This window comes from Chlorocebus sabaeus, chromosome 25 (assembly GCF_047675955.1).
Source record: "Chlorocebus sabaeus isolate Y175 chromosome 25, mChlSab1.0.hap1, whole genome shotgun sequence".
In the NCBI taxonomy this organism is placed as follows: Eukaryota; Metazoa; Chordata; class Mammalia; order Primates; family Cercopithecidae; genus Chlorocebus; species Chlorocebus sabaeus.
The window spans coordinates 74628332-74764810 of record NC_132928.1 but is presented as its reverse complement, the minus strand read 5'-3'; the positions used below and the strand labels follow the sequence as shown (position 1 = coordinate 74764810).

At 42.5% G+C, this 136479-nt stretch overlaps 1 protein-coding gene across 4 annotated transcripts; it reads right to left on the bottom strand.

Annotated features, from left to right (window-relative positions):
* Positions 1 to 30929: 30929 nt before the first annotated feature.
* On the bottom strand, positions 30930 to 110080 carry ACTN2 (actinin alpha 2). Of its 4 annotated transcripts, none has more exons than XM_007989887.3 (21): positions 109777 to 110080; positions 80359 to 80473; positions 79320 to 79439; positions 78152 to 78238; positions 72359 to 72446; positions 70609 to 70687; positions 66752 to 66833; positions 63494 to 63579; positions 60795 to 60887; positions 58436 to 58666; positions 55747 to 55894; positions 53997 to 54147; positions 50290 to 50398; positions 48786 to 48926; positions 46410 to 46592; positions 44003 to 44137; positions 42902 to 43081; positions 37743 to 37889; positions 34338 to 34403; positions 32951 to 33109; positions 30930 to 31666 (listed from the first exon to the last, which is right to left on the bottom strand). In XM_007989887.3, the coding sequence occupies exons 1-21, from the start codon at positions 109900 to 109902 to the stop codon at positions 31508 to 31510; spliced, it is 2685 nt and encodes an 894-aa protein (XP_007988078.1). In that variant the 5' UTR covers positions 109903 to 110080; the 3' UTR covers positions 30930 to 31507. The 4 variants fall into 4 exon arrangements, with proteins under 4 accessions (XP_007988078.1, XP_007988076.1, XP_072867960.1 ...); XM_007989885.3 differs by lacking the exon at positions 63494 to 63579 and adding an exon at positions 62298 to 62383; XM_073011859.1 differs by lacking the exons at positions 63494 to 63579; positions 70609 to 70687; positions 72359 to 72446; ... (2 more) ...; positions 80359 to 80473; positions 109777 to 110080 and having other exon boundaries at positions 66752 to 66827.
* Between the last annotated feature and the right edge of the window lie 26399 nt (positions 110081 to 136479).

Below are 136479 nucleotides of genomic sequence, written 5' to 3'. Positions count from 1 at the left end.
CTGCAGTATTCAAAGGGGCTAAGGAAAGGTTTCAAAGAAGAATCTGGGTCCTGAGGGAAGAGTGGTGCCAGGTAAGGTGGTTCCAGTCAGGAGAAGCTCCCTGTGTACAGCACAGCACTTTAGAGAATTCTAAAATAAAGGGCAGCTGTGTACGGCTGAGCATGGTAGATGTGAGGAAAAGCAAATGCATCCAGAAAAATAAAAATTATAACCAAATTATGACGTTTACTAAGCTTTAAAAAAGGCACAAATTTGCATGCCATTCTCATTTTACTGTATGTAATTATACCTCAATTTTGAAGGTTTGAAAAATTATGTTAACGCGTATCACATTCTTACCAAAGGTGGTCCTACTTGGAAGGTGGGGGGAATGGAGTAGGAAAGAGAGAATGCAACAAAGAAGGGAGGGAGGAATGAGATGTCCCTAAATAGCCAAAAATCTTAAGATTATAAGGGCTAGGGTGAGAGTGGGTGAGGGATAAACGACTACACATTAGGTGCAGTTTCCACTGCCTGGGTGATGGTGCACCAAAATCTCAAATCACACTAAAGAACTTATTCATGTAACCAAACACCACCTGCTCCCCGAAAACCTACTGAAATAAATAAGTGAAAGAAAGAAAGAAAGAAAGAAAGAAAGAAAGAAAGAAAGAAAGAAAGAAAGAAAGAAAGAAAGAAAGAAAGAAAGAAAGAAAGAGAAAGAAAGAAAGAAAGAAGGAAAGGAGAGGAAAGAAAAAAAAGCAAGGTCTTCTATGCTGAACTTATTAAATTATTTATCCAGGCTTGATAAATCATAATGGTTTTCTCATATTGATTGTTATATTTATTCATTTCCCAACTCCTGAGTTTTTATCTGCAGAAAAAAAAAGTAGTAAAATTTACCTGTGTAAAGATGCACCTGTTTAAAAAAAAAAAAAAAAAAAGATTATAAGGGCTAGTTGTTTGTTTGAGATGGAGTCTCATTCTGTTGCCCAGTCTGGAATGCAGTGGTGCAATCTCGGCTCAGCTCACTGCAACCTCCACCTCCTGGGTTCAAGCTAGTTTTTTAATTATGTATCCCTCAGAATTTGTTGACGTGTGATCTTTCAGCCACCTAGTCGGCAACTGTCCCCCTACTCACATTCTCTTACCGGAAATTCCAGGAGTTGTGTGCCAGTCCCTGTTTGATGCAAGTCATCAAAGTTTACTTTCTCAACTAAAACTGACCAAATTCTGTATTTCTTAAAGTCATAAGAGTAACAAGACTAGAGGAATGCATAGTGCCTAAAGGGGCAGTGAATTTCTAGTACAAAAACTCATGGAATTTAAAGTTCCAAGAATACTGTATGGGTTGCAATATGTCCCCCTCAAAGATACGTTGAAGCCCTAACTTTCAGTGCTTCAGAATATGACCCTATTTGGGCTGGGTGCAGTGGCTCACACCTGCAATCCCAGCACTTTGGGAGGCTAAGACTGGTGGATCGTTTGAGGTCAAGAGTTCGAGACTAGCCTGGGCAACATGGTGAAACCCCGTCTCTGCTAAATGTACAAAAATTAGCCGGGCATGGTGGCGCACACCTGTAATCCCAGCACTTTGGGAGGCTGAGGCGGGCGGATCACCTGAGGTCAGGTGTTCGAGACCAGCCTGATCAACATGGAGAAACCTGTCTCTACTAAAAATATAAAATTAGCTGGGTGTGGTGGCTCATGCCTGTAATGCCAGCTACTCGAGAGGCCGAGGCAGGAGAATCACTTGAACCCGGGAGGTGGATGTTGCAGTGAGCCCAGACTGTGACATTGCACTCTAGCCCGGGCAACAAGTGTGAAACTCCATCTCAAAAAAAAAAAAGAAAGAAAGAAAAACACAAAAATTAGCCGAGTGTGGGGCACGTGCCTGTAATCCCAGCTGCTGGAGGCAGAGGTGGGAGAATCACTTGAACGTGGCGAGGTGGAGGTTGCAGTGAGTGGAGACTGAGCCACTACACTCCAGCTTGGGTGACAGAGAGAGACTCAGACTCAAAAAAAAAAAAAAGAAAAAAAATGACCTTAATGACCCTATTTGGAAATAGGTTTGTTGGCAGTTAGTTTAGTTATGAGATTATCATCCAGCATAGCTCATGTCCTTATGAGAACAGGAGACACAGGAGGAGAAAAGAGCCACTTGCCAACAAAGGTGGAGACTGGAGGGAAGCACCTGCAAACTGGGGAAGTCCAAGGATTGCCAGCAGACACCCAAAGCTAGAAGAGACAAGAAAGGATTCTCCCTTGTAGGTTTCAGAGAAAGCACTACTCTGCCTGCACCTTGATTTGGGACTTCTCGCTTCCAGAACTGTCATGTAATAAATTTCTGTTGTTTTAAGCCACTCAGTTGTTGTACTTCCTCAGAAACTCTAAAGCAATCCTTGGAAACTAATACAATGATATCTGTGGATGGGGTGGGACTAACGAGGGTCCCTATCTCTATAGGAGAGAACCTGCTATTTTAAGTTGGTGATAACCTGCTAGCCTGCTTTTTTCCCCTCTTTAAGCTCATCCTCATTAAACTCATCCAACACAAACCCATTGTTTAGAGGTTAGGGTCCAAACAACGTCTTAGTGATGTGGGACTTCTTTCCCTGTGGAGTTGTCTTCATAGATAGAAGTGGTGATCAGTGAACCTAAATATCCAACTCCTACTGTATACCAGTAGCAAATTGACTTTCCAGTTTTATACATTATTCTCTGGTCTTGGTGGTTGTGTCAAACCCATTAGGTGGCTCTTTGTGTGCTGCTAGTCAAGAGTCTGGCAAATATAAACTGTGGACCAGATCTGGAACAAGGATGTACTACCTCTGGAGTCTTTTGGGGTGACCACGGGTTTTCCCCCAGAAGATCCCTGTTACAATGGTGAGCCCCGCGATTTCCTTCCCTCAAATATCTTCATAGTATTGTTGACAAAAAGAGTCAAACTCTGTAAAATATTTGAAGAGATTTATTCAGAGCTAAATATGAGTTACCATGGCCCATGACACAGCCCTCGGGAGTTCCTGAGAACATGTGCCCAAGGTGGTTGGGGAGCAACTTGATTTTATACATTTTAGGGAGACATGAGACTTCAATCAAATTCACTTAAGAAATACATTGGTTCAGTTCAGAAATGTGGAACAAGTGGAAGCCAGGCCTGGGGTGGGGGTGGGGAGCCTTCCAGGCTATAGGCAGATTTAAAAAGTTTCTGGTTGACAATTGATTGAGGTTATCTAAAGACCTGGGATCAATAGAAAGCAAATGTCTGGGTTAAAGGATTGTGAAGACCAAAGTTCTTACTGTGCAGAGGAAGCCTTCAGGTAGCAGGCTACAGAGAGAATAGACTGTAAATGCCTCTTTTCAGATTTAAGGTCTATGTTAATGTTAATGCCTAGAAGGTATAATGAGGCATGGCCCAGGCCCCGCTTTTCTTCCTGGCCTGAACCAGTCTTTCAGGTTACTTTTTTTTTTTTTTTTTTTTTTTTTGAGATGGAGTCTGGCTCTGTCCCCAGGCTGGAGTGCAGTGGTGCGATCTCGGCTCACTGCAACCTCCGACTCCCTGGTTCAAGCCATTTTCCTGCCTCAGCCTCCCTAGTAGCTGGGATTACAGGCATGTGCCACCATGCCCAGCTAATTTTTGTATTTTTAGTAGAGACGGGGTTTCATCACGTTGGCCAGTATGGTCTCAATCTCCTGACCTCTCGATTCACCCGCCTAGGCCTCCCAAAGTGCTGGGATTACAGGCGTGAGCCACCGCGCCCGGCCTCAGGTTACATTTTAAGTGTCCCCTGGCTGAGTGGGAAGTCCATTCAGATGGTTGAGGGGCCTTATCACATAGGTCAACAACCGTTATGATTACCCATACGGATTGCACTAACCGAGCTGAATTTTGAATCTGTGGGATATGGCCCTGGCACCAGGTACAAGGTAAAAAGGAATATCATTTTATTGTAACCAATAGCCCTGGAAGGGCTTGCTCTCCCTTTCTTCCCACACTGAGTTAGAGACTTGCTGTCTCTCTCTGTAAGACTTGACACTAGAGGGTATCAATTGACTGAATTTGTGCCACCTGTTCCAGGGACTCCAGAAGCATTTTTTTTTTTTAAACTTCACTTGGATAGAAGCATTCTTAATTATCCAAAGACAGTTCATCTTTTACCTAGCTAACTATGCTAGCACTTAAATGTAGACAGGACTAAAATTAAATGCAAAAATGGATTTTAGCTTACATATACTGTCAGGTGAATTTGTAAATTCTTAGGTACATACAATGTCATATTTAATCTTCACCCTATAACATAGGGTTCATATTGTGAAAGGCAAATAAATCTTGGAGTCAAGTGCAGAGTCATACCTGTAATCCCAGCACTTTGGGAGGCCAAGATGGGTGGATCGCTTGAGGTCAGAAGTTCGAGACCAGCCTGGCGAACATAGTGAAACCCCGTCTCTACTAAAATTACAAAAATTAGCCAGGCATGGTGGCATGCACCTGTAGCCCCAGCTATGAAGGAGGCTGAGGCAGATGAATCCCTTAAACCTGGGAACAGAGGTTGCAGTGAGCTGAGATCGTGCCACTGCCCTCCAGCCTGGGCAACAGAGTGAGACTGTCTCAAAAAAAAAAAAAAAATCTTGGGACCCCAAAATTACTGAGCCAAAGGGAGGATTAAAGCTGGGAACTGCAGTGAGCAAGGCTGCCTTCCATTCTATTCCTAAATAAGATAGCAACAAAGATTTTTTTAAAGCCATATACCTCCCTCCCTCACAATTTGCCCACAAGAAAATCTCTTGTGGACAAAGGACAGACAGAACTCAAAGTCATCCCTCTGCTCGTGTGAGACAAATGCACATCTGATTGCTTGCTCTGCCCTATAGTTTCACTAAGCCAGACTAGGCATAAGTGACTATTCCTGTAAATTGTGTATTCAGTGAAAGGCTAGTCAGAAACTCAAAAGTATGCAACAGTTGTCTCTTACCTACCTAGGACCTGAAAGTCCCTCCCCACTTGGAGTTGTCCCACCTTTCTGGACTGAACCAATGTACATCTTACAAATATTGATTGATGTCTCATGTCTCCCTAAAATGTTGAAAACAAAGTTGTGCCCCGACCACCTTGGGCACATGTCTACAGGACCACCTGAGGCTGTGCCATGGGTGCATCCTTAACATAGGCAAAATAAAGGTCCTAAATTGACTGAGACTCTTCTCAGATATTTTGGGTTCACAATATAATTGTCCCTATTTTAGAGGAGCAGAAATTGAGGCTTAAAGAAGTTACAAGAAGAAAACTGGGCACGGTGGCTCACGCCTGTAATCACAGCACTTTGGGAGGCTAAGGCGGGTGGATCATGAGGTCAGGAGTTGAAGACCAGCCTGGCCAAAATGGTGAAACTGTGTCTCTACTAAAAATAAAAAATTAGCTGGGTGTGGTGGTGGGCACCTGTAATCCCAGCTAGTTGGGAGGCTGAGGAAGGAGAATTGCTTGAACCTGGGAGGCAGAAGTTGCAGTGAGCCGAGATCGTGCCACTGCACTCCAGTCTGGGCAACACAGCAACACTCCGTCTCCAAAAAAAAAAAGAAGAAGAAGAAGAAAAGGAAAAAGAAACAAGAAGAAACAACCAAGGCCTCATGTAACTAGGGAGCCTTGGAGTAGGGATTCGGGAGCCCTGTGCCAGAGCCCAACACCATAAGTTAGGGGTTTAGTAAGCAAAATTTGATTTCCAAATACTGAAAATATCAGTATCCAAAAAATAAAGGTGAGGGGAGCACTTATAGGATTAACTGCAAGGACTTTTAAAAGATTTTTTTTTCAGAAAATCCAAATAAGGTGTGACTGAGTGACTGGTTTTGCTTTTTGTTTGTTTTGGTTTGGTTTGTGGATGTTGTTTGGTTTGTGAATTTTGTGGGGGAGCTTTTTGGTTTGGTTTGGTTTTGCCTAAGAATACAGCCAAATGTTTTTGTTTAACAGGCAAGAATATGGTATTTCATCAGCTTAAAATGGTAAACTAAGAGCTAAACTTGATAACTGCTAAAATGTTTTACTTTGAAAAACAAGCTATAGGAGGGAACAGTACTCTTACAACCACTTTTAAAAGTCTTACCTTTGAATCCTGGAAATGTACATAATGAACATGGAGGAAAATCAGAACTAATGTTTTTATTATTATTTTTTAGAGACAGGGTCTCACTCTGTCATCCAGGCTGGAGTGTAGTGGCTCAACCATGACTCACTGCAGCCTCAAACTCCCGGGCACAAGTGATTCTCCCACCTCAGCCTCCCAAGTAACTGGGACTATAGGCACATACCACGACACCTGGCTAATTTTTTTTTTTTTTTGATAGAGACAGGGTCTTACTGTGTTGCCCAGGCTGGTCTCAAACTCCTGGTTTCAAGTGATCCTCCCACTTCAGCCTCCCAAAGTGCTGGGATTACAGGCCTGAGTCACCACATCTGACCAGAAATAATTTTTAAATTGTAGAGAGTTCATTGAGAACAAATTCTCTTCTCATAACTACAAAAAGAGATTGGTTAATGTTTAATGATTAAAATGTTCAGTAATCTAATCAACATTGGTAGCTTGCTTTTGTTTGCCTCTAGATGGCAAATTTAAAAGTAAAGGTGATTTGAAAAAATTAAGGGAACTAGCCAGTATTGTACTGTTTTCTGACCTTGCCTGAAAAGTGAGGTTCAATTAAGACAAACAAGTTGAAACTGAGAATATCTATCATATTTGGAACATAATTCAAATGTCAAACTATACTACAAGTCTACAGTACCAAAACAGCATGGCACTGGTACCAAAACAGAGATATAGACCAATGGAACAGAACAGAGCCCTCAGAAATAATACCACACATCTACAACCATCTGATCTTTGACAAACCTGACAAAAACAAGAAATGGGGAAAGGATTCCCTGCTTAATAAATGGTGTTGGGAAAACTGGCTAGCCACATGTAGAAAACTGAAACTGGATCCCTTCCTTACACCTTATACAAAAATTAATTCAAGATGGATTAAAGACTTAAATGTTAGACCTAAAACCATAAAAACCCTAGAAGAAAACCTAGGCAATACCCTTCAGGACATAGACACGGGCAAGGACTTCATGTCTAAACCACCAAAAGCAATGACAACAAAAGCCAAAATTGACAAATGGAATCTAATTAAACTAAAGAGCTGCACAGCAAAAGAAACTACCATCAGAGTGAACAGGCAACCTACAGAATGGGAGAAAATTTTTGCAATCTACTCATCTGACAAAGGGCTAATATCCAGAATCTACAAAGAACTCAAACAAACTTACAAGAAAAAAAACAAACAACCCTATCAAAAAGTGGATGAAGGATATGAACAGACATTTCTCAAAAGAAGACATTTATGCAGCCAACAGACACATGAAAAAATGCTCATCATCACTGGACATCAGAGAAATGCAAATCAAAACCACAATGAGATACCATCTCACACCAGTTAGAATGGCGATCATTAAAAAGTCAGGAAACAAAAGGTACTGGAGAGGATGTGGAGAAATAGGAACACTTTTACACCGTTGGTGGGGCTGTAAACTAGTTCAACCATTGTGGAAGACAATGTGGTGATTCCTTAAGGATCTAGAACTAGAAATACCAGCCATCCCATTATATTTTGGATATACCCAAAAGATTATAAATCATGCTGCTATAAAGACACATGCACACGTATGTTTATTGTGGCACTATTCACAACAGCAAAGACTTGGAATCAACCCAAATGTCCATCAATGACAGACTGGATTAAGAAAATGTGGCACATATACACCATGGAATACTATACAGCCATAAAAAAGGATGAGTTCATGTCCTTTGTAGGGACATGGATGCAGCTGGAAACCATCATTCTCAGCAAACTATCACAAGGACAAAAAAACCAAACACTGCATGTTCTCACTCATGGGTGGGAATTGAACAATGAGAACACTTGGACACAGGACAGGGACACTTGGACACAGGAAGGGGAACATCACACACTGGGGCCTGTCATGGTGTGGGGGGACGGGGGAGGGATAGCATTAGGAGATATACCTAATGTAAATGACAAGTTAATGGGTGCAACACACCAACACGACACATGTATACATATGTAACAAACCTGCACATTGTGCACATATACCCTAGAACTTAAATAACAATAATAAAGAAAGAAAGGTGTTCTTGGTATTCTTGTATTTATAGATCCAATAGTAGAAATTCTATAAATTTGGGGGGCTATAACTTATGTATGTATGTATTTAACAAAATATTTATTGACACTGTGATGTCAGACACTGGGGCTAAAATGATGAGATTAGACAGACTCATCCTGCAACCTAGTGGGTAAGACAAACAGTAACCAAATATATCATTATGAACTAAGATGGGAGCCAGGTGTGGTGGCTCACACCTGTAATGTCAACACTTTGGGAGGTAGAGGCTGGTGGATCATCTGAGGTCAGGAGTTTGAGACCAGCCTGGCCAACATGGTGAAACCCTGTCTCTACTAAAAATACAAAAATTAGCCGAGCATGGTGGTGGGTACCTGTAATCCCAGCTACTTGGGAGGCTGAGGCACCAGAATCGCTTGAACCCAGGAGGCAGAGGTTGCAGTGACCAGAAATCATGCCATTGTACTCCAGTCTGGGCAACAGAGTGAGACTCCACCTCAAAAGAAAATTTAAAAATAAATTTAAAAAAAACCAAGATGGGTGTGATAGAGAAAGATCTCTATAAGCTAGGTGCTGTTATTATCCTTCTTTTACCAATGAGAAAACCAAGATAAAGAGAAGCTGAATGACTTGTCCAAGGTCACACTTCTAATAGATGGTGCAGCTGGACCTCAAACCCAGGAAAACTGTTCCCTGCGTTCATGCTCTTAATCACTAACACTACTCTTTGGGAAGCTGATGAAAGTATTCTCTCCCCCACAAAAATGGATGCACCAAATTGCTTATAATTTTAATTGTTATTCAGATTTACTGGTCTCAATTTACATTATGAAATCAGTTTATAAAATGTTGCTGCATCCTTATATTTAAACCAAATTCATCTTAACATCAAATCCTGGAATTTTAAGTAGGCTACATTTTCAATGGGAGATAGTCCTACTTGGCTTGTTTAAAAGAAGATCACCAAACATCATCCCCAGAATATTAGTACAAAACTTTCCTGAGCTCTGGTAGTGTTATGGGATCCTTGCAGTTGTTGCTTTTCTGGCCGGAAACCTCTGTGGTCAGTGGCACCTTTGCCCGAGTTTTGCTCAGGTCCGCTGGGCCTACTTGTCCTGGAAGGCTGTACTCAGCTCACGCTACCGGCCTGGATCCCATGCTTCCAAGGGAGAGTGAGTCAGTCATGGAATGGCGAGGAGTATGTGAGCGAGCATGGGGTCCAGCCACTCTGGACAGTCAGACACGCCAGCTGCTGCCACACAGTGGGAAGCTCCAGGTGCCAGCATGGGTGCCAGCTCTCTGTGAGGCTGTGAATGAACCAGCTGCACCTCAAGCAGCTTCCTCAGCTGGCACCAGGGAATGTGGTGGCACCCAGAAGCTTGAAGACGCCAGAACTGCAGGGCCCCAAAGAGGGAGTTACAACCCTGGCTTGGGGAGTTCCCAGGTCTGGGCTCCCTGAGGGGCCACAGCTCTTCTCTCCTCTCTTTGCCTGCAATGTGGCAAGCTAGGAACATGTTTCAGCCCTGTTTGTATTACAGCTCTTTCAGCCTCGCTATTTGGCGAGTCCTGAGTTTGTGTCCTGCATCCAGGAAGAATGAGGTATGTAGACAAGTGGAGGATGAGCAGGATAAAGAGGAGCTTTATTGAGCAATAGAACAGCTCAGAGGAGACCTTCAGTGAGCAGCTCCTCTCTGTAGCCAGGGTGCCCTAATGAGTGGTCAACTGTCTAGTACCTTTCTGCAGCTGGGCCGCCTCTCACCTCCTCAGCTCTCAGCAGAGAGGAGAACCTGGGGTGGGCAGCTCCCCTCTGCAGCTGGTCGTCCTGTCATCTCCCTGTCATCTGTCCTCTGCTAGAGTCTGGCTGAGTCTGGGGTTTTTATGGGCCTCACAGGGGAGGAAGTGTGTGCTAATTGGTTCATGTGTGGGCCCAGGGTAAAGCACCACAAGTTCCCCCTCCAGTCTGTGGGACTGGGAGCCTGCCCCCCTAGGCTTCAGGCCCTCCCCAGTTTGAAGGTGGGGCTTCCCTGGGCATCAGCCCCCTTCCACCCAGGAGTCTGTCTTCTGCTGTGGTTCATGGTGCCCAGGTTGTTCATGCCAAGGGGCACCGGCAGGCCAGCACCCAGATGTCCTCAGTGCCCCCTCAGCCTCCCTCCCATGCTTGTCGGTGCCCAAACTCTGGAGGGGAACAAGGCAGCAGGGGGCTGGTGTGTCTGCACTGCCCGAGGTGTATGCTCACCTGGCCAGGCTGCAACAGCACCCAGGTGTGGCCCTGACTCTGCTCTGAGATTGGAGTGGGCATCAACAGTGGAGAGAAGCGAGGCAGAGGGAGCAGACACTTCCAACCCTTCACAGGGGCAGGGGACCTTCACAGGCCCTAGACAGTGCAGAGATGCGGGGTCTGCAGCCATGGCGGGATGGTTGCAGCTGCACGCGGGGAGCTCCTGCCTCACCAACTCAGAAGGGGCAGGGCTCCCACTTGTTCCTGGCTCCCACAGACTCTGTGGAGCATACAGCCCTGGACAGACAAGAGTGGGCAGCACAGTCAGCTGCCTGCGGGATATCGGGCATGGGGGACACAGGGCACAGGAACCCATGGTCACAACTGCTGCTCCCACAGCTGCTCTTGCTGTCACCACTCACGCCTACCTGCCGCAGCTGGAACCATGGCAGCAGCAGCTCTGGACAGCCCACCACTGCCATCAGTAGGTAAGGTACCTTTGCCTGGTTCAATGTGTGGCCTTTTGCCTTGCGTGCTTTTATGTCTGTTATTCTATTTAAAAAGTCTTATTTGGCCAGACGTGGTGACTTACACCTACAATCCCAGCACTTTGGGAGGCCAAAGTGGGTGGATCACTTGAGGCCAGGAGATCAAGACCAGCCTGGCCAACGTGACGGAACCCTGTCTACACCAAAAATACAAAAATTAGCCAGGTGTGATGGCGCATGCCTGAAGTCCCAGCTACTTGGGAGGTTTAGGTAGGAGGATTGCTTGAACCTGAGATACTGAGGTTGCAGTGAGCCAAGGTTGTGCCACTGCACTCCAACCTGGGTGACAGAATGAGACTCTGTCTCAAAGAAATGAAAAAAAATTAATAAAAAGTCTTACTTAAGTAATGCTATGGTTGAATATGTCGCCCAAAGTTCATCTGTTGGAAACTTAATCTGCCATATTCATGTGTTGATGGTATTTGTAAGTGGAGCCTTTGGGAGGTAATTTGGGTTAGATGAGGTCAGCAGGGTGGGGCCCCCATTATGGGATTGGTGGCCTCATAAGAACAGAGAGAGGCCAGGTACCTCAGAAAATGAGCAGAGTGGAAATGAGTACTGGTTAGGACAGAGGCACAGAGAAAGAAACTCAGCAATGTCCACCTTGCTGATAGGATCTTTAACCTTGTTCCTCAGATGAAGTGCAGCTGGTATCTATAATGGAGATTGGCTCCCTCAGGTTTCTGTGGCTTAACAATATTACCCTTCAAAGTCACCCAACAATTCCTAGGTGGTGAGCTAGTCCTTCTCTGGTGACAGTTGACCATATTGGGATTGCTCTTTCCATTTAAAATGGAACGAGAGTATACTTTGGTGTCAGATTAAGAATACATACATGTATCATATACTTCTTTTCGTTTCCTTACTTTTCCTTTTTTTTTTTTTTGAGATGGAGTTTCGTTCTTCTCTCCCAGGCTGGAGTGCAATGGCACAATCTCGGCTCACTGCAACCTCTGCCTCCCAAGTTCAAGCGATTCTCCTGCCTCACCCTCGCAAGTAGCTGGGATTACAGGCGCCCACTACGCCCAGTTCATTTTTTGCATTTTTAGTAGAGACAGGGTTTTGCCATGTTGGCTAGGCTGGTCTCGAACTCCTGACCTCAGGTGATCTGCCCGCCTCGGCCTCCCAAAGTATTGAGATTACAGGCATGAGCCACTGCTCCTGGCCAACTTCTAAACGTATGTAAGGTAACTTTTACACCTGGATGGCCAGCTGGTATTAAGGACCCTAATAGAAAGTTCTTATGAAAATTAAAACCATTCATTTGGATGTTGCACAAAAATGAAAGAGTGACTGAAACCATTAAAATTAAATAATGTACATATTGCTTCAAATAAATATTTAATCGCCCATTATTCATTTATTCTGTTTGTCAACCATCATTCATTTACATTGCAAAGTTAGTTCTGTAGCGTGTTAAATCTTGGATTTTTTTTAAATTAAGAACTCAACTGGGAGCAGTGGCTCACACCTTTAATGTCAGCACTTTGGGAGGCCAAGGTGGGAGGATTGTTTGAGCCCAGGAGTTCAAGATGAGGCTGGACAACATAGGGAGACCTCATTTGTAGAAACAATAAAAATAATTAGCCAGGTGTGGTGGCACGCACCTGTGGTCCTAGCTACTCAGGAGACTGAGGCGAGAGGATCACTTCAGTCTGGGAGGTCGAGGGTGCAGTGAGTCTTGATTGCACCACTGCACTCCAGCCTGGGTGACAGAGGAGACCCTGCCTCAAAGAAGAACTAACAAACAAACAGAAAAAAACTTAATTTCAAAGAAATTGAAATATGTGGCATTTTTCAGATTATCAAAATGTATAATAATGACAGCAGAGCTTCAGAAAATTCAATAAAACAAGGGTTTATTGAGTGCCTAATGTGAATAAGCACTATGTCAGGTGCTTTGGGGATAACAAGGATGTTCGAAATAGGATTCCTTCCCCAAAGAGGCTGCAATATATAGACCAAGAGTGGATATAAATGAGTAACACAGAACAGATGATAACAAATGAAATAATGGAAATACAAATGAGAAGCTACTGACTAGAGAAAAGGAAGAAATTCATTCAAAATATGAAGTATTGAGAAGGATTCATGGAAGGAGATGGGTTTGAACTCTAATGCAAAAGGGAAGGAAGGAGAAGAGTATCCCTTAGTTGCAAGTAATTTTTGAAGAAGGGCACATGCGCGACAGATGCTTTAAGCTCTACTACATATAAAAGGTCTTTCTACTGCTCATATACATGAACAACTAGTTGGCTGTCTATGAAATTCTTTTATTTTTATTTTTTGTAGAGATAGAGTCTGGCCGTGTCGAACTCCCAGCTTTAATCAATCCTACCTGCCTTAGCCTCTCAAAGTGCTGAGATTACAGGCGTGAGCCACGATGCCTGGCCCTTTTACATTCTTGAATGACAATCTTTTGCCTCTCAAAACTGATTGCTGTGTTATAATCACAACTTGTTCCCCTCAAAGCTTTTTTTAAAAACAGCTTTATGGAGATGTAATTAACATACTATGTAAAGTGTACAGTGCATTGGGTTTTGTTACATTACATTATTATTTTTATTGTGGTAAATTATATGTAACATAAAATTTACCTTTTAACTATTGTCTAAATTTATTGTTATTTTTTCGAGACAGAGACTCCCAATGATTCCCAGGCTGGACTCAAACTCCTGGGCTCAAGTGATCCTCTTGCCTCAGCATCTTGAACAGCTGGGGCTACTATTTTTAAGTACGCAATTTAGTGACGTTAATTATATTCATTGTGCAACCATCGCTATTTAGTCCCCAAACTTTTTCACCCCCCCAGACAGAAACTCTGTAAGAATAAAGCAATAACTCGTTACCCCCAACCCCTGGTAAATTGCTATTCTACTTTCTGTCTTTATGAATTTGCCTGTTCTAGGTACCTCATGTAAGTGGAATCCCACAATATTTGTCCTTTGGTGTCTGGCTTATTTCACTTAGCATAGCATCATGTTTTCAAGGTTCACGCATGTTGTAGGATATATCAGAACTTTATTTCTTTTTATGGACTTACCTTCTGTGAGTCTGTTTCTGTACTTACCTTCTGTCTTCTAGTTCTATCAAATTAGTGAAAGTGGAGTATTGAAGTATCCAGCTATTATTGTAGAACTGTCTATTTTCCCCTCAATTCTGTTTATTTTTGCTTTATATATTTTAGGGCTCCTTTGTTAAGTATCTTTATGTTTATAATTGTCATATCTTGTTGCTGTATTGACACTTCTATCAATATATAATGTCCTTCTTTGTCTCTTACAAGCTTTTTAAACATAAAGTACATTTTGTCTGACAATAACAGAGTCATCCCAGCTCTTTTTTGGCTACCATATGCATGAAACATCTTTTCCCATCCTCTTACTTTGAACCTCTTTGTGTCCTTATATCTAAAGTGAGTCTCTTATAGATAGTATATACACAAATATACTATCTGTTTTTTTACCCTATCCTTACTTACTTTCTTATTCTTTTCTTACTCTATCCTGTTTTCTTACTCAATCTACCAATCTGTCTTTTAATAGGAGAGAGCTTAATCCATTTATATTTAATACAATTACTGATAAGGAAGGAACAAATATTCCTGCCATTTAGCTATTTGTTTTTTGTGTGTCTTGTGTGTTTTTTGTTCTTCAATTCCTCCATTACTGTTTCTTTTTGTATTTGGTTGCTTTTTGTGGTGTGCCATTTTTATTCCCTCCTTTTCTTTTCTGTATATTTTTAGTTGCTTTTGTAGTGGTTACCTTGGTGGTTACAATTAACATCTTAAACTTATAACCATTTAGTTTGAATGGTATCAACTTAGTTTCAATAGTATACACCCTGCTCCTGTACATCTTTGTCCCTTCTTTTTTATGTTGTTATTTCCAGAGATTACATCTTTATAGGTTGCATGCCTACTAACATTTATAATTATTATTTGTATGTCATTTGCCTTTTCAATCACCTAGGAAAAAGAGAAGCTACAAGCCAAACCAAAAGTACAAAAATACAGGCATTTATATTTTATATATAATCTTTGAAGTTACCTGTCCTGGTGTTCTTTGATTTTTTTCTCATATCTTCAAGTTACTGTCTACTGTCCTTTCATTTCAGCCTGAAGGACTCCATTTAGTATTTCTTGTAGGGCATATATACTGATATTTGTTTATCTGGAACAATTTTATTTCCAGATAAATTTTCATTCTTTTTAATTTTTATTTATTTATTTATTTATTTATTTATTTATTTATTTATTTATTTGAGACAGAGTCTCACTCTGTTCCCCAGGCTGGAGTGCAGTGGTGCAATCTCAGCTCACTGCAATCTCTTCCTCTTGTGTTCAAGTGATTCTCCTGCCTCAGCCTCCCAAGTAGCTGGGATTACAGGCATGCACCAGCACATCTGGCTAATTTTTGTATTTTCAGTAGAGACGGGATTTCACCATGTTGGCAAGACTGATCTTGAACCAGGTGATCCACCTACCTTGGCCTCCCAAAGTGCTGGGATTATAGGTGTGAGCCACCTTGCCCAGCCTAAACTTGTATTCTTGAAGTATCATTTTGTCACATGTGGAATTCTTGGTTGACAGTTTTTTTCTTTCATGACTTTAACTTTGTCATCCAACTGCCTCTGGCTCATATGGTTCCTGATGAGACATCATCCGTTAATCTTACTGAAGATTCTTTGTACTTGACTCTTAGTTTCTCTCTTGCTATTTGTGTTCAGGTTTCAACAATTTGACCATAATGTGTCTCACTCTGAATCCCTCTGAGTTTATCTTGCTCAGAATTTGTTGAGCTCCTTGGATGTGTATATTCATGTCTTTCATCAGATTGAGACCGATTTTGGCCATTATTTCATAAAATATTTTTTTCTATCCTCTTTTCCCTTCTCCTTTAAAATTCCTATAATGTATATGTTGGCACACTTGATGCTGTCTGATGTGATTAGGCTTTGTGTCCCCACCCAAACCTCGTCTTGAATTGTAATCCCCAGGTGTCAAGGGAGGAACCTAGTGGGAGGTGATTGGATTATGGGGGCAGTTTCCCCCATGCTGTTCTCATGATAGTGAGTGAGTTCTCATGAGATCTGATGGTTTTATAAGTGGCAAGTTCCTCCTTCGCTCCTCTCTTCTCTCTCCTGCCATCTTATGAAGAAGGTGACTGCTTCCTCTTCCACCATGATTGTAAGCTTCCCGAGGCCTCCCGAGCCATGCAGAATTACGAGTCAATTAAACCTCTTTTCTTTATAAATTACCCAGTCTTGGGCAATTCTTTATAGCAGTGTGAGAACAAACTAATATGGTGTCCAACGGTCTCTCAGATGTGGTTCTTTTTTTGTTTTTTTGTAACTTTGTGCTCCTCCAACAGGGTAATGTCAAATTTCTTAAGTTCCAGTTTGCTGACCCTTTCTTCTGCCTGCTCAAATCTGTTGAGTCCTCGTAGTAATCTTTTAATATCAGTTATTATAACTTTCAGCTCCAGAATTTCTGGTTGGTTCCTTTTTGTAATTTCTATCTCTTTATTGATATTCTCATTTTATTGATATTTTCATTGTCCATACATCACTTTTCTGATGTATGGACATTTGCCCATGGTTTCCATTAGCTCATTGAACATATTTAAGACAATTGATTTAACATCTTGGACTAATAATTCCAATGTCTAGATTTCTTTGGGGAAATCTTGACATTGGAATTATTCTTCAGAGGCACTGACCTCCCATGCAGTTGAAAATCTACATGTAACTTTTGACTCCCCCAAAACTTAACTACTGATAGTCTACTGTTGACCAGAAGCCTTACTGATAACATAAGCATCCAATTAACACATATAATACATATGTATTCTTACAATAAACTAAGCTAGAGAAAAGAAAATGTTATTAAGGAAATCATAAGGAAGATAAAATATATTTCCTATTCATTAAATGAAAGTGGATCATCATAATGGTCTTCATACTTGTCATGTTCACGTTGAATAGGTTGAGGAGGAGAGAAAGAGGAGGGGCTGGTCTTACTGTCTCAGGAGTGGCAAAAGTGGAAGAAAATCCCTGTATAAGTGGATCTACAGTTCAAATTTGTGCTGTTAAAGGGTCAACTGTAGTTGCTTCGGACAGCCTCTGCCAGTTGACTTCTTGCTTTGGTGGAGGGATAGATGCCTGGACTTTCCCATTCTACCATCTCCCCTGACATGTGTGTTGCCTTTTGGCATTTAATATGAAAGAAGAGAAGTATGAACCTAGAATGATTTGTATTCTTTCATGGATTATCTATTTTTCTCTTTCTCACTTTTTCTGCCTGGTTAATTGTAGATTTTTTCCTTCTTTACTTTTACAATTTTTTAAAAGGCAGCATGTATCTAGGTGTTTATTTTAATTCATTTTTTCTAGTTCATTGTGTGTCCTTTTGCCTTGCATACTTAAATCTTTTATTCAGTTCAAGCAAGTCTTATTTAATAATATCTTCAATTACTGCTTCTGTTCCAACTATGCTCTTACTTCCTCTAAAATAATTATTTTGGGTTTTTAAAATTTTAGGTTAGCTCTCTGTTTCTTATTTCTATTTTTGCAAAACAATTTTTGTCTTTTAGAAAACCATTTCCAAATGCATATTTCAGTTTTGCTATTGCAACATTAGTTTCCTTTCATATCTATCCTTTTTTTATGTCAGTGCTTTGAAAAAAACCTTTCATCTTAATTATTTTCAACTCTTTATGATTCTTCCAAATGGCTTTCTTCTCCTCTTCCATGTATTTTTGTAGCCTAGGATTACTTTTTCTGTGGTTCCTATATTATTTTATTTCATTGAATTTAAGGCCCTTTGGTTTGTACTTAAAAAAAAAAAAAATACTAACAGGGCACAATTCCAGCACTTTGGGAGGCCAAGGTGGGCAAATCACGAGGTCAGGAGTTCAAGACCAGCCTGGCCAGCATGGTGAAACCCCGTTTCTACTAAAAATACAAAAAAATTTAGCAGTGCATGGTGGCACGCGCTTATATTCCCAGCTACTCGGGAGGCTGAGGCAGGAGAATCACTTGAACCAGGGAGTCAAAGGTTGCAGTGAGCTAAGATTGTGCAACTGCACTCCAGCCTGGCAACAGAGCGAGACTCCGTCTCAAACAAAACAAAACAAAACTTACTGAAAGCTATCAACAGAAGATTTTTCACATAACTATGTTATGACTGACACCTGGCTAACAGCAATTTAAGAGCATCAATTACAAGATGCATTCAGATTACAGAGATAGTAAAAATGGAAAAACCAAACAAATTAAAATTGGATCATAGAATAGAAACAGTGTGTCTAATTTATTAGTGAGGGACACCATAGCATCAAAAGACCTCCCCTTTTGGAAATGGGCTTATGTGGGTTCAAATAAGAGCTCCACTTCTTACTGTGTGACTAGACTAGTTTGGGTATAGGCTAGGCTGTTATGCAAAGAAACCCCAAAATCTTGGGGTTTAGGTAAATCAGGAATTTTCTTTCTCATATAAGAGTCCAAAGGTGAGCAGTCCACTACTCATGGAGCAAATCTGCCATCCTCAATGTCATAAGAATGTTTATATTGAGGTCCTTAATCTTGCTGGCCATCTAAGTATAAAAGCTACCTCAAATACTTTTTAAAGTATTTATAGTAAAAATATAAATACTTAACAACAAAATTAAGTGTATGTTTTAATAAAAGATACATCGTTATCTATTGGGTAGCACAATCTATTGAGAGTTAGTTGAGATCAGCAGACAGAAAAATATATAACAGCATTACATGATGAGTGTCACCATGTGATTTATTTTGGGGTAAATCTACGTACTCAAGAAATGAGTAATGTAATAATGATACTTTTCTGTAATATAAAGAATCTTCAGCACACTCTGGCTGTCCCTCTAGGTCCCAAAGTACCCTTCAAGACAGGATGACTTTGAGTTCTCATTTACCAGCCATGCTGGCAACTACGCGCAGGATGCTTGAGAGGGAGACTGAGGTTGAGAATCCAGTAGGTGGCGCTCTCAACAGTTGGTACAGAGTGACCTCAACAGGATTCCATTTGGGAGTGATATGGCTCAGCCTTCACTGTTCACGTCTCCTAATTCTTGACCCTCAGCAAGTGATAGTAGGCCCTAGTGAAAATGAGAAAGGTGCACTCAGAAATTTTTCAATTCAAGCTTAATATCAAAGTTAGGGTGTCTTCTTTTTGTTTAATTCTGTTTCTCTATATGACTAAGGTATTCAGGAAAAGGCATGCTGAATGAAAAATACTGTTATTTCACAAATAGAGGTTTCAGCCAGGTTTATCAGAGTTCAGATAGGTATGAGGCACAAAAATTCTAATTGTGAAATGAAAAGGCTAACAAGTAGCCTTTTTGTGTGTCAAGTGTGGGTGGTAAGAAGAGAATTTAAGCCGGGCGCAGTGGTTCACACCTGTAATCCTAGCATTTTAGGAGGCCGAAGCGGGCAGATTGCCTGAGCTCAGGAGTTTGAGACCAGCCTGGGCAACAAGGTGAAACTCTGTCCCTACTAAAATACAAAAAATTAGCCGGGTGAGGCGGCGTGTGCCTGTAGTCCCAGCTACTCTGGAGGCTGAGGTAGGAGCATTTCCTGAACCTGGGAAGCAGAGGTTGCCGTGAGCCGAGATTGCACCACTGCACTCCAGCCTGGGTGACAGAGCGAGACTCCATCTCCATTAAATTAAAAAAAAAAAAGAGAGAGAGAGAGAATTAAAGCAGATAAGAGAGAGATCCAGTATTAGTTAATATCAACTTTCAAAAGGAGTCTATGTCAATCCAGTTCACTTTAGTCAAAGATGATGAGACTAGTCAGGGACACTACATTTCCAATTAGGACTGGAAGAATAAGCCAAGGTCTCTTCTCTGTTCACTGTAGGCCAGGCACTTATCTCAAATTTGGAATATTTCAGCAGCCTCCTCACTGACTTGTCAGAAGATCTTTGGATAATTGTTCTCACCATGCATGAAAGAATTCTGTGTTAAAACAGCCTTAGCACTCTGTGGGGGCGGAAGGTGGGTGCTATTGGTGTTTCTCTGCCTCTCTCCTGGTCATTTCATCTGCCCACTGCTCACTGTCTAACCAGCCTTCCTATAACCCTTCTCATCAGGTACCTCCTTTATTTGCCAGTCAGCCCTCCTCCTTTCTGGCCACAATCTACCTTAAGGAAGTTGGCAGCGAGCTCAGAAGCATATATCGTGTCTGCTCCACCAGTGAGCTGACGTAGAGACAACTCATGCCCAGGAGCCATGGTCTTTGGGAAGTTACTGGAGGCCTAAGCCCTGGAACAAAAAAGGGCAAACAAGCTTTGGCTAGTGGTAGGCATTGGCATGAGGCAGGTGGAAGCACTAACTGAGGCCATGTGTCCTTTGCCAAAGAAAACATAAGTAGAGTAAGTTTAGATGTTATCATTCATTCAACAATAATTTATTGAGTACCTGCTGCTGTAAGCGTTGTGATAAGCAGTGAGGATTCATGGATATATAATGCATGATCCCTGTCCTTAAAGAACTTGCCATCTATCAGGGGTAGGGGACAAAGGAAACCTTCGCTTTTGCACACTGAATGTTAGCTGAAACCTGAAAAAAGATTAATAGGAGAAAAAACCTTTTAAATTTTACTTTAATGTGCATTGCACAGGGGAATCACAGAATTATTACCCAGTAACCCAGTGGGTACTCCAGATGCTTCTTCATAGGGGAGGGAAGGGGAGATAAGGGAAATGTGGCGATTTGGGGGTAGTGATTTTTAGGGGGAAATGAATGGGCCAGGAAAACATAGAATGGCCTGGAACAAAGTCTGTTGGACCCTCAGAGCAGACAATGGCTGGTAAATTATTCTTTTGGAAATGGGACCAAAATACAAGGCTATGATATGTGGCAAAAGTTTGTCCAGGTGGGTTGACAGAGTTCAGTCTTTCTTCCTGCGATATAAGTTGATGAAAACTCAGGGAAGGAGCTAGACGTCATTGTTTTCTTCTTTGGCAGGTCCAGACATCAGGCAGATAAGGGAACTGCAGAGAACAGCTTCTTTCAGCCATCTGCTGGTCTCTAAGGGCCTTTCATTTAAAATAATCAGCATACCTACCAGGGTTCCATATTTTGGGTATCAGTTTCTGAGGCCAAACACAGGGATAAAGTAACTTCCAGGCCAGGTCTGGTGGCTCACGCCTTTAATCTCAGCACTTTGGGAGGCAGAGGTGGGTGGATCACTTGAGGTCAGAAGTTCAAGACCAGCCTGGCCAACATGGCAAAACCCTGTCTCTACTAAAAATACAAAAACTAGCCCAGTGTGGTCGTGCGTGCCTTAATCCCAGCTACTTGGGAGGCTGAGGTGGGAGAATCTCTTGAACCGGGGAGGTGGAGGTTGTGGGGAGGTAGAGGTTGCAGTGAGCCGAGATTGTGCCACTGTCCTCCAGCCTGGGTGACAGAGTGAGACACTGTCTCAAAAAACAAAGAACTTCCCATTTAGTAATCTTGTTGGACACTAGACTTTTAAGGAAAAACTAGTGGGTTGGTGGGTTGCATTATCTGCAAGACTTGGTTTGTCTCTGATGCCCAGGCCGTTAAGCAATCTGTTTCATTGTTAACTCTTATAATAACTCTCATAATAGTATTGAATGTGTATATGTGTCAGGACATAAATAGAATGTAAATTTCATGTTTAAATCCAGAGAACCCGAAGGGCTTTCATACATCGGAAATAAACAAATAGTCTGCTTTTTATGTGTTTATTGCTTAAATGAATATTCCAACAGTCTAGAAATTCATTTGGTTTTGAGAATTTTATTTACATAGTATTTCCATTTAATTTTTTTTATGAAGTGGTAATTTTTTCTATTTTTTTTTTCTATGCTATTAAATATGGAACATTCCATGCATAAAACAGAATTGGGTGATTCAGACACCAGGCCCTGTGGAAAAAAATGTGGATTTTGGATATGTTGGAGGATGGCTCCCACAGTCTACACTTGGGAGGGGAGTGGATGTGGCCTATGTTTAGTTTCAGAATAAGATTCAGAATCACTTACATTTAAAATTCATCTTGGGATAATGGATAAGAATAGTCTTAGCTGGGCATGGTGGCTCACACATGTAATCTTAGCACTTTGAGACTCTGAGGTGGGAGGGTCTCTTGAGCCCAGGAGGTCGAGGCTGCAGTGAGCCGTGTTCACACCACTGCACTCCAAGCCTGGGTGACAGAGCGAGAACTTGTCTCAAAAAAATAATTAAAAAAAAAAAAGAAGAATAGTCTTAGATGTCAGAGATGCACTTTCTTGTCCTGACTTTGTTGCCAACTAGCTGGGTGACCAGCCCTTACCCATGATTGTTTCAGTTTTCTAATGAATAAGGATAATAATATCGAACAAGGGGACTGCTGTGAGGAGCAACTGTGATAATGTGTGTCTCTTGTCCTTTCTGAGCCTCAGTTTATCAAATTATGGAATTTGGATGAGAATATCTCTGGGCCATAATTTCCTGAAATCTTGATAATACCTTTAAATAGGTATTTCCCCAAATGCGGTTCACAGAAGGATTTTAGACACGTAGAAGATAATTTAATTATTAGTTATGGCAGACGTGTGCTCAGGGTGTGTGTGCAAGGCCTGGAGTTGGATTTGCTTGGCCTCGCACAAACCCCGGCTGCCTGTGTACCGTATCCCACAGCTTTGCAGAACTACCCAAAAGAAGCAGGGCAATGAACAATTTTATGGTAACTATTTGGGGGCTGTCAGATTTAGGAAAAGGCAATAAATGTTGAATTGCATGGCAACTACTTAGAGCCCACACAGCTCCCCACTGGAATTCAGACATGAGACTCACTCAGCATACGAGCTTCCATGAGAATGCTGAAGTAGACCTCTTAACAGAAGAGAGCTGTGTTCTGGTACCGCTGTGTACACCTCCTGCTCCCACTGTGACACCCACTGCAGTGCAAGGAAGGAAGAGACAGTAGCCTTAACCCTTGTGGTCAGTTTCTCAGGCTCAGGGGCTGTTCCTTGGCAGGTTAAAGCTATGCAGTCTGAGACCAAGAATATTATGCAGCAGCGAAGGCACTGCAGCAAACAACGGGGAAAGGATACCACACAGGTAGGAGACACCTATGTATTTATTTTTATTATAGTTACCTTCTATTTATGGAAAAGTAACTTTGCTTTCCAACTTACAACAATGATACATTTTCTTTTCTTCTTTTTTTGAGACAAAGTCTCACTCTGTTGCCTAGGCTGGAATGCAGCGGCACCATCTTGGCCAGGCTGTTCTCAAACTCTTGGCCTCAAGTGATCCACCTGCCTCGGCCTCCCAATGTGCTGGGATTACAGGTGTGAGTCATTGCACCCAGCCAGATTTTCTGTTTTGATATAAGAAGTTAATTTAAAATAAAAATATTAAGAATACTGGGTAAAAAATTGTGGTAGTTTACCAGAATGATTGGAGTTTGGGAAACACTGATACATTGTCTGATTGGATTGAATATTACTTGGCAAATCTATTGAAGAGGAAAGGATCTTCAGGCAAATTCTGGAGATGGGAGAACAGGCAAAAACAACAAACAGGGCAAGTAGTCTAGTTTGTGGAACACAAAGCCGAGGAGGAGGAATGCAGGAGAAAACGAATCTGTGACCACAGAAAGAAGCAGAAAGTGAGAGGTCAAAGAGAAAATCAAAGGCAGCTTTTTCACACTGTGAAGAACCAAGTAACTCAGGAACCTGGGGCAGCAAGCCTTGAGGCTGCCCAGATACTGACATCCAGCAAGAGGAGGGCTGATTGAGCTAGGGGACCTGGGGGGAAGAGAGTCTGGGTGTTATCTGAGAATGACGGAACAGGCAAGAAAACAATGAAACTGAAATGTGAAGCCATTTTTGTGTGTGTGTAATTGAAAACAAAAAAAAATTACTATTGTTAAGCCGAGGAAAATTTATGAAACATGAGAAAATCCCCATTAGAACAGCCCTTAAGCCCCTAACACACTCCATACTCTAAAATGGCATTCTCTCTAATGCTCCCTTTAGTAGAAAGGAATTGACACATGTTCTTGTATCTCCACCAAGCTATGAGAACAGGTCTCAGTCTTTGTAAGCTGCCAGTTTTCCTTTTCCAGCCTAAGGTCCAAAGTGCAGGGTGCCTCCAAGGGCATTTTCCATGGAGGATAAGGATAGTTTGATTCACCAGGGCTCTGCAATCGCAATTCCTTAGGCTAACATGCAGGCGAGAGTTACCAGGCATTTGTCACAACATGCCAGTATAACCAGCATCTCAGACACACTGGGTTCCTGGGAATCAAAAACTAAAATGACAAGATGTGAGGCAGTGTTGGCCAGGACCCTCCCCGTTGATGTTATCTGTAAATCTCATAAGAAAGCATTGCAGGACGGGCATGGTGGCTCATGCCTGTAATCCCAGCACTTTCGGAGGCCAAGGCAGGTGGATTGCCTGAGGTCAGGAGTTCGAGACCAGCCTGGCCAACATGGTGAAACCCCATCTCTACTAAAAATACAAAAAGTAGTCAAGTGTGGCAGTGCACGCCTGTAATCCAGCTACTCAGGAGGCTGAGGCAGGAGAATCGCCTGAACCTGGGAAACGGAGGTTGCAGTGAGCTGAGATCACACTAGCCTGGGTGACAGAGTGAGACTCCATCTCAAAAAAAAAAAAAAAAAGGAAAAAGGAAAAAGAAAGAAAGCATTGCAATGGAAGGTACAAGTGGGGGATAAGACATTTGGCATACTTGGTCTTTAAGACCCATACCATGTGTTGTCTCTTTCATTAAACAAAAAAAGTTCATAAACTATGTTAAAGAGAACAAAAGGGTGTAGGTGGGGAAAGGGAAAGAATCTTGACCCCAGAGACACAGACACTCTTCAACAGCAAAACTGCTCACTTTGCTTTGATGGAAGAGTCAGATGGGTACTGAAGGAAAACTGTCTAGAAGAGAGAGGAATAAAGCATGTGAAGAGAAAACAAAGAGTGTCTTAAAATTGTGTTTAAAATCTGCAGTGCATGTAAAATGAATGAATGAGTTGAATTTAGTACAAAATGTCATTATCTTCCATGATGAAAATGCACATAAATATCCATTGAGAGGGGAAAAAAATGTGAAAATGTTAATAAAATCTAAAATATCATTAATGTAGCTAGACAGGCTATGCTAAGTACACAACCAGGTCAGGAAGCTGTTGAGGTTAATTCTGTATTATTTAGGGTATAGCTGAGCTACTGTGACAGAGATCTGAGTAAGAGTGGCTTAAAGAATGTAAAAGTTGGTTTCTCTTTCCACATAGCAGTGTTGGGGTGAGCTGGCAGGGGCCAGCTACTCCTCGCAGTCCAATAGGAACTTTTGTTTCTTCTGAGCTGTAGTGGTGCCATCTCCTCAGACCTACCAAGTGACCACTAATTACACCTGCTGTTTTTCTCTTAAGGACTCCTTGTTTAATCCAATATAATCAGGAAGAGTTGTGGGAAATTGTTCATTTCAATACATCTTTGCTGATACTTAAAAAAATAAAATAAAATGCTTTTATATTATCATGTGGTTTAATTATATTTTCATCAAAACATTGGAGCTGCAGATGTAGATAACTGAAAAAATGGAAAACGTCCCCCATGTAGCCTAATTACCAGTCTGTCTAAACGATTAGCTAGATTAGCTTTACTTTCTGTCAAAAAAAAAAAACTGACTTCATTTTATGGTTGAAATAAGCAGCTAACACATTTTGAGGAATAGTATTAAAACCACTGAAAAATAAATAATGCAACAACTTTTATAATAGCAGTCAAGTCCAGATTAAAATGATGTTGTGCTAATATTATTAAACTTTTCATTATGTAAGTCTTTCTCATTTATTCATGAAATATATGTAGCTAATCCCAGCACTTTGGGAGGCCAAGGCAGGCAGATCATTTGAGGTCAGGAATTCAAGACCAGCCTCACGATGAAACTCCATCTCTACTGAAAATACAAAAATTAGCCACGTCGGGTGGTGCGTGCCTGTAATCCCACCTCCTTGGGAGGCTGAGGCATGAGAATCACTTGAACCCAGGAGACAAAGGTTGCATTGAGACGAGATTGCACCACTGCACTCCAGCCTGGCCAACAGAGAGAGATTCCACTTTAACAACAACAACAACAACAAAAGGAAATATATGTAGCTACAATTTTAAGTTATTCATGAAGGAAGGAGGACGCTAAAAAGAATGGTATTCTTTTGCAACACATGCACGCGTATGTATACTGAATGCTGGTGTTTAGGAATAATTAAAAATCTTGTATCAAATTCACAAATAATTCCATTAGTTTTGTTGGAGATACTGATAGAAACTTTTTCCAGTGTATTTGAGCGTAGACTGCTAAAAATTAATTGGCCTGGTATGTAGTAAAAGCTTTATTTTTGGCTAATATGAATTAGAAGATAGTACTTTAAAAGATGAAATAAATTCAAGATTGTAATTGGAATATTTTATGTGCTTTGATAAATATGTTTTGAGAAATTTCTTGTATAAGACACACCAAATCTAAAATAAATCATGTAAAAAATTACCACAGGTTTTCCTTTTTTGTTTTTTGAGACAGGCTTTCACTCCGTCACCCAGGTAGGTTGGAGTGCAGTGGCGTGGTCACGGCTCACTGCCACCTTGATCTCCCTGGGCTCAAGCAATCCTCCCACCCCAGCCTCCCGAGTAGCTGGGACTACAGGCATATGCTACCATGCCCAGCTAATCTTTTTGCATTTTTTGTACAGATGAAGTTTCACCATGTTGCCCAGGCGGGTCTCGAACTCCTGAACCCAAGCAATCCACCCAACTTGGCCTCCCAAAGTGCTGGGATTACAGGTGTGAGCCACTGTACCTGGCCACTGCAGGTTTTATCTATAAAAACCTGAACACTATGGTGGTCTCAGAGGCACACTAGCCTGTGCTGTTTGGTTGTCCAATGGTGATCTTCTAATCGAATAGCTGAAAAGAACTGCCTATGTTTAAATACATTTTTTAAAAGCCATTTTGATGGTTAATATTTCTTGCTGATGCTCTGGGATTTTCTGTTACTAATCTCCCCCATGAGCAATTCATGCGTGTGACAGTAACTGAGGGATAGAAGAGATGAAGCAAGCAAACCCTGATATCACTGCCACTCCTAATCCTGTATAATACATATATCTGATTTCAGAACCATAATACCATTTCGTTGTTCATACTAAGTATGCATAGAGTCTCCTTCTCCTTCCCTCTACAACTATTTACAGAATCTTTCTCCTCTGGTAGCTTGTCTGGCAAAGACTATTAAATAAAGGTTAGCCTAAATCTGCCTCCTGACATATTTTAAGTTCAACCTAAAGGTTTCTCCATACACAGTGAACTGTAACCTCACTGGATATGTAAACAGATTGTAACCTACTTTTGTACTGATCACAAATGAAAGGCAGCCAACTGTTCAAACTCTGTTTACATAAGGCAGACACCAAGCTGTAACCAATCCAGCCATTTCTGCGCCTCACTTTCCTCCCTCAGTCCCCAAGTCCTCTCATGCAGCGGCGCCAGAGCTGCTCTGTACCTGTTCTGATTCAGGGGCTGCCCAAGCCACAAACTGTTCTTTGTTCAACTCAACTCTGTTAAATGTGTCTGAAGTTTTTCTTTTAACAAGACCATGGCGACTGGTTTTCCTATATCTGATATATATCCAAGATATAAATATCTGATAAGATATAAAAGATGTATCTTAAAAGACATACGTAAGATATATAAGATATATTTTATAAGCTATATATCTTATATAAGATATCTCATATTGGTATTTTTATATCTGCCACTGTGGGTTCTTGTAAGTTCCCAGCCACGCAAAAGGATTTGCGAGTATGCCTTGGTGCACTCCCAGGCACTCCATCCATTTTACAACAAGGAAGTCTGCACTGCTGGGAGCTAACTCCTAAAAGACTTAAATCCCACGGGGGCATTCATGGCCAGGGGTCACTGACAAATCGCAACTCCTAGCACCTTAAAAAGAAAGAATAACGGTCTGTCAGTTGCTTAAGGATTGAGTTATTAATGAATGAATCTAAAAAGGAAAAACAATGCTATCTTCTCTGCTGACTCCATCTGAAAGACGAAAATGCCTCAGAACAGTATAATTATTGTGTAGGCTCCAGGGAACCTGAAAGAGCTCAAGGACACAGCGGGAACACTCTGTCTTCTTGTCAAATAATCCAGGGAAGCTGTGGGTGAATCTCTGCAACTTCTGAAAATACATGTTTCTGACTCCATATCACTTAGCTTTCTTTCCTTTCATATGAAGGCTGGAAAGAGCTCATTTCCAGCTTATCTCCACGAACATAGAAGAATCTGGTGTACAGCAGGAAAGAATACCAAGTCAAATGCTCTAATTTAAAACTCAGTTGTCAAGCGTTTCTGTATTACCAACCAGATGGCACAAGGGTTTGCCTGGCCATTTGTATTGCTCAACTATTAACCTTGCCAGTAAGGTGTTCTCTAACCGTTTTAGACTTTTTTTCTTTTTCTTTTTTTTTTTTTTTTTGAGATGGAGTCTCGCTCTGTCGCCCAGGCTGGAGTGCAGTGGCGTGATCTCGGCTCACCACAAACCTCCGCCTCCTGGGTTCAAGCGATTCTCCTGCCTCAGCCTCCTGAGTAGCTGGGACTACAGGTGCCTGCCACCATGTAGGGCTAATTTTTGTATTTTCAGTAGAGATGGGGTTTCACCATGTTGGCCAGGATGTTCTCGATCTCTTGCCCTCGTGATCCGCCCGCCTTATCCTCCCAATGTGCTGGGATTACAGGTGTGAGCCACCACGCCCAGCTGTTTCAGACTTCTTGATTCCTAATGACCTTTCCTTTGCCTCTAATCCACGGGTTCTCAGTGGGGGGTTATTAGAACTTCCATGGAGTTTTAAAAAACTATAGATGTCCAAGTCTTAACCTAGACCTTCACAGTTTGACATTCTAGGATTAGGGCTGAGCATGCATACATTTTAGTAAATATTTACTGAGGATTCTGAAGTGATCTCTTGGTTAAAAATTCCTTCCTAATCTATTCACCACTGAATTTTTTTTTTTTTTTTTTTTTTTTGAGATAGAGTTTCATGCTTGTCGCCCAGGCTGGTAGTGCAATGGCTCCATCTCAGCTCACTGCAATCTCCACCTCTTGGGTTCAAGTGATTCTCCTGCCTCAGCTGCCAAGTAGCTGGGATTACAGGCACGTGACCAAACCCAGTTAATTTTTGTATTTTTAGTAGAGATGGGTTTTCACCACGTTGGCCAGGCTGGTCTTGAACTCCTGACCTCAAGTGATCCACTCGCCTTGGCCTCCCAAAGTACTGGGATTACAGACGTGTGTCACCATGCCCGGGCCATCCATCATTCACTTCTAAATGGTTCATTGTTAATTCTCCATCTTATGTTCACCCTCTACCCAATAAGCCAGACTCTCATTCTCTAAGGGAGGCAAATGCTAATCCAATGACTGTTTAATTCTCATGGAACCTTTAAGTGAGGAATTTTGTTTGTAGTTAACCAAAGTAATCGTTAGTTTTTGAAATAACAAAAGTAGGGATTCTTTTTTCTTTTATAAATTAAGTTTAATTTAGAAACTTATAAACTTTTTAATTTTTGAGCATCCAGATTCAGAAATAAAAATAATGCCTAAAATGAGAGTATAAACATGTTTATTGTTTCTCAGAGTTTACTTCCTTTCTTCATTTATTAGCAGATAGAAAGTACTGATCTGCTCTCTTGCTGAAGGTTGTAAAGAAATTAAAAGTTTAGGTAGATGAGTTACCCACACCCATCCTAAAACACCACAGATCCCCCTAATAGCCTCAAAGTAAGCACAACTTTCTGGCTTTTCTATAGAGTTTATGGCTGGGATATAGCACCTGCTTGAAATAAAATAGAGTCAGAGTTCATCTAAACCACCCCAAAAGTGTTTGGCATTAAACTCAAGGATTCAAATATTTCAGGAATCTAGAAACTACCAACTACTTAATAATGAAGCAAATTAAGTGAAATTCATAAAGGTTGAAGGTTCTAAATGGCCCAGTGTAGGAAAAAGAGTCAAGCTGTCAGACAGCTTGGAATGGAAATATCACATTTCCAGCTGCGGGTGGAAATCTATAAAAATCTGAGCGAACAGACTGTAGGTAACAGGCATGTTACTGCTTCTCTAGTAATGCTTTAATTGCTGTTTGCAACTGGTTTTGTTTGTTTGGAATCCATTTCCTGATCATTAAGGACTCAGATATAAAAATAATTCCTGCTTTATTCTCTACAAGCTGTCAACAAGATGGAAAAACAGAGGGGGGAATTATAGCCTACAGCAGTATGAGCAAAAAGGAAGAATGAACATTCAGTGGATCAAGATGTGCGAGCGGAAGTGCATGTAGCATCCTGTGGCATGAAGCAGGCCTTCAGACACAGAACCAGACATGGGACTTGTTAGGATATACTCTCGAATCCCAGGGGTGAACACACACTGCACAGTAGCTAAAACATCTAGTTACTCCTACTACCCAAAACATATGTAAAGCTTCCGCAGAGAAAGAACTCACCTCCACTGCTGCTGAGAATCAGTCCTTTCCTACGATAACTCTGGCTTCTCCTTAAAAGGTCATAAAACGAGAGGCATAATGAAGTCCTGATTGGAGGGCTAGAAGGATGCTGGTTTCTGACTTGCCTTGTGATGAATCACTACTACAGAAACCTGCTTATTTAAAAACAGAGCACGTTCATATGGTCATCTCTTGAGAACCTGTACTAATAAGCTCCAACAAAAAGCATGGGAACCTGGAATCAATAAATAATCCTAAAAACCTCATTTAACCTAGTGACTGCATCCTTCCCTCTGGCAATTAAACTGACTTCCATGTTTCCTTAGGTCTCTACTCTGGAGGATAACAGAAGCAGCAAAAATCACTAACTGAGTTGACCATCCAGCCCTAAACAATGAAGAGATGACCATAAACTCTATTTTAAAAATGGTAAGTGCCAAAAGATCTTTTTGATAGTCTTTTTAATCCCTGGCAGTTCCATCTCACAATTAATTAAATTCATTTGAAGACACAATAGTAATCTTTGGATAAGCATGAAAATAAAACATTAGAATCCCAAATATACTCCCCTAGGGGCAATCACATAGGCATATTAGAGAGAAATGAAATTTTTTACAAATAGCAAACCTTTATTTACCAATTTGTGGATTTCCCCCCCCCCCAGTCTTAAATCTTGGATATTTTGTATTTTCACATTTTTCACTTTCCTTCTGTCCCTAGATCCTCCTAATTTCCTAATACTCAAGTAATTTGTTCCGTTTAATCAAAGAAATCAACCTGATATTTCATTACATTTAGCTAAAAACTCAGAAATAAACCTATTTATGAAGCGCACTATGTCATATACTGTAGAAACTTCATTTTAGCCGTGTTATATTGCTGGCAATTACTGAACTACAAAAGGCTTTTTTTCCCCCCTCTCTCTCCCAACTTAATAGAACCTGTCAAAGTTTCCAGGAAACCAACTGTGACTTCTGCTTTTATTGCGTTCTGATGGGATCAGTGATTACAGAACCTCAGCGTCACAGATCGCTCTCTCCATAGAGTGCGGAGGAGAACGCGGTGTAATCCAGGGCGCCAGGCACACTGCCTGGGCCCGAGTAGGCGGGCATCCTCTTGATGCAGTACTGGGCCTGATCCGGGGGCAGCTCCCGACGCAGCTCCTCCGCCAGGATGTATGGCTGGAAAAAATATACGCACGTGTTTGCAGTCAGTTGTAGAAAACACCACAACATAAATAGTCTTAATACTTACATATTTCTTGCATCTGTTTAATTTTTCAAAAGGACTAAAGAATAGGGAGTCTATTGGCATAGTAGTACCAGACAACCACCAGAAAGCCATGTTGTACTTGGAGTGTATCTAGAAGCTGGCCTGGCCAGCAGGAAGGGTAACATGCTTCATAAAGGCAAATGGAGCATTACTAGTAGTTCTCAAACTGAGCCACAATGCAAGGATACACACTATGATCTGCATTTCATACCAGAAAAGATGAAGCTTTTCAAAAAAATGTTCAGCGGGAAATAGGACAATTCCAGCCAAATAGACTGGTTGGTAAAAGTCAAAGTAAATCACAAATATCACATTGTAATTTATATAATTATAGTTTGTATACTATATAATTTATAGTAGAAGTTTCTTAGTGGGGTTAGAGGAGCCATGGTTTATTACCTTCTAAATCAGCTGGGCTCTTTCCCATCCACCCTCACCCCATAGGTAAATGATTCATTTTAAAGAAAACATTATTTTAAAAATAGTTGGTCTTATCTGATTTTTAAGGTAATAAATATGGTTCTGTCAATGTGTTTAACATGCTAACCTCCTTGTGGTAATGTTCATTATCCTCTCAGCCAGAAAACAGGGTAAAATAATCCTGTCCCAAATTGAATTTATACATAGAGATGTTTTTATTGTTTGGGGGGTAAAATACGAAAATTCTGAACTGGCAATTAAACTCCTCCTGAAGGTCTAGGCTACATGTGATGAAAAGCTTGCCAATTTTTTACTGACTGAACAGCTATATTTAACTTTGCTCCATGATTCTGCTGGGCACAAAGTCAGGGTTATTGATCCTTGGGAGAAGGTACCCAGTTTTGTAACATCTAAATTGCACGGTTTCTTCTTTCTGAGTCACAGTCACCAAACTAGAATGTAAAATGGGGGTTGAACCAGTAACACACACACACACACACACGCGTGCACACAAACATAAAAGTACAAACACACTACTGTCCCTTCTATAAAAGTTCAATGCAAGGCCAAGCACAAATGCCAGCAATGGCCTGTTTCCTCTGTGCTGAGCGCCCCATTGTTGTGTATCTACCTGCTGCTTTCTGAAATCAGTGCCAATGTTGTACAAAATACACTGGTACAAAAATGGTTTTTATTTACAACAGTGTTGCCTTTTCTGTTAGAATGACATAGTAGACTCCTGCTAAAGCAGAAGCAAATCTGTGAATGCAGACCTTATCAGAAGCCAGGATCCGGAAGGAGGCGATGACCTGCTCGGCGGTATCCGTGTCGGCCGTCTCTCTAGTCATGAAGTCGATGAAGGATTGGAAGGTGACAGTACCTTGCCCATTGGGATCTACCAGGGTCATGATGCGGGCAAATTCGGCTTCACCCTGGGGCAAAGTGCAAAGAAACATGTACTCGAACGGTACGCAGCTCTCAACAGAGCCGTTCTCATTCTTTCCCTAGTGACACGCCAATTCCTTTATGTCTGAAAACTGAAGTTTGACCTGTGTTTCCCTTCAGTCTTTGGACGAGACTCCCCTTAAGGGTGACTTAGGTTTACTGCTATCAAATAATTTTAAAAGTTGCTGGAGCTTCAAACCAGAAGCTCGTAAATGTCAGAGAATTCTTTCCTCCCTGGGACCCACTGCTGGCCTTCATGGGCCACGGAATGTAATTATGGAAGAGTAGGTCAAAGCGAGAGCTGAACCCTTTTCTCAGATTAGAACTAGGAAAGCAATGCTGCCAAACTGAAGGCAGCTCAGAACATGGCTGTCACGACTGTAGTTTACAGTCCCGAAGAGAATCGAGGCAGGCCAGGTGAAAAATACTCATTAATGGGTAACAGAGAAGTACTGGATATTCTAGGACTATCCCAGCCCACAGGGAAATGTAAGTTTATCTTGGCTGATTTATGACTAAACCTGTTTTACCTTTCAACATATTAGAGCAAAAGGCACTTGAAAAATCATCAGGATGCTACTAAAAGCCACAAGTGTACACTTTAAATGGGTAAACCACAGTACGTGAGTTATATCTCAGTAAAGCTGTTTAAAAAAATCAAAAAGCCTGTGTTCTCATCTCCTTCACTAGAAAAAATCATCTGACCAATTACTGAATAAAAATAAATGCTTTGGTTCCGTCACTTTTTTTTTTTTTTTGACAGAGTTTCACTCTGGTCGCCCAGGCCGGAGTGCAGTGGTACAATCTCAGCTCACTGCAACCTCTGCCTCCCAGGTTCAAGCCATTCTCCTGCCTCAACCTCTTGAGTGGCTGGGACTACAGGTACCCAACACCACGGCTGGCTAATTTTTGTATTTTTAGTAAAGATGAGGTTTCACCATGTTGGTCAGGCTGGTCTCAAATCCCTGACCTCAGGTGATCCACCCGCCTCGGCCTCCCAAAGTGCTGGGATTACAAGCGTGAGCCACTGTGCCAGGCCCCGTGACTTTATTTTTATATAGCAACAGTGAGACCTTCAAAAAATCTTATCCTATATAATGAAAATGAACCAATCCCAAATGCACTACCTTGGTTTGAGCTTGTCATCTTCTATAATAGAAATCCAAACTCAATAAAATATCAAATCTTAGTACACAATTTCAACTTCTGTCTTACCAGGTCATAACCCATGGAAATCAGGCAGGCTCTGAAATCCTCATGATCCATCAGGCCATTCTTCCTCTGTTGGCAAAAACAAAGGACAGAGCAGGTGAGCACAGAGCAAGATGGGCAACTCGACTTGACCAACTGAACAAAGATCTGGTAAGAGAAGCGCTTTGAGCTCTGCCAAGGTCGTAAATGTCACCACTGACTTGCGAGAAGGATGGAGCCAGCACAAGGATGTTACAAACTAGTTTCTTAAAAATCAAAAAGAGGGGAGAGGAGGCTATAGACCAGACAAAAATGAAAGGAGACCACACAAGAAAATAGCAAAAGGAACCAGTTGGGAGCTCACTACTGCCACCTACTGATGACAGAACGTATCGTAAATGTTCTAAGAAATGACGATGCTCTCAATGATCCCAGGTTGTCATCGTTTGTAAAATTCCTGCAGAGATGAGCACATTCCTAGAGCTCCGACACCTAGAAAGCAACTACTCTTAGGCCCTTGGGCCAGGACGCAGTGGCCCCTATGTGTGGCAAGCTCAGCTGCTCCCAAAAATCCAATGAGAGTCTACACAGAGCAGTGTGCAAGAAGGGGTCCACAGGGACAAGTTTTCCCAGCTGAGAAAGGCCAGGTCAGGACAAACTGCGACCCAACTCTACAGAAACAGGGGTGTCAATGCAAAGCCCTGCATGTGACGTGAAGCGCACAGCTGTGCTGAAGATTCCCTGGAGGGTTTTGAAGGGATGGCTAATGTTTCAGCATCAGTACACACTTAAAGAGAAGAACACACTGGTTATTGGCCATATGAATTATTAAATAGAAGGCTATTTTCTGTTGTTTGCGCTTGCCCATGAAACAGCCAGTCCCAAACGCTAATGTCAGAAGTTCTTTTTTTCTATGAATAAGAGACTTTATGTGTCTGTCCTCACACCCATGTACTCTGCCCTCAGTCACCGCTGGATTCCTCAGCAGCATCCTCTTTAGTGATGCTTCCCACCTTGACCCGGTTCTCCTCCACTTTCTCTAATGCTCCTCCTCTGGCTCTTCTGCCTCCCACAAATGTAGTAGTTCCCTAAGATCTGGGCCTTCTCTCTTCTTACTCTCCAGACTCTTGCTGGACAGGGCCATTATACGGCGACTCCTGCAGGCTTCAGCCCGAAACTCTAGACCTGGACTCCTCCTGCTTTTGCAATAGCTGAGTCCCACTTCTCCCATGTCTTCATGGTTTGAACTTTCCATCTCACCCTCTCCCTTAGCCTCCAAATCCTGTTGTTCACCTCTGTCAGATTTGTCTCAATCTCAGATCTACCTCTTTTCTTTTCTTCATTCCCACCGCTCCTATCCCTCAGCCCTGAAGTTCATGTTCCTTCTCTCTCACTTTTCCAAACAGACTCGGGTCTGACCCTCTACTAACTTTCTCATCTTTTCTCCTTCCCCTGTGTCTATCCTTCATCTTAAATGTGCTGTCTGGCACTTTTTTTTTTTTTTTTTTTTTCAGCACAGCTCTGGTCATGTTACACCTATGCTGTAAAACCTTCTCTAATTCTCTGATGCCCACGAAGAATCCCTCCATTCACAGCCTCTGTGCCCCCGCCATGCCTATCTTTACCATTTAATGAAAAGACGAAGTCAAGTGGATCCGTATCCCTGACATGACACCCCTTCCCACTACACAGTAAGCGAACTATTTTCTCCAGAAGACAAAGAATCATGTTTAATTTGAGCAAACTTCTAAACATGGCAAGTTCTGCACTGTACTCCTTGGACTTTTGTTGCAAAAGACTGTGATCACCTTGGATTCAAATCAATGTGCTTTCTTCCTCTAACGCAGCCCCAGTGAATAAGAGTGTCTTTCAATAAGAGATGGTTGTGTGCCAGGATGAAGAGCCATCATTTCCCTCCTTGGAAGAAAAATGACTTGGGCTTTACTGAATGCAGTTAGGTCAAATCAAAGCACATTTCTGCACAATGAAGGTGTGCTGAAACTATAAGAACGTCAATATCCATCTCTGTGTATAATTTTTCACTAATGCCTAGCTCTGAACCCTCTAACAGGCCCAAATCTGACTGGTCTATCTAGCCCAGAGGCATTTTAGGAACCACTGAAGGACATTTGCAAATCATAACAGGGCTCCATACAAAGTAATGGTATATCCCTTTTAGTGATCTTTAAGAATTGGAACATAGCTAGGCGTGGTGGCTCACGCCTGTAATCCCAGCACTTTGGGAGGCTGAGGCAGGTGGATCACCTGAGGTCAGGAGTTCGAGACCAACCTTGCCAACATGGTAAAACCCTGTTTCTACTAAAAATACAAAAAATTAGCTTGGCATGGTGGTGCATGCCTACTTGGGAGACTGAGGCAGGAGAATCGCTTGAACCCGGGAGGTGGAGGCTGCAGTGAACTGAGATCGCACCATTGCACTGTAGCCTGGGTACCCAAAGCACAACTCCATCTCAAAAAAAAAAAAAAAAAAAGGCCAGGTGCGGTGGCTCACGCCTGTAATCCTAGCACTTTGGGAGGCCGAGGTGGGTGGATCACTTGAGGTCAGGAGTTTGAGACCAGCCTGACCAACATGGTGAAACCCTGTCCCTACTAAAAAAAATACAAAAATTAGCTGGCGTGGTGGCGGGTGCCTGTAGTCCCAGCTACTCGGGAGGCTGAGGCAGGAGAATCGCTTGAACACAGGGGGAGGAGGTTGCAGTGAGCCGAGATCGTGCCACTGCACTCCAGCCTGGTGACAGAGCGAGACTCCATCTCATTTAAAAAAAAAAAAAAAAAAAGAATTAGAGTGTAGCCTTAATAGTCACTCACTTTCAGCCACAGGATTAGTAAATAGTGTTTTCTCATAAAGAATTGGTTTTACTCAATATTATTCAAATCAAAATACAAGATAATATTTTAAAAGCAGCACTTATCTTTTTATATGCCTTTACTAAGAAAATTATCACCATTTTGTTGGTGCATGTCCTTAAAACAGATCATGTGTCAATTTTGTTCATTAAAAAAGAAAACTGAGTTGTATATGTTGAAAGAACAGGTTAAATTATGACCAGAGACTTTTCCTAAACAGTTGCTTAGGAAAAGCATAATTTAAGTCTTTACAAAATGACCTAAAGCCAACAGTCAGATTTTGTGAAAAATACTTTGACTTAGAACAAATGAGCTTTGATGTCAACTAGAAATGCATTCTTATTAAGCGATCTGCATGAAACAGCACACAAACCTGGACTTTGTGTCACCTTGAGCAACATCAGAGCTTAGTTTTGGTGGCGATTTTCTTTTGTCATTAACGATCCTGTTTCCCTGTAAATGTTGGGGAGCCTTAAGACTTAACCCGAGAGCACGCATATTATTTCAGATACATTGTTTAATGTCCCCAGTATCGCCCTTTGAGTAAGTAGAGAGTGGTACCCTGTCAAAGTGGTTGAAGGAGGCTCTGAACTCATTCATCTGCTCCTGGGTGATGCCCTTCGCATCTCTTGTCAGGATCTGAGTCTCCACCTCATTGATGGTTCTGGCGATGGTTGTCAGCAGCAGCTCCCATCCAACACGAATGTGCTATTGAGGGAAAAGGGGAAAGATCAGTTCCAGGTCTTTCCAGCATGTCAACGCTGCCTCTTACTTTCATAACTGCACAGCTGACTCAGAGGGCTTACTAAGCAAGGCTCAGGCTAGCCTTCCCTGCACTAGAAAAAAAATTCTACTTTGTCATCTGTTGCAAGATTCTGCAGTGAGAAGTACTCACAAGTACTCACCAGCTTTCTAATAGTGGCAGCGGACACTCTGTAGGATAAACTCTACAACCAGGGTTCTACGGTGACAGTGGACACTCTGTAGTATATGCTCTATCACCAGGGTTCTACGGTGACAGTGGACACTCTGTAGTATATACTCTATCACCAGGGTTCTACGGTGACAGCGGACACTCTGTAGGATATGCTCTATCACCAGGGTTCTACGGTGACAGTGGGCACTCTGTAGGATATACTCTATCACCAGGGTTCTACGGTGACAGTGGACACTCTGTAGGATATACTCTACAACCAGGGTTCTACGGTGACAGTGGACACTCTGTAGGATATACTCTATCACCAGGGTTCTACGGTGACAGTGGACACTCTGTAGGATATACTCTACAACCAGGGTTCTACGGTGACAGTGGACAGTCTGTAGGATATACTCTACAACCAGGGTTCTACGGTGACAGTGGACAGTCTGTAGGATATACTCTACAACCAGGGTTCTACGGTGACAGTGGACACTCTGTAGTATATGCTCTATCACCAGGGTTCTACGGTGACAGCGGGCACTCTGTAGTATATACTCTATCACCAGGGTTCTACGGTGACAGTGGACACTCTGTAGTATATACTCTATCACCAGGGTTCTAACGGTGGCAGTGGACACTCTGTAGGATATACTCTATCACCAGGGTTCTACGGTGACAGTGGACACTCTGTAGTATATACTCTATCACCAGGGTTCTACGGTGACAGCGGGCACTCTGTAGTATATACTCTATCACCAGGGTTCTACGGTGACAGCGGGCACTCTGTAGGATATGCTCTATCACCAGGGTTCTACGGTGACAGCGGACACTCTGTAGGATATACTCTATCACCAGGGTTCTACGGTGACAGCGGACACTCTGTAGGATATGCTCTATCACCAGGGTTCTACGGTGACAGCGGACACTCTGTAGGATATGCTCTATCACCAGGGTTCTACGGTGACAGCGGACACTCTGTAGGATATACTCTATCACCAGGGTTCTACGGTGACAGCGGACACTCTGTAGTATATACTCTATCACCAGGGTTCTACGGTGACAGCGGACACTCTGTAGGATATACTCTATCACCAGGGTTCTAACGGTGACAGTGGACACTCTGTAGTATATGCTCTATCACCAGGGTTCTACGGTGACAGCGGACACTCTGTAGTATATACTCTATCACCAGGGTTCTACGGTGACAGTGAACACTCTGTAGTATATACTCTATCACCAGGGTTCTAACGGTGACAGTGGACACTCTGTAGGATATACTCTATCACCAGGGTTCTACGGTGACAGTGGACACTCTGTAGGATATACTCTATCACCAGGGTTCTAACGGTGACAGTGGACACTCTGTAGGATATACTCTATCACCAGGGTTCTACGGTGACAGTGGACACTCTGTAGTATATACTCTATCACCAGGGTTCTACGGTGACAGTGGACACTCTGTAGTATATACTCTATCACCAGGGTTCTACGGTGACAGCGGACACTCTGTAGTATATACTCTATCACCAGGGTTCTACGGTGACAGTGGACACTCTGTAGTATATACTCTATCACCAGGGTTCTAACGGTGACAGTGGACACTCTGTAGGATATGCTCTATCACCAGGGTTCTACGGTGACAGCGGGCACTCTGTAGGATATACTCTATCACCAGGGTTCTACGGTGACAGCGGACACTCTGTAGTATATGCTCTATCACCAGGGTTCTACGGTGACAGTGGACACTCTGTAGTATATACTCTATCACCAGGGTTCTACGGTGACAGTGGACACTCTGTAGTATATACTCTATCACCAGGGTTCTACGGTGACAGTGGACACTCTGTAGGATATGCTCTATCACCAGGGTTCTACGGTGACAGCGGGCACTCTGTAGTATATACTCTATCACCAGGGTTCTACGGTGACAGCGGGCACTCTGTAGGATATGCTCTATCACCAGGGTTCTACGGTGACAGCGGACACTCTGTAGGATATACTCTATCACCAGGGTTCTACGGTGACAGCGGGCACTCTGTAGGATATGCTCTATCACCAGGGTTCTACGGTGACAGCGGACACTCTGTAGTATATGCTCTATCACCAGGGTTCTACGGTGACAGCGGACACTCTGTAGTATATGCTCTATCACCAGGGTTCTACGGTGACAGCGGACACTCTGTAGTATATGCTCTATCACCAGGGTTCTACGGTGACAGCGGACACTCTGTAGGATATGCTCTATCACCAGGGTTCTACGGTGACAGTGGGCACTCTGTAGGATATGCTCTATCACCAGGGTTCTACGGTGACAGTGGACACTCTGTAGGATATACTCTATCACCAGGGTTCTACGGTGACAGTGGGCACTCTGTAGGATATGCTCTATCACCAGGGTTCTAACGGTGACAGTGGACACTCTGTAGGATATGCTCTATCACCAGGGTTCTAACGGTGACAGTGGACACTCTGTAGTATATACTCTATCACCAGGGTTCTACGGTGACAGTGGACACTCTGTAGTATATACTCTATCACCAGGGTTCTAACGGTGACAGTGGACACTCTGTAGGATATACTCTATCACCAGGGTTCTAACGGTGGCAGTGGACACTCTGTAGGATATGCTCTATCACCAGGGTTCTACGGTGACAGTGGACACTCTGTAGGATATGCTCTATCACCAGGGTTCTACGGTGACAGTGAACACTCTGTAGTATATACTCTATCACCAGGGTTCTACGGTGACAGCGGGCACTCTGTAGTATATACTCTATCACCAGGGTTCTAACGGTGACAGTGGACACTCTGTAGGATATACTCTATCACCAGGGTTCTACGGTGACAGTGGACACTCTGTAGGATATACTCTACAACCAGGGTTCTACGGTGACAGTGGACACTCTGTAGTATATACTCTATCACCAGGGTTCTACGGTGACAGTGGACACTCTGTAGTATATACTCTATCACCAGGGTTCTACGGTGGCAGTGGGCACTCTGTAGTATATACTCTATCACCAGGGTTCTAACGGTGGCAGTGGGCACTCTGTAGGATATGCTCTATCACCAGGGTTCTACGGTGACAGTGGACACTCTGTAGGATATGCTCTATCACCAGGGTTCTACGGTGACAGCGGACACTCTGTAGTATATACTCTATCACCAGGGTTCTAACGGTGGCAGTGGACACTCTGTAGGATATGCTCTATCACCAGGGTTCTACGGTGACAGCGGACACTCTGTAGGATATGCTCTATCACCAGGGTTCTACGGTGACAGTGGGCACTCTGTAGTATATGCTCTATCACCAGGGTTCTACGGTGACAGCGGGCACTCTGTAGTATATACTCTATCACCAGGGTTCTACGGTGACAGTGGACACTCTGTAGTATATACTCTATCACCAGGGTTCTAACGGTGGCAGTGGACACTCTGTAGGATATGCTCTATCACCAGGGTTCTACGGTGACAGCGGACACTCTGTAGGATATGCTCTATCACCAGGGTTCTACGGTGACAGTGGGCACTCTGTAGTATATGCTCTATCACCAGGGTTCTACGGTGACAGTGGGCACTCTGTAGTATATACTCTATCACCAGGGTTCTAACGGTGACAGTGGACACTCTGTAGGATATACTCTATCACCAGGGTTCTACGGTGACAGTGGACACTCTGTAGGATATACTCTATCACCAGGGTTCTAACGGTGACAGTGGACACTCTGTAGGATATGCTCTATCACCAGGGTTCTACGGTGACAGTGGACACTCTGTGGTATATACTCTATCACCAGGGTTCTACGGTGACAGTGAACACTCTGTAGTATATACTCTATCACCAGGGTTCTACGGTGACAGTGGACACTCTGTAGTATATACTCTATCACCAGGGTTCTAACGGTGACAGTGGACACTCTGTAGGATATACTCTATCACCAGGGTTCTACGGTGACAGTGGACACTCTGTAGTATATACTCTATCACCAGGGTTCTACGGTGACAGTGGACACTCTGTAGTATATACTCTATCACCAGGGTTCTAACGGTGACAGCGGGCACTCTGTAGTATATACTCTATCACCAGGGTTCTAAATGTGACAGTGGACACTCTGTAGTATATACTCTATCACCAGGGTTCTATGGTGACAGTGGACACTCTGTAGGATATGCTCTATCACCAGGGTTCTATGGTGACAGTGGACACTCTGTAGGATATGCTCTATCACCAGGGTTCTATGGTGACAGTGGACACTCTGTAGGATATGCTCTATCACCAGGGTTCTACGGTGGCAGCGGGCACTCTGTAGTATATACTCTATCACCAGGGTTCTAACGGTGGCAGCGGGCACTCTGTAGGATATGCTCTATTACCATGGTTCTAACAGTGACAGAAGGCACTCTGTAGGATATACTCTTGTCACTAAAAACATTTTCCCATTTACCAAGTAGCAGGATGAGCCCTGAGTTATACCTCCGGGCTTCCCAGAGAGATCAGTTTGGGCCTAACTGGTGGAAATGCAACAGTCCAGCTTCTGGCACTCACCTTGAAGAAGTGCAGCGAATTTATGGTGGTGATAATAATAATGATAATGTCACTGTCAGGAATATCATATAGTTCTCGATAGAGCTCATGAAGCATTTCCACAAATAGTGACTGGAAAGGCTTAAAGATCCCTAACTTTCATACTTGTAGGTCTTAGCAGGAACAAAGAAGGACAAGTGCATGAAGAAAGCACCCTGAGGAGGTGGCGTGGTCCCCGTGACAAGCGAGCGACGCACGCGTGCCTGGCTGCCGTACCTCCATCGTGTAGTTCGTGTGCTTGTTGTCAAAGACAAGGGCCTCCTGGATGAGCTGATGGTCTCCCTCCAGCTTGTCGATGTTGTTCTTGTAGTTGATGATGTTGTGCTCGTACTGCTTCAGCTGATTCATCTGGTCCTCCAGGGCTCCTGTGATCTGGATGGAGCTCCGGGCAATCTCCTGAGGGAGGCGAGTGAGCAAGCAGACAGAAAGAAAGTGAAGTGCCCTCTAAGGTAGCTCGGTGCGAGGCGTCGTTCCAGACCCTGCATTGGATGCTGGACCAGCGTCAGGCAGCGGCCGGTGTCACACGGCTCACTTTTCTCAGTGAGCATCACAGAACAAAACAAGGTCTAGTTCTAGTCTGTCTAGAGAATGGGAAAAAAGTCAACCAAGATCCAAAACAGAGAGGCAAGAGGGGTTAGAGCTGAGTCCTGTTGGCTTCTTGCCACGGGAGGGAAATGCCGTCGGGCAGAGCCGCCCTGCACTGGAGGAGGCTGGGGGTGGGCTGCAAGGGTGGAGCTGCCAGACAGATTTAAGACCCACAAGAGGCTTCCTCCATCAGAATTTCTTATATTTTTAGATGGTCTCCCCTTAAAGAAAAAAGTCAGTATTTTAACACCAAAAGGGTGGTGGGGCAAGAAATACGTGGGTCAATAAATGTCTCCTGGCTGTTCTTGATGATCAAAGGACAACAGTGTTATTTAAAGACCACTGTCCCTCAAATGTTCTGAAAATGCAAAGCATTTGTGGGCCTTCACGTGTCGTCCTTGTAGGGATAGATGGTTTGAAGTCTAGGCCCTGCAGAGGCCAAAAACTGAGAAAAAGCCCTGTCACCATTTTTAGTGAGAAAATAAACGGAACCCAGCAAAACCCCACTCTCCTTCCTCGAGTGCCCGCTTCCTGCATTCTGTGTTGTGCCCCAGTCTGCACACTGTCCCCAACAGCCAGGGGCTGAAAGATAAAGCTGGGGTGAGAACAGAACGGTGCTCCCACCTGACTGAGTGGGTGGCTGGAAACCACAGCATGTGCGGTGTCACTGCTGCGTGGCTAAGGGACTTATCGCAGGGCTTGTGAACGGTGCCTGGGAGGGCGCTGGCTTACCTCCATCTTGTTCTGGATCCAGGGCCCGATGGCATTGGCTTGCGCAGCAAACTGGCGCCTCAGACGCTCGTTAGCATGCTGGCGAGCCAGCTCCTCCTGCAGGGACTGATCGCGGATGGGCACGAGCTGCTTCACCTGTCAGGGCCCAAGGACAACAAGGGTTAGAGGCCAGCTGTGGTCTCACTGGAACGACCACAGAATGTGCGAATAGTTCAAGGGGTGGGGGTGGGAGTGGAGAAGGAGAAAGGAACAGAGGAGGGTATGGGGGGAAGGAAGAGGGAGGATAGGGAGGAGGAGTCCCTACTCTAGGGACTAGAGGATGAGCTTGATTTAGCTTTGACTGCCATCTAGTGCCACCAAGTGCCTGCTGAAAGACAGGATGAGGTGGAGGGTATTTAACAGCCTGCAGTAGGAGCAGCGACCATTGCCCTCCAGCCAGAGGCTCTGGGCCTGCTGCACAACCAAGTCAGGGCCCGGTCCAGAGTACAGAGGACTTGTGAACTTGGATGAAGGGAACACTGACATGTCTACATTCACCATCTCAAATTAAAATTTAGCACTCCCTTTGTTCATGAATGATGTGGACAGCAAATCTGCAGCAGTATTTAGCAGTCCCTGTGATCTTATCACAACAGAAATCACAGACACTCTATACTAACGTTAACAGTTATGCCTGCTTCTTGCAATAAGTATCACGTACACTCAGCACTACTCTAAAATTATTGGACCTGCTGTTAGATCTTGGTTTGAAATGTGTTCATAAAGAAGCACATACATTACAATAACTTCAGAGATATTTGAATAACTACATTTCAATATAATTTGTTTCCTTTGTAATATTAAATATTTTTATAAATTTACAAACATTATTATCAGATTATTACCCACAGGCTTCCCCAGACTGCCAGAGGGGTTCATGACACCAAAATGTGAAGAGCCCACGCTGGGTTCATGAGTTCGATTCTTATACCATGCTGGCCCACAGAAGAGTATACACCTGGTCTGCCTGCTTCTGTTCCATTTGTGAGTTACGTTTTAATGCTATGCCTCCATTCTCTTTCAATAAATGGAAAAGAAAAAAGCTACTTCAAAAATCTCTTTGTGTCATCTGTAAAACTGCTACTAAAAGCATTATTATTGTCTTTTTTTTTAAAAAACAAAAATCCATTTGCTTTATAACTTACTGATGATAGAAAAGTTTGTCTCACTTTAAAAAATGATACATTTCTGCCTGGGCGTGGTGGCTCACATCCGTAATCCCAGCATTTTGGGAGGCCGAGGCGGGTGGATCACCTGAGGTCAGGAGTTTGAGACCAGCCTGGCCAACATAGTGAAACTCTGTCTCTATCAAAAATATAAAAAATTAGCTAGGCATGGTGGCGGGCGCCTGTAATCCCAGCTACTACGGAGGCTGAGACAGGAAAATCGCTTGATGCCAGGAGGCAGAGGTTGCAATGAGCTGAGATTGTACCTCTGCATTCTAGCCTGGGCGACAGAGCGAGACTCTGTCCAAAAAAATGAACATAATAAAAGTGAAAAATAGAAAATGATATATTTCCTTCTTTTCCCCCCTACGAAAACTACTTAACTCAGTTTGTTTCCTTTCTGTTTTTGGGTGTTTGTTAGGAAGACCAGAGCTAAATTTAAAGCTCAGATGGGCTCTCAGATGAATACTCTCGTCTTCCTCATACCTGTTTTTGTCTTTTGCACTGTTTGTAACTAACTTGCTGCACATGTGTTTTTATAGTAAAGGCCACTTCAGACCCACGTGGTGGACTTATTCCTCAAAAACTATGATTGGCATACTGAGATGACTGACTGTGCTATAATTTCAACCATGAAAAGAAATGTCTCAATCTTAAAAATGAGGCTAAAGGGCTCAAATTATTCCATTTGGACCATAATTACATTTGTCGATAACTGTCCCAAATTTAAAAGGCAGCAAGTTAGTAAGAATACTTTCATTCCCAAGATGTAGTTTTCTAAGCAATTTTTCTGCATTTAAAATTCACACACATCTGGGACATGTCTATATCATATTCTAAAAAATTATTTTAAAAAGTACTGTAAGTACTTGTAAGCAAGTTTTGAACCAGATTTCCAGTTGGGGCTTTAAAAGCCATTTCCTTTATGGCATTAGGGTCATAACCTATAGCGGTTGCGTCAACATTTGTAAGATGTTCCTTAAGTAAAATAATCTCTGCTTTCTTTCCCCACAAACTGCAGAAGCTGCTGCAGGGTCCTTAAGAGTTTATCACATTTGGCCTGCGAAATCTGGGATAAAGGAAAATCCCGATCGTGACGCAAAATGAGGCTGTCACCCTAAGTCCCCGAGGCGTTAACTTCCTCCTTCAACTTCAGCTTCGAGAATGCCGCCTGGTCCCACACCAGGCCCTCAGCCACCCACCTTGTCCCACTTGGTCCGGAGCTCATCCATGGTGACAGTGCTGTACGGGTTGCTCGAGCTGATTCTGATACTGTAGCTCTGAATCACCTTCTCCACCTCATTCTGGATGGCCATGATGGACTGCCGCTCTCCGTCCGCCTCGGGCAGCGTGGCCTTGAACTGCTCATGCGCAGTGATCAAACTCTACACCCGAGACACAAGTGGAGAAAAACAGTGTGGCTTGAGTGTTAATTTCATAGGCTTTGATATTCCTTTCTGCACACAAGTAAATGCCTTGTTAATTGCAAGAACCTCTGGAGAAAAACACATTCTGAATGCTTTAGAAAAAACTCTTTAGGTACACAGAAGTCAAGTTCCTGGAAAATGGAAAAAGGGTATCACGACGACTATTAATTTGATTGATGGCTACTCACCCAGAGTCTTTAAAAATCTTTTTTTTTTTTTAATCAGTTTTCCTTTCACTGTTTTCGATCACCAGCTATTGTTTAGGTCTTTCTTATTTTCTGCTGACGAGCAGAACTTAACTTAGTGGCACTTCCTTTTTTTTTTTTTTTTTTTTTTTTTTTGAGACAGGGTCTCGCTAGGTCACTCAGGCTGGAGTGCAGTGGCGCAATCATGGCTCACTGTAGCCTTGAACACTTGGGCTCAAGTAATCCTCCTGCCTCAGTCTCCTGAGTAGCTGGGACTATAGGGTATACATCACCATGCCTGGCTAATTTTTTTCTTTTTATTTTTTGTGGAGACGGGGTCTCATTATGTTGCCCAGGTTGGTCTCAAACTCCTGGTCTCAAGTGATCCTCCCCGCCTGGGCCTCCCAAAGTGTTGGGATTATAGGTGTGAGCCACCACGCTCAGCCCTTAGATGCCCTTTCTAATGGCCAGTGTTACCTTTGTAGTCCTACAAAAGCATCTGACATTTGCTACTGTTATCCCTAAAGAAAACCAGGAAGTACATCCCTACTCCTCAAAAAGAAAAGGCCACAGAAACTAACTCTTCCCAGAAACCTCCCTAAAGAGCCATTTATCAAACCTATTCTTTGACCCGAACATGAGCAGCCCTGCAAATTCAGCTGCTCAAAGACCTCACTGCCTCGTGGAGCACCTTTGAGTGTAAAGCTACTGTTCTCTTTAGGTGCAGCAACAGGTCAGCTGCCAACAGAGTTTTGACAAAGAGTGTGACTTCCAAGGCGTGCTTAGAGGTCTCACTTATTCCACAAATAAACGATTTTAGACTGTCGGCCTGTGCTTAAGAGTGCATGCAGGAAACACCATCAAAGCCTCTTTCAAAAGGCAACTCCAATGTTCATGGAAGCACTTTCTTTCCCCTGACATGCAGGCGTAAACCCTTCTAGATGGCTCCTGGTAGGGAGTTGTGGTTTCAAATGCCAACCTTCAGGATTTCCTTTCTACTTGGATTCTTTCTGATGACATATCTATTTTACAGAAAAAAAAAAAAAGTAAAAAAGTATTTTCTCTTTTTATTCTATTATACATCAAATTCACTGTACAAATTCTCTAAATAAATTATGTCCTGGCTAACTGAGATTAACTTTCCTCCCTAACATCACCACTTAGAAGCTTTGTTTATGGTTCTGAAGTTCCAGAAAAAACTATACGCAGAACATTTTGGATTGGTGGTAGGCAAAAGGTAGGTGCTGATCTGTGGCTTCTTATGGTTTACAATCTGCCACCCACTCTGTAGATCTAAATAAACAGTAATATGCACACATCTGCAAAGCAGTTAACTCAGCAGCTAGTACACTTAGAACTTTTTCATGAGTAACTCCAAGTGCACGTTTATTTTGCTCAATGATTCAGCATTTGTTGTTGTTGTTGTGGTTGAGACAGGGTCTCACTCTGTCACCCAGGCTGGAGTCTAGGGGCATGATCTCGGCTCACTGCAACCTCTGCCTCCCAGGCTCAAGCGATCCTTCCACCTCGGCCTCCCCAGTAGCTGGGACTCCAGGCATGCGCCACCACACCTGGCTAATTTTTTTGTATTTTTTGTAGAGATGGGGTTTTGCCACATTGGCCAAGCTGGTCTCGAACTCCTGAGCTCAAGCAATCCACCCGCCTCGGCCTCCCCAAGTGCTGGAATTACAAGCATGAGCCACTGTGCCCAGCCTCAGTATTCTTTTTTAAAGAACAGAGCTTTTGAGACATATTCACCATTACTTGATTGATGTTAACGGGTTTGCAACACAGAGTAGTAAACACATTTTTAAGCTAAGGTTCAAGGGTAATTTGGGCTTTCTAGCCACATTTGTTAATTTTTTTTTTTTAAAGAAAGAAAATGAGAAACCAAATAACAGAACTCTAAGTTTAAATGACAACTCACTTCTAATGCACAGGGCATACACAGTTGGGGTTCCATTACCTGGATCTCCTCAATGCTGTGGACAATGAACATATCTTGCAGATCCTCCATAGCGCCCTCCATCCAATTGTTGAAAGGAGCAGCCCTCTTGGCAAACTCCAGGTGAAGCTGATCAATGGTTTCTAGCAATTTCTCCATTCTCTGAAGAATAAAGAGAAGCAAGAATTATCACAGACTAATGAATAAATTCACTGAAAGTGTAAGTATGCATTCCCTAACAACAGACTATTCTCTGACATTCTGCTAAGCATATTAGCATGTGTCTACACAAGATTACCTGATGCTCAAATGATTAGGCTGAGCCCTGCAGGTCTCTGAGGTGCCTTCTGAATCAAAGAAGGATTTAATAACATCCAGAGCAGCCTCATTTGTAAAGTGTCTAAAGTACTTCACTACATGCTACTTTTCTGAAAACTGAGACTCCACATACGGCCTACTTTAACTTGCTTTCAGCTAAAAAAGGACTTTGTAAGAGGACCTGATTCCCTAACTGTGCCAGATTAACAGAAAATGCAGGGCATCTTCCACGTTTTAGAGTCAACACGTGCAGAGAAGTGTGCCTTTCCCAAAGTCACCTGCCTAGTGGAGAGAGAAGGGACTACAGAAGGGAATTTGAGAATTCATGTTCTCAAATCCTCAGTCAGGATTTAACACAGATCAGCTCTTGCCTTTCTGGGCATATGAAGGCACAAGGTCTCAAGCAACAGGATGATCCTGCACTTGTTTCCCACGGCAGACAAGTGGGGGTAGAAGGGGAACGGATCTCCATAGCTTTCAGCCTTCCATAATGAGGTTCATTTTCCCCCTTCTGTTCTAAAACATTTTGCGCTGTCTCTGTTACATGTCTGGTCTTTTCTCTCTCTCGACACCTCTTTCTTTAAGCAGATATGTCACAGCCATTTAGCATTTGGGAAGCTTAATATTGCGTTATCTCAAAAGTGTCATCAGAGTCAAAGAGAAAAGACTCAGGGAACTGGTAAACTGCTTATTTCCTTCACGCAAGAGATGTCTTCAATGGTTAAAGACAATGAGGGGCAGTTTGACACCAGCTACCCACTGTGTCTTACACTTAGTCTTACACTTAGATAAGGCCAAATTCATCCCAATTCTGTTTCCTATCAATTTACTCACTTCAACATTTGGTTCCATCTTCCCTTTGCACATCTCTGATTTCCTGACTCACTCACAGCTCAATTTACTCAGGCAGAAGGACTTTTGGAAATGTACTGTCACTGCCCGGTACAAAGTAGATTTATGCAGTAATCTCACCACCCCTGGATTTCTTAAATTGAAAAATATACTTCGCTGCTGTCTGGACAAATTACAGCACAAAGCTCCCAACTTCCCATTTCCCTCTTTCTTCCCTTTTCATGTTTTCTTTAGAGGCTCCTTTCACTAGACAACCTGTTTCATGCCACAGAGAAACAGACGACGAATACCAGTGATTTCATTAAAGAGCTTCTATTAAAAGATTTCATGTCAACAAGTGGCTTCAAGACTTCACCTCCAGGGCTTCCCTCCTCTTCTGAGTAAGTGTTCCCAGTCGGTCCCACTGGTCACAAATTTTCTGGCACCGATCGTTGACATTGACAGCGTCGTGATAGTCCAGTTCACTATTAAAAGTGAAAATAAATAAAGATTAACTTTTCCAGATGATGAGAGAAAATGAACATAGGCTAAAAAAGAAAAACAACAGGGAAGTTTAAAAACAAACAAAAACATCTGAAATGTATCCACATGGACATAGAGTGCGGGCTGATAGACAGTGGAGGCTCAGAAGGGGGAAGGGGTGGGAGGGTAGCTGGATGATGAAAAATTCCTTACTGTAATTTCATACGATGTATGTTCTTTGGGTGATGGCTACCCTAAAAACCCTGACTTGGCCACATGTAGCAAAACTGCACTTCTATCCCCCCTCCAACATTTATACAAATAAAAAAATAATAAAATATAAAAATCTAATAGAGAACTGGGATGCTATTTCAGGGTTCTGTTAACTGTCATCACTGCAAACATCACTCTTCTCAGATAAATTACAAGAAGAATTCATAAAACTTTCACTGGCCAACAGATTTCTAAACAGAGAGAACTACTATCTTCTTAATGCCGCAGGCTCCATTTATTTCCCCTTCCTTTTCTCGGAGAGGCCCCCAGACAGCATTATTTCTAAGTGGCAATGTCCCTGTGGGTGAAGGTTAGAAGACGTCACTGTCTGACCTGGAAGACAGTCCTGTAGGCCAGGATGCGGCCACAGTGACTTGGGAGGGAGGAGTCAGCCTGCGCCACATTGTGTCCTTGGCTTCCCTAAAAGGGCAATTGGCCTCACCACTGGGTAGAGTATCAGGTCCAGAACTGCGCCAGGACTGTATCTAGCATAGAGGGATTTCTGAAATGGGGCCGAACTGAGCCCTTCCACTTAGAGACAGAGAGGTTCTGACTTATCTAATGCCACTAATGTGACAAGCAAGAGCAAAATGATTTCTCACTAAATCCTTACTTTTCCTTGCCAGATCCATCTATGCATTCTACCTGGGATCTTTCTGTGCACACACTATTGAAGCATTTTTTTTTTTTTTTTAAGAGACAGCGTCTTGCTTTGTCACCCAAGCTGGAGTGCAGCGGGATGATCATATATTACTATAGCCTCAGATTCTTAGGCTCAAGTGATCCTCCTGTCTTAGCCTCCCAAGTAGCTGGGACTACAGGCATGTGCCACTACACCCAGCTCTTTTAAAAAAATTTTTAGAGATGGAGTCTGGCTGTGTTTCCAGGCTGGCCTCAAACTCCTGGCCTCAAGCAGTCCTCCCTCCTCAGCCTCCCAAAGTACAGGGATTATGGGTATGAGCTACTGCATTCAACCTAAAGCAAATTCTTAACTAGAAGCTTAACCCATTACCTCCAGAGATAACAAGTTTGAATCCTGTACAAAACTTAATCATCTTTTTCATTCAGATATAAATCAAGAACTATGGAAGTTTAAAGACATCTTTGGGAGGCTTCTACAAAAACAGTCCAGGATTAGACAACTTTTGAAAAGTCCCCTTCTACCCTACCAAATCCATTTCCTTAAAGCTTAAGCTTGTTTACTTCTTTTTTCAACCTTAAATTAAGGCAGTGGTTGTTCACTGCTTTTTATCCTTTGAATAACACTAATTTGTGCTTACTGAATGTTCTTGTTTCTGTTACTGAATAAAGGGGATGCACATGGTTACTATCTGAGTGTTTTTCCAGTGGATAAGAAGCTCCCTATCACCTGATTAAAGCTTGTCCAGTTCTCAAGAGCAAACAGCAGCTTTCTACATACAAATATTCCTCACTAGACCAAGGTCAACTAAGATTCTTATCTTACTTGTTATAACCAAAAAAACAAAACCAACCAAAACACACCAGCAGTCTGCACAACCCTGAATATAAAATGAGAAGGCTATGGATTTTCAGACATTAAAGAGAAGAAAGACTTCCCCAGAAACAAAAACCTAGGAATCCTCCTCTTGTTTCATGACGGAGACAACAATGCTCACCCATCCAGGGTTACTTTTATGGCAGAGTCTCTCTCTCTTCCTCTAATTCATAAGCAATGGTTCTATACATACGTGCTTTCAAGGAGTTAGGGTTTGCATAACTATGCATAACTATTGTTTATGTACTTTGAGAACAGCACAAAAAGTTTGATTTATTATTGAAGGACAGGTAAAAATGGAAAAGGATGTTAATAACAATAAGATGAGCACATACTTGAGTTCTATGTGTGGTTAATCTCTAGCCTGTGTGAAGACAGAGGCACTGGGGATGGCAGGAATAATAATAATATACAATTATTACTTAAATTTTATGGGCAACACTTAAAGCCATTCCAAATTGCTCATGGGAGCTATTATGGAGCACTAAAGAGCTTGAGTTCCTTTTCATCCCTTTATTTCACTTGTACCTGTTACTGAGCAATGAAAAAGCCAACGTTCAAGAAGCATGGGAAATAAGACCATCTACAGGCTATGAATACAGTGCATGAAGTGGATATAAAGATCACAAAAAAGCAAGAGTTTGTATGGGCAAGACTGAAACACAGGATCTCTTTTAAAAGGCCCCATCTGCTAATTTTCTCTAGTCAAAAGTGAGGAACATGGCAGTTTTAAAACGTAATATACTGAAATAAATTTTTATTATTTAATTTTTGAAGTTACCATTATGTGACTGGCTCTAAACACTCTACAGATGTACCAGTGATCATAACGGTGGGGAAAGTAGTAGGGAATAAAATGTCATCTTTATTACAAGGGAAAAGGACCTGAAGAAAGCTCGGAAACATGGCATGGAGGCTCCTCTCCCCGAGGGCGGCGGCGCCCCAAGGCTCACACTACCCAGAGTGGGAACTGAGAACACTCACTCCGTGCTAAATCCAGCCTAGGCTCAATTGTCGTGTTAGTTCTTCTCATAAAACCAAACGCATGAAAGTGAAACAGCACTTACGGGATGATAAAGCAAAGTGGGGCCCTGACGTCTCTTCTGCACATGTGCGGCAGTGCCCTCGGTTTTGTTTTTTGTTTTTTTGGTTTTTTTTGAGACGGAGTCTCGCTCTGTGGCCCAGGCTGGAGTGCAGTGGCCGGATCTCGGCTCACTGCAAGCTCCGCCTCCCGGGTTCCCGCCATTCTCCTGCCTCAGCCTCCCGAGTAGCTGGGACTACAGGCGCTGCCACCGCGCCCGGCTAGTTTTTTGTATTTTTAGTAGAGACGGGGTTTCACGGTGTTAGCCAGGATGGTTTTGATCTCCTGACCTCGTGACCCGCCCGTCTCGGCCTCCCAAAGTGCTGGGATTGCAGGCACGAGCCACCGCGCCCAGCCAGTGCCCTCTGTTTTGTGTTCGTTTTATGTTGATTTCAGGACAGGCTGTATTCCGCCTCTTGCACCTGGCCTGGGTGAGGCCGCCTTCCCATAGCTTTCTGGGCCCCAACGTTCCAGACTTATTTCTCATCTTCCTGGAAGCGGAGCTGCTTGTGCTGGGGGCAGGGGTGCCGCTGGATGGGAGGACATAGGGATTGTACCACAACCTAAGAACCAAAATCTGTGTCTACATCTAAACAAGGAGAATCCCTGCACAGAGCGCCTCCAGCCTGGCTCCCTCTGCGTTTAGTCAGGAAAGGCAAGGCAGGCCTTCCTCTCCCCTCTCTGTGGAATCCCCGGGGCTCCCCGGAGGACGGACGGCATCTGCACGTACTTGAGCTCCTGCGCGATGGCTGCGATCTGCTCCACGCGGTCCTGGTGCGCTGCCAGGTCGCTCTCGAACGCCTCGTGCTTCCGCAGCAGAGCCCGCACCTCTGTCAGCGATGCCGACTCGTAATCCTTCTGCAGCAAGATCTGCTCTTTGCCTGCAAAGGTGGTAGCAAGAAAGTATGAATATGCTGAGGGCACAGCGGCTTCCTCGGGCCAGCCACGTTCTCAGGGAGCGTTGAGATTCCAAAGAACCAAGAGAAGGGGACAGAGAAGGGGCAGGACTGAAGACGCAGGCCAGGGTTGTGATGGAATTCAGGCTGCTACCTGCTAAGGATGCCCCAGTCCCTCTCAGTTTTGAAAGCTAGTGTCTCCAAATAAAGGGGGAAGGAGAGCATGCTGAGTGCATTTTAAGAAAAAAAACAAATTTGTAGTCGTCATCATTCTAAGTCACAAGTATCTGATTTTCCTGCATGATCCTCAGTTAAGTTAGTCATTATTCACTCCCAAGAGCTACTGGGGATGCTTAGATAAAACCCCTGTGCTCAACTTGTCTACCCATGAGTTCCACCCCACCCTAGTTCCTTTCATTTGAAAGCAATACTGTGTGTGCTTAAATGGAGTCTGTGCTTTCTTTTCCTGATAATAAATATTAGAAATTTTCCTCCCTGACCGTCCACTAATATTTTCCCATATAAATATTTCTCAAATCCAGCAACTGCTGTGATCACGACTGGATCCACATGTATCCCCTGCCTAACAACCTTTAGGAACTCTATGAAATCGGAAGTGGAAAGCAAATGTTCATATATTTAATGACGACAATGTACCGCTTTACTGTGTACTAGACGCTACTCTAAATGCTTTCTAAATGCAATCTCATTAAATCTTCATAGAAACCCTATGAGGGAGGTATTACTGTGATTCCCATTTCGAAGAGGACACTGAGGCCCTACGAGATTAAGAAGTCATCCGGGCCACAGAGCTGCTATGCATCAGAGCCGTGCCTCCAACCCACCCGGCTCCCGCTTCCGTGCTTGTAACTACCTGTCTATGAAATACTAAAAATCAAGCAACAATAAAAGCAAAAACCATATAATGAGGAAAAATCTCCCAAATCTCAAAACAGATTATTATGTGATGGGAAAAATGCTTTGATTCTTCTGCCTTGGCAAGGACTATTTAGTCCAGGAGACAGTAACAAAAAAAAAAAAAAAAAAAAAAAAATTAGGGCGGTATTCTTATGGCTATGGAGACCAGCATGTGTGTAAGGCCTGAAAAAAGTAGATGAATGCAAGTGAAATAAGCAAGTTAGACTATAGACGATATCTTGCATCCTTTCTCCCAGATTTTCTACATGGGATATTATGTTGCTCTATGGCATTTAATATACATTCTACCGGCAGAAGCTAGTGGTTGGCCCAGGGCTATCTGACCACCAGTTAGGGAATGAATGGATACTTGTGGAATCAAATAGAAAACATGGAAGGAGGCCAGGCCTTATGTAGGCAGGTATGTAAAGGACACATTTTAGGTGCCATTTTGGAAAGAAATAGATTATCTGCTTGATTAGAAACTAAATTTTCATGCCTACCTCTTAAATTTGGAACTAAGACAGGAGCAGAGAAAGGTGATGACACCTACCTTTAGTGTCACAGACATTAGGCATAGTTAGTAAGGACACAGCATGGCTCTGATGTGTTGAGCATGGCTCAACTCTGGTTTTTCAAAATCCAATCTGACTCCTGTCTACTTACCATAAGCCCAAGTCTCGTGGGTTGAGGCCTTTTGCCTGAACTTCTCAGCCAGGTGTTCCAAGCGCTCCAGTCTCCGAATCTCATTGAGCAACCACTCCTCGTAACCCTTCTCAGCCTGCTCCAGCCTCTGCCAGGCACCAGCAATATCCTGGGATGGTTGGAAGCCAAGGGAAGCGAATGTGTAACAAGCACCTTCGTTACATTCTGAACTCTAAGGCTTCTTCTATAAATCTCCTCCACTACATGATTGATGGTGTTTTCCTTCTGTTTTCTTTTCCTTCCTTACCCTTCACCCCAATAACCATTCAATTATTTGGCTTCCAAATGTCTTAATGATAATTCAATGGGATCTTTTAAGATGAACATAGTTGTTATCAGTTATCTTGACACTTCTCCAGATGTGGACAAAGACGCAGAGGGCTGACAATTTCTGGCTACAAGAAGATAAAGCCTCAGGATGGCTCAATCCAAAACTCTTTTATTATGATTATTTTTATTTTTTAAGAGGTGGAGTCTCGCTATGTTGCTGTTCTTTAAGTCTTAGGCTCTGGCAATCCTTCCACCTCGGCCTCCCTCGTAGCCAGGATTACAGGCATGTGCCACTACACCCGGCTTCCAAAATAACTCTTATTCAGTGACTGGGGTGAACTGCCCAGCCACTCAGCCATCAACCACTAATTTCTGGGCATCTAGCATGTAGCAGGCACTAGTGAGAAACTCTGTGAGGGTAAACAACACCTCTAAAGTTCCGCCTTCCCATGCAGCTTCCACGGTGGGGTGGGGAGAGAGACAATCATTAAGTACTTAAGCAATTTCATTTCGGAAAGTGATAAACGAAATGCTGTAAGGGAAAAAAAAGCACGGTCAAGGGATACTGCCAGCCCTGCTTTTCAGGGTGGTCCCTGTGGCAGGTTACTTAGAGAAGACCCCTCTGAGAAGGGGGCATCTGAACTGAGTCCTCAATGACAGAAAAAGCCAGTGATGTGACGAGGTAGGAAACGAGGGCTCCTGGGCAAGGGAAAAATCTCGAATGCCCAAGAGGGCATGTGCTCTGCGGGCAGGAAGGATGGCAGGCAGGGTGATGTGGCAGCGGGGGAGTGAGTCAGGGCAGAGTGAGAGATGCGTTTGGCTATCATGCAGACTCTTACAGGCCAGGATAATGAACCTGGATTTTACTCTAAATACTTTGGGGAGTCACTGGAGGGTTCTGAGAAGAAAGGAGATGAGATCTGATTCATATTGTTAAAAGATGACAGAGGCTGATGTATGGGGGATGAATTTTAAGAGGCAAAAGAAAAAGAACCAGTCAGGAGTTACTTGCAGGATCCAAGGAGAGAGAATGGTGGCTTAGCATACGCCAGTGGCCGTGGAGGTAAAGAGAAGGGGATTAAGAGCGTTTACTTAAGATGTATTCTGGAAGAAGAGCCAATGGGACTGGCTGAAGAACTGGATGTAAGAAAGTGACAGAAAGGGAAGAATCGAAGGATGAAACCTGGGTTTGGGGGTTAGCAACTTAGAGGACAGTGATAGAATTTACTAGAATCGAGGAAACTGGGAGGAACTCTTTTGGATATGTTTGATTTAATATGCTATAATATATCCAGGTGGATATATTGGCCTGGAACCTGGGGAAAAGTCAGAGCTGGAAATGTAAAATTTGAGAGGTATTGGCATTTAGGTGGCAATGAAAACCATGGGCCTGCCCAGGCATGCTTGCTCATGCCTATAATCCCAGCACTCTGGGAGGCTGAGGTGGGAGGATCGCTTGAGCCCAGGAGTTTGAGGCCAGCCCTGGTAACACAGCAAGACCCCATCTCTGCAAAGAAATAATTAGCCAGGCCTGGTGGTATGCGTGTGTAGTCCCAGCTACTCAGGATGTTAGGGTGGGAGGATCGCTTGAGCCCAAGAGATTAAGGCTGCAGTAAGCTGTGATTGTACCACTGCACTCCAACCTGGGTGACGGAGCATGACCATGTTTTTTTTAAAAAGAAAAAAGGAAAAAGAAAAAACAAGCCATGGGCCTGGATGAGATCACCCGGAGGGTATAAAGATGAAGACGGCTCAGCACCAAGCCTGAGAATCACTAGCATCTACAGGCAGAGGGAGGAAGCAAGGCCTTGAGCAGAGATGGAGAAGGCCTCGCTGGTGAAGGAGGAAGAAACAGGAGGACCAAAGTGGAAAGAACTTCAAGAAAGGGGAAATGGGCAGCTGGGTCAAAGAAACTGAGAATATAAAAATACAAATGATCCCAGCACTTTGGGAGGCCGAGGTGGGCAGATCACAAGGTCAGGAGTTCGAGACCAGCCTGGCCCATATGGTGAAACCCCATCTCTACTAAAAATACAAAAATTAGCCAGCCATGGTAGTGGGCGCCAGTAATCCCAGCTACTTGGGAGGCTGAGACAGGAGAATTGCTTGAACTTGGGAGGCAGAGGTTGCAGTAAGCTGAGATTGCGCCACTGCACTCCAACCTGGGCAACAAAGTGAGACTCTGCCTCAAAAAGATAAAAATAAAAACAACTTGCTTTGACAACATGAATGCCATTGACTTTGACAAGAACCTTCTTGGTGGAAGCAGGGACAGAAGCCAGCTGAGTGCAAGTCGAAGGGTAAAAGGAGTGAGTGAGTGGGGGCGGGGTGTGGTGGCTCACGCCTGTCACCCCAGCACTTTGGGAGGCTCGCTACTCACCGACACCATCTTGCCCTCAGAGGGCATGAAGGCAGGCCGGTTGCTGATCCGCAGCTTGGTCTGCAATGTGTTGAAATTGATCTCCAGCTGGCATTTCTCCTGCACCTTGGGTGGTTTGTGCTTCCGGCGGTAATCCCGGAAGTCCTCCAGCTTCTTCTGCATGGCCTGCATCGTCTTCTCAGGAGTCCGGTTCTCTAGCCAGGGGATCGTGCGACGAATCCATTCCAAAAGCTGCTCCCCAAACACAAAAATACTGCTGGAGACACCAGCAAACCCCCTTCCCCAGTTAAAAAAAAATGAGGCATCCAATAATTTTAATGGATCAATCTAATGTTCCTAAAATCACTGAAATGTGATACCTCTTTGCACAGAGGCATGAATGAAATGTTCAGTGTCCACCCACGGCCACCAGTGATCCCCCCAACGATATCAAACACAGGTCGAAAACTTAAAGTGAGCACGTCAAGTTGTGTCTTACAAGAATGTGACGTTTACAAGAAACTCAGGGACCAGACATTAGCAGACAAATGCTGGATGGAGCTTTCAAATTAAAAAAAACCAAACAAAACCAAACAACCCCAAAATACTTGATATGGCAGAATTGTAGTGTAATAAATTCAGCAAAGAACTGGATTGCACTTAAAATGTGTTTTTAAAAAGTAAGCTGAAATCTAATTAGATTACTTACTACACAATGGTATTGTAAGGCTGCGTCTAACTCAATGCCAAAGTGTATTTTAAGGTCTAGCTTTTAAGTAAATCTGCATGATAGAAGTGAACGTGGTAGTGAATTCCTAAGGACAAAATATGCACGCACCTCCTGAATTACTACCTGGGTCTTAGAAATGACTTGCTGAAAACCCCATTATTTACACCTATGCCTACTGAGCACTTGGAAAATGACAGCAGATTAGAATGAAACATAGTTTAAATGGTGATATACCTAGAGTCGAAGGGTTTTAGGAGGATAAATGAAGGACCCAGTAAGAAAAGGGAGGACTGAATTCCTAAGGATCCTCTGGCCTTCAGTACTGGCCATGCTTCATGTCTGGCAACCCTGTCACTGCCATTCAACAATGCCATCAAGTTGAATTTTTCTACAGCAGCAGTATGAAAATATGAACTTAGTATCATTAAGTTACACTACTATTTATTGGAAGATTTATTCTAAGTGTCCTGATGCTTTTACCAATAAAGACCAAATATCAGCTAAATTAAAAAGCAGGCCAGGTACACTGGCTCATGCCTATAATCCCAGCACTTTGGGAGGCCAAGGCGGGCAGATCACCTGAGGTCAGGAGTTCGAGACCAGCCTGGCTAACACGATGAAACCCCGTCTCTACTAAAAATACAAAATTAGCTGGGTGTGGTGGTGCACACCTGTAATCCCAGCTACTTGGGAGGCTGAGGCAGGACAATTGCTTGAACCTGGGAAGGTGGAGTTTGCAGTGAGCCAGGATTGTCCCACTGCACTCCAGCCTGGGCCAGAAAGCAAGACTCTGTCTCAGAAAAAAACAAAAAACAAAAAACAAAAAACAAAAAAAAAGGCAGGGCAAAAATTGTTTGGTCTCAAGTATGTGTCACTGTACTTGAGTCCAATTTGGAGAGGAGGCGGCTGGGGGCCTCATACAGCCCATGCTTGTATTTGGGGAAACAGCGCAGATGCAGAGAGGCCACTGTGTAGTTGCTACGTATGCTATAACAAGAACACAAAGAAAAACAACCTGGAAAGTGCTGTCCTAACCAAGGGTCTGGCTGAAGAGCTCTGGAAAGGCACCACAGAAACTCATGCTCAAATACCCTGCAGGGAGAATTCTGTCTTCCCCAGATTTCCTCTGGATATTTATACAGACACACAAGCCCGAGCCAGCTCCGCACACCAGGCTGGCACAGTTCCTTTGACACTGGGTCCGTGTGTGGAGTGAGGCTTTTGCATATGGAGTGCATCCTATGTGATGTTGGTAGCCAGTGAACAGGAAAAAAAAAAACAAAACAAGTAACGCAAGGTCGTCTAGGGGTGTCCAACCCCGGAGGTGCAGAGCTGAGCAGAGAATGGCATTCTCCTATCTTCAGACATGCAAACTACACCTTTCTGCTTTGGGATCGTTGGAAAGACCATTGGGGATTATGTTTTTGCCAAAAGTTAGGTTACGACAATAGGAACAACCTCGGACATCAGGTGTATTTTCCTGCTATCGTCCTATCTGAGATGAAAAATGCAAAAAAAAAAAAATATATATATATATATATATATACACACACACCCCCACGGAGTATTTTTTCACCCTCTGTTTTCACCCTCTGTGCCTCAGCCCTTGCGTGAGGATGGACAGAACTGCAGGTCACCAGTTTCCTTTACCTCACTCGCTAGCCTCTCATATTCTTCCATCAGCCTCTCATTCTCTTGATTCACAGCAAGAACCTTACATATCCTGTTAGCCGCTGTCTCAGCCTGTAAAACACAATAGGTAAACAGGACGGCTCTGTCGACGGGAATGTGCACACACAGCATGGAACGAAGGGGGTGATGAGAGGGGACAAGGCGGGTGGCGTGCTGTAGATGGTGCAGAATCTAGGTTAGGGTGCGGTCAGACTGAAGGCATGGCTTTTGTGTACTATGAATCATTTCACACCTTTGTTACAGTTTTCACACAGACTTACACGGCAGGCTGATTAGACTGTAGGGAATAACAGGGAGAGAGCATTAGTCTAAAACACAAACTCGGTAAACATCCAGCAAGTTAGTCACAGAAATATTTGGGTCCAGGAAACCAAGATCTTGGGTCCCTGAATGTCCACCTGAACTCTCCACTGATCTCATGACGATGGGATGGAGACTCCCTGAGTAACATTAGCCTTTGGAAATCAAGGCAAAAAAATAACTGGGTCAGGAAAATCCAGATATACCATTGCACCTGAATGCACTGAAGACCTCCTCATCTCCTGATATGAATATGTAGAACTTTCTGGAGGGGATCCTTCCACAGAGCTGAGCGTGCTTTAAGACTTTGTCTAACCTAGATGAGAAGTCATTGAGATAATACACAATTCTCTATCATCTTTCGTGGAAAGGAACTTGGGGCAGGAGTGGCAAAATGCCTTGAACCATAATTGTCTGATGGAACAAGAGAAACTTGCCTATCCGGCTTCTGGGTCCGCAGTCTGTCCCCAGGCCTTTCCTCTAAAGCCCTCATCAGCCTGTTAGCATCCTTTCCCAGTGATGGGCTTCACAAGCCGTCACTGAAATAATGCATCCTCCGCCCACTGCAGTCTATCAAGATCCTCCAAGGAGAGGAACAGAAACAGAAGCAGGTGAATATGCAGAAAGCTGAGGGCCATTCTTCCTCAAGGTCCCTTGGGCTATTTGTCTTGAGAAATGTAAAACTTTTTGAGGTTCCAACTCTGTTATCCCTTCCACTACTTCACTTAAAATAAGATTAGTCTTGAAGGATGTTAGACCAAATCATGGAACTGTGAAGGCAATTTCTAAGCAGAGAACAAGGCTGGGTTGGAACGGCATTCATTTCTCCTTGTCACATTTCCCTTTTACCAACCAATGCATGTGGCTCAATTTTCATGGCATTTTTTTTTTCTAAAGCACAAATACTTTCCACAACTTACTAATGAAATAAAGGAAAAATATTAAAAACAAAACACATAAAAACATTTCAGGAACTGTCTAAAGTTAAAGCTGTTAAAAAAAAGTTTTCACAGTTTAGAACTTGCCATATGAGGTTATTAGAAACACTCAGAAAGATTCCAAGGTAAGATGTGAAGCGCACAAACACACACTCAAGTATGCACACACAACTAAAACCAACAGAGAGTAACACAACAGCCCGGACGGACAAGTGTTGAGTACCTGCTCCGCGCCCGCAAAAGCGTGGTAGAAGCAAGAGACGTACGTCATGATGGCTCTTTCATCGGGTTTAGGGGTGTTCACGATGTCTGAAGGGGGAGAAAATAACACAGGACGCGCGCACACACACACACACACACACACAGACGAAGGAGAGAAACCAGGGAGAACAGAGGGAAGAACAAATTGGTTTACACTGACCAATTTTCTGTGTTTCGCGGCCCGTGGTCCTGAACCTCAGGAAGGCCGTATTGTATCGAAATGATTTGTGAGCAGGATGCTTTGAGCCAGCATGTTTTTTAAGGATCAAACTGAGGGCTTGTTTTCTCCCCCACCCCTTGATGGGCTTTTAAAGGTGGATTCAATGGTTTCACGTGGAAACCTGGTCTGTTGCAGATCAGAGCTTGTTACTCCTTCCTTGTGACTCTGGGCCTCCGACCAAATCAGAGCACCTGGCCCGTCTGCTCTGGGGAACGCAAGTCACTTTGCAAGATGCGGGGAATATTCACAACGCTGCACTGGGCTGTCTTCCCACTTCCCCTTCCCCACCCAAACAACTGTTGGGGATTTCTACTCCGTAAAGTGCCTTGTGTGAGGATGAAATTCACTAGTGAGGGCAGCTCTTTTAATAACTTCTATACATACTTACCATACCGCTTATAGAAATCACCAAGAATAACAAAATATCTAAAGAGAAGGGTCTACATGGCTTGTCCTTATTATGACTCACTACTATTTCTACTAGTTGCTGAAACAGCCAAAAGGAAGACAGAAAACAGAACCATGAAAACCTACATCCTTTCTTCCTCCATCTTGGCAACACCATTTTTTGGTAAGCTGCTTTTTAAACTTGTTCATAAACTTGGGTCAGTCAATGGGTCAGAGTGAAGTTAAAAAGATACCTGATAACTCCCTATGGTGAAACCTAGTCATTGGGTTCGCAGAGACTATGAACAGAAAGGATGTGGGGTTGTGTAACTATGGAATCTTCCGAAAACAAACATGAACGGCATACCACTGCATGAACAGAAAGTAAGTTTCAAAGAAAGCTAGACTAAAAAAGACAAACAACTGCCTCCTCAGAACCAGACAGTCTCCTTACTCTGAGGAGAGGGCGGGAAAAAAGAGGAAAACAATTGAAAAAAAATTAAGACACAGAAGGTGAAGGGTGAGCAGTGACTCATGGTTTACATCCTCACCTTCTGTGCACCAGCAAAAGCATGATAGTAACAGGAAACATAAGTCATTATGGCTCTTTCATCAGGTCTGGCAGTGTATACTAAATCTGTGTGGAGAAAAGAAGGTTAACTGCATGGACGTTCTAATACCAGCAGGCTTCTGTTAAGTGCTTCCTCAGAGGTGCTGGAATCAGGAATCTCCCTCCTCGCCCCCATATGCTTATGTTGTTAAAATTTTGGGCTCAAATCAAAGAAGTCACACCTGCAAAGTGATTACTCTCTGTGCACTTTTGAGAATAGTCAAGGGAAATAAAGGAATTGCCAAACAGAACAGCAAGGCTAACCCAGAAGAGCCCTAACCTAGCAAGAAAGGCACATCCATGGACAGAATTAGGCCCTAGGAATTGAACAGAGCGCACACACCAGCACACTCACCAGGACTTTCTATTACTACACATGGAGGGCCCAGGGGTCCACAATATCCCTTCTGCAGGTTCTCACAGAACAAACGTACCCACAGATCTAAACTTAGTCTGCACCTCAAACAAAGATTTGTGGAGGGAAATAAACAATTTTTACAACCTTTTAAAAGTACAGTAGATAAGTTTAGGAAGAGTTTCACCAGTTTTTGCTACAATTAACAGTTCATGGGTGAGTGGGCCAATGAGCCACTTTAAAATCCCCACTTGGGTTTAGAGACCAACACGAATGACAGGAATTAAGGTCCACGGCAGCAGGCGGGAAGGCAAGGATTTACCAAAAGGCACTCATGATCTGAGGAGACCTGGACCTGACACTCCCATCAAAGAGTAGCAGAAATTTTGCACTGCCGATAGAATGCTGTGGTGATGGGAAGTCCAAATGCAGGCTGCAAACGTACAACAGGGAATGAGTGGCTAAATCTGTTAGGCAGTGATGCCAACGCACGCTCTACACGCAAGGTGACCAAGTTCAGAACTGTTTGCCGGAAGATTCTTTTGAGCAATTATTCTGCAAAGGTAATAAAACAGTGTGTGAGCATTCTTCTGAACCATTTAAAGGGAAAGATGAAGAAACGTATGGAAGATTAGGAGGAGGAAACGAACACAGTGCTCACACACCCCATCTGCCTGGAAGGATGAGCAGAATGGACATCTGCCCAGACCAGGACTCAGAGACTAAGGAAAAACCAAAGAACTGAGAAGAGAATATTAGCAGCGCCAGAGTAACATCGATGATGATCCTGCCAATAATTCTACAAGTGTTTGAATAGGAAACTCACCTTCAGCTTAGGATATTAGGGAGGCATGAATACACTGGAAAATTTACTAAGTGTTGTCTGTTTTCTCCTCTCTTTAGTGCCCTGGCTATTAACCCAAGTGGGAAAACTCAAGATAGTTATTTATCGTATGAAAAGGTCAAAAGAAAGACGATACAAATACGAACTTAGCTTCGGACAGATGGAAAAAGAGGAAAGGAAATTTCCTACGTTTCTACTTCAATGTTTTATAGACTTTGTCCCTCTAAAGACTTTTAGAGAAACCATACCCGATAATACAGATGTTTGATTAAAATGATTAATTAATGAGCAAAATTAGAGTTCTAATTGAAAGACTGCTATTTTGGGTTGAACTGCATTTCCCAAAAAGATACACTGAAGTCTTAACTTCCAGCACCCCTGTGAATGTAAGCTTATTTGGAAGTTAGATCTTTGCAGATATAATCAAGTGAGGATGTGGTCATGCTGGAGTTGGATGGGCCCTTAATGCAATGTGACTGGTATCCTTGTAAGAAAATATTCACAGGTCAGGCATAGTGGTTCACACCTGTAATCTGTGCACTTTGGGAGGCTGAAGCAGGTGGATCACCTGAGGTCAGGAGTTTGAGACCAGCCTGGCCAACATGGTGAAACCCTGACTCTACTAAAAAAACAAAAATTAGCTGGGCATGGTGGCGCACACCTGTAATCCCAGCTACTCAGGACGCTGAGGCAGGAGAATCTCCTGAACCTGGGAGACAGAGGCTGCAGTGAGCTGAGATCCCACTACTGCACTCCAGCCCAGGTGAGAGTGAGACTCTGTCTCAAAAAAAAAAAAAAAAAAGAAAGAAAGAAAAGAAAACATTCACAGAGGGGAAAAGGCCGTGTGAAGACAGAGGCAGGGATTGGACTGATGCTGCCACAATCCAAAGAATGTCTGGGGCTTCTAGAAGCTGGAAGAGGCAAGGAAGAATCCTCCCCTAGAGGCTTCGGGTGCTGCCTACTCCCTGATTTCAGACACAGCCTCCAGAGCTGTGAGAGAAATTTCTGCTGTTTTAGGCTGCCCACTTTGCAGTAATTTGTTACGAAGGCCATAATACAATTACCAAAAGCAAGGAGGAATGGAAGATTGACAACTGACTGTAATCAATTTCCTTAGTTTTCCCCAACATCACTAATTAGTGGAAGTAACAGACCATTAGGGAATAATAATATTTACAATAACAAAGTAATATATGAATATAAGCTTCTTGAGGGCAGGGTATATGTCTTATACATCTCATCAGCTCCTGCAGTACCCAGCTGAGGGTCCTGTTCATGGTAAGTGCTCAGTAAATGTCTGTTGAGTGGTAAATGAATCATGAATAAATAAAATGAATGAATGGTGTCCACAGATCTGTGCTTTCAATGGTCTGCTGTCGGTACAGCTCACACAAATTCACCATATAAAAGGGGCAAAAAAGTATTTGAAGCAAGTCCCCAGAATGAGTGATACTGAAGTGCAAAATACGTGGAAATTATTTCAGCTCTAAATAAATTAAATTTAGATGAATTAAAAGCAATATGTGAACGTTTGGATGGCATACTGATGGCTGAATGCTCCATATTCTATATTTCAATTCTCTAACTTCTGGCTGGAAAGAATTTTTTTCTCTTAAGTATGTCCCAAAGGGATTTATTTGCTACACTTGTCTCTACGTGGTTAGGGAGAAAACATTATGATGTTGGAAAAAAAATACAGGAAATGTTTTAATTATAAATAAAAGCATCTTGTTTCTTAGCCAAAGCTGAACTTTTTACCAAATCCTTTTGCTGTAATGTTGCTGGCTTGTTGGAGGATACAATTTAAAAAAAGAAATTTTACGAACAAGCTACACATGAAAATCTCTACTACTCATGTGGCCAGTGACAGAAACTTGTTAGGAATCCAAAGCACTTAGGATGTAACTCAGCTATGAAATTTTGTAAGGTCCCAATGTGTAGCCATAACATTTGTAGTCTTCAAATTTTCTCTAACTCGGCAAACACAATTTTCATCTCACCTTCAGCATCCAGCATTTTAGGAATATCCAGGTGCTTCTCAGCGATTTCCATGGCCAGGTTAATATTTCCTATGGGGTCATCCTGCAGGAAAACCAAGACAATGAGATTTTTAAAATGTATTTTGAAACAGGACTTATGAAGAATGTTTTTTACATACCTCACTTTAGGACGGACACCTTCCCACCCGCACACAATCGCAATAGTGTAACTTGCTTTTTCATCTTTTCCCAATTACTTCAAACATTTAGAGAAACATCGAAAATGACAGAAACCGCAAAATCCATGCACACTTCAATCACAAAGTGTAAACAAAGGGTTTAAGAGAACAAATGCCTTGACAAGAAAGGACACACTGAATCCATCAGCACTAATCTTCATGCCTAGAAATAACATTTAAACCATTCTAAATCATGAAACATGCATTTTCCACACTTGGAAGGGGATCTTGGAGAACCAACACCATGATTTTAAATATTGGAAAGCTGAGGGGTAAAGAGATGAAAGAAAAACGTTGCTAGCTAAAACTTTTAGCTGGCTCAAGAGTGTTACTAGTGTTACAAAGGGCAAAACTCATGTTAAAGCAAGAAGAAATGACAAAACCTTAAAATCATTAAGTGAATTCATGAAAAAAATTTTGTTCTTAAGATTACATTTACCTTCCACCGTAAAAACTAGTTAAATATATGTAACATAGCAAAATAAACTTAACCAGAGTATAGAACTAAAATAGTGAAAACAAAGAAGATGCAACATTTCTTATTTTGATCCACTAGAGAAATTAATCATCATTAAGAATTTCAAAAGAGATGGAGGTAAGATAGAAAAATCAAAATGAAATGTAGTGCTAGTCTGCGGATGACTTTAATGAATTTTAATAACAAAGTCATTTCAATATTTTAGAAACCACAGTGTTTTCCAACGACCACCATTATTTTTATACAGCGAAACACTGAAAAAGTGCAGGTTTCAAACATATTCACAGTGCTCAATGAAGAAACCAAAGACAGCTTTCTGGCCTCACAGAGTATACAGCGAATTCAGTTAAAAAAAAAAAAAAAAAAAGTTTTTAACTAAAGGTTGTTTTAACAAAGCTTATCACCTGAGACTTTGTGAAAGCTATCTCATTTAGAGTGTAATTTAAATGATAAAATGTGCCAAGTAAGTATTTATTTCCTACCTCAGCTATTGGCCATGTGACCTCTGGTAGATTACTGACTTCCCACTTTCTTCATCTGTAAAACTAGGATAATAGTAGTACCTACTTTATAGGGTTACTGAGCATTGTGAAGATTAAATGTGTATGTGGGATTTCATATATATGCATATATGCATGTGTGAATATACATGTATGTTTGTTTGTAACAGTGCCTGCTCTGGTGCTATATAAGTATTAGTTGCTATTGTATTATGTAAGTATTTTTCTACTTTCTTAATGACCAATTACTACACATCTACTGACGTTTTGTAATACAAACTGACCATAATAAACTGCTAATGAAACTGGGTCTATGCAGTACAATCCCCTCATTTTGCAAATGAGATTAAGATTAATTGAAAAGAAATGTACACTGTCTATATGCTTGAATCATTTCAAAGTAATTCAGGGGTAAGAAAATACATCCATTGAAAAGCTGGGAAAAAGTTCCATTTTCAAGGGCTACCTTAAAATATTTCATTCTCAACCTTTAAGATGCCAGTAAACTCTTCACATGCTACCCTGTATGCCATGGAGGCAGGCTGGGGGCAGGAGGCAAGCAGTGGATAACTAAAAAGGTGGTGGAAGCCAGGACACTCTTCTTACGACCATCCATGCCACACGAGTGAGGTCAGCATGCAACAGGGCTGGAGTCCATGCCCAAACACAGCAACAGCACGTGAACGGCGAGCTCAGCACACCAGCAACCAGCAGGAAATGTGTAGAGGCTACTGCAGAAATGTGTAGTAAGGGTGGGCCTTGCTTTTACCCTTAAGTCTTTACACACCATTCTTCTTTTCTTTTTTGTTTTTGAGACTGAGTCTCACTGTCGCCCAGGCTGGAGGGCAGTGGTGCCATCTCAGCTCCCGGCAACCTCCGTCTCCCGGGTTCAAGCCATTCTCCTGCCTCAGCCTCCTGAGTAGCTGGGATTACAGGTGTCTGCCACCACGCCCAGCTAATTTTTGTATTTTTAGAAGAGACAGGGTTTCACCACCCATGATGGAAAAAGAAATCAAGGTCCCTTCTGAATCTTGTGGATGCCCTGTGCTGCCTTAGTGAATCTTGTGGCTTCTCTGTGCTGCCTTACGCACCATTATCTCTAAGGCAGCACAGAGCATCCACAAGATTCAGAAGGGACCTTGATTTCTTTTTCCATCATGGGTTACATTTTAAAACTAAGTTTTTGTTTGGGAGTCGGTGTGTCACTCTGTGGTCCAGGCTGGAGGGCAGTGGTGTGATCACAGTCCACTGCAGCCTCAAACTCCTGGGCTCAAGTGAGCCTCCTGCCTCGGCTTCCCAAAGTGCTGGAACTACAGGTGTGAGCCACTACACCCGGCCTTAAAACTACTTTTAAAGAAAGAATTTGAATACCAATCTGAGACTTAAACACACTAAACCTTTACCTTAAAGGGAAAATTGCAGTTTTCTAAGTTAAATTTTCTGAAAAAAGCAAAACTCAAAAAAAAAAAAAGAAAAAGCCTGCCCCAAAAACTTCTTTTTGCAAGGCTACAAATGACGATATTTTCTTTTTTTTTTTTTTTTTTTTTTTTTGAGACGGAGTCTGGCTCTGTCACCCAGGCTGGAGTGCAGTGGCCGGATCTCTGCTCACTGCAAGCTCCGCCTCCCAGGTTTACGCCATTCTCCTGCCTCAGCCTCCCGAGTAGCTGGGACTACAGGCGCCTGCCACCTCGCCCGGCTAGTTTTTTGTACTTTTTAGTAGAGACGGAGTTTCACCGTGTTAGCCAGGATGGTCTCGATCTCCTGACCTCGTGATCCGCCCGTCTCGGCCTCCCAAAGTGCTGGGATTACAGGCTTGAGCCACCGCGCCCAGCCAATGATGATATTTTCTATCAGTAACAAGATAGTTATGAAGTAGATTTTGTGCGAAAGATGAGTTAATCAATTCTGAATAAATATGTCTACAACTAAATCCTCCAGAGAAAGTCAAGGGAATTTGACTTTAAAAAGGCTTAGACGGGCTGGGCACAGTGGCTCACACCTGTAATCCCAGCACCTTTGGGAGGTTGAGGTGGGCGGATCACGAGGTCAGGAGATAAGAGATCATCCTGGTCAACATGGTAAAACCCTGTCTCTACTAAAAATAAAAATAATTAGCTGGGCATGGTGGCAGGCGCCTGTAAACCCAGCTACTCAGGAGGCTGAGGCAGGAGAATGGCATGAACCTGGGAAGTGGAGGTTGCAGTGAGCCCAGATCACACCACTGCACTCCAGCTTGGGCAACAAAGCGAGACTCCACTTCAAAAAAAAAAAAGAGGCTTGGACTATTTGAGCCTTTCTTCTCCGCAAAAATATAGGCTTCACTTCTCATATTTAGAATCCAGGAATGTAAAATCTCTAAAGAACATATAGAAAGCCTTCATAGTAAATCAAGCCAAATCAACAAACATATCTTGATATGGGCAAAAAGGGATGACTTAGCTTTGGGTCTTGTTTTCCCTGATTTTAAGAGGTAAGTGTTTGCCTGGCTACCCTTCATATTTGGATCATGGGAAAGGCTAGCTGGGAGAATGTACTTTTTCCTGGTGGCCATTTCTGCAGGTGGCCCTGGGGTTTGTGCTAGGCCAGTGCTGATGTGCTCATTTGCAGGACATGCTGAGATGCGTGGGTGAGGACACTGCATGCTGTGTAAACAAGAATAACCTTGTTAAGCTTTGAGTAGTCAATGAGGTCAGGCCGGTGTCGGTGGATGAGGGCACAGAGTCCAAGGCCATCTTTCCAGCTTCACAACCGTCGAGAAGAACAGGAACACGTGTTAGTGGAGAGAAAGAAGCAGCCAGCGTCTGCACTCAGTCAGATGTTGGCCTTCCTTCTGTCTGACTTAATGCATCGAAAACCCCAGGTAGCTTCCTCTTTACCCCACCCAGTGAGCTTGAACACTCAACTTCTTCCCAGGGTCCGCTGTACTCCTCTCCTTTCGACTTCCTCTCCTGAGACTTGCTGTGTCTCCTGCCCCGGTCTGGTCCGTGCTGGCACAGGCAGTGAAAGGAAGGGAGATGCCTCTACTGCTGTCCCTGCCCAGCCAGTCCCAGGTTTCCTCTCTCTTCTCCAAGTATCCATTCTGGCCCTTACCCCTGAGTCTACCCAATAAATATACACAAGGACGTCTACCCTGCAAATGTCCAGAACACACTTCCTCTAAAAGTTCTTAGGATGCTTCAAAAGCCTCCGTTAGCTCCCAGATACTCCTTTGTCTTTCTTTATAAAGTTCTTTTCTTTGTCTTTTAAGGCAAAGGCATGTAGGTGAGGGAGGACATGCAACTAGCAGGGCAGATGTTTATTTCTGGCCTTTTTCCCCCATAGACACCAGCTCTAAATGCCCCATAGACAAGGGCAGGCCAGAGCTTGCTGGTGACAGCGGGTTCAGTGAGAGCAGAGTGTGGGAGTTCTGTTCCTCAAAGGGTCTGGGGTAGGAGACCTCCGTGAGAGTTATCAGTGCTACAATGCTGAAGTATTGGGGCCAACTGGGAGTCAGAAAAAGAAAAGCAAGATGAGTGGACACAGGTCTGGGCACTCCAACTTTGACACCTGCAGAAAGTCCCAGCCCTTGATAGCTTCTCTCATCTGCCAAATAGCACATTGTAGGGACAAAGAAGGATTCTCTTCCCCTTTATCCTCCCAAGGCCTGGCTCAGTGCCTGACACTTGGCAGACATTCTGAGAATAGTTGTTTAACTACAAGAACCTCCCCAGTTTTTCACCGCAGTTCATCCTTATCTTTCTGATTATCAGTGGCCAGTGGTGGGCTTTTTTGCATTCATGGGTAACCTAGCATCCAAAGGTGAAAATATAACCAACTCTTTCACTTCAACGTAATAATGACCAATCTACATGAGAGAGACTGAAGCAAGTGACAGAATCATGCTCTCTCCCCTTATGTCAAGATTTCATTCATCTCATTTCCTACAATTTTTCAAACATAATTTTTCTACCTCTTTTGAATTTCAGCAGAGCAAAACTGATGGATGAAGGATCGTTCTATTTCCTACAGGGCTGAGGGCTGAAGAGTCGCTAGTCGCTAGTAGGGGGTATGCAGACTCTGCCAGGGTCCCCCTCATCCCTGAGAAACAACAGCCATTCCTGCTGCCTTTTCCCAATACCAAGGTGAAGACTAAAGTAAGATGCATGCTTATACCCCCAAACTCAGTAGAATCCTTCTGGCACTGCAACACCATTCACTTACAAACACAGTGCTGTTTTACCAGCATCCTAAGGCTTAATCCAATGTTTTCCTTTGGGAGACTTTAAGCATCAAGAATTCTACAGCCTGAGTTCTCCTCCGTACATAAAAGGTTTCTCAGGCAGGAGAAAACACAGGTGCACACAAACACTGTTCCCCATGCTACCCACAGATTCCACTGACAATACAAGGACCAGGGGCCCTCGGTGCTCACCTAGTATGGAAGTTCTGAATGTTTACATTTCTATAAGGAGCGGTTTTCCTCTGACACCAAAGCAGCAGACCTTCTTTGGCAGATGTTTCTGTAATGACAGCCAAGAAAAAGTGGCCCCAGGGAAATGCCGCTTAGTTCACTTAGCTCCTAGTCACTTTCGAAACAGACCTCCCAGGGGGTCGATCACCAAATGCCTCATCTCTTCTTACAGCCTCTGCAAGGCATAGGAGCCAGAACGCTGATCTTGGTGAGTAACTTCTGATGACACTTAGGGACTTCAAAAGGACAATGCAGGAGCAATCACAAGCTCCAACATAAAAAGATACTAAAACCAGACTTCAGGGTGGTTGGTGACTTACCCCTTTTTAAATGAAAATAATTTTTTTTTTTTTTTTTTTTTTTTTTTTGAGGCACAGTCTCACTCTGTCACCCAGGCTGGCATGCAGTGGTGGGATCTTGGCTCACTGCAACCTCCGCCTCCCGGGTTCAAGAGATTCTCCTGCCTCAGCCTCCCGAGTAGCTGGGACTACAGGTGCCACCACCATGCCCGGCTAATTTTTGTATTTTTAGTGGAGACAGGATTTCACCACGTTGGCCAGGCTGGTCTCAAACTCCTGACCTCAGGCGATCCACCCACCTTGGCCTCTCAAAGTGCTGGGATTACAGGCGTGAGCCACTGTGCCCGGCTGACAATAAATGTTTAAAAACTGTGTGTACCCCATTGTGTGAGGTGACACTGGGGGCACCTATTATTCAGAATCAGAAACTAAGTGTCAAATTTGAAAAGGAGGCTGTGGATGCTGACAGACCTTTCCCTGCCTCTTGAGTGTATCCTTAAAGAACTAGCAAAGCTTAATACTGAGCACAATCTGTAATTGAAGTGAGTGTTACAGGACAATCGGATCCTTTGTATTCGCTTAATGCTTACTGTACACAATCCTGAAAAACATGCAAACATAAATAGTCTACAATGCAACTCACATGAAAAAATAAAATGTGTGTAGTTGATGACAACTGATCTGTCATTCGTCTGGTTTGTAACTCATACTCCTAGGTAAATGGAATTCACAGATGCTACCACATCTCAAATGTATTCCTTTACCCACTGATTTTGTAACACTTAAAGGGTTTCATTGGTAAATTTCGTTTGGCCAATTGACTTCTGACCAAAAGAAAAACCCAGTACCATCTGTGATGACCATAAAAATGTGCTGCTCAGACATCCCACGGCTGCAGCTGGGAGCACAGGGCAGGCAACTGACGTGCCAGCTGCAGCCCCCTGAATGCACCACACCCCTGCATTCCCACTGAGGCCACATTCCCCAGGGCTGCTCCAGACAAAGACTGGGGGGTGAGCAGCAGAGCTGACACACCCCTATGCGACGTGAGACTCCTCTCAGGGCAGTGTAGGGTTAAAGACTCCATCAGCCTCGAGAAATTAACCTCAGAACTGCACTGCAGTCCGAGACCTTCTTCCTCAAGCCTCCTCCCTTCCTCTTCTCAGCCCAGGTGTCAGCCAGAAGCTCTGGTCTGAAGGCTCGTCAGGAATCTCCTGCTCCCTCCCCTTCATCCTGCATAGGCATTTTCCCCAAAAAATCTCTTGCATTTCTGGTACGGCCTGAATGTTGGTGTCTTCCCGCCCATCACCAAATTCGTATGTTGAAGCCCTAGACCCTAATGTGCCTGTATTTGGAGATGGGGCCTTTGAGAGGTGCTTAGGGTTAGATGAGGTCATGAGGGTGGGGCCCTCATGATCAGATTAGTGCCCTCATAAGAAGAGACACCAGGGAGCCTGTTCACTGGCAGGTTCTCCCCCACCCCCACCCACCATGTGTGGCACTGAGGCACAGCACGGCAGCAGCCAACTGCTAGCCAAGAAGAGGGTCCTCACAGAATCAGACCATGCTGGCACTCTGATTTTGGACTTCCAGCCTCAAGAATTGCAAGAAAACAAAGGTCTGCTATTTAAGCCACCCATGCTATGGTATGTTTTCATAAAGGCCTGGAAAGACTACAACAATTTCTAGTTAGTCTTGGCACTTGCTTCCTGGAGGAGCCAAACCAACACACATCTAAACAGCTCCTCAAAGCCACTTATATAACTTAGGATTCCGCCCATATTTAAATGCTAACAGTTTAGAAATTCCCTAAAGCATGTGGACTCATAACTAACATGGGGCCTCTTCTATCTTAGGAAGGGATTGAAGTTGATTTTTTCAAATCAAAATAATTCTATAATTATTTATCTAAATTGTCCATTTTAGGCTGGGCATGGTGGCTCACACCTGTAATCCCAGCACTTTGGGAGGCTGAGGCCGGCGGATCACAAGACCAGCCTAGCCAAGACGGTGAATCCCGTCTCTACTAAAAATACAGAAAGTAGCCGGGCACGGTGGTGGGTGCTTGTAATCCCAGCTACCTGGGAGGCTGAGGCAGGAGAACTGCTTGAGCCCAGGAGACGGAGGTTACAGTTAGCTGAGATTGTGCCACTACACTCCAGCCTGGGCGACAGAGTAAGACTCTGTCTCAAAAAAACAACAAACAAACAAACAAACAAAAAACTGTCCGTTTTAGTTCACATTTTCTTGGACCCATAACCCAGACAAAGTACACACACCCCTAAAGTTCCATGTGCTATAACTTGAACGACTCCTGTTCATGTCTCTTAACTAGCAAGTGCTAGTTAAGGGAAAATAAACTGAAACTGTTAAGACTTAATTAAAATGTGAATTGATATGGATGTTGAAATCTGGAACTCCACAGCCAGTTATTCTGCCTGTCATTGCAGTCCTGACCAACATAATAAATAAGAAAAGGTGTATCAGGAAGAAATAATGGGATATATTTAATAGAGTTTAAATAAAACTTAACAGGTTAGAAAAGCAAACAAAGGTACATGTATCTACAACATCTTAATATTGTTACTGAAGTTTAGATTTACAAGTCACAGAGTTTCACTTAATTTCTGTCTGAATATGTGTGAACACTCTCGGGCCATGAAGGTCAAACAAGGCTTTTTCCTTATTTAATTGGTTACTACATTCAAAGCTGACCCTCCTCCAACCCCAAATCCATTTTCAGGCTTTCAGCAAAAGGTGAACAAGCTTGTGTGAATTATGTACATTACTTGAAAGCCTACTCCCAAAAGGTATATGGGAAAGTGGAAATGTGGCCATTTGGCACAAACAGGTCCACACACAAAACCCTCATCATGGGTGTAAAAAGCATGTTACGGACTGGCAGTGCTATTTGTCATTGCATCACGAAACACTGAATGACACCCCGAGGAGCTCCATCATCCACTTACATCTGGACTGCTTTCATCAACACATGTATTAATCTCTCATTTTCTTTTCTTTTCTTTTTTTTTTTTTGAGACAGAGTCTTGCTCTGTCACCCAGGCTGGAGTGCAGTGGCGTGATCTCGGCTCACTGCAAGCTCCGCCTCCCAGGTTCAAGCAATTTTCCAGCCTCAGCCTCCTGAGGAGCTGAGATTACAGGTGCCCGCCACCATGCCCAGCTAATTTTTGTATTTTTAGTAGAGACGGGGTTTCACCATGTTGACCAGGCTGGTCTCGAACTGCTGACCTCATGATCCACCTGCCTTGGCCTCCCAAAGTGCTGGCATTCCAGGCGTGAGCCACCGCGCCCGGCCTAATCTCTCATTTTCCTTCTTGGAAGAGGCCCATCATTTTGTTGAAGGAAACTCACTCCTCAAAGAATTTGTTTCTAATAACAATGACTTTTTCAACATACTATATATCATTAAAACAAATAAAGATTATTTTTCTGTAGACTTACAGAAATTAAATGAGGTTATTAAAAAATTACTCGATGAAACTAAAGCAAATAAAAATATGAATTAGCAAACTAATTTTCTACTGTGTTGGACACTACAGAACTATCTGCTTGAAAGAGATTTAGGTACTTTGCTAATAAAATTATAATTTTTTAATGCTTAATTTCTTAGTCTTGTGAAGGGCAGATTAATATAGCCTTTTATTGCAAAATTTTACAAAATATTGTGATTTAGCTATCTTGCTTTGGGCGTGTTAATAACAATTTTGGGGAAAGCTCTAATGGATAATACCATTCATACCTACACTTGAAATATAATTAAGTTTTAAATTCATATTATAACTAATTTAAAATTTGTAACCAATCAGAAACAACTTCTGGTCAACTTCACCTCTGCAATATTTGTGGAAAAAGGATTTGCTAGACCAGCAACAGTGTGAACAAGATTTCTAAAAGTAGTATTTATTTAAAGTGGGTTCAACAGTTTAAATATTTAAATTTAGAAGTATATAAAAACTGATAATTACAACTTACAATTTTTAAATAAAGCAGGAATTTTAGGAAGCCTCTTGTTTCTTGCATTAGCATAAAGGAAGGTACTGTAATAGAACTATATTGTACAAAAGTTTTCAAAGTCAGACTATGTATTAATTCAAGCTGGCTGTAATTCATGAGCCTGAATTGTTGAGGTGTTAATGCCATTAGATTTTAGTTTGATTTTTAGATGACATAAGTGGGTCTCCGGTGCCAGAAGGGAATAATTGAAGTGAATTTGAAGGTCCGTAAGGGCAAGTACTGCAGACTTCATGTCAGCTGGTACAAGTAGGCAAAGTGTTCTTTCTTAATGTTTGTTGGTTGATGAGTACCTAAAATCACTTAAAAAGACCAGAGTCTCGCGCCTGTAATCCCAGCACCTTGGGAGGCTGAGGTGGGCAGATCACGAGGCCTGGAGATTGAGACCATCCTGGCTAACACAGTGAAACTCTGTCTCTACTAAAAATATAAAAAATCAGCCCGCGTGGTGGTGGGTGCCTGTAGTCCCAACTACTCAGGAGGCTGAGGCAGGAGAATGGCGTAAACCCGGGAGGTGGAGCTTGCAGTGAGCCGAGATTGCACCACTGTACTCCACCCTGGGCGACAGAGCAAATCTCTGTCTCAAAAAACAAACAAAAAAACAAAAAAACCAGAGTCAGAAGCTACTCTGGCCTGGGCAGAATTATAAATAACGTCTCCACCCCTTACCACTCAGGTACTTGGTTACCTACTAGATTACAGAGTCGGGGGAGCTGAATCGTTGGACAATGCAGACAGCCCTGAAACACATTCTGCAGTTATACACTTTGTGATTTGAGGGCCAAACAGGCAAAGTCCTAATTTTAAGAATGCCAATTTGACACTTTTCAACAGTGCTGAATTCATCAAAATATTTGGGAGTATAGTTAGTGTAAAAGACTAAAGATTTTTATCTTCAGTGGCAGTGCCAAGGATTAAGATTCTATGATAATGATGGAACAGTAGTTAGGCCAAAAGATACAGTGACCATAGAGGTCTTGTTTAAAAAGAAAAAGAAGAAAAAAGAAAAAGGGAGAGAGGTAGGGAGGAAGAACGTAAAGGAAATAACAAATGAACGTGGATTGCAACAGATTCTGTTTTTATACCTGGGGTATAAAAAATGTTTCAGTTGTAAGACTACAGAACTCTGCCATAGCTGTAAATTTACTAGCATAATAAGCAATCAAGAAGCTCAATAAATGTTCATTTGAAAAAGCGACTTCTGTTCTGAACATGTGCTCATCTTGTGCAAACCGATTCCAGCCTCCATGAATGAAACAGTGCTGCCGGGGTCTTTTCTTACACACATACCAAATGTAGAAGAACCCACTTACATGTCTCTCATTCAATCATGACTGTTGGACTTTCAAATATCTTGTTCAAATTTTAATTCATAAGCTCAACTTACAGATTATACAATTACACTTTTAACCATGTCTTTTACCTTCAACCGAAATATCCTGAATAGCAAAGCGAAGGATGATGGTCCAGATCATGCCCAGGGTCATTTTCACGTTGCCATCAACAATTTCTGCAGGTAAGAAAACAACAAATTAATGTAAAGATAACATAGTCAGTACATAACTTTTTTCCTATATATAAATTTTGACTTCAGAGCTATTGGAAAATGTGCATATGGAAAGACCGGTTTATGTTTTTAAAAGTATCGCAGTATGTCTGGTTATAAATATGGTATTCATAACCAAATGTCTCTAGTTTAAATAAATTCTGAGTTAATAATAAGCACAAATCTTGCATTATGTATTATCACTGAAAATCACCCAGGAATCTCCAAAGTTTTAACATGCAATGAGCTAAGGTGGTCTTTTTTTTTTTTTTTTTTTTGAGATGGAGTCTCACTCTGTCACCCGGGCTGGAGTGCAGTGACACAACCTTGGCTCACTGCAACCTCTGCCTGCGGGGATCAAGCAATTCTCCTGCCTCAGCCTCCTGAGTAGCTGGGACTACAAAGACTACAGGCATGCGCCACCACACCCAGCTAATTTTCTGTAAATTTAGTAGAGACGGGGATTTCACCACCTTGGCCAGGCTGGTCTTGAACTCCTGACCTCAGGTGGTCTACCCGCCTCGGCCTCCCAAAGTGCTGGGATGAGCATGAGCCACTGTGCCCAGCCATGAACTAAGGTTTTAAATAATCAAATAAACAGAACACAGTCTCATCTTTATCCTGACCCTTCTTACGGCATTCCGCAGCTGACAAGTAGCAGGACTCAGTTGTACATATGGTGGTAATCTCAACTCCCGCTGACCTCGCCGAATTCCCAGTCTCCCATAGAGAACAAAGAGACCACTTCCTTCCTATTAGTTCTTATTAAGAGTCAGTGGGATGTGTAAGTTCTTTCTCAGTCCTGTAAGTGTTCTGAAGATGACAGCATTATATTTAATTCTATGCTTTACAAAGAACCTAGAGCTTTGGTCTCCCACTCAGGGTACCATTTGTTCTTACCTCTGTGCACTCAGCGCCCGAGGGGAGAGCCTGATACAAGGCAGGTACAGTAAATGGTGAAAGGGAGGGAAGAAGAGAATTCAAGCAGCAGCCCACACCTGTGCTATAAGGTCACTGTGGCAGAGACGGCCACCCCACCACTCACCTTCAGCCCCGATGGACACCAGTTTCACCCCTTTGCTGGCTATGTAATCCAAAGCTTTGTTGACGTTAGCAATTTTGTGGAACCGCATTTTTCCTCGGTCAGGTTTGGGCAGCCTTTCCCCTGTTGGATGAAACGAGAATCATGCAGACATGGAGACAGTGACCTCTTGATGCGGAATCAAGATGCCAAACCTCAGAATCCATTTTTTCCTTAAAAACAAATGGTTACATGACTATTTCTGATGTGTGCCTGGTCTCTCTAAATCACAGCAATGAGGGAACGGTAACCAAAAGGTTTTCAGGATCAAGTGGACCAGCAGGCAGCCATACTATGAAGGACATATGCTTTTCAGATCTGCAGGGAGAGTCTGGTTTGGCCCATGATCCAACTTACGAATGAGTAAAAAGAGAAGCTGGTTAGAGTCCCTGGAGTATTCAGAGTTGCTGGCTAACTGTTAGAGGAAGTCAGGATGGCCTAGTTAAAATCACAGAGGTGGCTGCCAGGGTTCGTTCGACACCTGATTATGAAGATATATGGATCAGGGCAGATCTGCCATAATCCTTCCCAGTCACACTTCTCCAAAGGTGATCCATTCTCTAGTCCAAAGTCTAAATCGCCCAGTTGAAATTCAGGACAAATCAAAGCCCCCCTGGGATTTTAGCTTATATGTTCAGAGTTCTGCCAACATCTACAACATGGAGATTTTTGGATACAAGATGATTTCTGGAATACGCTCTAGCTGGACGAAGAGTAGAGAGGGCAGCATGGAGGGAGTCATGTGAAGTCATTTTTTCTTCTCGTTTCAAGCTTGGTGGTATAAACATTATTTTAATAAGTCATTTTTAAAGAGAATTCACTCCTTTTTTAGAACACAAAAATAACTCCAGGCAGATTGTTCTTTGGAAAGGTTTTCTTTGGCAATAATACCATGTTCTTGCCCAGCCAAGTTCAAAGTGAACTTCTGATGTAATCATCTTTAAATAGTTGCTTACCTACTGATAACACATGAAAGCATAGGATTGGGATATATAACACCAACCTGAGATGACTTCCAAAAGCAGCATGAGCTTAAGGCCATTCCTGAAGTCTTCTTCGATGTTCTCAATTTGGGTGCCGGCTTTCCTTAAGTGGGAGTTACACCAGGCAGTGAAGGTCTGCAAAGAAAACCAAACATGGTTTAACACAAGTCCATCAGATTTCAGATCCCTTCCTCACAGACAACACTTCACACCTTACACATTCTTGGGAATCTACAAGGCTGGGGCTGCTTGGGCTTCCAGAGGATGGAGAATTTGATGGAAAGAACTGGAAACCCAAAAGAACGATTTTAGTAAATTTTCCACTTTAGAGACAAAAACTCTCTTAATGGATATACCAACCTCAAGAATTTTTGCCTTCTATTTAAAAAGACACCACATTTATACCCGTATCTTCACCTTTTGAAAACCTTTTACTTTGTAGAAAAGACAGATTAAATTAAGATGTTCTTATTTCTTGCTCACAAATATGCAAAATACGCTTGCTTGCAGCAGAATAGATGAATAAATAACAGTGTTTTGTTTTGGAGACAGGGTCATCCAGCTCTGTCACCCAGGCTGGAGTATAATGGTGTGATCACGGCTCACTGCAGCCTCAACCTCCCAGGCTCAATTGATCCTCCTGCCTCAGTCCCCTAAGTAGCTGGGACTATAGGCATGCACCACCACACCCAGCTATTTTTTTTTTTTTAGAGATGGGGTCTTGCTATGTTGCCCAGGCTGGTCTCAAACTCCTAGACTCAAGCAATCCTCTTGCCTCAGCCTCCCAAAGTGCTGGGATTACAGGCATGAGCCACCGTGCCCAGTCTAAATAATGTTTAAAGAAAGTTCAAAGGCCAGGCGTGGTGATTCACACCTATAATCCCAGTACTTTGGGAGGCTGAGGCAGGCAGATCAGTTGAGGTCAGGAGTTTGAGACCAACCTGGCCAATATGGTAAAGCCCCGTCTCTACCAAAAATACAAAAATTAGCCGGGTGTGGTAGCATGTGCCTGTAGTCTCAGCTACTCAGGAGGCTGAGGCAGGAAAATAGCTTGAAACTAGGAGGCGGAGGTTTCAGTGAGCCAAGATCATACCACTGTACTCCAGCCTGGGTGACAGAGTAAAACTCTGTCTCAAAAAAAAAAAAAAAAAATGTTCAAAATGTCTTGCTTTAGAGGAGACGGTGGGTGATATTGTGTAGCATAGAGAAGAGAGAAGGAACCCATAACCAATAATAGCCTACAACCAGTTTATCTTGGGTGAACAACAGTTTTAAGCTACTAATTAAACCAATTAAACAAATTTGCAGTGTAGTCAATCATTGAAAAAATAGTAACAATAACCTCCTACAAGCATGTTCCAAGCACTGGACTAGATCCTGGATCTCAAAGGTGACTATATTCAACCCTGCCTTTGGAAGGGATCACAGTCCAGTCATATTAGCAAATTACTGGAACAAATCTTCAGCTGAAAATGGACCACAGATGAAGTGACATCCAAAGTCATTCTGTTTATTTTTCCAGCTTCTTTTAACTTGGCTTCCACTTGTGCCCTATTTCCTGCCAAAACCAGATTAGAGATGTTTCTGGCAGCTGCTGGCTAAGCATGCAAACTGTCCCCTCGTCCCACAACAGCTGCTGGGCTTGAGAACAAAGTGCCTGGCACATCAAACTGGGGAGTAGGGGTCACACAAACAGGGTTTGTGTTCAAGATGAAAAAGTCAACCTATCAAAAACAGACTGCTTCCAAGCCAGATACAGAAAGACCAAGTGTCCATAAAAATGATTTTCCTGGGTAATAAAGAGGATTTTCAAATCTGACTAATAGTCCCTCCTTTCAAGAAGGAGGTGATAGCATTTAATTCAAGGACAAAAAAAAAAAAAAAAAAAGAAGGGATTTTTTGGATTTACAGTAATAAATTTTACCCTGAGAGCCTAAACTAACAATTCTTTCTAAGCTTTAGTCAGGTCTAAACAGAAAAGATACTCTAAGCCATACACTCTATTTTTATTTATTTATTTATTGAGATGGAGTCTTGCTTATCTCCCAGGCTGGAGTACAGTGGCGTGATCTTGGCTCACTGCAACCTCTGCATCCCAGGTTCAAGTGATTCTCCTGCCTCAACCACCCTAGTAGCTAGGAATACAGGTGTCTGCCACCACACCTAGCTAATTTTTGTATTTTTAGTAGAGACGGAGTTTTGCCATGTTGGCCAGACTGGTCTTGAACTCCTGACTTCAGGTGATCCGCCTGCCTCGGCCTCTCAAAGTGCTGGGATTACAGGCATGAGCCACCATGCCCGATCTTAAGTCATATACATTAGATCTATACCCAATCAATGGGGTAGCTCCTAGCCACAAGTAGCCACTTAAACTTAGACTCATGAAAATCAAATTTAAAAATTAGCTCCTCAGATGCACAAGTCATCTTTTAAGTGATCAGAAGCCACATGTGGCTAGTAGTATTGGATGGTGCAAATATACAACATTCCTATCATCACAGAAAATTCTATTGGACAACACTATAGATAATTAAGTTTCATTTTCTGAAGGTAAGATTATGATAAAAATTCATTACTTATTTTTTAACATATTAATTTTATGTATTTACTTGTTGAATGAGTAATACATTTCCTTGGTTCAAAAGTCAAGTGGTACAAATGGTTTTCAAAAAAAAATCCATTCTCTCACCTTTGTTCCCTGGCTACCCAATGTCCTACCCCATAAGGAATGGAGCTATCAGTCTCTAGTATATTCCTTCAGTGGTATCTGTGTTTACGTAAACACACAGACATACATGTCTTGTTTTTCCTTTGGTCCCTTTAACACACGCCACAGGATATACATTGTTCTATACTTTGCTTGGCACAATGGCTCACGCCTGTAATCCCAGCACTTTGGGAGGCCAAAGTGGGTGGATCACTTGAGATCAGGACTGCGAGACCAGCCTGACCAACATGGTGAAACCCTGTCTCTACTAAAAATACAAAATTAGCTGGACATGGTGTCGCACACCTGTAATCTCAGCTACTTGGGAGGTTGAGGCGGGAGAACTGCTTGAACCCGGGAGGTGGAGGTTGCAGTGAGCCGAGATCGCACCATTACACTCCAGCCAGGGAAACAAGAGTGAAGCTCCATCTCAAAAGAAAAAAAAAACAACAACAAGCAAACAAACAATATATATAACCCAGAGATCATTCCATATCAGTATAAGTTATTTGTTTTTATGGCTGTATAGTATTCCACTGTAGCGTATAAACCGTATTTTATGTAACTAGCTCCCTATGAATGAACATTTGGGTTGTTTCCAGATAATTAAGTTATTACAGTAAAATACACCCCAGGCCCTATCTTCAGCAAGTACAATTACTTTAAAACAATTTTTAAAACTGATAATATTAAGACTAATCACATACCAGAGTTTTTGGGAAAGGCACAAAAGAATAGTAGGTTGTTTAAAAAAAAAAAAAAAAGAGCAACTGATGGAGAGAACATATAATGATATAAACATTTATAAAGTTTTTAAAATTTAAATTCTACTTAAAAGTGGGCAAATATTGCTGGTGCACGTCATCATACCTTGTCTGTTATTTAAGTGTCTTCATAATACAGGTATCAGAAGCACTTCTGGATATATCCCTAAAAGCTGCTCACAAAATCCCAAGCTTCCTGACCCCACACCGCAGAAAGTCTGTTTGAAACTACCTGCTTTGTTTGTTTGTTTGCTTGCTTGTTTGTTTCTGTAAAGAGATAAGAAGGTCTGGCTCTGTCACCCAGGCTGGAGTACAGTGATGCAATCACAGACCACTGCAGCTTTGAACTCCTGGCTCAGCGATCCTCCCACCTCAGCCTCCCGAGGTGATACTACCTTTTTATAGCTATACATACAATGAAGGTAATTTACCATAGGTAATTATCCACTTGTACAAATCCAGAGAAGGTCCATTTATTTAGCTGAGTTAAGCCTAATGAAGTTTCCCTATCTTTAATGATAAGAGCCAAGAAAGGTGGTGACTAACTTAAATGCAGAAAAAAGACTCCAGCTGTTCTGTGGTAATAGCTTAAAAAGAGGCCAGTGCCCCTGAAAAGGAATTTTAAGCTTTATTAGAATGTTGAATTTGTATTCTATTTCCTGTTTTAATTACCATTGCCTAGGGAGACTGTTCCTATGCATCTCCTATCACCCCTGTTTCTGTGAAAAGTCTGTTAATCATGGAGAAGATAAAAACAACAGTAGCAACAAAACCCCACACATTTGACCCGAAGACTTCTGTGTGAATTTTCTTGTTGTTTGTATTGCAACATGCATCTTTAGGGTTCTTGAAAACTAAACTTTGGAGAACTCAAGTGGGAATGAAAGTGGCTCCACACCATTCTGGAGGCAGGCTCCTCGGTTTAAAAAAGATTACCAAGCCGTATGTCCTTTCTTAAGGGAAATGGTGCTTTATTCAATCAGACACAGACCATGGAGGAAAGAAGCCAGTGTCTCCCCAACTTGTAGCTCAATCCAGAAGCTGCCCTGGCACATGCGGAATCCTCCAACCTCCTCTCTTGTTTTCAACTCAAACCCTCCTCTACCTCTCTCCTGAACCAACAGCTTATTCCCTGTTTCTCTGCACCTAGCCATAAATACAAACACTTTCAGCATCCCAAAAGTAGGCACATAAAAAGTTTTAGAGCCACAAAAAGAAGACTGAGATGGGACACCATAAAACCATCTATCACCAGAAAGAAAAGACAGATGTTTCTAGTCCTGGCCGGGTACAGTGGCTCACACCTGTAATTCCAGCATTTTGGGAGGCCGAGGCAGGGTGGATCACTTGAGGTCAGTTGTTCAAGACCAGCCTGACCAACATGGTGAAACCCCATCTCTACTAAAAATATAAGAACTCAGCCTGGCATGGTGGTGCATGCCTGTAATCTCAGCTACTCAGGAGACTGAGGCAAGAATCTCTTGAACCCGGGAGGTGAGGTTGCAGTGAGCCAAGATGGTGCCACTGCACTCCAGCTTAGGCAATAGAGCGAGCCTCTGTCTCAAAAAAATAAAAAGACATGTTTCTAGTCCTTACCACCCACCATAGAAGTTAAGACAAAGCTAAGGGAAACAATGTTCAACAGTGTTCTATAGATGGAAATGCGGTGGAAGACAGTCTCACTATGTATATTTCTTAGACAGCTGGAACAAATATTAGGATCTCTTTCCTAAACATAAAGAATTGCAACCAGTGAGTCCCTGGCCAGGGTGGGCAGTCTGTGGGTACAGATGCTCTCCACTGGCTATACAGGGCTTCCCTGGATGCACATGGAAACTCTCCTGTACACCGTGTTCCTGTGCCTTGGAGTCGTACGGATGCTTTCATGTGTAAGGACTGAAGGATTCTCAAATGATCAGCAGTCTCTGCCTCCATTATATTCCTGAACATGATCTAGAACAGTGGTCCCCAACTTTTTTTGGCACCAGGGACCAGTTTCGTGGAAGACAATTTTTCCACGGATATGGGGGTAGGGAAGGGGGATGGTTTCAGGCTGAAACTGTTCCACCTCCGATCATCAGGCATTCCATTCTCATAAAGAGTGCACAACCTAGATTTCTGGCACGCACAGTTCACAGTAGGGTTTGCACTCCTATGAGAATCTGATGCCACCGCTGATCTGACAGGAGGCAGAGCTCAGGTGGTAATTTGGGCCATGGGGAGCAGCTGTAAATACCGATGAAGCTTCTGCTCACTTGCTCGTCCGTTGCTCAACTCCTGCTGTGCAGCCCGGTTCCTAACAGGTCATGAACCAGTGCCAGTCCACAGTCTGGAGGTTGGGAGCCCCTGATCTGGAGACCCAGAGGCTGTTCCTCAACCTCCAAAACATGGTGGTTGAGTAAACATCAGTTGAAGGGGTTTTCCAGGAGCATTTGCTAGCTACAATTGTCACTCCCATTCAGTGGCGGAAGACGCTATTGCATCTTTCTTGGAGGACTTGCTAGCAAAGTCCCTAATCCATGGGAACTACAAGAGTACTGCCTTTCTCAAAGCTAAATTATATAACAGGGCAATCAGCACAATGTGCTTAACAGCAAAAAGAAAATGTGCATGTCCTTACTGAATTGTTGAGACAAACCAGTGTTATTCAATCGCTATGCATTTGTATTTGATTTCTTTTTAAGTTGACGAAGCCTACTGTCACATCAACCTACATTCCCTAGGGTAAAGGCAGGAAAAGTCTTTTAATCAAAATGAGTGAAAAATGTGACTGTTTGTATCATCCTCTTTGACTATGTATGTGCACAATTTTACCTAGAAGAGATTATTACCTAGATACACAGACGGGGACCTGAAAAATCAATCATGAGTCTGATATGGTTCCCTGAGTATCAGTCCATTTCACTTTTCAGTGAATTATTAATTCTTTTAGCAATACGGTTCTAAGCCTGGGCTGGCTTCTGTAAAACTACCTGTTCAATCTTCATCATTCCATTTTCTCCAAACAAAAGTTTTGGCAACATATCTATCCATTTCCTTTATACTTATTTAACCACCTTTTTCTTTAATAATAATTACACAAAATAATCATTTCAGATCACATGATCAGCTTTATGAAATAGTTCAAAAGATTATTGCAAGGAGAAGAAAGAGGCCGGCCAACACTACCTGTGTCACGATGGTTCGGAACACCCTCTCCTGTGAAACTACTGGAAACCATTGGAAGCCACAGCTCTATTAAACTGCTGTTCTAAAAAATGGTCCATTCCTTTTTCTATTTACAGCAATCACTTTAATAGTGCTCTTTTCTACTTCACAAATTCCCAATTTGCCAAGATTACCTCTAATCGGTTTCCCGGTTCTTTTTTAATATTAGAAAAGTAAGGAGGCTCTAGAAAGCTGCATATGTTGTAAAAATCACTGACTGAAGTGGAAGAGGAAGGTCAAAATCATCTCTCCGAAGTAAATGCAATTTCAGCTTTACCCTTAAGAAAGGAGGCTCTGCCCCCATAAAGAGTAAGTGGCCTAACCGTCTGTGACGGCGGAAAGTCCTGGAATCTGCGCGGAGCAGAACAACCGATTCACTACAGGGCGTCTCCATCCGCCGGCCAGCCAGACCCAAAAGGTCCACACATCACACAAACCGCACCGGATGCAGTAACATCTCAACCAACGAGCTGTCCCAGAATCACCAGCAGCAACCTTACATTTAAATGTTCAGACACTCAACCATCTTGAAAAACATTTAGAGAGTGTTGGCATCTACACTAAAATCAAGAAAGTCTGCGCTAACACCAAGGAAGCTCTCTCCTTTTCTTTTTTTTACCAAGGAAGCTCTCTAGATCCAGAAGCCACTCACAGTGGTGACCAGCCATTCGGCATAACGAAAACTGAATAATCACGACTTTGAAAATATCCCTCCAAATCTTCAACGTTGCCAAGTACTCAGATACATCTTTCAACCATCTACACAAAATTTTAAAAATTTAATCAAAGTAAGGATTACGTAAATGAATGTATTAATCCCAAGGATTTTGCTTGTGCTACAATCAATTATCAAGATGTCCTAGAAGTCCATTTGGGGCCTTAATGTTCTCATAACTTACATAACTAGGCATCTAACTACACAGCAGCCCATTTATTATCTGCCCACGAATCTCTGCTTGGTCTCCGAGGTCCTGTTAGATAACATGGTATGCAACAGCTCAGTTCAGCAGTCCCTAAAAAACACAGCCCTTAAATCTGAACCGTGGCTTCGTGACCAGCTTACTGTCTAGTGTGGGCAAGTCGGCTCATCTCTCTGTGGCTAGTTCCCTCCTCCAAGAAATGCACTATGATGGCCGGGCACAGTGGCTCATGCCTGTAATCCCAGTACTTTGGGAGGCCGAGGCAGGCGGATCACGAGGTCTAGGAGTTTGATACCAGCCTGGCTAACATGGTGACACCCCGTCTCTACTAAAAATACAAAAATTAGCCGGGCGTGGTGGTTCCCACCTGTAGTCCCAGCTACTCGGGAGGCTGAGGCAGAAGAACTGCTTGAACCCAGGAAGCTGAGGTTGCAGTGAGCCAAGATGGCGCCACTGCACTCCAGCCTGGGTGACAGAGTGGGACTCCGTCTCAAAAAGAAAAGAAAAGAAATGCACTATGAATCTAACTCGACTAGTTTGCTGTGAGGTATGATGGATTATAAGAGACTAGGAAATATAAAAGAGACTAGAAATACAAAAGAAGAGCAATCAGTGATGGCAATTCCAAGAAACTTGGGCGGTGCTGAGGGGTTTAAACTGAAAGAGAATTAAATCATTCTAAAATCTTACTCAGGTAGAGCAAGATTGCTCAGAAAAATAAAGACAGCCTATAGTCACGATTTATTCCTACTTGAACACAGGAGATATTCCGCCTCCAACAGCTAAGGAGAATCATGCTGTTGCTTAGCACAATTCATAGAATGTTGTTGCAGACAGAAAAGGGGTGCAAGAAGGTCTGTGATCTAAGAATCTAGAACCCTGCCAATTCTTCATCTTTTCCAGATTCATCACAAGTATTCATACTCCTGCTGGAGAACAAAGAGCATCATTAACATATCTTCATTTCCTCTGGTTAGAAAGTGTTCAGAACATCCGTTTTTACCTATAGGGGGCAAAAATATTGCCCATGTAATTGAAATAAACTTATTATTAAGGGACAATTAAAATATTGGGTGACATTTGAATCACGACTTGGTTCATAATACACCAGGTTCAAAGAGCCTTAAAATTAACTCTTGTAAAAAGGCAAAATCCGTTTCTTTCCACTGCAAAAGGAAGACCCACAGCTGGTTTCCCAGGCTGTTACATGTCTGTATGCATACATATTACTAATCAAAAAACTCAACGTGAGGTAGTCCCTAATCCTGCCTTATTCACCTCTGCCATCACTCAGAAAACCCAGCACCCAGCAGGTGCACCTGCATTCGCGCACACAGAGCTTGTACCTGTTAAAGTTTCAATACTTCCAAGTTTAAACTGTGATGATCTCAGTTATAAATAAAGTGGAACCTCAACAGTATCAAAAGGCTGCTTTTATTAGGTTGGTGCAAAAGTAATTGCAGTTTTTACCATCAAAAGTAGTGAGTAAAATAATAGCTTGAGTTCCAGGTACACTGATACAGACACTGACATACACCCGAAGGCAAGGTAAGAGAAAGACAGAGGGGCAGCCTTTTGTTCTGTTGATTCTCCCCGACAAACTCTGCCCGTATGCACGATTCAGAGTCTCTTTCTACCCAATGCCGTTGTATATCTAATGATCTCAAATTAAAGGGTAGGAAAGCTCACAAACAACTCCAGCACTTCCCAAGGCACCGTGACCACCACCATTTGAACATTCTAAGAAATGCTGGTGAAAGTAACACACAGAGAAGCAGGGATCTTTGTTTTGTGCTCTGGACAGCGCCTAGAACACAGTGGCATTCAATAACTATTGGTTGAATAAGATCTCATTTGTCAGACTTTCTGGAATCAATCAAAGAGGATAGAAGTCAATTTTTTTTTTAATAAAAAGAAACCTGAGAAGCTAAAAATGTGTATCTGCTCAAGTTCCAGGTTTTTAACATTTGTTATTATCATGTCAAACTTAACTACAGAATCCTTAAATGTTAAGAAAGATTCTAAAATCTTGCCAAGAAAAAAAAAAGAAAAAGAAAATACCTTGCAAAAATAACAGGCAACCTCACAGCTGAGGGTATCTAAAAATAGAACCAGGCTAATGGATGACACTTTAAGTGGAGAGGTTAAAGATGGTTCTCCCAGCACTTGAAAAGATTGTCTTATCCAGGTCTGGTTTTAATCAAATTCTGCACCGCAAATTTCAGGCTTCCACTGCCAGGCTCACAAGACTGATTTCCATTTAGTCCATGGGCTGTTCAAAACACAGAAAGAAAAGCACTAAGCTCTGAGACCGTGTAACAGGTAACACTCTTTTCAGGGTTTTCAACAAAGCCAAACTAGCCCTGACTAATACTGGTTTGAAGAATGACCTCTCCGATATATGGAATCACCCCTGTAACTTCCAGAAAGGATGGAAACTACAGAATTTGGAAAGGTGAAATGCCTGATAAGGCTGCTTTATACAGGGAAAAATCTATGCTCCAATGGGAAACTTGGGCATTGTCCATAAGCAGCCTTCTAGGCTTTTCTACAAATCTATAGGTCACAGATAACTGACAGCAATGCAAAATAATTCTGTCTACAGACATTCAAATAAATCAGAGGGGCACTCCTCCTCCTCCCACAGAAAATAGAGCCCCTCCATGTACACATTCATTTCATTCCCGCTCCACAAATGTGTCTTATTCTTTGGATGCTCTTTTGGACTGGCTGTAATGGCTTACCAGTTTTCTCACTAATGAGTTAAAGAACATCTTTAAATATTCATCTTTATACTGTATGAGGGTCATGATTCTACTTTTGAGAATTGTATTTTAATACCTTTTGGGTCTTTCTTCTAAGAAGAGTCCAACATTCCAATAAGCTAAAATATTCATTTTTCTGATATAAATTTTATTGGTTTCTGTGATATACATATATATTTATACACACAGGTATATATATATACACACACACAGGTATATATATATGGTGTGTGTGTATATGTATGGTGTATATACTATATACATACACCATAAAATATATATATGTTTTGTCTATTGTTCCTGGCTCATAACTCTCATAGTTACAGTCTTTGCTGTCATCCTAGGGTGGCTCCGGCCTCAGGAGCAGGCTTTCCCTGGAGGGACTCCAATTTTCCCTTGCCTTTCTGGCTTGGAGCTGGCCGTAAAGAAATGATCTGACCTACCTTATCTAACTGTAGGTCATAAGACCCTCATTGCAGAAGGAGTCCTGCCACAAACCTGAGAGAAAGGAAGGCTGCACAGAGAGGCTAAGAAGAGTCTGAACAGATAGGCTTTGCTGGGTTTTCCCACTCAGCCTATTAGTATTACATCACAGCCTTTTTGTCCAATCACATTCCCCCATGGTTGTCCAAGCTTCAATTATGCCTTTCCAATGAGGTCTCCTTCAAAAGCCCAAGAGGATGGAGTTTGGAGAGCTTCCAGGTAACTGAACAGGTGGAGGTTCCTGGAGGGTGACCTGCTGGGGAGGGCATAAAAGCTCTCCACCCCTTCCCCCATACCTCACCCTATGCTTCTCCTCATCAGTATCCTTTTAAATCTCCTTTATCATAAGCCAGTAAATATAAGTACCTGTTTCCTTGAGTTCTGTGAGCTGCTCTAGCAAACTGATCAAACCCAAAGAGGCATAAGAACCCCAATTTTAAGATGATTGGTCATTAGTTCTAGAGGCTTGGACTTGAGATGGTGTCTGAAGGGGGGCAGCCTTGTGGGACTGAGCCCTCAACCTGTGGGATCTGATGCTATCACCAAATGGACAGCGTCAGAATCAAATACACTGGAGGACACCCAGCTGGTGAACGGATTGCCTGCTTGGTGCACAAGGTTGTGGAAAGCAGGAGAAGACCACACACATTTGGTCACAGAATTATTCTGGGTTGACTGTTGTGGTGTGAGAAGAGAAAAAACAGTTTGAGTTTTTTCCACACTCAACTTCCATGAAGACAAAGAGTGATTAATACAGAAGAATGATGCACAGAACTGAAGTCCCTCATATGCTGATCTCAGATTACAGTATGCTTCCCTTGGCCTGTGAAACTAACGACTGTCTTAAGTTGAAGCTTATACGTTCCCTTTCCACATCAAACTCTACATTTAAAACTCCGTATATGTCCTCATGTTCCCTCTTATCCTGATCACCATAAATAATACTAAATTTGGGTTGAATTATTTAGCATTTTTACTATTTCATAAAGATCTTACATTTATCAAGAAGCTAAAGTATTTCCATCTGTTAATTTCCTTCCTGCTTAAGAAAATTTCCTACATTTTATTACCATTTGCAGGAGTCCTTAATACTCAGCCTCCTAATTCTGATTTTTCAGCTGCAATTACTTATCTCTACCTCTCTTTAATCCTCAAATCAGAGTGAAGCAACCTAACAAGGTCACCAAACATTTGGAGCTGTGGATTCCCGAAGCTAGTCTGCAATTCAATCTAGCTCTATGTTAATTCCAAGGGGTCTTTTAAAATTCTTGAAACAAGATTTTAATTACTAAAAAAAAAAAAAAAGAGCATCCTCTCTCCTAAATGAGGGTTAGCAAATGATCCTGATGAAACCCTCCCCCCACCTTTTAACTGTTAAATTCAAGAGTTAAGACTAGAAATATGAAGATTCTTCCCAAACTATTTTAGGGCTGGAAGCATATGTTAAACCAACCAAATCAAATTATCTTTAGAATCAAAGTCTAAGTCATGTTTGCTCTAAAAGGCAAAAAAAAAAAAAAGAAGAAAAAAAAAAGTAGTAGGCCCAAAGGACCACATGAAAGCTATTGGTGCCTGGTCATCTGAGCTTCAAGATTTTCTAAGCCAGGAGCCTGACTTAGCCACTAGCTCAATGTTGTGTGGGGTCACACCTGCCTCCCCCAGGCTGGCACAAACTACGTGGAGAATTCCTTTGAGGACTTTCTGGTAAGTAACCATATTAAGGCTCCCAACAAACAGCCTTACATCTGATTGATCCTGAGCTATGCTTCTCAAAATAACTTGTTCCCTTGGAGCCTGGGTAATTACGTGCAAGATGTGGCTCTGTGACAGGGCAGACCCAACTGTTGCTCAGTTTTAGGCAGCAGCAGCAGCATTTATTGTACTTTTCTCATTCTCTTAAGGATGAATTCAAGCCAAAAGAAAAGCACACTGATGATTCTGCCCTCAACCCATCCGGCAACTGGGGAAGCAGCTTGTACTACACAGACAGCAAAATAAATATTCTTTAATTTAAGTTCACCATACTGCTACTATTTTCAGGGACCCAAATAAATGGCTGCCTACACACAAAGATGCAAGCATTCATTTAGAATGAAACAGCTCTCTGTAATACACCCTATTCTCTGCATCGTTGTCCCAGACCAGAGAACAATTCTAAGTAAGGAACAGCCCACAGTCAGGTACATCTATAGCTTTCCCCTACATATGGGGAAAACTCTGATTAACATAAGCAACAAAAACAGAGAAACTGGGCATTTCCAACGTTCCTGCCAACTCCACACCGGAGGGAACCAAGCTGGGATTTCCTCCACCAAGAGTTCTTCCCCAGGGATCCCGCTGACTGGCATTCAGGAAAATGGGTAATAAAGACTGGACATCCGGAACCATTTCAGACCATAGCACATTAAAGTATAAAATACATAAACAGATGCTTCTAGACTACAGCATAAAGTGAGCTAGTAGGCACTTGGCAAAATGCACACACTTGTTTTCTCCAGGTTGTGACTTTTTTAATATTTAAAAATTTCTAATTTAAAAATGTAATATTTCCTAAATATGCTATAATAAACAGGTATTTCCTACGCGATTATTTAAATACATATCTTTAAACAATAGTTTAGGAGAGCATAAACATTCATTAGCCTAGATTTGTAAGTTATTTTCTTTGCCTTTCCCTAGTTGTCTGTAATGATGCTGGCTAGCTTTACTTCACTAATCCTCCACATTCCTAACGGAGGGGGACGAAAACTACGTAACTGGATCCAATCCAGCAATCCGAGAGTTCTGATGTTAATTGCTCAATGAAGTGCTACTTCAAGACTTTTTTACAGCTTCACATTCAAATCCCTATTTTGACATCACATTTTAAAATCCTACTGGAAAGGGTACACACTGCCCAATCCTAGGACTGCAGAATAGAAATCCTTTAAAGTCCTTAATATCCAGTTACCCCGATAGCAGTTACAGCAATAGAACTCACCGTCACACATCAGGCATTTCTGACACGATTTTTCCTGCTTCCCTACCAAGTCCTTAAAGGCCTCTCAGGGTGACAGCCCTACCTGTGTCTCATTATAGAAATGAGGGAACAAGTTCTATTCAACATGATTTGTCACACGGTAAATACATTTGTCACCATTTCATGGCTAGATTTTCAAGTGCATAAACACGGAAATAAATTCTTATAATTTTCAGAAAAGACATACTGTCAGAAGAACAAATCTACAGACAGGACTTTAGTAACTGGTTCAGATCTTTAAATACGGTTTAGCTCTTAGTTTTGCAGATGTGTAAAATAAAAGTCATTAATGCCTGGCCCATATTAATATCAAATTGTCTAAAGTGTAAGTATATATGATATTTATAAAACCATATACATAGCATATGTATATACAAAATACAAAACCAAAAGTGTAACAGCAACCCCCATTTCAGAGGGCAACCTGGCCCGCAGAAGGACTCAGCCGGGCTGGTGACCCCACAGCCCTCCAGTCACAGGGCTCACTTTCACGGTGTTCTACAAAGCTTGGTCTTCTATAAGATTTATGAATTAAAAGATTCAGAATTACTAGATTATGTATGAGATATATATACATATATCTCAAAGTATTAAAAATCTCACTTCACCAATGTTTACATTTCTAAAGTTCCAGAAATAGGCCAGCACTTTCAGAAAAGGCATTACTACCCGATGTATAAATTACTTGGGGAAAAAAAAAAATCACTCGGGTGTCAACATGATTTTAACCTTCCATGAGGCTGCCTGTGTATATCCTCAGAACAGGGTGACCCAAGTTTGTAGTCTAAACTGGGCCACTTCTGAGAGGCAAAGGAGGTGCTATTTATAATTCCTCTGGGACAAAAGCCACAAACTGGGATTGTCCTGGACAAACCTGGAGGTAGGGTCACCCTACCTCTGAAATTACTCCAACCACCGTGGTCTGTTCATTTCATAAGGAACAAAGGTCCAGAGATGAAGTGACTTGCCCAAGGTCACCGGCTACCGTGCTGCTCCTCAGACCATCTCTCATCTTTCAGGGTTAAAACGAAATCCCTCCAGCACTTTTCTGGGGCTACCCAGAACATTCCCAGGTATGTGGGAATTCACATCTCTAGCAGGGCAGGGGCCTGCTGTGTCTAAATAAATTCCCCGGAAGCAATCTTGGCAAGACGGCCCCTAAAAATAACCTTTGCCAGTCTTGGCAAGACGGCCCCTAAAAATAACCTTTCCCAAAGAACCTTTGCAATGTCTGTTCTGCTCCTTCCTCTGGCTGTACTCTGGGGGAGGTGGAGGAAATACAGATGCAGAAGTATCAAATTCAGCATCCTCAGACATTGTCCCCACCTCCTGTCTCAAAGTCAGGCTTATCACTCGAAGCAGTAACAGCAATGGTCAGTGGAGCAAAGAGAGGACTCGTCTCAATAAACCTGATGGGGATGAGGGTCAGTTTATAAGATCAGGTGCAGTACGAGGAGAGGGGCATGCCTCACACACAGTAAACACCCTACCAGTACTGACTTCACACCTGGGCACTGTGGAGAGCCACCCACATATACAGGCCTCCCCATCTTCCGCTGAGCCTGAAATTCACTGGAATTAGACAACAGGGTTATTGTCTCAGAAAAGTCGCCTTTAAAAATATCAGTGACAATTAGCCAGGTGTGGTGGTGCACACCTGTAATCCCAGTGACTCGGGAGGCTGAGGCAGGAGAATGGCCTGAATCCAGGAGGCGGAAGTTGCAATGAGCCAAGATGGTACCACTGCACTTCAGTCTGGGCTATAGAGAGAGACTCCGTCTCAAAAATAAAATAAATAAAATAATAAAATAAAAATATCAGTGATCCCTAGAAAGGCAGGTCTTGGGAATCTTTCATTTTTAGGCATAGACAATGATGACAGTTAAGTGCATGAAAAACCACAAGGAGAATGTGGGGTCTGCGGGTGGTGTGGAGGTGGAGCAGGCCTAGGTGGCCAGAGGCAGCGGCAGGAAGTAGGGGGCCTCGGGAAAGAGGATTTTGAAACATGGTAAAGCAACAAGCAGGTACTCATCAGCCTACTTCACAGTTTTACTTCATGCCAGTTTCTTTCATAGTAAAGTATTTATTAACCATTCAACCTTATTTTCCTTTTAGTCATCACCTATTCATGAAGCTTGGTTTTTCCTTGGCCTATTGGGTACAGAGAAATTCATTATATTCTCTCTGCTTTGGGGTGTGTTTAAAATTTCCCATAATAAAACATTAAATAAATAAACAGGATTTTTAAAAATGTAAAGTGAGTTCTCAGTACTGCCATTTCAAAACGTGCTAGGCTCAGTCCCCGTGGAGCTCTGATCTGAGAGGGCATTCCTGTAGATAAAGACACGGCACCCACAGGAGGATAACTCTAATCTATGCTCCTACCTCTGAAAGTCTCATTTTCTAGTTCCAAAAGGGAGTTGACTCAGTATCTCAGTCATCCTGAACTCTGGCTTCTTTTGGAAGTGTGTCAGACATACCAGCATTCACTCTGATAATGTGCCCTTCACGGCATGGCCCCTAAAACTCTTGAGAGGTTTAGCTGATTCTCCTGTGGCCCCTTCTCTCCTATTTTGGTATTTCTGTTGGACAATGCAACTCCTAAAGATTGACTTGGGGAAAATCTTGGAATGACAATATGGACCATGCCTCAAAATTCCGTTTTCTCACTGTTATCAGACAGTCCCAGTTGTACCAGTTTAGAAATTTTAAAAAATCACACACACACACATGCCCGTCCACAAAGACAAGAGGTTTGTAAGTGGAAAATCAGAAATACTGAATCCCAGGCTTCTGCTCTGGGTTGGTTACGAATCCGAGCAGAAAGCAACAAAAACAGATAAAGTTTAGTGATAAAAATCAAGACCCTTACAGTTAAGCAGCCTGGATCTGAAATCCAGCTCTACCACTTGCAGACCAAAAATATGCAATAAAATAATGAGTATCTCCATATTTATAAAATTTCAATTATAAGAGAGAACTATTTCTACATAAATTAGACAAAATTCTGTGTGCATTTTCCAGCTACCACTTCCCCACCCTCAGCCACTGCTGGGCAACTCACTTAACTTGCTTAGCTAAAATAGTGAAGATAATATTCACCTTTCAAGATCGTTGTGAAGATCCAGTAAATCACATATAAGGTTAAAACAGTGCCTAGAATTTCTCAATAATAGCTGTTTCTCTGTCTTATTCAGCAAATCATTTGGGATACTAGGAATAATATGTGAAAATCTCTCATTTTTTAATTCACTGGTAAAAATCCGTATATTATCACTTTTACTATCTGATTGCAGTATTTTTTGGTTTTAGTGTTAGACTGAAAAAAATTACAACATCCTCTGCTCCAAATTCTAACATGAAAGACCAAAGTATGCAATGAAATAATCAGCCACTTCATATTACATAAAATTACAATAACAGAATAGAAATATTACAGTCTATAAAACACAAAACACATGGTTTGTATTTTTCTAATCTGATCACCTGAATACCTGCCTCCCCTCAAAAATGTGTTTGTTTCAAAACAGAAAAATATCACCCTCTACGCATAATCTCTAAGTGGATTACAGTTTTCTATATGTCTTTTACTATTTTCATGACTGTTCTTTTCTGACACCCAAAACAGCTATAATATGCTTTAAAACCTTAAAACAAAACATCTAAATGAGAACAATAATTCATTTCCTTAATTCTATAAATGATACAACTGAAAAAGGAAGTCCCATCTTGGAGTTAAATTCTACATTATGTTATTTTTTTTTTCAGGCATCTTACAAATGTTCAATAAAGCCTTCTTTAGCAAAGCCTATCACTGACCATTCTGAGTGCAGAAAAATTTTATGTCACAGACTTGAGCACACCACCATAAGTACGTTCATACAGTTTTTTGCTTCCTTTGAAAATATAACTTGTCTGCGCCGGGTGTGGTGGCTCACGCCTATAATCCCAGCACTTTGGGAGGCCATGGCGGGTGGATTACCTGAGGTCAGGAGCTCAAGACCAGCCTGACCAACATGGTGAAACCCCATCTCTACTAAAAAAAACAAAAAAAAACAAAAAAAAAAACAAAAATTAGCCAGGCATGGTGTCCCAGCTACTCAGAAAGCTGAGGCAGGAGAATCGCTTGAACCTGGGAGGTGAAAGTTGCATTGAGCTAAGATCGTGCCATTGCACTCCAGCCTGGGTGACAGAGCAAGACTCTGTCTCAAAAAAAAAAAAACAAAGAACGAACTTGTTTCACGAGCTAAAAGATACTGCATTCCATAGCACCAAAGTGCTGGTTTCTGTTCCAGTAACTAAACAAACTTAAATGCCAAATTCAGGGTTGACTGGCAAAGTTCCAGTAGAATACCAAGGTGAGATTTCTCCAGAAAGAAAATCAAAGACATCTTGACAGCTGAAGTGGTTCCAAGTTGTCTAATACATGATGTTTTCATCCAGAAAAGCAAGACTTCCACCTTCGTTCCCATCACCACTTCCTCTAGGAGTCCTCTATTCTTAGCTCACTTTAGTGCCATTTGGGTAGATCCCCTTCCACTTACCCCCTCAGAGTTACACCCATTGCTATATGTAGATAACTTCCACACCTAAATCTCCAGCCTTTTCTCCTTTTATTTATTGGATATCAAGCCCTCAATCCAAATTCCCCATTTCTCTTTTCTCAAGACAGGGGTCTTGCTCTGTTGCCCAGGCTGGAGTACAATGATGTAATCCATGGCTCACTGCAGCCTCAACCCCCCCTGGCTCAATCCATCCTCCTGCCTCAGCCTCCTGAGTAGTTGGGCATACAGGCACACACCAACACACCTGGCTGATTTTGTATTTTTGTAGAGACAGGGTTTCACCAGGTTGCTGTACCTGGCTTCAAATCCCACATTTTTAACTTCTACACAACTCAAGAGCCCCTTTACTTTTACAAATGAATACCAAAGACATTGGAGATAAGCCTAGAAATGATTAGAATTCAGTTTTACAGCCTGGCTATCTTATGGTATTGGTCAAGGGCCTCAAATATAGTGGGACAACAATGGCTGGGCACGGTGGCTCACACCTGTAATCCTAGCACTTTGGGAGGCCGAGGCAGGCGGATCACAAGGTCAAGATCGAGACCATCCTGGCCAACACGGTGAAACCCCATCTCTACTAAAAATACAAAAATCAGCTGGGCACGGTGGTGCACACCTGTAGTCCCAGCTACTTGGGAGGCTGAGGCAGGAGAATCGCTCGAACCCAGGAGGCGGAGGTCGCAATGAGCTGAGATCGTACCAGCCTGGCGACAGAGTAAGACTCTGTCTCAAAAAAAAAAAAAAAAAAAAAATAGTGGGATAACAGCAGTAAAGTTGTTTGAGTTGAAATAAAGAGACTGTAATTTTTGGAGGTAAAAATGGTCAGCATCAAGTATTTCATATGGTTCTATCTTACATATAAATTATCTTAAAATCCTCATAAACAGCAATGAGATTACCTACCTTCTAAAAGTAATTGTCATCTTCACATCTTGTTTGACTATCACAAAATAACTTAAAGACTCTACATGACTTTAGAAGATAGGATTTCTTGATTTGTCTTTGCAATCTCAATTATAACTATCTACGCAAAACGCAATCATAGCTTCATATTAAATACTGCTCCCATTCCCCCAAAACAATCTTTTTTTTTTTTTTTTTTTTTTTTTTTTTGAGACAGTGTCTTGCTCTGTCACTCAAGCTGGAGTGCAGTGGCGTGATCTCACTGCACTCCAGCTGTTAGTGCAGCTCACTCACTCCAGTTCCCGTGAGTCCCCTGCCACAGCCTCCTGAGTAGCTGGGATTACAGGCACACACCACCACACCCTGCTAATTCTTGTATTTTCAGTAGAGATGAGGTTTTACACATTGATCAGGCTGGTCTCGAATTCCTGACCTCAGGTGATCCGCCTGCCTTGGCCTCCCAAAGGGCTGGGATTACAGGCTTAAGCCACTGCGCCTGGCCCCAAAACAATCTCATATTCACCTATTTGTACATTTGGTTCTCACAATCACTAATAAAATACAGGTCTTTTCTAAGATAGCATGGCTTTTTGTGAGAAGGTTGTAATGGATACTAATAAGAATCTATTTTCAGTGTAGAGTAATTTCTAAAGACTATGACCAACACATTTACCCCCTAGCAAAAACAAATAAGACAGATCAAAGTTATGCCAACTTCTTGGACTAGGACTTGGCATGTATGAAGACTGCATATGCCAGTTCTTTCCCAGGACCACAGAATCACTTGCGATCTTGTCTCCATTTTCCAATTCCACCACTGTGAAACACACTGCACCTTCAAAAAAATTTTCCCCCATGTTTTCTATACAAAAACAAATTTAAATTTATACTTCTCTGAATCATAAATGAACTTGGAATTTTCTTTATTAAGTGGGTAAAGGTTTTCAATCGGGGGGGGGGAACTCATTTCAAGTCAAATTCAGGTTACCAGAACTTTTTCTCATAAGTATGGTGACAAATTTTATTATGATATACATAAATCTGTATAATCATCTTTTCAAGTCCAAAAGCTCTAAATTCCAATTATTTACTTTTTTTTTTTTTTTTTTTAAGACATAGCCCATCTCTTAACTTTTTTTTTTTTTTTTTTTTGAGACAGTCTTACTGTCTCCCAGGCTGGGGTGCAGTGGCATGATCTTGGCTCACTGCAGCCTCCGCCTCCCGGATTCAAGCGATTCTCATGCCTCAGCCACCCAAATACCTGGGATTACGGGTGAGCATCACCACACCCAGCCAATTTTTTTTTTTTTTTTTGCATTTTTAGTATAGACTGGGTTTTGCCGTGTTGGCCAGGCTGGCCTCAAACTCCTGGCCTCATGTGATCCACCTGCCTCGGCCTCCCAAAGGGCTGGGATTACAGACACTGTGCCCGGCCTGAACATTTTTTAATGAAAAGCTTATTCCTCACTCTGTAACCCAGAGCTGAGTGCAGTGGTGCCACGATAGCTCACTGCAGCCTCCAACTTCTGAGCTCAAGCGATCCTCTCACTTCAGCCTCCCAAGCAGCTAGAACTACAAGCACACACCACCACACTTGCTAATTTTTAAATTTTTTATAGAGACAAGTTCTTTCTATGTTGCCCAGGCCAGTCTCTAACTCCTAGCTTCAAGAGACAGCCTTGCCTCAGCCTCCCAAAGTGCTGGGAATACAGACATGAGCCACCACGCCGGGCCTCAACAGCTCAGACTTACAACAAAAATCAAGTCAGGGAACTCTTTTTGGAGACTTGAGAAAATACTTCAAGAGAACATTTTTTAAAAGCATTAAATGAGTATGAGTTGGGAGTTAACATATTTAGAGCTCAAAAAATCATAAAGACTGTCAAAAAGCTTTTAATTGTTAAAATGAAAGATTTTTAATTAAAAAAGTAATTGTACTAAACGTTTTTTAGAAATGATTCATAATTTCTTCATTCAATAAATGTCAGTGTGGGCCGGGCGTAGTGGCTCACAGCTGTAATCCCAGCACTTTGTGAGGTCAAGGCGGGGGAATCACTTGAGGTCTGGAGTTCGAGACCAGCCTGGCCAACATGGTGAAACCCCATCTCTAATGAAAGTACAAAAAATTAGCCAGGTTGGTGGTGTATGCTTGTAATCCCAGCTACTCGGGAGGCTGAGAAAGGAGAATCGCTTGAACCCAGAAGGCGGAGGCTGCAGTGAGCCAAGATCGTGCCATTTCACTCCAGCCTAAGAAACAGAGCAAGACTTTGTCTCCAAAAAAAAAAAAAAAAAAAAAAAAAGATCAGGCACAGTGGCTCACACCTGTAATCCCAGGACTCTGGGAGGCCAAGGCAGGTGGATGACCAGAGGTCACGAGTTCAAGACCAGCCTGACCAACATGGAAACACCCCGTCTCTACTAAAAATATAAAAAATTAGCTGGGTGTGGTGGCACATGCCTGAAATCCCAGCTACTCAGGAGGCTGAGGCAAGAGAATCACTTGAAACCAGCAGGCAGAGATTGCGGTGAGCTGAGATTGTGCCATTGCACTCCAGCCTGGGCAACAAGAGTGAAATCCCGTCTCAAAAAAAAGAAGAAAAAAAAAAAAATCGAAGTGCAGACTCTGCGAGCCCAATGAGGCACAGGGACCTACAGAGAAGAGCTACTGCTCACAGCCCTTGTTGGGGAGACAAAGAGAACATCACGTGACCCCCACTCTAGCAGGCAGGCCTTCTAGCGAAGCAGCTGCAGAAGTAGGTACTACCAAGATAGGTGGAGGAGGGAGGGTCTCTGGAAGAGACAAGGGCTCATGTCAGACACTGTGACAAGCAATCAGGGACATGAGATCTTGAAAAACCCGCAGCAGGGATGCTGGGGTGGTGAACTAACAGACGACGGGGCTAGTTCAGGCCTGGCCTCACAAACCACCATAAGAGGCTTGAACTCTCTCCTGAAGGCAACGAAGAACCATAGAGACACCTGAATCTGGAAAATATCACAACCAGGCTTGTGTCTCATTAAGATCATTCTTGGCAGTGTCTTGGAGAAAAGCCAGCAGATGAGCATGACCCTTGGAAGGGTGACAAACAGGGAGGCCACCACCCTCATCTCCGCAGGGAAGGCAGAAAGTCTGAAGGCCTTGGAGCACACAGGGAAACGAAGAGGCAGGCTCCAGAGGACTCCATAGGAGGTGGTGACCCCACGGCTGTGGTGTGGGAGGGAAGGAGGCGGCAAAGGTAACACCCAGGTTTCTGGCTTGGGCACCTGGGAGAAAGACATTTCCATTCACCATGAAGGAGAACCAAGCAGGAGGGTTTTGAAACACCTATGCCTTTGAAAACACCTTCCTTACACTAGCCTGGCTGGAGCGGATGCCCCTCCTCTGTGCTTCTCACAGACCACTCCTGTCTCTTGAACCAGGCTGTAAGCTCCTTAAGGGCCATGGTGGTGTCATCAACTCTCTCTGCTGGTCCCTAGAAGGACCACAAAAATGTTTGCCAAATGAATGAAAGAATGAACAATCATGCTTGTGTTCCATTCATATTTTGCTCCTCACTAGGGTTGCAGGTAAAAACACCTTCTAGTTTTCAAACTAGAAAGCTGTGGAGATGGGAAGTGGTGTGTGTGCGTGTGTGTGTGTGTGTGTGTGCATGTGTTCAGATATGTTTGTACCAAAAATTGTCCTCAGTCTTCTTCAGAAAGGCCAAATTCTTGCCCTTAAGATTTTCCTTCCTTTGAAATGTGTCTAGCATAGTAGTTTGCAAGCTTCTCCCCCAATCTTTGCTTTCTGTTCTTTCTGGAAGACTTAGTGCCGTTCCCAGGGAAACAGCGGTAGGATTCTGACTGTCCTCCAACGCGTTCCGTGTGAACTCCTCTGCTCAGCATGGTAGCGCCCTCACCCACTCCAGAACTGCGCCTTTTCTGTAGGTGTCTCCCAGCTGCAGTAACCGACTGCGGTGCTTTCTGACAGTTTTCCGAGGCTGCATTAATTAAGTTTCCCCGCTAAGAGTTATATTCCCCTCCCACACTCCTGGAAAATCTTATGGGCTTAAGTTTCTTACCTGGTGAATGTGGCTGAAGGCCTAGGGCAACCCCAGGACACATCACGGTGTCCCAAATAGGATGTAAAGGCAAAGAGTGTTTTTTGTGCCTCAGAACTCCTGCACCTGTGATTCTCCGTAGCAAACCACATGTATATTTATTACAGTCCCTCTGGGTACAGAGGTTTCTTAGTGCCACACAAGACTCTGCCTTTAACCTCTTCCTTGACACTTCTGCCCATTAAGAACTTCCTCTGGCTCTCAAAGACTATCTACAACTCCACCTCTCCCTCCCAGCAATGGCCACGTGTACACCGGACTTGCCACCTCAGCACGGTGGCTCCTTTCCCTGCATGGAATAATGACACATCCTGTAAATACTTAACTTCTTATCCAGACGCAATCTCCCAGTGGATAAACAGACTCTCCTCATTAGTTTGGCTGTTGTCAATACCACTGTCTTGACATTAAAATCCAGGCGCTCTAATGGTGAGGATCATATCTACTTAATTGGATTTATACCACAGCCTACTGTGGAACAACTTGTGGTTATTTAATACTTCGTATAATCCCTCCTGATCACTCTCAAATTGATGCCTTCCTCACCATTGCTTCTAACAGCCCCCTTGTTCTAATCCCCACCACTTTATCTGTATGGTCCCATAACAGGCTTTTGCCTGGGTCCTCCAGCCTCAGGTCCTTGTCCACTCAGATTTATCCTGCCAACAACACTAGTTCTGTAGGCATGGGTCTCCCCAGCTCAAAAGACCTCCGGAGCTCTGCATGGTTTGGAGAATAAAGTCTGCACTCACCTTAGCATCCCAGGCTCTCTATAACCTGGCCCTTTTTCATGGATCCAACTTTCTAAGTTTGAATATGCATCTTTAGCATCAGGTATTATCTCCTTATCACACGTACACAAACACAGACATATCCAATACAGAGCTAAGCCACAGACATATCCAATACACAGACACATCCAATACAGAGCTAGGCTTTGGGAGACCTGAGTCCTGGTCTGGCCACCTTGGTTACTTTCTCCTTCTATACTCTTACCTTTGAACTTCTCCCATCTCTTGATGACAGGGTGAGTGCAGGGATGCCAGGGTGCTTTGACAGTGCCAAGGGTAAACACTTACTGTATTACACTTATTATTTTCTATTTTTTGAGATGGGGACTTGCTCTGTTGCCCAGGCTGGAGTGCAGTGGCACCATCACAGCTCACTGCAACCTCAAACTCCTGGGCTTAAATGATCCTCTGGCCTCACCCTCCCAAGTAGGTAGGATTACAGCTGTGCACCACCACACCTGGCTAAATTTTTTATCTTTTTGCAGAGATGGGGTCTTGTTGTGTTGCCCAGGCTGGTCTCAAACTCCTGGGCTCAAGCAATCTTCCTATCTTGGCCTCTCAAAGTGCTGGGATTACAGGCATGAGCCACTGCACCCGGCTAACTTTTATTCTTGCACTTATTATTAAACAATTTCTAGTTTAATATGCACTTATTATTAAATAATTTCTTATGTTCCAAGTGTTCCAGGGTATAAATCTTATCTTTAAAAGTACACCAGGCTGGGTGCAGTGGCTTACGCCTGTAATCCCAGCACTTTGGGAGGCCGAGGCGGGCAGATCACAAGGTCAGGAGATTGAGACCATCCTGGCTAACACAGTGAAACCCCGTCTCTACTAAAAATAAAAAAAAATTAGCCAGGCATGGTGGTACACACCTGTAATCCCAGCTACCCAGCACACGCAATCCCAGCTACTATAAGGCTGAGGCAGGAGAATTGCTTGAACCCAGGAGGCGGACGTTGCAGTGAGCTGGGATTGCACCACCGCACTCCAGCCTGGGCGACAGAGCAAGACTCTGTCTCAAAACAAAACAAAACAAAACAAAGTACACCAGAGGAGGGGGAATGGGAAGCTAGTTTTTAATGGGTACAGAGTTTGAGCGTGGGATGATGGAAAAGTTCTGGAGGCCCACAGTGGTGATGGTTGCACAATAATGTGAATAGACGTAACGCCACTGAATTGTACACTTATGATTAAAATAGTAAATTTTCTGTTATGTGTACTTCCCCACAATTTTCAAAGTATATCAAGGTCACCAAGGGCCAAATCTCATGCTCTATTATCCCTCACAAGTCTAAGCACAGTGCTGAAGAACAAATATTCGGTGCACAAGGATAACGATACCGGAACATTTACAGATCGCTTTACAATGTACAAAGCCCCTTCACCATAAAATAGTTTAACCGTTTGATCCAGACAAAAAACCCTGTGAATTAAGAAAGACAGGTATTTATCTTTATTTTCTAGGTGAAGAAATTGAGACTTGAAACATTTAGTGATTCAACTGTAGTCGGGTACCAGGCAGAGCTTCGACTCATCTGGGTCTCACGAATCTGAGAAATGTCACAAGCTTTTTGTTGATTGTTGGAACAAACAATTAGTGCCTTTTCTCCTAGGAAAAATTCATGCAAGAGTATGTGTCATTAGGCAGGAAGAGCCTTCACCTTGTGCTCTCAATCAGCAGCTGCTGCCCACAGAACAAGGGCAGGGGCAACTCGAAGGCTCCCAGGCTCCCTCTTTAATCCAGACCCCGTGGGCGGCTGCCTCTGCACACGCATCCTGCCAGGCTGCCTGACCCGACATGGCAACATGTTCGCCTAAATGCCAGACTGACAGGAGGTGCTCCAAGGTGAATCCAGCCATCTCAACTGTGAAGAGTGCAGAAGAATCTGAATTTCTTTAGGGACTATTAAAAACAATCAGAACACTTAGAAAAGTTTATCGATTATCAAGCCGTGTACCGATTATGGACATAAGGATCCTTTACGTATCGAAACATATTTCGTTTCCTTAAAAGGTCTGCTCTAGCCTCCCAGTACAGTTAAGGACAGCGCCCTGAGCTTGTGAAGATAGCAAACATATTCAGCATTGCTGCTCTGACAAGTCACCTCCCAAATAGGCTTCAGTTGAGGTACAAGCTCAATGTGTTCCTTGGTTCCAGGAGACGTTTACTTCTAGACGCCAACACTCTGAAAGTTTCAACAGTCCACTGAAGAGGTCCCAATTTACTTAGAAATTGATATCCCTAAACTGTGTTCTATATGGTAAAACATTCTCACTCCAAGAGTGTGCCTCAGCATTTCAGTGTCTTAAAATATTGTATCTGGGGCTGAGCATGGTGGCTCATATCCTTAGTATCAGCGCTTTAGGAGGCCAAGGTGGGAGAATGGCCAGGAGTTCAAGACCTGCCTGGGCAACACAGTGAGACCCTGTCTCTACAAAAAAGTTTTTAAAATAAAAAAATTAGCCATGTGTGGTGGTGCATGCCTCGACATCATGGAGGTCACTTGACCCCAGGAGGTCGAGGCTGCAGTGAGCTATTATTATGCCACTGCATTCCAGCCTGGGCAACAGAGCAAAATCTCAACTCTAAACATTATATATTATATATACAATATACATGTGTGTGTGTGTGTGTGTGTGTATATATCATATCTGTAAGACTGCAGGCAATTTTCTTCTACCCATGAGTTGTATGAAGTAAAATACTTCTTTATAGAAATAAATATTCCTAACCCTATTAACATACTCTTGTGTGTAACACACTCTTCCTAACACACTCTTGAAAGAGAAGGTAGACACGTTGAAACACCTATTCGCACTCATGCTAAACCCACTATCTTCTGGATTCCCTTCTCTTATAAAACACATCACACTTTATAAAGTCCTTCTACAGCAAGGCTTTCATTCCACATCACAGAGCAAGGATTACCATAGCCCATGAGACTCTCTGAACTGTAGATATAATTAGGCATCACATCCATTATGACACCACGGACGTCATCATGTGCTACCAGCATCTGTTGACAGATCTCATACCCAGCATATCACCGAAATGGCAAGTGTGGAGAAGGTAGCCCACAATAGAAACAATGGCATTTTAGCCTCGTCCGGTTCCAGCAGTTTGTCTCATAGGACATAAATAGAGGCCACTGCTCTGGCTGCACTGAGCTCACAGTTCCATATTATTTTACTGACTTGAGCAGGGTCTATACCAAAAGTAGAAATAGAGAATCGAGAGTAGAAATAGAGAATCTTCTAGATCTGTCCTAATGTAGGTTTTACTCCCCCCATGCATGTGCAACATTCAAACTATCTTAAGAAAAAAAAAAATTATCATGTTAAACTTTTTAACATTATTTTGGACTGGGATCTGGAAGTATGTCATTTTTACTTCAACTTTACTTAAGTAAATTTACTTGAAGTAAATCAACTTTACTTCAAGTGCTATGCAATTATAATAATACAGTCAACATGGGAATCCCAAACCTAAAATAATTAAAAGCCATATATCAAAAAAATACCGCAAATATATTAAAAGATTAAATACGGTCGAAGGGATGTCAATGTGGCCTCTGGAAACTGTCATTACCTCTATCCTGCTATTGTACTGTACTTAAAAAAAAAAAAAAAGGCAACAGAAAGCATTGTGATTAGACGATCACTTTCAAAAATGATGGGCAGACTATCCTTAGCTATTTTACAGTTCCTCATAAGAAAGCAATTTTTTAAAACAAAGACCGGGAGTTAGGGAGTTACCTTTTTTTAATCCACAAAAAGTGCAGTAATCAAAATCTGGGGAAATTCTTTTAAAAAAACACTCACTGCCAAAAATTAAGGTCACTTTTTAACTTCGTGCTGATGGATGATGCATCAGCTGGTCCAGATGATACATTCGGAATCCCCAAGCCATGTGCTTCCTTCACAATCAGTACTTTAAACAAAGGTAGACGGCTTGAAGTTTTGTTGTTTCTATTTATTACTCCCATTTTCTAAAAAAGGTAGGGATGGTAAAAGCCTTAAGAAACTCGGGGAGAGACTGAAATGCAGCTAAATTAGAGCTTTAAAATAATAATAGTAAATGGTATTTTAGGAGAGAGGGTAGACAAGAGACATCCTGATATAAAAATAGTACTTGGTTATTTGATAATTATCTCCCCTTCCAGCTAATGCTGTTTGCTGCGAGAGGAGTTTGGGATGTGTGTTCACCATCACGCTCCTATTCACCAAATACTACCGCACAATCAACTACAGAGCCCATTATACAGAGATTCCCATACACGCTATGGTCACCACAGGCTATCCATTTACAGCAGGCCCTTAGAAGGGAAATCTATCTTGCCCCACGCCCAGAAAAATAGGGGAAAAAAAGCTCAGAGCGTTTGGCTTTTACCATAAACCTCTTATCTTATGGTTGGGTTAGCAGGTCTCTGTTGTCATCCCTGACCCAAGCAGGCTCTCTGCCTAGTCAAGTAAGAGGCGGGATTAAGCCTCCTGGTGAGCATTCCCTATTTATTCTAGCCAAGAGGATCAAGAGGAAACCTTGAAATAGTGGAATGTTCCACTGGGCCCCCAGAAAGCGCCAATCAAAACGGGGAGGGAGCTTTCAGAAGCTGGCTGACTCCTTCGTCCCTGTGTGTTTACCTCAATGAACTATAAATAGAGTATGAAATAATTGTGACTATCGGTAAATGTCTAGTTTTCATACAACATCCCTCTCCAAGGAACCCAAAAGATTGAATAAATGACTTTCCATGACTCTAGAGGCTGCCCGGTGGAAACTGCAATGAAGCTGATGTTCTTTTGCTTCTTTCAATGGGGAAAAGAGAGGCTGGGGTAAAAGGACACAAACGGGCCAGGAGAGTATAACTCGGCGGCCAAGGTCACAGACTCAAGGGGTCAGGAGCAGACCAAAGACCCCTTCAGATCCTGGTCTAACGCGGGCTGGTGTGAGGAACAGAACCACATCTGTGACTCCGATGCTGCTAACACACGCGCGCGCGCACACACACACACGACGCCCAGTGTCCTGCCTGTCCCCGGACGTGTCCTCTTTCCTAAGGGGCTCCCGGGGCTGCGAGGGCACAGGACAGCACAGCCCCTCCACAAAGCGCCCTCTCGCCAGTCGCCAGGCCACGCGGCCACACGCACGGGAGCCCCGCTGGGGACCCGGCCCCACCACGCGCGCGCGGCCCGCGGGCCCCTGCTGACCTTCCTCTGCTGCTTCTCCCAGGCCGGGTCCAGGAGCAGGTCGCGGTCCCACTCCTCCTCCTGGATCATGTACTCATCCTCGTCGTACACGTAGTTGTACTGCACGCCGGGCTCTATCTGGTTCATGGCGCTCGGTTGGCCGGGGCTGCGGCGGGGCGCGAGGAGCTCGGATGCACGGGCTGACGAGCAAATGGACCCACGGAGGTGGCGGGTGGCGGGCGCGGGGTGACCTTCGCGCGACTCCTCTCGGGGCTGCACGCCTGGGCGCTGGGTCTCGGGCGAAGCACCAGCTCCGGCTGCGAGCAGCTGCCGCGCGGCTTAATAGTCGCGCCGCCCGTCACGTGGCCACCCGGCCGCGCCCCCGCCGCCACCGCCCCCAGCCCCGCCCGTAGAGGCCCAGCCAGCCCCGCCCCGAGCACGTGCGGGCTGACGGGGCGCCGGGCCCCTCCACGGTTTCCCCTGCAGCCGCCGCCCTGACGCCGCCTGCACGCCTTCCGCCGAGGCCTCCGGGAACGCGTGGGGTGCGGCCGGGCCCGAGGAGAACCACGCCTGCCACCCACGCTCTGAGAGCGGCTGGTTCGCTGCGCGGGGTCCGTCGGTGTCCCGGGTGGGTGATCGCGGGCCAGGGGAGGGCCACCCGAGAGGCTGGGTCCCTGACCACCCCAACACAGCCAAATTTTCCAAATATCATTCGGAATTCGCGTGTTCCATATATTCCCACATATTCATTGGAGATCTCCCCTCTCTCTCTCATCTCTCTCTCGTGCCTCTCTCTCCGCTCATCTGTCCCTCTCTCCCGTGTCTCTCTCTCGTCTGTCTCTCTCTCGTGTCTCTCTCTCATCTCTGTCCCCCTCTCCTGTGTCTCTCTCTCGTCTCTCTCTCGTGTCTCTCTCTCATCTCTGTCCCTCTTTCTCCCGTGTCTCTCTCATTTATCTCTCTCATCTCTGTCTCTCTTTCCCGTGTCTCTCTCTCACGTGTCTCTCTCTCTGTCTCTTGTGTCTCACTGTCTCTCGTCTGTCTCTTGTGTCTCTCTCTCTCCCGTCTCTCTCTCTCTTGTCGTCTCTCTCTCGTGTGTCTCTTTCTCTCGCTCATCTGTATCTGTCTCCTGGGTCTCTCATACCTCTCTCATCTCTGTCTCTCTCCGCACCCCCCCCCCCGCCCCGTTTCTCTTCCCCTCGCTCTCTCACACATATACATACATACAGCCCCCCATGGAGTAAAGTTTAAAAGCTACAGAATCCCCTCTTCCTTCTCTCCTCCCCACCCTCACCTGGGGAAATCAAGGCACAGGATTTGGATCCATCCTATTAAAATGTCAGGAACCAAACCAAAGGCAGGAAGTGTGAGCTCTCACCTGCCGGGCATAAATTTAAGAGAGCTGACAATGAAGGGCAAGCGGCCAGCTTCGTGTTGTATTTCCATGTTGCCCTGTGGGTTGCACTTAACGCCTTTTCATCCCACTAGTGCTGGCTAGCTGTTCCCTATCAGTTATGCCGCCAGAGGAAGCAAAATGAGGACCCTTGGGATCAGTAGGCTGAAATTTTTTAATCAAAAATGTATTGAGCAACTACTGTAAACTAGAGGTTGCCTTAGGCACCAAATGAGCTGATAGGATGCCTACCTCTAATTCGGTTTATATCTCAATTGAATAAACGTTGCTCACAGATGCTACAGAATTTTTTGTGATTCAAGGCTACTAATTTGTGGGCATGTTTCAAGTCTGAATTTATCATTGTTCCTTAGAATTTTGACATCACCCTCCGTTACTGTTTGGGGCTTTATGCAGAAAAACTAACAATTAGCAAATAGATTGCATTCACTTTTTTTTTTTTTCCGGTGACGGAGCTTTGCTCTTGTTGCCCAGGCTGGAGTGCAAGGGCACGGTCTCAGCTCACTGCAACCTCCACCTCTCGGGTTCAAGCTATTCTCCTGCCTCAGCCTCCTGGGTAGCTGGGACTACAGGCATGTGCCACCATGCCCGGCTAATTTTGTATTTTTAGTAGAGACGGGGTTTCTCCATGTTGGTCAGGCTGGTCTTGAACTCCTGACCTCAAGTGATCAGCCGGCCTCGGCCTTCAAAAGTGGGGATTACCGGTGTGAGCCACCGCGCCCGGCCGCATTAACATTTTCAAAAACCTTCTCACTGGGATGTAAATTCCTCAAACACAGGGATTTTGTCTGGTCCACAGTTGTAGACCCCAGTAACTACAGGCGTGTCCACCGCATAGTGGTGCCCAAACATTTGTTGAAAGAAGTAATATCCCTGGAAATAGTGACTGAGCTAATTTACTTGGATTTAAATGTAAAATTTAGAGTTTATATATTGGATTAAAATCATACTCTTGAAACAAGTTGATCAATAAATTTTAACTATTAGAAACTGGGGCTGGGCACGGTGGCTCATGCCTGTTATCCCAGCACTTTGGGAGGCCGAGGTGGGCAGATCACCTGAGGTCAGGAGTTCAAGACCAGCCTGGCCAATATGATGAAACTTAAAAAAAAAAAAAAAAAAGTTGGCTGTGGTGGCACGCATCTGTAATCCCAGCTACTTGGGAGGCTGAGGCAGGAGAATCGCTTGAACCCGGGAGGCAGAGGTTGCAGTGAGCAGAAATCGCACCACTGCACTCCAGCCTGGGCGACAAGAGCAAAATTCCATCTCAAAAAAAAAGAAAAAGAAAAAGAAAAGAAAAGAAAAAAAGAAAGAAAGAAAAGAAACTGGATCTACAATTACAAAAAGTGCTACGTTGTTCAACTTAGTTTTCAAAAATTAACTGTGGGGACTTAAAGTTCTAGATAAGATGGAAAAAACAGCACCAGATTTACCATCCTGCCTGAAACAACTAAAGCCTGGGGGAAAAAACACATAAAACAATGGTTTTCAAGACATTAGTCATCAGGCAAAGAGGGACAATGAACCCTCAGAGGCAGAAAATAAATGTGAGTACTGCAATTGCCCCAGCTTACAGCCTAGAGAAAAATGTCCAGATGCAATGCAATAGAGGGGTACCCAGGCACAGCTTACTGGTCTCCGTAAACTGAGAGTTCAGAGAGACCAAACATCAGAATTTGCAAGGCCAATTACAGGAGAAAATAGAGCTGCAAAGAGAGAAAATCCTGGAGATTTGCTGTCCCCTGGAATCTGATCAGTGAATGCATGAGAGGAAACTGCCGAGGCCAAGGAAAGAAGGTACCGAAAGGAATAGAAGGAATGATTCTTGAATTCATAAAGGGCCAGGAATAGTTCCTCTTTCCATCAGCCAGGGCGGAAAACCTTATAATCCACAAAGCATCAGACTACTCTGACCTGGAGGGAAATTAGCTCTTAATTAGATGTTGTACTGGTCCTGCCTGCAAAACCTGAAAAACATGACCTGAAAATAATAGTTTCCAAGTAACTTAACCATGTCCCAGATCAAAGCTCAAAAATTTTATCTATAAGAATATGAAAACATTCAACAATCAAATTTTACCCAAACGTAAAATTTGCAATTTCTGCCACCTGTGAAATGTTACCAAATTTTTCACAGGTGTGCAAAGCAACTAACACGTATCATCCATAATGAGAACAATCCATCAATCAAAACTGACCTGGAAGTGACACAGATTATAGAATTAGTAGAAAGGAACATTAGAAGAGTGATTATTGCTATATTCCATATATTTAAGAAGCTAGAGGAGAGATTGAACATGACAAGAAGAGACAGAGGAGATATAAAAAATTTAATATCTGGAGATGAAAACTACATCTGAAATTTTAAAATACACTAAGCGTGTTTGCCTATAGACACTACATTCGAAAAGATGAGTGAACTTGAAGGCATAGCAATAGAAAAAATCCAATATGAAACGCACAGAAAGAAAACAGGCTTAAGAAATGAGCACGGCCAGGCGCAGTGGCTCACGCCTGTAATCCCAGCACTTTGAGAGGCCAAGGTGGGCAGATCACCTGAAGGCAGGAGTTCAAGACCAGCCTGGCCAACAAGGTGAAACCCTGTCTCTACTAAAAATACAAAAATAGCCGGGCATGGTGGTGGCACCTGTAATCCCAGCACTTTGAGAGGCCAAGGTGGGCAGATCACCTGAAGGCAGGAGTTCAAGACCAGCCTGGTCAACAAGGTGAAACTCTGTCTCTACTAAAAATACAAAAATAGCCGGGCATGGTGGTGGCGCCTGTAATCCCAGCTACTCGGGAGACTGAGGCAGAAGAATCGCTTGAACTGGGAGGTGGAAGTTGCAGTGAGCCGAGATCGCACCACTGCCCTCCAATCTGGGCGACAAAGTGAGACTCTGCCTCAAAAAAAAGGAAGGAAGGGAGGGAGGGAGGGAGGAAGGATCTCTGAGTTGTGAGAAGTCTTCTAGCAGTTTAGTATCCAAGTAACTGGAGTATCTGAAGTGGGAGAACAGGAAAAAACAAAAGGACTTGAAGAAGTAACAAAGTCAAGAAATTAGTAAGGGGACTTCCACTTCTGGCCAAGGTGGAGTATGGTGAACTGAGATAATTCTTCCTAAAACAAACACTGCCTCCCACCATGGGACTGGAAAAAACGGATCATTCACAGAGCACTGAGTAGAATACTTAGGAAGGTCTTGCCTCAGCAGGGCAGAATGATTACTCCTAAACAGAGCATTGTTCTAAGCTGGTTAACCAAATCATAAAAACAAGACCCAAAAGATTAAAACCATTTCCAAGTTTCTGCATCACAAAACATAACTCAAGAATATTTATAGCATACAAAAATATCCAGCACCCAACAAGGTAAAACATCATAATACCTGACATTCAATACAAGATTACCAGGTATGGTGGGGCGTGGTAGCTCACACCTGTAATCCCAGCACTGTAGGGGGCCGAGGTGGGTGGATCACCTGAGGTCAGGAGTTCGAGACCAGCCTGACCAACATGGTAAAACCCTGTCTCTACTAAAAACACAAAAATTAGCTGGGCATGGTGGTGGGTGCCTGTAATCCCAGCTACTTGGGAAGATGAGGCAGGAGAATTACTTGAACCCAGGAAGCGGAGGCTGCAGTGAGCCAAGAGCGCGCCACTGCACTCCAGCCTGGTGATACAGTAAGACTCCGTCTCAAAAAATAAAAAAAATTAAAATTAAAAGATTACCAGACATACCAAGAGACAGGAAAACACACCCATAATAATGAGACTATAAATCAATTGAAATTGACTTAGGACTGACAGATGTTAAAGTTAGCAGATAAGGACATTAAAACAGTTTCTATGACTATATTCCATATGTTCAAAAACTTAAATACAGATATGAAAGATACATTTTAAAAGACTCAAATAAAACTTCCAGAGATGAAAACTAAAATGTCTGAGAAGAAGAATACACTGAATGGTATTAAGGGAAGATTAGACACTGGAGAAGAGATTAGAGAACTTCGAAAGCATAGCAATAGAAACAACCCAAAATGAAACACAGAAAGAAAAAATAATCCAAAAGAATGAAAAGAGCTTCAGTGAGTTTGCTGAAAGAAGAATTCACCATCTGTCCTGAATATGCCTGCACATTCTTCCTGGTCTGCCAGAAATGATGGGACCCTGACAGCTCTTTACCCTGCCCATTTCTCAGGGTTGTGTTTGCAATGTACAGCCTTGACAAAGGCAGTGATATCTACTCCCAAGCAAAAAAGTCTTGCTTTTGGTTGCTATAAAAGTCCTGCGGCGCAAGCTCAGTGTTCCTCTTCTGTAATGAGACTCACTGTGTGTGCAGGCTTTCATTATGAGCCCTTTGGGGTCACCTCAATGGGACTTGGAGGTTATGGGGAACCCGCATGAAAATCAAGACAGGTCATTTTCAGGGCTGTAAAACAACTCTCAGTAAATGTAAAAGAATTCAATCTTAAAGTGAGTGTTCTCAGATAACAATAGAATTAAGTTAGTAATCAGTAACAGAAAGATCTCTGAAAATTCCTTGGATACTTGAAATTCAATAATACATTTTTAGTTAACCCATGGATCGAAGAAAAAAATTTAAAAGAATTTTAGAAAGTGATTTTTAACTGCATGAAAAGTAAAGAATTTGCAGGATACCACTAAAGCAGGACTTAGGAGGAAATTTATAGCACTAAATGCCCATATTAGAAAAGAAGGATTTTATATCAATGACCTCAGCTGCCACCTTAATAAACTAGAAAAAAGGGGCAAAGTAAAGTATGCAAAAGAAAAGGCATAATAAAGATCAAAGTAGAAATCATTGAAATTCATAAACCCAAGAGAGAAAACCAATAAGCTCAAAGCTAGTTCTTTGAGGAAACCAATAAAATTGATATGCTTCAAACTACACTGAAAAAAGAAAGAAGACACCAATTATACATATCAGAAATGAACGAGGTGATATTACTGCAGTTTTTATAGATATTAAAAGAATAATATGTGAATATTACTATTAAGAACATTCTTAATATGTGAATATTTTAATATTCACTTATTCTTTTATATCTGTATTATACTTTCATATCTATACTGTATGACAATAAATTCAACAACTTGGATGAAATATACAGCTCTCTTTCACAACACAAACTATAGATCAATATCCTTCATGAAAATAGTTGCAAAAATTCTTAACAAAATTTTAGTAAATTGGTTTCATGATGATCAAATGGTTTATTCCAGAAATGCAGGATTAGTTTAATATCCAAAAATCAATTAATTTAATTTATCATATTAGTGGACTAAAAGAGAAATACCATATGATCATCTCAATAGATACAAAAAAGCATGTAACAAAATCTAACATCCATTACAGATAAAATTCTCAGCGAACTAGAATAGAAGGGAGCCTGATAAAGGGTATCTATGAAAAAACCTTCAACCAACACCGTTCTTAATGTTGAAAATCTGAATGCTTTTCCCCTACAATCAGGAACAAAACCATATGTCTGCTCTCACAACTTCTATTCAATGTTGTACTGGTATTGAAAAAGAAATGGAAAGAAACAGGCAAGGCAAAGAAATAGCCAGATTGAAAAAGAAGAAGTAAAAATGTGTTTATTTATAGACATAATCATCTATGTAGAAAATATGATGGAAACTTCAAAAAAGCGACTAGAACTAATAAGTTGGCTTATCAAAGCTGTAGGTTGAATATAAGATAGATGTACAAAAATCAGTTTTACTAAGAAATCTCCAGGTTCAGATGGCTTTAGTGGCAAAATCTACCAAATATTGAAAGAAATAACTCTAGTCCTACACAATCCCTTCCAGAAAACAGAAATAGAAGGAACACTTCCCAACTCATTTCAGGAGGCCAGCATTACATTGGCACCAAAACCAGACAAAGATAATGCAAAAAAAAAAAAAAAAGAACACTACAGACCAATTTTCCTCATTAACACAGATGCAAAAACCCACAACAAAATATTAGCAAATTGAACACAGTAATGTGTAAAAATAATAAAAATATTTCCAATCACATATCCAACAATGGACTTACATCCAAAATACATAAAGAACTCTCTAAATGCAACAATAAGAAAATAATCAATCTGAATAAAAGGTTGGCAAAAGACTTTAAAAGATAGATCAGAGCACACACTAATGGAAAATAAGCGTATGAAAAGATGGTCCACATTATTAGTCGTTAGAAATCCGTCTCAAAAAAAAAAAAAAAATGCAAATTAAAACCACGATGAGCTACAACTACCCACCAATAAAAATATCTAAACTCTAAAAGTCTGAACATATCAAGTGTTGGGAAGGTTATGGAGAAACTGGAATTCCCATACATAGTCGGTGGGAATGTAAAATGGTAGAACTACTTAGGAAAACAATTTGACAGTTTCTTAAACAGCTAGACATATGCTATATGATTTAGCCGTTCCACTCGAGGTGTTTATCCAGGAGAAAAGTGTGTGTCCATCCCAGCATTTGGACATCAGTGTTCCTAACAGCTTTATTTGCGATAACCAAAAACTGGAAACAGCCTGAATCTTCATCAATGGGAAAATGGAAGAACAATTGTAAATTCATGAATAGAGTACTATTCAACGATAAAAGGAATGAACTATCTCAACATCATTATGTGGAGTGTAATAAGGCACTCATGAAAAAGTTCATATCGTATGATGACACTTACATAAAATTCCAGAAAATGCAAGCAGATTTACACTGACAGCACAGATTGGTCTTGCCTGGAAATTGGGAAGGCCTGGGTGTGGGTGGGAAGGAAGGATTTCAAAGTGGCATAAGAAAACTTTTGGGTGATATGTTCATTATCTTGATTGCAGTTATGGTTTTGCAGGGATATATGTACATATCAAATTGTACATTTTAAATATGCACAGTTCATTTTATGCCAACTATATCTCAACAAAGCTGTTTAAAAATGAACTGTGCGTTTCTCTGTTGCCCTAACAATTTGGACTGGATCGTGATTCTTTCAGTATATCTCACAAATTTTAATTTTTAAAATTCTGCCTGTCTTTGGAGGCCCATCTGAAATGCCTTCTCTAAAACACCTCCTGATAATTTTAGCCCGAAGTGACTCACCTCTGTATTTCAAAAACCTTTCGAATGCCAGTTATGTGTAACTAACAAATACTGCCTTGAATCATAAATAATTACATGTTATTTCCCTTAGAAGATTATACACTCCTGGAAAGCAAGGACCTTCCTTTGTACAGTTTGAATTTTCATTACACCTGATACCAAAAAAAAAAAAAACAAAAACAGTGCATATAGATGTCCATACTTTAAAAAAAACTAACAAATATAGCTAACACTTATTGGACACTTTCTGTAAGGAACTCTGGGAATGCTTTGAATGCTAGCTAATTAAATCTCACAGCACGTTTATGTCTGAAGCAAGTATAATCACCCCCCATTACACATGCGGAAACTGTGGTTTACAGAGATTAAATAACTTGCCCAAACTCAGGTAACTCATAGATGGTAAAACCTAGAACTTGACCCCAGGGCTGTTGCTAACCACTGCTAAGGGATTATGGGACTTAGTTGAGATCTACTAGTTAGTGACAGAGCCACAGTTAGGGGTCACAATTCCATTTCCACAGGCTCCTCTTCAGGCCTTTGTTTCAGGTCAACTGCTCAAACTCTCACCCAGCCATTTCTTCACCTCAAGGTTATGAAAAATTCCAGGAGACCCAAGAATCAGAATCAGAATCTCTGAAATGTTCTTGACTTGCTTAAGAATCCCACTCCCTGCCAGGGATACTCACACCTTGCTTGTCTGCTTCTCCGCTGCCTTCTTCTTTCCACGGTATTAATCTTCAAACCCCCCTCTCATCTTGCCTGAGACCCTATCAGTCTTCTTTCCCGTTCACCACTGTACCACATCATCGTGCAGTCATTGTTCCTAAAAGAAACCTTAGTTTTAGGTACTATTAATCATTTAAGGAAGAATGACTCGTGTAAATTACCTGTTCTTTCTTCTCCTTCATGATACATAGATTTAGGGTATTTTGATGTATACCAACAACTTTCAGATTCACGAGACAGAGACATTTAAGAGCTAGTAAATGTTATCTAGTCTGAACTCCCACCCAGTATGGGAGTCAACTAAAGAACACTATTAAAGACAAAAAAAAACAAAAACAAAAAACAAAAAACGGCCGGGTGCGGTGGCTCAAGCCTGTAATCCCAGCACTTTGGGAGGCCGAGACAGGTGGATCACGAGGTCAGGAGATCGAGACCATCCTGGCTAACACGGTGAAACCCCATCTCTACTAAAAAAATAGAAAAACTAGCCAGGCGAGGTGGCGGGCGCCTGTAGTCCCAGCTACTCGGGAGGCTGAGGCGTGAACCTGGGAGGCGGAGCTTGCAGTGAGCTGAGATCTGGCCACTGCACTCCAGCCTGGGCGACAGAGCCAGACTCCGTCTCAAAGAAAACAAAAAAAAGAAACAAAAAACACACAAAAAAATAAATACCTTGCTTACTTGCATTATTTCTAGACCTCTGGCATAGTTGCTGTGACCCAGAATGTAATTTTTCAGTCCTAGGAAGTTCAGTGTCTCACAGTGACTCATCTGAAGGTGGATTTACTGAAGCTTAAACTTTAGAGACTCTCCCTTGCATGGCCCCTTCATGACTCAGTGTCAAGTTTAGGAGTCATAATTTGGTATCCTTTGTTCTTAAAGTTCACCAGATTGAACAATCTATGGTCCCCCGAATTCATCTTAGTTTTGAAAGAAGTGATGTAACTTCTACCCATTAGTAGCTCCACCTTTCTTCTGGAGCTCCAGAGAAGATGTCTAAGCACCTGTGGTCCTACTGACTCAGGGGCCAAGGTAGGAGGGTTCTTCACCATAATAGCATCTATTAAGAATGATTAATTATTACAAAACCTACACATTCAACAGCTATGTCATGTTGCCTTCTTAATTTTTTTCTGGACAAACTTCTGCATGTATACATACTGTTTCTAAAAGGGGGTTTTGATGCAACCTATTTGGAAAGGATTTGTTACTACTTATGAAAAATTATAATTGTACCCTTTGACTCAGAAATTCTGCTTTTTGAATCTACTGTACAGATCCAGACAAATGTCCGTGTGTAGGGGACTGATTAATGATTATCGAACACCTCTCAATTTTGATGTTTGTGATTTAGAAATGAAAAGCAAATTACAAGAATGATCACAAGATGTAAGAAAATTATATGTCTATGAAATGTTTGCATCTGGAAGAAAACATCCCAAACTGTTCCTATCAGAGAACTGTGGGGAATAGGAGGGGTGGAAAGATGGGGGAACTAAGTTGTGTTTATTTCATACAATTTTGTACTATTTGTTTTTCTTTGTACAATGAGTACATGTTACATTTATAATAAATGGTAGCCTTTATTACTAGCTGCGTTCTCACCAGCTCAAAGAATACTACATTATCAACAACTGAACGTCACATCTATTAATGCAATTTAACTTTGCATTTGATTTTTTTGTCCGCCTACAGAAGCTTCTATTGAACTTGCCGTCAGTTAAGACACCTAGGTCTTTTCCACAGAGCCCGATGGCAGTGTAGGTAAAATAATAAAAGATAAAATTCAATCCAATAAGTGTTACTTATTGTTAAGAACAGACTTAACACAACAAGACATCCTTGGCATTTTCAGCACTGATTCCTGCACCAACCCACATTCTCTTTCCTGTTGATGATGTTTACCATTCTCTTGCGTTGCCATGAAGTGCAGAGCCCCTTTAAAAAGTGAAGAAAGTGCAGGTGGGTGGTGTGCAAATGTGGCTGTTCAATAGTGCTTGATCTAATGCAAATGTGGCTGTTCAATAGTGCTTAATCATTTGTTTTTTGTAAGTGTGCATTTATAAATGTAATGCTTTTTCCTAGCCATACAACCAATGTTAACAGATTCTTGTGATCCTTTCAGAATTTTTCTATGCATATTCACTCATAACTATTATTTTTTAAAAACTTAAATAGGATTAAACTATACAACTATGGTACAACTACCTTTTTTAATGTAACGCTGCATCTTGGATATCTTTCTATATCACTGGATGGAGATCCTCATTCCTAAATGCAGTGTCGTCTCAGTAATGTTGATTGACCTTTTTTTTTTTTTTTTTTGAGACAGAGTCTCGCTCTGTTCCCCAGGCTGGAGTGCAGTGGCACAATCTTGGCTCACTGCAACCTCCCCCTCCCAGGTTCAAGCAATTCTTTTGCCTCAGCCTCCCAAGTAGCTGGGATTACAAGTGCACACCACCACGCTCAGTTAATTTTTTGTATTTTTAGTAGAGACGGGGTTTCACCCTGTTGGCTAGGCTGGTCTTGAACTCCTGACCTCAAGTGATCCACCCACCTCCGCCTCCCAAAGTGCTGGGATTACAGATGTGAGCCACCGCGCCCGGCTTGAACTTTTTTTACCATCCACCTTTGCATGTATTTTAGAGAGATCGGGGTGAAGGGGCAGCAAGGAGGGAAAGACGGGGGAAGGAGATAGGTCCTTTTGAAATTTCGGATGGTAAGGAGTATCAGAAGTTTATCAGCTCAAAAATTGTGTTCTAAACATTCCACTAGCTGGAGAGCTGTTTAGATGGCTAAGTTCTTCATTGAGAGTGTAGATGATTCTACAGGTTACCTGTGTATCACAGTCCAGTAAACACTTAGACGGCAGCAACCCTGAACGTCTGGGAACCCCAGGCATTCCCAGAAGTCTCCTCCCATTTGCTCAGTCCACCCAGGGTCCAGTCCCATTTCCCTGGTTCCTGCATTCCTTGGTTTTTTACTCTATCTCCTAATGTCACCCTGAGTTATTCTCTCGTTTTCTAGCGATGTCTCCTACCTGACTTTGCTTCCGTTCCATTTTGATAAATTTGAATCTCTAGGGACGCAGCCAGACATGCCCTTCAGGATCCACTCAAGCTGAGATAGCCCCAGGAGCACACTCTCACATTCCAGTGGGGATTGGGAGGCTGGAGGGCGTGTAGGGTTAAGTTCACCCATTCATGAATATTCATTTGTGCCAATTGTTTGATTCAGGCAATGTCTAAGATAGACTTGATGAATCTGAGTTTGGGTTCTGAGTAGGGAGATGAAATTCAGACTTTTGAAAAATGGAAAGGCTTGAGTGGTTAGGATGTAGGATATTAGACGATGAAGACCAGGACACAGTGCTAGAAGAGAATGAGGAAGTGAGAGAGGTGGGCAAAGACTTTAATTTTGACTGGGACTCGGGTGGTAGCTCAAATAATTCCTTAAGAACATCTTTAATGCCACTGGTATATTTATGGTTTCTTGGAGCATCACTGTCTGAATTTTGGATGTCTGTGCTGGTATGGATTTAGTAATAATAATATCTACCACACGTTAAGAGCATGATATTCGCCAAGTGTGTGCTAAATGCTTCACTAACGTAAGCTTTCACTGTTTCCAGAATCTGGAACTATGCCTGGCACACAGTAGGCCATTAAAAAAAATCACTGTGGCATCATAAGTAAATCAGCCTACAACTGGTGAATGTTGCAATCAGGATTCAAACATAGATCCATCTGATTTCAGACTTCTGAGTCACTATAATACTGTTTCTTAAAGCAGTATTCTCAGTCTATCTCATTTTAGCTAGTTGATTCTGATCCAAGGTATTCAAATCTCCTCTGATGCAACTCTCGTATTTAGTCTAATGATTCTCTCCAAGAGACCATAAGGAAACACAAAGCAAAATAATTTTCCAAACACGTGCTTGGGGAAAAGTAGTTTCAACTTTTGTTTTCAAATGACCCACCTCCTTGGGCCACTCCAATTTAGGAATATTCCCATGTAACAGAGGTGGAATTTTTAGAATTTTTCTCCTAATCAGTTCTGGCTCAGCCGAGCAATTTGGATAAGGCAGGTCAAAAAGGAGTGATGAGTGATATATATCAATCTTATTCATTCATGTCTCTATTCAGCAAATATTTTTATGCCTATTCTAAGTACCAAGCACCATGGTAGGTGCTGGTGATACCAAGAAGAAAGTAAAGTGCTCTCACCTTCAAGGAGCTTATGAGCTGATGAGCAGAGAATCACACACATGAAGAGCTCTAGTACAATAATTTAAGAGCATTAATGGGAGTGTGTGCAAATGTGAGGTTGTATAGGAAGATTGGAATCAGGTCTGACTCGATGGGACAAGACAGGCTTTGCAGAGGAAGTGGGATTTAAGCTGAGATGTGAAAGACAAGGAGGAGTTTCCCAAGTTGGTAAACTGGGGTTGGTATTTAGAAAGAAAGAACAACATGTGCAAAGGCATAGAGCCCCTTTACAATCCTGAGCCTGAATGGTGGCACAATGGGGCATGGCAGGAAATAAACCGGGACACATGGGCACGTGGGCTGGTGCAAACCATGAGAAGGGGCCTTATATGCCACATTGTACTGTAAAAATTGGTTCTATATGTCAGGGGGAACTACTGGAGAATTCGCTCAGGTACACATGGTTGGATTACTGTGTTAGAAAGATCATTCCAGTGGCAGAGGATAAGAGGGAGCTGGAACAATGGCAATGGGGATGGAGTCAAGGAAATGGGCATGAGAGACATCTGGAAGGTGAAAGAAGGGGATGTTTTATTGTATTTTTTTGTTTTATTATTATTGAGATGGAGTCTCACCCTGTCGCCAGGCTGGAGTGCAGTGGTATGATCATAGCTTACTGCAGGCTCGAACTCCTGGGCTGAAGCTGTCCTCCCACCTCAGTCTCCCAAGTAGCTGGGACCACAGGTGTGCACCACCACACTTGGTTAATTTTTTAATTTTTTTGTAAAGACGGGGTTTCATCATGTTGCCCAGGCTGGTCCTCAATTCCCGGACTCAAGTGATCCTTCTGCCTTGGCTTCTCAAAGCACTGGAATTACAAAAGTGAGCCACTATCCCCAGCCAGAAGAGAATATTTTAATTGATTTGATGGAGGCAGAGGAAGGTAGAGAAAGGAATCTAGGTTTCCTGTTAGGTTCCTGACTTGGCCAGTGGGTGGATGTACCACTCCTTGAGACAACAGAGAGAAAGGAACAGATATAGGCGTATGCAGAAGTCATAGGGAAGATGGTGAATTCAGTTTGGGGACAGGTTCAATAGTCAGACTCAACTTGTGGATCTAGGGCAGGGAGAGTGATCTGATTGGAGGAGAGATTTGGAGAGCATCAGCCCTGGCATAGATGAGATTGCCTTTTGAGAATCTGCTACTCAGGTATATTATATATATATATATATGTGGTTATATAGGTATAAAGATATGTTATATAGATAACCTTCTATGCTTGGGGCAAAGCCTATTGGTAGAACAAACCTTCATCAAGATTTAAATGGAGATTTATTATTGCCAGGTTTGAGTCCAGCCTGATCCCACTTCTAGAAAGAAGAAATAGTCCTTGTTTATTCAAATTGTAATCAGGATGTACGGATCTACCGAATGTACCAAAAGGCTAGTTTGTTTTATTTTGGCAGAAAGCCTGAAATTTTGCCTTTCTATTTTAATCTTCTTGTTCTTAATTTTGTCCTTTCTATTAAGTCATGTGCTTTCATTATCTTTGTCTGAACATTCATACAAATATACTTGCTATCTGAAAAATCATAAAATTGTTAGAAACTTTCATTTTCTTTATCCAAGAGAAATCTCCAAGCACATCTTTCAAAGGTCAATTACACTATGAGCATCTCTTTTCCAGTGCTTCTTAATGGACCCTGAAGATCTAAACAGAAAACAGTCAGGTGGTGGAGGAAGTGTACGAAGTCCACCACTGAAGAGTTATTAAAGTTTCCTTCGGCAAGACTTGGAAGTGATAAAGGGATTTGATGATGAGTTTTGTTGTGTCTCAGTCACAGAAAGTAAGCCAAGTTCCAAGTCTTCCCTGGTAATTTAGTCCTTAAGGCAACTTACCTGAAAATAATACAAGCGTTATGAGGCAAAAGGCAGTACAATTTTCTCACTTGATGGGAGTCTGAGAACCAGAGGACTCTCTTCTAACTATGGACAGGGTACATTTTGCACTTGACATTTTATTTTAAACACTACTTTGTGCTTGGGTTAATTGTCTTTGGTCTAAAGTTCTACAGCAGCAGAGAGACTCATTTGTCTCCCTCTGCTCTTCTCCAATGTGAGAAATAAGGGAGATTAACTGCTAGCAAGTATTAGCGATAGGGGAATCTTAGTGTTCATATCCAGGCCTCTCATTTTAAAGATAAGGATATTGAAGCTAAGAGATTAAGGAATCTGCCCTGACTCTAATCATCACGACTGTCTGGAGAGGCGGTGTGCTTCGTGAAAAAGAACTGATATTAGAGCCAGATAGACCCAGGTTCTAGTTCCCTAGTTATGTGACCCCAGGCAACCTTCCTTATCACTCTGAGCTTGATTTCCTCTTTTTTTTTTTTTTTTTTTTGAGATGGAATTTCACTCATGTTGCCCAGGCTGGAGTGCAATGGCACGATCTTGGCTCACTACAACCTCCGCCTCCCAAGTTGAAGCTATTCTCCTGTCTCAGCCTCCCGAGTAGCTAGGATGACAGGTGCCCGCCACCACGCTCAGCTAAGTTTTTGTATTTTTAGTGGAGACAGGGATTTCGCCATGTTGGCCAGGCTGGTCTCGAACTGAACTCAGGTGATTCACCCACCTCAGCCTCCCAAAGTGCTGGGATTACTGGCGTGAGCCACCACGTCCGACCAAGCTTGATTTCCATACATGCAGAAGATGAAAAACTTGGGTTAGAAAACTGCTGACGTCACTCCAAGTTCTAGCATCTGCAAGTGTTTTCTTAAGATTAGAGCCAACATAACCTGATCCCTAGTCCAGGACATTTTAAATCACACTTTACTCCCCCTCACATTATAAGTCATTGTTTGTTTGGCAAAAATCTGCTAAGTCCTTGCAATTTCAAATGCTTCTGTCTGCAGACCTGCAGCCTCACCTGGGAGTTTTACACAGCAGAGCCTTGAGACCTCACAAATTAGAACCTGCATTTTAACAAGATCATCACTGGCTTGTATGTACATTAAAGTTTGAGAAGCACTGTGTTTAAACAGTCTGTGCTATAGTATTGATCATAACACTTTTAACTAGATTAAACGGCTAATGTGTTTAAGCTTAAAAATATACATTGGAGGCATACATAAGCAAACTATTTACTGTAAGGATCAAACTCACGTCTCACATTGGCAGAACTTCAGAATTTATATTCAAGATCCGGCATTATCACTTATTACCAGTGTGATGCTGGACAAATTATTCTTCAAGTCAGTTTCCCCAGCTGTAAAATGTGAATAATTCTTGCTTTGCACACTTCACCAGAGGTGTTATGAAGAATGAATAAACTAATGATGCAAAATAACATTGTAAATGCTTAATACCATAGAGAAGCAACTTTTTTTTGTTTTGTTTTGAGACGGAGTCTCGCTCTGTCCCCAGGCTGGAGTGCAGTGGCGTGATCTCGGCTCACTGCAAGCTCCGCCTCCCGGGTTCACCCCATTCTCCTGCCTCAGCCTCTGGAGTAGCTGGGATTACAGGCGCCGCCACCACGCCCGGCTAAATTTTTTTGTATTTTTTTTAGTAGAGACGGGGTTTCACCGTGTTAGCCAGGATGGTCTCCATCTCTTGACTTCGTGATTCGCCCACCTCGGCCTCCCAAAGTGCTGGGATTACAGGCGTGAGCCACCGCGCCCGGCGGAGAAGCAACTTTTAAGAAAGAGAATAGTCCTGACTCTACTGATAATAGAACAAAATGCCTTTGAGAAGTTGATAGGATGGATTCTGTTTATAGAGAGAGGTAATTGCCTGCATAGTGAGGTCTATGAAATAGTGGGAAGGTATCTTCCATCCTCCTTCATTCATTCTGTCACCTGAGTAATGTTAAAACTTTTCTAGTGGGAGCTGAGATTTTTAAAAGTTCAATAAAATAAATAAATAAAAAGACTCAGCCAGGTGCGGTGGCTCACACCTGTAATCCCAGCACTTTGAGAGGCCGAGGCAGGTGGATCACCTGAGGTCAGGAGTTCAAGACCAGCCTGGCCAATATGGTGAAACCCCGTCTCTACTAAAAATACAAAAATTTGTCAGGCATGGTTGTGTGTTCCTGTAATCCCAGCTACTCAGGAGGCAGAGTCAGGAGAATCACTTGAACCCGGGAGGCGGAGATTGCAGTAAGCTGAGATCGCACCACTGCACTTCAGCCTGGGTGATGGAGCAAGGCTCTGTCTCAGAAAAAAAAAGAAAGAAAGAAAGAAAGAAAAAGCCTCCATCTGAAATCATGATACTGAGTGAAAGGCAAAAAAATCCTCCTCTAAGAGTTTGTAAATGTAAGCTGGCCCTCACGTTTGTTTGGACTTACAGTCCAAAATCGTACTTCCAAAAATCTCAAGCCAACAGTTTAGCTTTAAATAGTCATCAGAAAGATTAGTGAATTTGAATATTTAGCAAGAGAAATTATTACAAATTTTTAAAAGAGAGAAAAGAGAATTAAAAAACAAAAGCAGAACATCGGTGAATGGTGGAATGGTAAGCAGCCTAGTAACCCAAGTAACTGGAATCTCTGAGAAAGAAGAGTTAGAGGAAAGCACAGAAAAAACATTTGAAGAAATAGTGGCCAAAATTTCCCCAAATTTTTTGAAGACCCATAGAGTGAATATATTCTGTGAAGATGAAGCAGAAGAAACATGAAGAAAACAACATCAAATTGCTCAAAATTTGGGACAAAGAAAAAAAACCTTAAAAATAGCCAGGGCGTGCCGGGCGTGGTGGCTCATGCCTGTAACACCAGCACTTTGGAAGGCCGAGGCAGGCAGATCACTTGAGGTCAGGAGTTCGAGGCCAGCCTGGCCAACATGGTGAAACCCCATCTCTACTAAAAACACAAAAATCAGCTGGGGGGTGGGGCGCGGTGACTCACGTCTGTAATCCCAGCTACTCGGGAGAATGAGGCAGGAGAATCACTTGAGCTTGGGAGGCAGAGATTGCAGTGACCTGAGATCGTGCCATTGCACTCCAGCCTGGGTGGCAAAGTGAGACTCTGTCTCAAAAAAAAAAAAAAAAAAAGGTAGCCAGGGGAAAAAATATGTGTCATACACAGAGAAGAAAGGCAGGCTATGAACAGATAAGAATTATAACAGAGTTCTCATCAGAAACAGTGCAAGTCAAAAGGCAATGAAATAACATCTTAAAGTACTAAAAGAACATTGCAAACCGGGAATCATATACTGAGTGAAAGTGTCTTTCAAAATAAGGTAAATACTTTTTCAGACATACAAAAGCTGAAAGAACTCATCACTAGAAAGAAATGTTAACGTCCTTCAAGTTGAAGGAAGATGATACGCCATTGAAATAGGGATCTCTCCAAAAGAAAGAAGAGTGTTAGAAATAGTAATAACATGAGTGAACGTAAGTTTTTTTTATTGTTGAAATATCTCTTAAAATGGATGAACTGTTTAGAAAATTAATAACAATGTAGTATGAGATTTATAACATATAAAAGTAACATGAATGGCAGCACTAGCATAGAGTTCAGAAAAAGAGAAATTAAAGTATATTATTGTAAGGCTTGTATATTGCATGTGAAGTAATAAAAGACAATTTCAACATAGACCTCTGATAAGTTAAAGATATATATTACAAGCCCTAAAACAATTATTAAGATAACAAATCAAGGAGTTAGAGCTAAAACACCAACAAAGGAGGTAAAATCATTAAAAATATTCAATTGATCCAAAAGAAGGCAGGAAAAAATAGGAAAAAGAATAGATGAAACAAAGAGGGAACATTTGGAAGATGATTGACTTAAACCTAATCGTGTTAATAATCACATTAGATGTAAATGGTCTGAACTCCCCATTTACAAAACAGATTATCAGACTGGACAAAGAAGTAAGACCCAACTGTATGCTGCCTATACAAATACACTTTACATATAAAGTTAAAAAAAGTTCAAAGTAAAGTACATCAAGAACTAAAGTACATAAGATTTTTACCCCACTTGCAAGTTAATAATCTACACTGCTCCAGTTTCATGGATGCTGGTAAAAGACATGAGACTCCTGGGTCAGAGGCAAAGGACTTTATTACTCACACTAATAGCAGTAGCCTAAGTATCAACATTTTTGCACTGCTTTCCTGAGTTTCAAATGCGAGATTCTATGAATATTAGAATTATAATCAAGGAATATGTTTAAAAAACTGTATGTCAAAAATTTTGAACAACTTAGATAAAATGGGCAAATTCCTTGAAAGACATAAATTACTGGATTTTACTCAAAAACAGACACTCTAAATAGCCTGATTGAGGAAATTGAAAGTGCAGTTTAAAACCTTACCACAAAGAAAACTCTAGACTCAGATGGCTTAACTGATGAATTATACCAGAGACATCATTTCTTTTTTCTTTTCTTTTCTTTTCTTTTCTTTTCTTTTTTTTTTTTTTTTTTCTTTTTGAGACAGCATTTCGCTCTTGTTGCCCAGGCTGGAGTGCAATGGCGTGATCTCGGCTCACTGCAACCTCTGCCTCCCGGGTTCAAGAGATTTTCCTGCCTCAGCCTCCCAAGTAGCTGGGATTACAGGCATGTGCCACCACATCCAGATAATTTTATATTTTAGTAGAGATGGGGTTTCTCCATGTTGGTCAGGTTGGTCTCGAACCCCCAACCTCAGGTTATCCACTGCCTTGGCCTCCCAAAGTTTTGGGATTACAGGCGTGAGCCACCATGCCCGTCTGACATCATTTCTACATAAACTTCCAGAAGTTGTAGAAGAAAGAATGCTCCTTAATTCATCTAGTAGGGCCAGCATAACTTATACCAAAATCAGACAAAGTCATTACAAGAACAAAAACTATAAGAAATTATCTTTTATGAACTTAGATGCAAAATATTCTAAAATAAATTGTGTAAATCAAATACAGTAATATATAAAAAGAAGAATACATCATGACCAAGTGGGGTTTATTCAAGTATACAAGGCTGACTTGATGTTCTAAAACAATCACGTAATTCACCATATCAAAAAGCTAATAAAGAACAACCACAGGCCGGGCGTGGTGGCTCACGTCTGTAATCCCAGCACTTTCGGAGGCTGAGGCAGGCAGATCACTTAAGGTCGGGAGTTTGAGACCAGCCTGGCCAACATGGTGAAACCTTCTCTCTACTAAAAATACAAAAATTAGCCAAGCATGGTCACGGGTGCCTGTAATCCCAGTTGCTTAGGAGGCTAAGGCAAGAGAATCACTTGAATCCAGGAGGCGGAGGTTGCAGTGAACCAAGATCGTGCCACTAAACTCCAGCCTAGGTGACAGCAGTAAGACTCCATCTCAAAAAAAAAAAAAAAAAAAAAGAGAACAATATATTTATCTCGATAGTTGTAGAAAAGACAATCCAAAATCCATTCCTTATTTAAAAAACAGTCTTTGTGAGCTAGGAATATAGAGGAACTTCTTCAACCTGCTAGAAAATAAAACAGAAAACATCATACTCAATGGTGACATATTGAATCCTTCTGTTAACTAAGATCAGGGAAAAGACAAGGATTTCACCGTTATCGGTTCTATTCAGCATTGTACTGGAGGATGTATCCAGTGTAAATAGGCAAGAAAAATAAGTAAAAAGTCATCCACATTGCAAAGGAAGATGTAAAAGTGTCCTGGTATAAAAATGACTTGATTGTGTAGAGAATCTGATGGAACCAACAAAAAAGCAGCTAAAACTAATAAATGACTTTTATAAAGTTTCAAGATGCAAGATTGATGTACAGAAATCTAGGCCAGGTATGGTGGCTCATACCTACAATCCTGAAACTGGGATACCAAGAAGGGAGGACTGCTTGAGGCCAGGAGTTCAAGACTAGCCTGTGTAACATAGTGAGATCTCATGTGTACAAAAATTTTTTAAAAATCGGCCAGGTTTGGTGGCATGTACCTGTAGTCCTAGGTACTTAGGAGGCTGAGCGAAGAGGAGCACTTGAGCCCAGAAATTCAAAGCTGCAGTGGGCTATGATCATGCCACTGCATTCCAACCTGGGCGGCAGAGTAAGACTATGTCTCAAAAAAAAAAAAAAAAAAAAAAAAAGTACCATCAATGAACAATCCAAAAATCCATGACAATAGTAGCATAAGTCAGGAACAGGTGCTCAGTGTTGCAGTAGTCTTAAGGTCCTTGTATTGTCCTGGAGGAGGATAAAGATGTCTGTGACTTTAGAAGTTGATACCTTACATGTCATGTTAAAATTCCCACGTTAACTACCAAAAGAATAGAAATAGAATGTATAGCTTTCAAAGTAGAAGTGGGGAAAAAGTTGGATGGAGGAAAAAAATACCTCCTTCATCTATAAAAAGACAAGAAAGAAATGAGGAAAACAGAAAATTGGAGCATATTAGAGCAAATGTGAATGTTGAGGGAAAGAATCCAGAAAAGAGGGAGGAAGTAATGATCCGAGGGAGAAACAGGAGCTACGTATCAAGGTCTCTGTGAAAGGAAGAAAGGAATAGGATTAGAGAGCACGAGAAAGGGGCAGACAGGGGCTCACTGAGGGAGGAAGGAAGATGGAGATCTGTGCAAGGAGGTTTGGGAGTTTGGTCTCAGGGAGATGAGACGCTCATGTTTGATGGCTTTTAGAGCCACCAGGGAAGAAAGGACATCTGCTGAGGGTACCAGAGAAAAAGGGTGGGGGGGTATGAGGAGCTGAGAAGTTCTGCCTGCTCAGGAAGCATGGAAAATACCACAAATGGCAAGAGAGGCAAACTCACCCCTTCGCAATTGTGCCTGGTTTCCTAGAAGCCTCTTTCCAGATGGTAGGACCATGCAGAAATATAGCTGAGACTGATTTGAAACAACAGAATGGAAACTGAAACCTTTCCTTTCATTTTTGCTCCATGAGCCATCCAACCTCTCCATTTTGCAAATATCCCTGTGAAATCAAGTCACAGAATTATGGAAGCTTAATATCTTCGAGCTTGGAGATCATTTTTACAGATGGGAAAGTCCCAGAAATATTAACCCAGTTTTTCTTCTCCAGACCCCTGCTTTATTACTTTTATTTGAAAAGAACACTGTGGTAGCACTAGATGATTAGCAGTTAGCATTTCTGCAGGATTTCATTCATTTTACTTATTTATTCTTTGAGGCAGGGTCTTGCTCTGTTGCCCAGGCTGGAGTGCAGTGGCATGATCAGCCTCAACCTCCCAGGCTCAAGCAATCCTCCCACCTCAGCCTCCCAAGTAGCTGCAACTACAGGCATGTGCCACCATGCCCAGCTAATGTTTGTATTTTTTGTAGAGACAGAGTTTCACCATGTTGCTCAAACTAATCTGGAACTTTTGGGCTCAAACTATCCTCCTGCCTTGGCCTCCCAAAGTGCTGGGATTGCAGGCATGATCCACTTTGCTGGGCCCTTTTTAAAAAAAATTGTTGTGGCAAAATACACCTAACATAAAGTTGATCATTTTAACCATTTTTAGGTGTGCACAGTTCTGTAGCATTAAGTACATTTACGTTGTTGTATAACCATTGTCACTATCCGTCTCTGGAAGTTTTCATTTTCCCAAACTGAAAGTCCGCACCCATTAAACAGGATTTCATTCTTAACCTAACATTGACTGGCTCAGTAGGCCTCATGTGCATAATAGCAGGGTCTCGGGCCCCCTCAAAGTATCCTATGGTTATTTTTGGAGAACTTAGAGAAATGCACACACATAAATATATTGTATGTACAAATTTTGAAAGTACAATTTTAGGCCGTGGTGGTGACTCACGCCTATAATCCTAGCATTTTGGGAAGCCGAGGCAGGTGGATCACCTGAGATCAGGAGTTTGAGACCAACCCGGCCAACGTGGTGAAATCCCGTCTCTACTAAAAATACAAAAAAAAGAAAAAAAATTAGTGGAGTGTGGTGGCATGTGCCTGTTAATTCCAGCTACTCAGGAGGCTGAGGCAAGAGAATCGCTTGAAACTCGGAGGCGGAGGTTGCAGTGAGCTGACATTGTGCCACTGCACTCCAGCCTGAGTGACAGAGCGAGACTCTGTGTCAAAAAAGAAGTATAAATTTACATAATTTCTAAATTTCATGCTTATTTTTGAGCAATTTTAGATTTACAGAAAAATTGAACAGGAAGTACAGAGAGCTCCTATACACACTCTCACCTACATCCTCCCCAACAGTTTCCTCTATTATCGACATCCCCTACCCAAGTAGGACATTTATTACAATTGATGAGCCATTCTTGACATATTATTGCTAACTAAAGTCCATAATTTACATTAGAGTTCACTCTTCATGTTGTATGGTTTCTTTTTTTTTTTTTTTTTTTTTTTTTTGAGACACAGTCTCACTCTGTCCCCCAGGCTGGAGTGTAACGGTACAGTCTCAGCTCACTGCAACCTCCATCTCCCAGATTCAAGCAATTCTCCTGCCTCAGCCTCTGGAGCAGTTGGGATTACAGGTGCATGCTACCATGCTGGGCTAATTTTTGTATTTTTAGTAGAGACGAGGTTTCACCATGTTGGCCAGGCTGGTCTCAAACTACTGACCTCAAGTGATCCACACGCCTCGGCCTCCCAAAGTGCTAGGATTATAAGCGTGAGCCACTGTGCCCAGCTGATTTTGAAAAATGCATAGTGACATGTATTCACCATTACAGTATCATACTGAATAGTTTCAATGTTCTAAAATTCCCTGTGCACTCCCTATCATTTCTCCCTTCCCACAACCCCCTGGCAACCTTGGATCTTTTTACTGTCTCCACGGTTTTACCTTTTCTAGAAACTTGTATAATCAGGATTACATAGTATGCAGCCTTTTCAGATTAGCTTCTTTCGCTTAGTAATATACAATCCGGTTTCCGCCATGTCTTTTCATGGCTTGATAACTCGTTCCTTCCTTTTTTGTGCTAAATAATAATGTATTTCATTTTCCAGATGTACCACAATTTGTTTATTCATTCACTTACTCCAGTAAGCGACATCTTAATTGACCCCAAGTTTTGGCAACGATGAATAAAGTTGTTATAAACATTCATGGACCGGTTTTTGTAAGTATGTAAGTTTTAAGCTCATTTGGGTAAATACCAAGGATCGCTATTGCTGAATCATGTGGAAGATGATGTGTAGTTTTTTAAAAACTGCCAAACGATCTTCCAAAGTGGCTGGATCATTTTGCATTCCCACCAGCAATAAACAAAAGTTCCTGTTGCTCCTCATCCTCACCAGCATTCGGTGCTGTCAGTGTCTTAGATTTTAGCCACTCTAGTAACTGGGCAGTGTAGTGGTATCTCGTTTTTTAAGTGTTCAATCTTGAATGACATATAATGAGCCTCTTTTCGTATGCATATTTACTACCAATTATCTTCCTTCTTGAGGTGTCTGTTCAGCTCTTTTGCTCATTTTTTAATTGAGTTGTTTTCTCACTGTTGAAGAATTCTTTGTATATTTTGGATGCCAATCCTTTATGAGATATACATTTTGCAAATACTCTCTTTGAGTCTATGGGTTCATCTTTTCATTCTCTTAACAGTGTCTTTTGAAGAACAAACGTTTTAAATTTTAATGAGGTCCAAAATTATTTTTTTCTTTCATGGATTGTACTTTTGGTGTTGTATTTAGGAAGTGAACACCAATCCCAAGGTCACCTAGCTTTTTATCCATGTTATCGTCTACAAGTTATGTAGTTTTGGGTTTTACATTAGGCCTATGATACATTTCCTTTTCTTTTTTGGCTAATTCTCTCCATAATTCCCCAATTTAACTATCGAATTAAAAGATCACAGCATTGTGATATTTCCTATTTTGCATTATAAATTGCACTCTGAAAATTAGGCTATTGTCTTCTTTTCTTTTCTTTCTTTTTTTTGTTTTTTGAGATGGAGTCTCGCTCTGCTGCCCAGGCTGGAGTGCAGTGGTGCAATCTTGGCTCACTGCGACCTCCACCTCCCAAGTTCAAGGGATTCTCCTGCCTCAGCCTCCCAAGTAGCTGGGATTACAGGTGTGCACCACCATGCCTAGTTAAATTTTGTATTTTTAGTAAAAATGGAGTTTCACCATGTTGGCCAGGCTGGTCTTGAACTCCTGACCTCAGGTGATCTACCTGCCTCGGCCTCCCAAACTGCTGGGATTAGAGCATGAGCCACTGCACCTGGCCAATCATCTTGTTTTCTATCCCACTATGTTTTCCTGTTTCTTTTCCATAGGTATTTCTTCTATAGCAGTCCATTTATAACATCTGTATTGCTTGGACACATGCAGAAACTTCTTTAATCATGAACATGTTATGAAATTAGTAAGTTATTAAAAATTCCTTCTTTACGAATGGCAATAACTCAGGCCTGAAAAGGAACTCATTCACTGAATAGCTAACTCAATATGTATTACCCAACCCAAGTGAAATCTCACAGCTAAAAGCTGCGAAGACTCATAAAGGGACTTGAAAATGAAACATTCAAAGAAAGCACAGTGTTCTAAATAAGCTTGAGCTTGTATTATGCTATTAATGAAACTGTAATCGGCCTTTGCAGCCTAACACATAGGGTGACAGGTGGAGAAACTACAAATAGCCTTGGCCTAAGAATGGAAAAAATGATAAGCTGGGGCCAAGGCTTTCAAAGTGACTTAATGGCAGGAATGCAAGGGGCAGACCTGAGAATACAGAATAGTGAATTACAGGCCTCCCAAAGAACCTGCGAGTGCCGAGGGTTTGGGCTACATGCCACCCTCATGCTGGCCCCGCTTAGACTTAGAATAGTAAACTCCATGACGTCAGTCTGTGGGGGTGCTGAGATCCACGTGTCCATACAGTGTGTCTGATGAATACTAACTTCTCAAAAGCAACAGAACACCCCTGAAGTCCTTGTCATTGTACCACATGGTGGAGGCACTTTGAACTGCACTTTTCCTGGAGCTGTACTGGTTCCTCTTGGGTTCTGATGCTATTGCAGAGTGGAAAGTGGCTTAGCCCACCTGCTGGCTGTATCATATTACCTGCAGACTCGGGAGAGGGCCACAGACAGGGGATTTAGGAGCTCTGGGTTTTAACCTCAGCTCCACTTGTCGAGTCATTGAACACTTATGGCATTTTGATTTCCTCATCTTTAAAATTGGGATATGAGCTGTCTTCACCGGAAAGCTGACTATGAGTAATTAACTAGTGAAATAGATCATTTGACGCTATCTATTCAGTGGAGGAATAGGGAACTAAACATAAATTGTAGACCTCACTCTGCCTCACCCTGCCCTAATTTCCTCATAATAAGGAAATCCTCATGTGGGTAGCCCACATG

Coding starts and splice junctions, on each gene's coding strand:
- ACTN2 (XM_007989887.3), bottom strand. CDS start 109,902: ATGAACCAGATAGAGCCCGGCGTGCAGTACAACTACGTGTACGACGAG. Junction 46,593..48,785: donor ACAGCATTGAGGAGATCCAG/GTAATGGAACCC, acceptor TCTCGGGTGTAG/AGTTTGATCACTGCGCATGA. Junction 34,404..37,742: donor CCTTCAACCACTTTGACAGG/GTACCACTCTCT, acceptor TTTTGCCAACAG/AGGAAGAATGGCCTGATGGA.